Source organism: Dendrobates tinctorius, unplaced genomic scaffold (genome assembly GCF_039654945.1).
Source record: "Dendrobates tinctorius isolate UK_male_01 unplaced genomic scaffold, ASM3965494v1 ptg000011l, whole genome shotgun sequence".
NCBI lineage: Eukaryota > Metazoa > Chordata > Amphibia > Anura > Dendrobatidae > Dendrobates > Dendrobates tinctorius.
In genome coordinates this window covers 82,744,372-82,866,267 of record NW_027361679.1, presented here as the reverse complement: position 1 = coordinate 82,866,267, position 121,896 = coordinate 82,744,372, and the positions used below count along the sequence as shown (strand labels likewise).

At 44.0% G+C, this 121,896-nt stretch overlaps 2 protein-coding genes across 2 annotated transcripts; both read right to left on the bottom strand.

Moving 5' to 3' along the window:
• Window positions 1-22,802: 22,802 nt before the first annotated feature.
• Window positions 22,803-109,106, bottom strand: SMIM24 (small integral membrane protein 24). The gene is made up of 4 exons (XM_073543920.1): window positions 108,935-109,106; window positions 63,508-63,640; window positions 49,632-49,667; window positions 22,803-23,121 (listed from the first exon to the last, which is right to left on the bottom strand). Exons 1-4 carry the CDS (start codon window positions 108,993-108,995, stop codon window positions 22,980-22,982), a joined length of 372 nt encoding a protein of 123 aa, XP_073400021.1. The 5' UTR covers window positions 108,996-109,106; the 3' UTR covers window positions 22,803-22,979.
• A 714-nt stretch (window positions 109,107-109,820) lies between these two features.
• Window positions 109,821-117,330, bottom strand: SMIM44 (small integral membrane protein 44). Its single transcript, XM_073588373.1, has 3 exons — window positions 117,192-117,330; window positions 116,415-116,815; window positions 109,821-110,189 (listed from the first exon to the last, which is right to left on the bottom strand). The coding sequence occupies exons 2-3, from the start codon at window positions 116,599-116,601 to the stop codon at window positions 109,969-109,971; spliced, it is 408 nt and encodes a 135-aa protein (XP_073444474.1). The 5' UTR covers window positions 116,602-116,815; window positions 117,192-117,330; the 3' UTR covers window positions 109,821-109,968.
• Window positions 117,331-121,896: the final 4,566 nt, after the last annotated feature.

The window sequence follows — 121,896 nt, the reverse complement described above, 5'->3', positions numbered from 1 at the left end:
TTCGAAAAATCATGTGATGCTTCTCTAATTTGTGTAATTAACAGCACATGTAACTTACCTGTGGCACCTAACAGGTGTTGGCATTAACTAAATCACACTTGCAGCCAGTTGACATGGATTAAAGTTGACTCAACCTCTGTCCTGTGTCCTTGTGTGTACCACATTGAGCATGAAGAAAAGAAAGAAGACCAAAGAACTGTCTGAGGACTTGAGAAACCAACTTGTGGGGAAGCATGAGCAATCTCAAGGCTACAAGTCCATCTCCAAAGACCTGAATGTTCCTGTGTTTGCCGTGCGCAGTGTCATCAAGAAGTTTAAAGCCCATGGCACTGTGGCTAACCTCCCTAGATGTGGATGAAAAGAAAAATTGACAAGAGATTTCAACGCAAGATTGTGCGGATGTTGGATAAAGATCCTCGACTAACATCCAAACAAGTTCAAGCTGCCCTGCAGTCCAAGGGTACAACAGTGTCAACCCGTACTATCCGTCGGCGCCTGAGTGAAAAGGGACTGTATGGTAGGAGACCCAGGAAGACCTCACTTCTTACCCCGAGACAAAAAATCCAGGCTGGAGTTTGCCAAAACTTACCTGAAAAAGCCTAAAACGTTTTGGAAGAATGTTCTCTGGTCAGATGAGACAAAAGTAGAGCTTTTTGGGCAAAGGCATCAACATAGAGTTTACAGGAGAAAAAACTAGGCATTCAAAGAAAAAAACACGGTCCCTACAGTCAAACATGGCGGAGGTTCCCTGATGTTTTGGGGTTGCTTTGCTGCCTCTGGCACTGGACTGCTTGACCGTGTGCATGGCATTATGAAGTTTGAAGACTACCAACAAATTTTGCAGCATAATGTAGGGCCCAGTGTGAGAAAGCTGGGTCTCCCTCACTGGTCATGGATCTTCCAGCAGGACAATGACCCAAAACACACTTCAAAAAGCACTAGAAAATGGTTTGAGAGAAAGCACTGGAGACTTCTAAGGTGGCCAGCAATGAGTCCAGACCTGAATCCCATAGAACACCTGTGGAGAGATCTAAAAATGGCAGTGTGGAGAAGGCACCCTTCAAATATCAGGGACCTGGAGCAGTTTCCCAAAGAATGGTCTAAAATTCCTGCAGAGCATTGTAAGAAACTCATTGATGGTTACCGGAAGCGGTTGGTCGCAGTTATTTTGGCTAAAGGTTGTGCAACCAAGTATTAGGCTGAGGGTGCCAATACTTTTGTCTGGCCCATTTTTGGAGTTTTGTGTGAAATGATCAATGTTTTGCTTCATTCTCTTTTGTGTTTTTTCATTTAAGACAAATTAAATGAAGATAATAATACCAAAGAATTTGTGATTGCAATCATTTTCAGGAAGAAACTATTATCTGACAAAATTGCAGGGGTGTCAATACTTTTGGCCACAACTGTACATACATATATATATATACACTCACATATACATCCACCCTTGGCAGCCAATGGCCAAAAACCATGTGGAGACTGACCATTATGGTGGGCATGCAGCTAGCCACACTGTCTGGTGACAACCTTAGACTTCTGTACATTTCCTGCAGTACATGGATACTTCTCAGAATGCAATTGAGCACAGTGTCCTCCGCAGACCTTTGGCCACCAGCGCATGTTGTGAGGTTATAGCTGTGGAGTTTTCAGTATTGTAAAAGTGTTTGTAGAACATAATACTTGGAATCAATGCAAGTAAAACTAAGTATTCATTGTTTCTTTTGAAAGGTTATTTCTCAAAGGCAAACCCCTTCCATATACTCTAACGGCATAAGGGTGCTACAGCGGGATTCTCTGCTACTCACACTATGGCAAACCCTCCTGTGCATGTATTGCATGGATATTGGATTTCAATCAACACTGTGAAGCAGCTGCTGCAGGTGAAATGAATAGGCAGATATTGCTTCCCTATGTAAACAACAGGAGATTACTGGTGGTTAGATAATTTTCTTTGATTTTTCAAGGGAATCTGTCACCAGGGTTTTGCTCTGTAATCTGAGAGCAGAATGTAAGGGCAGAGACCCTTATTCCAGCTCTGTATCATTTACTGGGATGTGTGTTGTTCTTTCAATAAATTCACTGTTGTCTCAGCAGGAGATTATCACTAGTGGACTAGTTTCATTCCATGTAGTCCTCCTGTTCTGTGTAACCCCCACCACTGTTTGCCTGCTTTGTGTGTACATTGTACATACGCATAAAGCTGCCAATCAGTGATGTGGGTGGGGTTACACAGAGATCAATATTCAGAGAACTGCCAGAACAGCAGCAGAGAAAACGGATTGTACAAAAAACTGCAGCACCCGGTATAGTAAGAGACACATCTCTGGAATCAGGGTTCTGTCCTTACATCTTGCAGCGCCCAAATAACAGCGAAAACTTGCTGACAGATTCCCTTTAAAGGGTCATATTGTACATCTTTACGAAGCTGCTATGATTACTAAAAGATTCCTTTAAATACTCAAATAAAATGGCATAGTAGAGAAGTGCAATAAACAATGCAGCTTGGGAAGTAGCCATAATGTTTGTTTTCAAGCTCTATTCCCTGGTGATCATGTGGCAAGAACCACTTCATGAAAAAGGATCTGATTAATACATTATATGGCAATCTTTTCACTTGTTATGATACCTGTCACCCACCCCATCTTTCGCAGGTTTATATATTTTCTATCTTTGCTGTATCTCTTGCGTCTTCCAAAGCCTCCTTAATATATGCAACTTTTTCTATTTGTCCTACATTTTGTGAGAGTAAAGGGGAGAGGACATCTTTAACTTGCCAAGGATTGTATTTAAAGGGAAATGAGCTAAACTTAAGAAAATGGTTCTAGTCGTTATATATTCAGTTAAACCAAATTTAAGGTGTCCTCCTCCCCAGAACTGTTGTAGGACTCATTAACTCCAATGCAGTCAAAAGGGACTGTATTACGTGGCAATCTCCTTTAGCTGCTTAGGGGTTAAATTAAGTGGTGATTTATATTTTGTTACAATTGAATAACTGGGTTTTTATCTGTATAGTTTTCATGCATAGAAATTCTCCTTTTCTTCCGCTACTTTGTTTTTGGGTTGTGGGTCTGAGGGTGGGAGGAAATGTGCATTTCCCGACTTTTTTTTTTAAGAATGGACAAATAGTTTCTTTTGTAAGCGAAGAGCAAAACTAAGGATAAATATATAAAAGGAAAAAAAAATAATCTGAGATTTTCTCTTTTATTTTGGAAACAATGGAGAAAGATTTGTGTTATGTGTGTGCACTTGTGCTGCCTGAAGAGCTGAAAGGTGTCATTTGTGGATGTGCATGAGAATGTTTCGCCTAAAGGTTCATTGCTTCAGCATTGGCTCTATAAATTGATTACATGATAACAAGAAATTGTAAAGAATTAATACTTTATGCAGTTTTACAAAGGATAACACCTTTTAAAGACAGAATGGTTGCTAAAAACGATGCCTTTTTATAGTCATCACACATAAGTACAAAGTTGCGGAAAATGGGTAGCTTATGTTAAATAATGGGAGTTTTCACCAAATTTTCATGTTGAACTGGACACACAATGTATTAGTGGCTGCAGAGCAGAAGAAAAAGTTTTACTGTTTTATTTTATTTTTGGCTCTCTGTTGTGGAGATATTAGCAATGAAAGTGGGTGTCATCAGAAGGAATAATCTGTAGAGAAGTTAAGGAAAAGAAAAACTTCACCTTGTCGCTGCGCCATTCATTAACACTGCGATCCATGGTGCTGACTAGCAGTATAAGAGTGAGCAAGAAAAAGTGGAAAAAGCAACGGTACTTGAATAATAAAACTTCCATTTATTTTATCTTTTAAAAACAGGGATATCCATGTTTAAAAGATACAAAACAATTTGAACATGTGTCTGGATAGCTGCCCTTACTTATAAGTAAAGTAATATAAAAAGCCATATACAGAGAAAAAACTGACCAACCACATGATAACACGTCATTACCTTAAACCAGCTAAAATACATGCATACAACACTACTGGGTGTTGTCAGAGTTTTCACCGGGGGCGTACATTTATTCTCCCTGTATGATGTTAAGAGTAGAGCAGAGAGTGTCATTATGTCTCATACAGAGCTTGTTTCCCATTGTTTGCAGATGCCTGCTTATGATAGGAAGAGATGGCAGCACCATGAGAGGCGAGCCACTAGAAGAGTTTGTAATCAGATTGATATAGACAAGAATTGAAATCTGTTAGTTAATCACACGCGGGTATGCCTTGCTTGAGCACATGGCACTGCAGTGAGAAGAACAATGTTTGTTAGGCTGGAGTCACACACAACGTATGAAAATACGGTCTGTTTTAAACGGACGAGAATTGCAGAAATGTTCCCTGAACAGTGATCTGTATGTCATCCATGTGCAATGCAAGGATGCGATTTTCTCACATCTAAGCTTTCGTGTGACATCCGTATGGCATCCGTACGGCGAGATTTTCTCGCTGGCTTGCAAAATGGACATATAATGGGTCCATAGCCTCAAATATTCGTGAAAACATATAGAGTCTATATATATATATATCAGTGAGACAAATATATATATATAGTATATATCTATTTCATAGAGGGGTAGATAGCAAATAGCCAATACTTCAATTGTCGGCTTCTGTAAAATCATTACAGAACCCGACAGGATGTGAAACATGTAAAATACAGTAAACCATTGCAAATCCGTTATATTTTTATGTCACTCACTAATAATGTTAGTAGTGTGTGTGTATAAAATTTTGGAGCTGTAGGTGTTAAATTAAAGGATTAATTCACGGAAAAAACTGGCGTGGGCTCATGCACAATTCTCTCTGCCAGAGAGGGCAAGCCAGTGACTGAGGGCAGAAATTAATAGCCTAGAGAGCGACTTGTTTTTGCCCCCCCCCGGCTAAAAAAATCTGCCCCCAGCCACCCCAGAAAAGGCGCATCTGTAAGATGCTCCAATTCCGACACTTACCTGCTCTCTTCCCATTGCCCTGTAGCGGGTGGCATATGACGCAATAAGGGTTTAATGTCACCTTGCTATTGTAAGGTGATATTAAGCCTGGTAAATAATGGAGAGGTGTCAATAAGACACCTATCCATTATTAATCCACTAGTCTGAAAGGGTTCAAAAAACACACAGATTAAGAAAAAAGACTTTTAATGAAATAAACACATTTTTTCCATCTTTATTTAACTCCCAATCCAAGCGAAGCCATCGTTCTCCTGTAAAGAATCCAAAATAAAAAAAGCAAAAATATCCCATTCCTGTCTGCCGTACAGTCAAGTCCTACGCTGCAATCCATCTCAAGGGGTTAAATAGTTTACAACCGGGATCGGTGCTAATGCGACCGGCCCGGCTGTAAACCAGGGAGGAATGACTGAAGCTGCCTGCGCAGCCTCCCCGCCTGACCGGACATGAACTGATTAGTGTGGGAAAGCTTCTGAACATTACATCAGCGGTAGTCACTGAGGCTGCGCCATGGTTAACTGACAACATGGGAAAGTGTTTAGAAACTTTCCCACGCTAATCAGTTAATCACCGGTCAGGCGGGGAGGCTGCAGGCAGCTTTTCCTTCATTCCTCCGTGGTCTACAGCCGGGGCGGTAGCATTAGCACCACTCCCGGCTGTAAACTATTTAACCCCTTGAGATGGATTACAGTGTGGGACTTGACTACGGCGGACAGGTATGGGATATTGTTGCTTTTTTATTTTGGATTTTTTACAGGAGAAAGATGGCTTCGATTGGATTGGGAGTTAAATAAAGATGGAAAAAATGTGTTTATTTGTTTCATTAAAAGTCTTTTTTCTTAATGTGTGTTTTTTAACCCCTTTCAGACTAGTGGATTAATAATGGAGAGGTGTCTTATTGACACCTCTCCATTATTAACCAGGCTTAATGTCACCTTACAATAGCAAGGTGACATTAACCCCTTATTACCCCATATGCCACCCACTACAGGGCAATGGGAAGAGAGTAGGTAAGTGCCGGATTTGGCGCATATTACAGATAAGCCTTTTCTGGGGTGGCTGGGGGCAGATTTTTTTTGCCGGAGGGGCCCAAAAACAATGGTCCCTCTCTAGGCTATTATATTTCTGTCCTCAGTCACTGGCTTGCCCTCTCTGGCGGAGAATTTTGCGCGTGAGCCCACGCCAGTTTTTTCCGTGAATTAATCCTTTAACACCTACAGCTCCAAAATTTTACACACATACACTACTAACATTATTAGTGACGGACATATATAAATCTAACGGATATGCAATGGTTTACTGTTTGTAAATCATGTCTCATATCCTGTCGGGTTCAGTAACTATTTTACAGATGCTGACAATTAATTTTTCACCTATTCTATCTATATCTCTGAAATATAAATATATATATACTGTATGTGTGTCAATGACATATATATATATATACCTTTAGTATGTTTATACATGTATTCTATTATTCTATCTATCCTATTTTAACATGTCAGTTTGATTTTACAGTATAGGGCACTGAATTTTTGGCTTTTCTAAAGGACACCGGTGCATATTTCTCGCAAGTCACACGCACGGTCCGTGTGTAATCCGTTTTTTTCTCGCACCCATAGACTTGCATCGGCGAGTCTCGGGCGTAATACGGTGCAAATCACAGCATGCTGCGATTTCAACCGCATGTATAATACGGGTGAGAATAAAAAACGGATGATGGGAGCTGCCCCATAGGTTAACATTGGTCCGAGTGCTATGCGATTTTTTCTCGCATAGCACTCTGCTGTATTTCTCTCTAGTGTGACTCCGGCCTTAATGTAATTGTAAGAGTGTGTTCTTCTTTGCTCAGCGCCTGCTTCTGATTGGTCAGCATCAGGAAAAAGAAATACGAAACCCCCAGTGAAATCTCTCTGGCAATGCCCACCGGAACTTAAAAAAAAACTGTTTAAGTACCAAATATTTTCATTGCTAATATCTGCAACAGAGAGACAATTTTTTTAAGTGTTTTATTCTGCTCTGCATCACCCATTACATAGTATGTCCAGTTCAACGTGAACAATTTGGTGAAAGGTCCTCTTTAAAATAGCTGTGATTATCCTAAAATATAAAAAGTAACAGTACTTATATACTCTTTTGCCAAGCAATAGAGCACTAATCCACATTCAATGGTCACAGTCTTTGTTTACATGCCAATAGCCCATAACCACAGCAGCCAGTCAGTGGTTGAAGTGATCACATTCCAAACTACTGACATCATGACTCTCATCTGTGAAAATTGATACCAGTAATAAAGCATGTGACCGCTGCTGATTGGCTGCAGCAGTCACAAACCATTGCCACTGAATCTGTTAAGTACTGTTACTTTAATTATTTTAGGACAATGGCAGGTGTTTTTTAATTTAATTATGTTTAATATCCCCAGTAATATAATGTACTGTATATAAATTATGTAAAACATTACAGAGAGAAATCTAAGAAAAAAAACTAAATGTAAGATGAAATTAATTTTTCTGGATGTAAAGTAATGTACTGTTCCTGGCCCTTTTTGTCCCCTGATGCAGTATTGTTTGTTATAAACGTAACACTCCGCAATATATTAAAGGTAGCCCGGTTCATCTGTGAATCTTTGCCGCTGCTTTCCGAGTCTGTCGTTGGCTATGGCACTGACATCATGTCGATGGCATGGCAGCCGATCAGTGAACTTAGTAGCTCTAGGCAAGACGTTGCCTCTATATTGGGAAATTCACTGAGATCACTGACTCGCTGCTGCGCTGCCGAGGGGACATCAATGTTGCAGCCAATGCCAGACCCTGGGCACAGCGGGGAATTACTGAGAGAGGAACGGTGAGTATACCTTGTTTTTTTATTTTTTTAAACTATGTTTTTATTGAATACAAAGATTCTTTCCTTACATACATACAACATTGCAAATATTACCTGGGGAGTGTAAGTCAAAACATCTATTCCAGAAATTGCATTGGTTCGCAAGAGAATAAGTCAAGATAAAAACCGGGGAAGGGGAGGGAAAGAGGGAGAAAAAAAGGATGTCAAAGACAAGTACACTTTTTGCCTATTGGACACCTAACATGGGTGCCCAACTTTAAGCTCAGGACCCACCGACACCAAAGTAGACCCCCACCACCTAGAAGTGACACAATGCAGCGGTTCCCCCAGAGATCTCACTATATTGGTGTCTCTCACAAAAGTAGCTTCTCTTGGTACCAAACTGTTGGCTGAAAACAGGTTTTAATGTCATCTTGGATGCGTTGTGGAAGCAGAGAGATGAAGTTTTCCCATTTCAAAAAAGGACTGCACCCTTCCCTCCTTATTCAAGGAGGCATCAACCCAGTCCATCTGGAGCAGAAACGACAGTTTTTCTAAAAAGACCTTGAAAGGAGGGGCATGGTCGTGGATCCATGTCTGCAGAATGGCTTGAATACCTGCTCCCGCCACCAAATTTAGTAGTTTACAGACTCCTGGAGAGCAGGTGTATTTACCTGGTTTTAAATATCCAAAAATGGCCCACAGTGGTTTGTCAGGAGCAAAGTTTATCTGATGTGTAATGATGAATCGTTGTACTCTTTCCCAAAATGGTCTGATGACTGGGCATGCCTGTAAGTAATGGAAGAAGCTGGCCTCTGGGGAGCGGCATTTGAAGCAATTGGAGGTTGTGTACCGCCCCATTCTATGACCCTTCTGTGGAGTTAGATATCTATTTCAGATTTTCAGTCTCATTTCTAGGAAACGAGCTGAGGGGAGGAATTTATAGGCTTGATCTAAAGCTTTCAGGATGGTGGTGCAGGACAGGCTGGAGTCCTGAGTCTACCATTTTGTTAGTGGAAATTGGAAGCGCTCAAAATCCAGGGCTACATGGATGAAGGTGTAGTTGCTGGCTATTTGGCCAGACGAAGAATTAGATTTGGTGAACCATCTAAGCAGGCATGGTCTCCACTCATGTTCCGGAAGATGTGCTAGTAGTTTTATTGTGTAGCTTTTCCCTTGTAGGTATTGGAAGGGAGGGAATATGGCTGTGGGGGTATTTACAATGCAACTCCTGTTGTGAACACGTTTGACCTGGCTTCTGAGTTTGGGCTCCCTCTGGTGGTTACTGCTGGTAGAGGAGCTGGTTTAGCTGACAGAAGTCAATCACCTGAGCAGGATGATTGGAGGTCAGGTGTTACAGACTGGGGAGATTTAAGTGTACAACCTTCCCTCAGCTCTTGCCGGTAATTTGCTTCCTGAGCATATTTTGAAGTCTGCTTGTCTCCTGCTCCATCCTGCATCTTTCAGATAAGTTGTCTTCTTGAATCTTTTTTTGAATTGGATCCATTTTTGCTTATCTCTGATTTTTGCTTAGCTGGTGTGAGTTCAGCCTGGTTCCCTGATGGGACCTGCGCTGGACTCTGTTCCATATGTCACGGCGTACTGTATGTTAGTCTTTTTAGTAACCAGTTCACACCAGAGTTCTGATTTAGTGGGGGAGAGGTCGTGTGGCCTCAGTATTTTTGCATATCAGACGTGTTGGATTTTTCTTAGGGTTTTTTGCGTGATTGCAGACAGTATCCTTTCCTGTCCTGTTCTATCTAGACAGTTTGGGCCCCATCATTTGCTTACTCTATTCTCTGCCTGTGTTTTGTGCTTCATCTTGTCTCACCGGCCATATATGTTCGGGGGCTATCTATTCCTTTGGGGTTCTACTCCGGGGCAGTTTAGCTTTCCCATTTCTCTCTTTAGGCTTAGTTAATTCTGTGGCTGTGCCGAGGCGTCTAGGGCATCGTAGGTACGTCCCACTGCTATTTCTAGTTGTGTTGTCAGTTTAGGGGTCTGCAATCCGCTAAGCTACCAACCTCTCTGGTTGCCTAGTCTATTCCTCCGTTATCCTCCTCGGTTACCTAATCATAACAAACTCCTCTATTGAGTATATCTGTCATTCCTCAAGGTGGACCAGGTGTTATGCCCTGAGAGTGCCATTGATAGAAGATGGGGTGAGAATGTCCATTTTGAAAGTGAGGGTTACCCAAGAGTGAAAGAAGGAGAGAAACCAAGGGGGAGAGCCGGAACTGTCGGCGTATCTTTTGCCATGCCTTCCCTGTAGACATCAGAAGTGGGTTAACTCGTATTTCAGCTGGCAGTTCAGTATGAGGGTGGTGAAAGAGGGCAGGGAGAGCCATCCACGGGGTGAGACAACCTTCCAAGTCATGTTGAGTGTAGTAAGATGTCCCTCCTAGCCAGTCCACCACCACCCAGAATAGGGATGCTAGATTATAGTGTCTAATATCAGGGAAGTTTATCCCCCCATTTCCTCTCAACTGCTGGAGTAATTTAAAGGCTATACAGGGCTTTTTTCCCTTTCAGATAAATGAGCGGTACAGATAATTGATCCTTTTCTCTTCTTTAGGAGCTAAATAAATTGGGAGAGTATGGAAGAGGTATAGAAGGCGTGGAAATTCTGTCATTTTAATTAAATTGGCTCTGCCTAGGTATGACAACCTAAAATCTTTCCATTTAGCTAAGGTGGATTCTAATTTTTTGAGATATGTATTAATATTGGTTTTATATAATTTGGCTGAGTGTCTTGTCACCTGTATTCCCAAGTACTTTAATGAGCCAGTAGTAAACCAACATGGGAATATCAATGTCCATAAAGGTCTGGAAGGGTCACGCAGCATCAGCACCACTGTTTTGTCCCAGTTAAAATTATAGCCCAATAAGCCTCTCACATCCTCCAGCTCTCGTATAAGGTTGTGCAGGACATGTTTGGGGTTAGTTACTATCAGCAGAATATCATCTGCAAATGTCGCAACATTTAATTCTCTAGAATCCATCGCAAGCCCCCTAAAAATAGAGGTCTGCAATAGGTGACGTAGTAAAAGGTCTATCGAGAGGTTAAATAGGAGAGGTGACAAAGGGCATCCCTGTTTGACCCCTTGAAAGAGATCTATTGTGGGTGCACTGTATCCGTTAACCTTCACATGAGTGTTTGCATTTGTATGAAAGCCTCCCCTGCCCAGGACTTCATATAGGAAAGGCCATGCCACTTCACCAAAGGCCTTTTCGGCATCCAGACTCATCAGCATTGTAGGTGGTTTTGATGCATCTTGGGAAATGACTGTTGCTGCGACCGCCATGCGTATATTTGCCACACTACTCCAACCCTGGGTAAACCTTGTCTGAGCTTCATATGGAAGGCCAGGCAGTAACATCTACAGATGGTTTGCTAGGATCTTTGCAAGTTTATAATCGTGGTTGAGGAGTGAGATTGGGCGGTAAGATTGTGGCAGCAAAGGGTCTCTATTAGATTTAGGGATAACTATTGTGTTTGAGTCTGTAAATTGGTTGATGGAAGCCCCCTGAAGAAAAGCTTCATTAAAAAGATTAGTTGGAATGGGCACTAAGTCAGGGGAGAGAATCTTATTATATTCGGCGCAGAAGCCATCAGGGACTGATGTCTTAGCGATAGATTCGACTGCTATAGCTTGTCTCACTTCATCCTCTGTTACCTTTGAGTCTAACATCATTTGTTGTTCAGAGGTCAGAGATGGCAGGTTGATAAAGTTCAAATTGTGGGGAGATTGGCAGGGGAGGCTCTGTATAGGTCCTCGTAGTAGTCACTAAAAATTTATGTAATCTCTGCACGGTCAGTCATCTACAAGCCTGTTAGGGGGGTTCTGTAGTTTAATAACTGGTTTGTAGGGTTGTTTGTTTTTAATTAGGGTTGCTAGCAACTTTCCCATTTTGTTTCCCCAGCGGTAAAATTTATTTTGGGTTAATTCGATTTGCCAGTGTGATTGGGAATGTATAAAAGAGTCGAGGAGATGTTTTGCCATAGAATAAGCTTGTTGTGCATCAGGGGATGGGAACAGGGCCATTGTTGTCTGAGCCTGAAGGAGGGAAGAATGCAAAGCATCAAATTTCTTTCTATGTGTCTTCCTTCTACATGAAAGATAACCAATTATATGACCTCTCATGACAGCCTTAGAAGTGGCCCAGAGTAGATGAGTATTGCCAGTATGGATGACATTGTCGTATAGGAAATCATTCCAGTGTACTTTTAGAAAAGTTTTGAAATCATCTGATTCTGTCGGGTAGGATGGATATCTCCAATGCCGTGTCTGGGGGCTTGGGTCTGTTAAAGTCAGGGATAATGAAATGGGTGCATGATCTGAGATCAATATTGGATGGATGCTGGAATCAGGATGTTGGGGAAATAGTTGTGTGGAGATGAGAAAGTAGTCAATACGGTAGAAGGACTGGTGCATAAAGGAGTGACGTGTATTCTCCAGCTCCAGAATACATCATTCTCCACGGGTCACATAGTGAGAGCTGTTCCATAAAGTGTAGGAGAGAGGCGGTTGCCACTGAGGTCTGTGGCGAGGGTGAGGAACGGTCTAAGGCAGGACACTGCACTAAATTAAAATCTCCTCCTACTATTAGATGGCTAGGCCCAAGTCCTAAAAGAAACTCGAGAATTGATATGTAGAAGTATTGTTGGTCATGATTGGGAGCATAGAGATTAACCAAAAAATATGTTTAACCGGCTATTTCCACCCTCAGAATCAGATATCTACCATGGCTGTCGCTGATAGAATCTTGGATGGAGCATGGCAGGCCCTTTTTAGTAAGAATGGCTACTCCACGTGATGATGAAGTATGTGAGGCAGCATAAAAATCGTCTATCCAAGGAGTTGATAATTTACCAGACCTGTCAGCTCTCCAATGTGTCTCCTGAAGAAAGATCACATCTAGTGAGAATCATTTTATATGTATTAAAACTTTTTTACTCATGAGGGGGTTGTTAAGGCCCACCACGTTCCATGACAAAAAACGCAAGTGTGTTGAGGTGTAGGTGGTGTTGGAGTCTAGTGTCTGAGGCATACCCATCCTGGGTCCCAGAGCAAGGTCTGCGCAGTGTACAGCAACAAGGTGTGTTCATCCCTTTCGGTCCCAGAAGCCGCAGGCATAAACAAGTATTAAAGGTGTCATCTAGGGTGGGTCCCATTATGTATTAGTACCTGATCTGAGAGAGGGGAAAGCACAAGAAAGTAAAGGCAACAGAGAACAACAAGAGAAATAACATAGTTAACTTTACAGATTGGTGGTGGAAGCTCGCCGTGAGTATGCCGGAAGAGCCGTTCAATCACCAAGAAGAACATTCCATAACGGAACAACAGTCCTAAAATGAAAGATAACATGCATAACCAGTTTAGTGGATCATCCCACTGCGACATCTCCAGCACAACGGATTCTTCTGCTCGCCGCCTCTGAATCATCTTAAATAGTTACACGGTCTCCATCTTGGACTTTCAGTTTAGCTGGATAGAGGAGTTGAAACCTAATGTTTTCTTTGATCAGTAGTCGACAGATAGGTACAAATGCCTTGCATTTCTGAGCCACAGTCGCGGACAAGTCCTGGAAGATTAGGATCTTAGAACCGTTGATAGTCAGTTCTCGCTGTCGAAGATATGCCCTTAAGACTATTTCTTTCATGGCCAAGTTAAGGTATTTTGCTATAACTGGGCGCGGTCTGGTATTTCTGCCATTTTGGGTAGGCCTTGGGGGGCCTATTCTGTGTGCTAGTTCTATCATTAAGTCATTAACAAGGTACAACTGAAGGGCAGCAGGGAGATCTTTGGTGAGGTATTGCATAAGACATTCACTACCCACTGATTCTGGAACGCCCACAAAACGCAGATTGCTAAGGCGGTCTCTGTTTTCCAAGTCTTCTATCTTGTCGCGCATTTCTCTCTCTGAGATCTGACTTTGTTGGAGAGAGATCCGCAGCTTTGCAAGCTCCGTTTCATTGGATTGAACTCTATTTTCCAGTTCCATAATTTTTTGAGACTTGGGGTAATTTGAGCCATAGCTATATTGATGGAGGCATGAAGAATGTCGAGCCTTTTATCAAAAAGGGGCATTAGTATCTTGCAAAACTCTTGGGCCACTAAAGTTGCATGTACAGAGTCTTGTATAGAGGATTTAGAGCAGCTCGACAAGGGAGAGAGTTGCGGTGGAGGTAGATTGTCGTCCATCTGTGACACAGGCTGTGACAAAGAGGTTTGGCGACGTGAGCTTTTAGTGCATTGCTTAGGTGGTTTCAAGGTGGGTTTGCTTTTGTGCATTGTAGGTAGCGGTTGTGTGCTGAACAGTGAAGGTACCTGTGAACGGGTGGATCTCTCTGCTTGGTTTTTTATTAGATATCTGTCCATTGCAACTCCACGCAAATAGGTGGAGGTAGCCGGTCAACAGGCAGCAGAGGAAGTTATCAGTTATCAATTATTATTATGCATTTTTATAACGCCATTTATTCAATGGTGCTTTACATGTGAAAAGGTGAAATATAGACAAGTATAATAAACATGTGTAAGACAAGGGACACAGAAGTACATAAGGAGAGGGGACCCTGCCGGCGAGGGCTCACAGTCTCCAGGGATGGGTGAGGATACAGTAGGAGAGGGTAGAGCAGGTCGTGCGGTGGTTCAGTAGACCGAGGATCATTGCAGGCTGTAGGCTTGTCGTAACAGGTGGGTCTTCAGGTTCTTCTTGAAGGTTTCCGTTGATGGTGAGAGTCTGATGTGTTGCGGCAGAGAGTTCCAGAGTATGGGGGAAGCACGGGAGAAGTCTTGTATGCGGTTGTGGGAAGGAGAGATAAGGGGGGAGTAGAGAAGGAGATCTTGAGATGATCAAAGATTGCGTGCGGGTAGGTACCTAGAGACCATGTACCTAGAGACCATATCACAGATGTATGGAGGAGACAGGTTGTGGATGGCTTTGTATGTCATGGTTAGTGTTTTGAATTGGAGCCTCTGGGCAATAGGAAGCCATTGAAGGGCCTGTCATAGTGGGGAGGCTGGGGAATAGCAGGGAGACAGGTGGATTAGTCTGGCAGCAGAGTGTAGGATGGACTGGAGCGGAGCCAGAGTGCTAGAGGGGAGGCCAGAGAGTAGGAGGTTGCAGTAGTCGAGGCGGGAGATGATAAGAGCATGCACTAGTGTTTTTGTGGTTGAGGAATGAGCGGATCCGGGAAATATTTTTGAGTTTGAGGCGGCAGGAGGAGGCGAGGGCTTGGATATGCGGTTTGAAAGAGAGCGTAGAGTCGGGGATCACCCCAAGGCACCGAGCGTGCGGGACTGGAGAAAGAAAGCAGCCATTGACATTGATGGATAGGTCTGGTGGAGGAGTAGAGTGAGATGGGGGGAAAGATGATGAATTCTGTTTTGTCCATGTTCAGTTTGAGAAAGCGAGCAGACAGGGGGCGATCTGAGGAGGTGGTGTGTGAGAGGGAGATACTAAATGTTCGGTCTGTTAGGTATGTTGAGATCCAGGATAGGGCCAAGTCTGTGATGCCAAGACATGAGAGAGTCTGTAGCAGGAGGGAATGGTCTACAGTGTCGAAGGCAGAGGACAGGTCCAGGAGAAGGAGGACAGAGTAGTGTCGCTTTCTCTTGGCGGTTAGTAAGTCGTTAGTGACTTTAGTTTGGGCAGTTTCAGTTGAGTGATGCGGTCGGAAGCCAGACTAATTGGTCAAAGAGGGAACAGGAGGAGAGGTGGGAGGACAGTTCAAGATATACATGCTGTTCCAGTAGTTTTGAGGTGCAAGGGAGAAGAGATATCGGGCGATAGTTAGCTTTTTGAGGATGGGTGTGATTGAGGCATATTTGAAGGATGAGGGAAAGACACCATATGTACGTGAAAGGTTGAAGAGGTGTGTTAGAGATGGGATGAAGACTGTGGCCAAGTTAGGGATGAGGTGAGACGGGAGTGGGTCGAGGTCACAAGTGGTGAGGTGTGATCTTGACAGAAGGGTGGAGAGCTGATCTTCTGTCATGGTGGAGAAGCTGGCTTTTGCAGAACAGGGCTGAGCAGCTAAGAGGGGCATTCGGGGCTGCGGGCCAAAGTTTTGTCTGATTGTGTCGATCTTCTGCTTAAAGAAGGAGGCAAAGTCTTCAGCAGAAATGAGAGGAGGGGGAGGAGGTGCTGTGGAACGAAGTAGAGAATTGAAAGTGTTGAAGAGTTGTTTAGGGTTGTGAGACAGGGAGGATATGAGAGATGTGAAGTAAGTTTGTTTTCCGGCAGAGAGCATGGACTTAAAGCTGGCAAGGGACTCCTTGTATGCGCTGAAGTGCTCATTAGAATGGGTTCTCTTCCATCTCCGCTCAGCGGCCCTGGAAACCCATCCAGTTCTTTGGTCAGGCTGGTCAGCCAGGGCTGCCTGTTGATTGTACGAGTTTTGCTCTGCGTGAGGGGGGCAGCCGAATCAAGTGTTGCTGTTATTGTGGTGTTATAAAAATTTGCAGCAGCATCTGTGTCATGAAGGGAAGCTATGTCTGTAAGAGGGAGAAGGGACTCAGAGAGTGATTGTAAATTGAGGTGTTTGAGATTCCTGCGAGGGTGAGCGAGTTTATGGAGCGGGAGTTGCGCAGTAGGAGAGGAGAGGGAAGAGAATGTCAGTAGGTTGTGGTCAGACAGGGGGAGGGGTGATCAGATTAGCAGATTACAGGCCGCAGTGGGTTGGAGAGTAGGAAGACTCGTAGTTCAATTGCAATATCATAATCTTGGGTGGCGGGATCTGAGCGGATAAGTGGTGTATGTTTGCCACATATATCCCCGGATAGCAAGCTAGAGGAGAGCTGTGCAGTCAGCAGGTAGTGCTTTAGGCTTGGACTATGATGATCCTTTTATGGCCAGTAAAGATGGCCGTCAGGAAAGCTGCCCCAGCACTTCAGCACAGGCCCACAGGCTCTTCTTTTTCAATGTGTGATCCACGCACAGTCCTTCCAGAAAAAAGGCTACCGTTCACTCAAATGCTTTGCTGGTAGTGGCAACACCCAGCAGACTGGGCTGTATAGGCAGGAGTTGGTTTAAAAGGCTGTTATGCTGGATGTCCTGCTCCCGGAAGCCCACTAGAAATCATTTATTTAGGAGAAATATACATCAAAAATAGGTGCTTATGCAATGCAAAAGACAGTCAGTAGATGGCAGCAGAGTTCACCCCTTCTCCTCTCCCCCCCTTTGGTAAATTATATAGCATCTGAGGGAGTTTCAAGCCCTTATGACAATATAGGAAATATAAGAGTTCAGAAATATTATATAAGAGAATCCAAGAGTCTAAGAGTGGTCAGAGATATTGTCTAAGTGGGTTACCACCACCTCCAAACTGGCGTCAGCAAGAAGGACTTCAGGCAGGAAGATGGCGTCCTTCTTTTCTCTACTGAATCTGCCTGTTCGGTCCCTCAGGTTTGCAGGGACGGCAAAGGTACTTTCCTAGAGATTCCCCCAGAGAACATAGAGGGGTTTGGTTTGACTCCAATGGCCAGATTGCAGAAGAAAGGTCCTCTTTTCTCCTGAATTATTCCAGATTGTTCAGGAGCTCATGTTAAACACGTCCTCTCCTCAGAGCAGCTAGGCCATGTCCCATACCTTATTTTATTATACAAAAATGTGCCGGAGATAAAGATTCCTTGAAAGGTGGCAAAATCTTGTCATGTCATGTTATGTGGGATATGGTCTGTGATGCAGGGCTAGTTACAGTTAGGTCCATATATATTTGGACAGAGACAACATTTTTCTAATTTACTTTGTAGAAGCAGCAATAAATGGCAATCAATAGATTGTATTACTGACATGGTTCCAATTATAAATTGAAGTAAGAAAATTCCACTGGTGGTAGAGACGCTAGGTCTCGTTTATCAAAACTGTCTGTCCTGTCTATAGCAGCCAATCCTAATGCAGGTATCATTTTTCGTCAATAGTATTAGAAATGAAAGCCAGCTGGTGATTAGTTACTTTGGGCAACATTTTTTCTGGTTTAGATTTTATTATACATAAGATTTTTTTTGGAAATACAGTACCTTTGTACCTGAACATTTTGCCAAATGTTTTGAATTAGCACTCAGATTCTTTTTAGTGACAAAAAAATCTTAAAAAGTATTTCTGCTATAAAAATAGTAAACAGTTTACATTTTGCTTTCTATAATATAATTGTCAGATTGAGGATTATGAATTAAACAGGGTGGCACATGTTCAGAAGCTGAAACTCCTAAACCCTTCATTCAATTTTAATGTGGATACCCTTAAATGAAAGCTGAAAGTCTGAACTTCAACTGTATCTGAATTGTTTTGTTTAAAATTCATTGTGGTAATGTCTAGAACCAAAATTAGAAAAATGTCTCTGTCCAAATATATATGGACCTAACTGTATCAGTAACTGGGGATGTGTACAGGATGGGAGAAGAGAAACCACAGAAGCAGGGCAGGCCTTGCCTCTTGAAACATAGTCTAGAGGTTCAGAGGGAACGCAGGCAGGATAGTTCAGGATCTAAACAATAATAGATTACAAGGATGGCTGAAACTAAAAAATATAAAAGTGCCTAAAAAACCTCCTTAAAGATCATAGATTGTCAGGTTTGAAAGGTTTTGGGTTTTTTTCATGCACCGTGGAAACCTCTCCACCATTCAGTCAGGTCCCCCGCTGCAATCCATCACAATGGGTTAACTAGTTTACAACCAGGACCCTTGCTAATGCTACTGGCCTGGCTGTAAACCACTGCAGAATGAATTAAATCATGTCTGTGCAGCCTCCCCGCCTGACCGGAGATGAATTGATTAGTGTGGGAAAGTTTCTGAGCTTTTTTCCATGCTCATAAGTACACCTCAGGTCAGCCGGGGACTCCGCGCAGCCTCAGTGATGTCAGCGGTAGTCAGTGAGGCTGTGCAGACTCCCCGCCTGACCTGAGGTGAACTCAGGAGCATGGGAAAATGTTCAGAAACTTTCCCACGCTAATCAGTTCATCTCCGGTCAGGCAGGGAGGCTGCGCAGGCAGCTTCTCTGTCATTCCTCCATGGTTTACAGCCGGGCTGATCGCATTAGTGACCGCTCTCGGTTGTAAACTATTTAACTCCTTCAGATGGATTGCGGCGTGGGACTTGACTGTACGGCAGACAGGTATGGATATTGCTGCTTTTTTCTTTATGATTTTTTTCAGAACGATGGCTTCAAATGGATTGGGAGTGTAATAAAGATGGAAAAACTGTGGTTATTTCTTTCATTAAAAGTCTTTTTTCTTAACCCCTTAGTGACGGGGCCAATTTGCAGCTTAATAACCAGGCCAATTTTTACAATTCTGACCACTGTCACTTTATGAGGTTATAACTCCGGAACGCTTTAACGGATCCTGCTGATTCTGAGATTGTTTTTTCATGACATATTGTACTTCATGTTAGTGGTAAAATTTCTTCAATATGACTTGCGTTCATTTATGTAAAAAGCGTAAATATGGCGAAAATTTTTAAAATTTTGAAATTTTCAAGCTTTTCATTTATATGCCCTTAAATAAGAGAGATATGTCACACAAAATACTTAATAAATAACATTTCACACATGTCTACTTTACATCAGCACAATTTTTGAAACAAATTTTTTTTGTTAGGAACTTATAAGGGTTAAAGTTGACCAGCGATTTCTCATTTTTACAAAAAAATTTGCAAAACCATTTTTTTTAGAGACCACATCACATTTGAAGTCACTTTGAGGGGTCAATATGACAGAAAATACCCAAAAGCAACACCATTCTAAAAACTGCACCTCAAGGTGCTCAAAACCACATTCAAGAAGTTTATTACCCCTTTACGTGCTTCACAGGAACTGAAGCAACGTTGAACGAGAAAATTAACATTTAACTTTTTTTTATAAACATTTTACTCTCTTCTCTGATGTGGGATCACATCAGAGGAGAGAGAAATTAAATGCAAAATCGTGGCTTTTTTTTTTGTGGTCGCCGTTATACAGTTAATAACGGTGACCGCAAAAGCGGGGTCGGTAACAACCAACCCAAATCATGTTCTCAGAGGTCTCGGCTACCCCCGGCAGTTGAGACCCCAGAGAAAATCCAACTCTGGTGGACGCAAAACAGTTTCTCCACAGTGCTGTTAATTAACAGCGCTGTGGTTTAAGTACCCTTAACGAACGCTGTTAAAAGGCTTATCGACGGTCGTTAAGGGGTTAAAAAGAATATTTAAGGCTGCGTTTCCACGATTAGGAAGTAGTAGCGCTTTGGACACAGCGTTTATTCACTGCGTCCAAAGCGCTTCCTTCTATTGAACAAAGGTAATTCCGCATGTGTTCCCTGAACAGTGCGGATTTACTGCATTCAATACATTCTATCGATTAAATTTCCGTTGTGGAGACATGCTGCAGTCTTGAAAGATGTGCCACATGTCCATCTCCGCGGGGGGGGATCCACAGGCTCACATGCACACAGAGTGGACATGGGATTCCTAGAATAGCAAGGAGAGAACTTTGACTATCCGAAAGTCAGACAAAGAATTTCAATGAAAAATTACAATAAAGATCAATCCCAGTTCAGACTGAGATAAAGCAAAGAAAAAAAGACAAGTTTCTCAGAAACAAGTCGGATTATAGGCCTGGACAGATTTTTCAGTGGGGAAATACATGTAATAATAAAGTACGAAATAATTATAAAAATTGCCAGTTTGATTATTGGACCCTGGACTCGGACTATAGTGCGTCAGAGGAAATAAGACAAACCAATAAAAGATTTCAAAAAAAGTTACCATAAAATAAAAATTCTGTGAGGAACATCCCCTTAGAAAAGGGACCAGACAAGGACAAAATGGAAGCATATATATTGGAGATGATAAACGAAGATCAACCGACTGTTGTTAACCTTACGGACTATGTATTGACTACTGACATGATTTGTTTGTTAATAAAAAGTTTGAATTATTGTCCAACTAATGAATTTAATTTTGCAGAATTTAAGGTCGATTTGTTTAGAGCTATCAGAAAATTTCACTTATATAAATCTTTTAGCCACCTCCATTTGCTAGTGAATCGTGTGCTAGTGTTAACAAAAATTCCCAATTCTCCTTGATGCACGAAGATTGCCAGTTACTGCTGAGTCTGAATGAAGAACTATCTGAAAACACTCAGATAGTAAAGACAGATTTAGAACTCTTCTGAGGCGGTTTAAAATCCTCCTATATGCCAGTCACACAAGCAGGAAATGCTAGTGTTGTGTTTTTGTGAGAGAATAGCCCTACTAAGCCTGTTAAGATTTAATAATGAAATTGTCATCCATCAGGCGAATAACATCGAGAACGTCGTCCTGTACTACTGCATGGAAACTTTAAGACAAATGTTGGCTAAAAACACCTACAGTTCACTAAGGCTGGGTTCACATTGCATTAAGGGTGTGCGTTTAACGCATCCGTTACATAGCGGCATTAACGCTATGTAACACATGCATTAACGCACCCATAGACTGCAATACACGAGCGCATCGCTAGCGCATGTCATAATCGGCATGCGTTAGCTATGTGCCCTCATTCTGTGAAGGACCCTCTGACTCGGTCTGCAGCCAGCGGGATCGCATAACGCGATCCAAAAAAGGCAGTTGCACTAGCGCAGTCCGTTTAGCGCATACGTTGAACGGACTGCACTAACACATTCTGAACCTGGCCTAAGTTATGATGCCACATTTAAGTTTAAAAAAATCGCTTGAATCCCTTTTAATCTCTCATGTATCTATATACATTATTTCTAAAAACAGCTGAAAATTTACTCCCCTATTGTCCAAAAAAATCCGATTTGTACTTTATCCCAAAAGTTCATAAGTTTATGTAAGTATGTAAGCTTACCCAGGGCCACCCAGTAGTCGCAGGAATCGGTTCTCTGACAGAGCCATTATCTCAATACATTGACTGGCTATTAAAGACATACTGTCTTTATAAAAGACACTGAGGAATTTTTAAGATTAGACCCTTGCATGAAAACAGCAATTCTCTCCTATGCTGCACCTTCAGACCTCCCCCTCCCCCTGCTACCTCTGCCACAGAGATGGTTTTAAGGAAGATTTTAAATAAAGTAAAACTTTTTATGGATATTGGTGAGTGCCGCTAACTTTCTTCTTCACTGGACATACAATAATGCTTTTTTTTCCCCATGTGGGACTGGCTAGCTGAGCACCACCATACACTTCAGGCTTTGGATGTCAGACTGAGTTCACACAGGAGATCACATCAAAATTTCCCTTTGTAATTACATGATAGTGCAGAGTCAATTCCCTTCGTGCATCTAGACTTTTTCCAACAAACTGTAGAGCAGTGAGCGACAAGCACAGTGAGAGATTTCACCACGATATTGCAGCTATGGAGAAAAAATATTCAGGAAAATGGAACTCATCAATGCTTCCAGATTACTGTTGGACAATCGTAAAAAATGATCCAATGCAGGAGTACAAGAGACAAGCAAAAAAGAGTTGTCTCTAGTTGAGGACCAAATTTTGTTTTGCAATTTCTGTAACTGTTTAGACGAGTTTTAGCTATTTGAATTGTTGCCAAGTTTCCTCTAAATAAATATCAGAAAATGGGCATAATAAAAAAATTCTGCATCTGTATATTTTCAAAAATAAAAATGTTTCAAAGTACTGAAACTTTTATGCATTTTATTATATGTATTAGTAAAAGGAAAACTCTTTGATTTCATAGAAAAAGAGCCAACTAAAAATATTCATTGTCGGATTCTAATTCAGGAGGTCAAAATCATTAAGAAATGGCTTATTTCATAACTGAACATGCCAACTTTTGAAAATATGTAGAACAGTGTAACAATTAAGGCATGACGATATTTGTGTCTAGTCCCTATGAGAACACATAAAAACTGAGTTGATAAAAACAGTACTTTTATGTACGGCCATATTCATATAGCTTTCACCTCTTTTCTTGGCATACAATTGTATTTGTGGGTAGCATCAAATTGTCACAGCTATTGTACTCTTACTTTACTTTCAAGCAAGAAAATTTGTAGGCCAACTAAACATAAGACAGAGCCACTGCCACTGGAAGATCTGACATTTATTGAGTAATATTTAAGGTATAAATTTTGCATTTGTATGATCCATGCACAAACCTGTTGTACTGTAATTTCAGGGACATTGTAAAATTGTATGTATTTATGTTAAAGCTTTTTAATACAATGTTTCAATGCAATGTTAAAGATCCAATACTCTAATATCACATTGCTGTCACCTTTGACTCTTTGCTTTCTTCTTCTTCCACCCATTTGCCCTTGGCCTTATTGTTTTTCCCGTGTTCTTTTAGATTGCCTTCCAGTTCTTCATCAAGTGCATCATTTTCATACACATTCATGTTAACTCTGTAAATCGTAAATAACAAACGTTACTTATGATGTACATGCTATCTGACATACAGTGCCTTAAAAAAGTATTTGTACCCATGAACTTTTTCACGTTTTCATGTTACTTAAAGGGAACCTGTCACCAGAAATAACACTGTTAACCTGCTGATAACAGCTGTCCAGCGCCTGTACGCAGCCAATTGCAGTGGGGAGAAAATGATCTTTATTCTCCCCGTCAGCATTCGGTATTCAGTCACAGGGGTGGAGCGGTGCCGGGTCAGTCACCACGCTGAGAATACAGAGTGGCCACTGTAACCGCACCCCTGACCCTGACTGACACTGGCTCTGGGAACGGCTGTCAGTCAGGGTCAGGGGAGAGGTTACTCTGTATAATCAGAGCAGTGACTGAACTGGCGCCGCCCCGCCCCCATGACTGAATACTGAATGCTGGCAGGGAGAATAAGCATGTGTCCATGTTCCGGAATTGCTGCGCTTTGGATGCAGTGGATACCCCCTCCGCTCAAAGCTCCGCCCCCTGTTGTACGCGCGATGATTCCGCATGTTTTCATTGAACCATGAGGAATCACCGCATCCTATACATAGAACAGTGCTATCTATCTTGCAGAGACCATGCATCTCCGCAAGATAAATAGACATGCTGCGGTCTATAAAGACGCGCCGCATGTGCGTATAGGCAGGGATGCCGGATGTGTCCCTGCATGTATAGTGGAGATGGGATTTCATAAAATCCCTTCCACTATGCTGTAACATCTGGATGCTGCAGATTGGACGCTGCGGCTGTATGCAGCGTCCAATCCACAGCAAATCCTGACCGTGGAAACATACCCTAAAGATCATTTTCTATTTGTTGCATTCGGCTGTGTGCAGGCACTGAACAGCATCATAACACTTTTAACCTGCAGATTAACCACATATTAGCACGTTATCAGCTTTATTCCTGGTGACAGGTTTCATTTAAATACAGTAAATTTTATTGCAATTTTTTGTGATATACCAACACAAAGTGACAAGTTTGAAGTGTAAAGGAAACGATACATGGTTTTCTAATTATTTTCAAAATATAAATCTGAACATTGTGATGTGCATTTATATTCAGACCCCTTGAGTCAATGTTTTGTAGGAGCATATTTCACTGCAATTACTGCTGCAAGAATTTTGGGGTATGTTGTAACATTCAGGGACATCCTAGAGGGTCATCTCCATATCCCCAGACACTATAGTAAAAGGGGTCTCATAGCTGGTTCTGTGCAGTATGGGCCACACACCTCTTAATGTGTAGTCTCTTGGTACCTCTTCACACTTGTTGCAATCCCATTAGGCGAACACATGACCCATCCTGGCCAGTCTTCGCTATGATCCTAAGGTCTGGCTACACTTTAACTCTTATCTAGTATAGATAATGCCAGGTGTACGCCCCACTTTACACACTTCAGAACTTGTTACCCAAATATGGTCTCCTCTCTATTTTTTATACATACCACCAGTAGCTTGGCTACTGGGGGGGGGGGGGGAAGAGGTGGCCGTTGCCCCAGGCCCCGTCATATGAAGGAGCCCACTGGGAGACATGGCCACTTTTCTCATTTGGCTGTATCTGAAGTGTCAGGGAGAGAGCAGCACAATGCTGGCTCGCCTGTCTGACAGACCTCTGCACAGTGGCAGGTTGCAGAGCCTGTCTGTGAGTGTACCTTGCTGCTGTGTCACCTAAGGTACTCCTTCCTGGCCGGCAGCAGCTGCAGTTTTTGCTGTACAGACTCTGGCTCAGGCACGCTGGGTCCTAGTGCCCTCTGTGCATTAAACTGGACACTTCCTGGTCCTGCCTCAGTCACTGCCTGCAAACCTCATTGGTAAGTGGGGATGGAATTTATTAAATTTATTCAGCTTAGGCATATCATGGCCACTGTGGGGTGAATGTGAGAAGATGGGGGTATTGTGAGGCAGGGGGGAAAGGGCACTGGGGTGAATGTGAGAGGATGGGGGTATTGTGGGGGTTGAAGTGAGGGAGGGGCAACAGGGCACTGGGGGGTGAATGTGAGAGGATGGAATATTGTGAGGCAGGGGGGACAGGGCTCTGGTGGGTGAATGTGATAGGATGGGGTTATTGTGAGGCAGGGGGGATAGGGCACTGGTGGGTGAATGTGAGAGGATGGGGTTATTGTGGGGGCTGAAGTGAGCAAGGAGCAACAGGGCACTGGTGGGTGAATGTGAGAGGATGGGGGTGTTGTGCAGGAGGGGGGACAGGGCACAGGGGGTGAATGTGAGAGGATGGGGGTATTGTGGGGGAGAGTGGATGGCACGGGAGGTGAATGTAAGGGGATGGGGGTATTGTAAGGCAGGGGAGACAGGGTACGGGGGTGAATGTGAGAGGATGGGGTATTGTGGGGGAGGGGGGACAGAGCACTTGGGGTGAATATGAGAGGATGGGGGTATTGTGGGGGAGGGGTGGCAGGACTGGGGGTGCATGTGAGAGTAAGGGCTGTTGGGGAGTGGGAGGGGGAGATAGGGGGCTTTCTATACTTGAGCTTGGTCTTTTATAAGTATTAGTATAATAAGCATAACAATACAGGTAAACAGCATTAATACTTTAATAATAGATTAATATTTAAGTATTAGTATAACAAGGATAAGTATTAGCATAAGGGCGCAGACAGATGGCTGTATAACTCGTGCAAGGATCGCATTGCAATCCTCGGACTGGTCAGTACCGCACCTGACATGAGCGTGACAGCGTGATGTATTACTATACAGCTGTCACACTCAGGTGTGGAAAGCTGACGGTCAGTCCGAGGATTGCGATGTGATCCTCGCACGAGAAATATGTCCGTCTGTCTGCCACCTAACAAGTATAACGATACAGTAACCACAAGCTGCATTCTATTTTATAATAAGCAATTTATTATTATTATAAAGTTATTAAAGGATCGGGATAATTGTCTGCAGTCACTCTGAGACTACAGACTGCAAAATCATGATGAGGTGCGCCTGCCGTCATGAGACCCTAAGACCACTGGTGCGATCAGGTGGTCATGTGACCATGTTTGCTATGTGCATGTGTCGACTAGATAAGTTTTACTTCACTCAACAGAAGTCAATTGGAAGAAGCCAAAAGATTCATCACATGACCCCCTGCTCACATCAGCGTTGCTGGGGCCATTACTACTGTACACAGGGGGCCTCAGTTAAATATTAAGTGGACACTTAAGCATTATTATTTATAGGGCAACTACTGGGTGGCAGACGATGCAGAGGCGGCTGTCAGTCAGTGATGGGGTGAGGTTACAGCCACCACTCTCTATACACAGAGAGGTGACTGAAACTGTGCCAGTGCAATCCCTATGACTGGAAGAGCAAGGCTGCCGGGAGGAATAAAGTTAATTTCCTCCCTGAAGAGGGGCTCTCAGTGCAGGCGCCGCACGGTGTGAGAAAGCTATTAACTATTATACTGTGTATTGGAGGAGCAGTGGGGACATCATTATATGTATCCTTAAAAAGCCAACCCTCGACCTAACCGCTATGCCCAGCTATCGCCCAAAATCACTGCTCCCATTTGCTTCCAAACTCCAGGAGCAGCACGTCCACGTTGAACTTTCCTCGTATCTCTCATCTAACCTGCTCTTTGGCAATCTACAATCTGGTTTCTGTCCCCACCACTCCACTGAGACATCCCTGACCACAATTACTAACGACCTACTTACAGCCAAAGTGAATGGACAATACTCTATACTCCTCCTTCTAGACCTGTCCTCTGGCTTTGACACAGTTGACCACTGCCTCCTACTGCAAATCCTCTCTTCATTTGGCATCAAAGACCTTGCCCTATCCTGGATCTCCTTATACCTCTCCAACCGCACATTCAGCATCTCCCACTCCCACACTACCTCCTCATCCCACCCTCTCTCTGTTGGAGTCCCCCAAGGCTCTGTTCTAGGACCCCTACTCTTCTCAATTTATACACTTGGCCTGGGACAACTCATAAAGTTCCATGGATTCCAGTACCACCTTTAAGCTGATGATACTCAGATTTACCTCTCTGGCCCAGACGTCACCTCTCTGCTCTCCAGTATCCCGGAGTGTCTATCAGCCATATCCTCCTTCTCCTCCCGCTTCCTCAAACTGAATGTGGACAAATCTGAACTGATCATCTTTCCCCCATCTCATAGATCTTCCTTGCCTGACCTATCTATAACAGTTGACGACATCACGCTTTCCCCCGTACCGGAGGTCCGCTGCCTCAGAGTAACTCTTGACTCTGCCCTGTCCTTCAAACCACACATCCAAGCTCTCTCCACCTCCTGCCGCCTCCAGCTCAAAAAGATTTCCAGAATCCGTCCCTTCCTCAACCCTCACTCTACTAAAATGCTTGTGCATGCCCTCATCATCTCCCGTCTCGACTACTGCATCATCCTTTTCTGTGGCCTCCCTGCTAACACCATTTCACCTCTCCAGTCCGTCCTTAACTCTGCTGCCTGAATAATTCATCTCTCTCGTCGCTACTCCTCCACTTCTTCCCTCTGCAAATCTCTTCACTGGCTCCCACTCTCTCAGCGTATCCAATTCAAATTACTAATACTGACCTACAAGGCCATCTATAACCTGTCTCCTCTATATATCTCTGAACTAATCTCCCGATATCTTCCCTCACGTAATCTCCGATCCTCCGAAGACCTCCTTCTCTCCTCCACACTTATTCGCTCCTCACCCAACCGCCTCCAAGACTTCTCCCGAAGAGCCTTCATCCTCTGGAATTCCTTGCCCCAACACGTCCGGCTATCAACCACACTCAGATCCTTCAGATGGAACCTGAAAACCCACCTCTTCAGGAAAGCCTACAGCCTGCAATGATCCCCACGGCCTCCTCACCACTACTGGAGCTTCCGCCTCACCATCACTGGAGCTGCTGCAACTCCCCAACCTACTGTCTCCTTCCCCACCATCCTGTAGAATGTAAGCCCGCATGGTCAGGGTCCTCACTTCCCTCTATATCAGTCTGTGATTGTTAGTTTCTTTACTGTAAGTGATATCTGTAATTTGTATGTAACCCCTTCTCATGTACAGCACCATGGAACCAATGGTGCTTTATAAATTAAAAATAATAATGATGTATAGGGGAACTCTGGGGGACATCACACTGTGTATAAGGGAGCTGTGGGCCCATCATTCTGTGTATAGGGGAGCTGTGGGATCATCATACTGTGTATATGGGAGCCGTGAGATCATCATAATGTGTATAGGGGAGCTGGGAGATCATCATACTGTGTATAAGGGAGCTGTGGGCCCATCATTCTGTGTATTGGGGAGCTGTGGGATCATCATACGGTGTATAGGGAAGCTGTGGGCCCAGCATACTGTATATACAGGCGTTATACATGGGGACATTATTAAATGTTAAGTGGGCACTTAAACATTATTGTTATAGGGGCTCTCAGTATTGTGACCATCAAAGTTGCACATGGAGTATTATTACTTTCTAGGGACAAAATTTGGAGGGCAGATGCACAGGAAATTAATATTTTCTAGGGGGCAATTATGTATAGGGGAACTCTGGGGGACATCATACTGTGTGTAAGGGAGCTGTGGGCCCATCATTCTGTGTATAGGGGAGCTGTGGGATCATCATACGGTGTTTAGGGGAGCTGTGGGATCATCATACGGTGTATAGGGGAGCTGTGGGATCATCATACTGTGTATAGGGGAGCTGTGAGATCATCATACTGTGTATAAGGGAGCTGTGGGCCGATCATTCTGTGTATTGGGGAGCTGTGGGATCATTATACAGTGTATAAGGGAGCTGTGGGCCCAGCATACTGTATATAAAGGCGTTATACATGGGGACATTATTAAATGTTAAGTGGGCACTTAAACATTATTGTTATAGGGGCTCTCAGTATTGTGACCATCAAAGTTGCACATGGAGTAATATTACTTTCTAGGGATAAAATTTGGAGCGCACACGCACAGGAAATTAATATTTTCTAGGGGGCAATTTTACCATCTAGAGAGCACAAAGTGGCACAATGATGGCATTACTATATGGGGCAGTAAGAGGCAGCGTTGGACTGGAGCACCTTGGACCCACCAGAGAAAATAATTCTTGGGGCCCACTATGTAGCTACATAGAAATAAATACAATACCACCAATTGTGTGGTAAAACACGCTACTATCAGGGTATAATATAAGTTAGCACACATCTTAATTATGTAGCAGGAGTTGGGGTAGCCGCCCTCATAGATTATAATGTAGTCCCCTCATAAAATATAATGCAGCGCGCTCATAGAATATAAAGTAGCCCCCTCATAGAAAATAATGTACTCCCCTCATAGAATATAATGTAGCCTCCCTCATGGAATATAATGCAGCCCCCCTTATAGAATATAATGCAGCCCCCTCATAGAATATAATGCAGCTCCCCTCATAGGGTAAAATGCAGCACCCCACAAAATATAATGCAATCCCCTCATAATATATAATGCAGCCCCATAGAATATAATATATCACCCTCATAGAGTATAATGCAGCCACCTTCATATAGTATAATGAAGCCCCTCCACAGAATATAGTGCAACTCCCTTATTAGGTATAATGCAGCCCACCATCGAATATACTGTAGTCCCCCTCATAGGGCATAATGCAGCCCCCCTCAAACAGTATGATGTAGCTCCCCAGAATATAATGTAGCCCCCTGGGACAATAATACAGCCCCCCCACAGAATATAATATAGCCCCTTCATTAAGTATAACGCAGCCCCCTCATAGGATATAATGCAGCCCCCCTCATAGGGTATAATGCATCCCCCCTCATAAGGTATAATTTTGCCCCCCTCCACCCCAACCTGGTCCTCATCACCACCTCCATCATTGCCTTCTCACCCACCACCCCAATCATTGCCCATTCCACCACCTCCATCATTGCCTCCTCCCCACCAACATGTCCTTTCCACCACTACCATCATTGTCCTTTCCACCACAACATCATTGCTTTCTCCCCCATCAACCCATCATTGCCCATTCCAACACCTCCATCACTGTCTCCCCCCCCACAGCCATCATTGCTTTCTCCCCCACCACCCTCATCATTGTCCATTTCAGCACCTACATCATTGCCTCCTCCCCCACCACCAACATTGCCTTCTCATCCACCACCACCATCACTGCTCTCTCCATCACCGACATCATTGTCCCCTTCCCTCATAGTGCACCCTATTCACATCCATACACTGAAAACTATGGATGTGACATGGGATGAGGAGAAACAATGAATATTTCCAAAATAAGGGGTAAATGTAACACTGAGGGGGCAACAATGGATGATGAAATTAACTAAAGCTACCAGTGCCAGGAGGCATATAAGACAGAGCTAGAGCCAATACACACAAACAGCACCATACACACAGCACCGCACCACTCTATCACATACACACAGACACACACATACACAGACAGACACACACGCAGACAGACACACACAGCACCACATACCTCTCCGCATGATCCCCGCAGCCGCAGCACATCCCGGCAGCTTTCTCTCTGAAACAGCGTGCTGAATGATGACGTCATCCAGCTGCGCTGTGTCAGACAGGAAGCGCCGGGAAGGAAGCCACATCGGATCCCTGCAGCTCCGCTCCGCCCAGGGTAAGCCGTCCTGCAGGGGCCCCACCTCCGGCTTTACATATGGGCAGCATTAACCTCAGCCTGCGGCTAACACTGCACGCTATTAAAGTGAAATGATATTCACTCCTCTTCACGTCCATGGTGGCGTGGGGAAGCGTGAATATTCATTTCTTTTTAGCAGCGGAAACGGAATCCTGTCTCCAGCTGTTGCTCCACTGGCACTGGGTGGGCCTCCCTGAGTCAGGGGCCCAATAGCTGCTGGGTGTGCCGCTATTAGCGACACACCACTTGTTGGGTCCCCTGGAGCAGTGGGGGCCTTAGGCAGCTGCTGGCCAGTATGCCAGCAGGTGTCAGTGCCTGGGCCCTCCAGGGAATCCTCTGGTTCTCCAGTGGGCCAGTACAACCCTGGTAAGAGGAGCTCTGTTTTTATACCACACAGTAGGTGCAGTAATAGGGACACATACAGCTGCAGCAGCTCAGTATTGGGGTATCGGCAGGATGAGGAGTTTGTGCAGGTTGGGAATAAATTTGCACATGGACACATGAGAAGCAATGGGATGAAACTGAAAGGGAGAAGATACAGATTAGATATTCTAAAAAAACCTTTTTGACAGTGAGGATGATCAATGAGTGGAGCAGGTGGCCACGAGAGGTGATGAGTTCTCCTTCAGTGGAAATGTTCACAAAGAGGCTGGACAGACATCTGTCTGAGATGGTTTAGTGCATCCTGCATTGCTGAATTGAGCAGGGGGTTGGACACGATGACCCAGGAGGTCCCTTCCATCTCTAACATTCTAAGATTTTATGATTCTACATGTGAACGGTGCTGGAAATGTGAGAAGTCAGATGTGTCTTTGTTGTAATCTCTGCAGATGTGTCCTGGCTGGAGAAGTCGACATGTCAGTCTGGGCCAGATTGAAAAGACAGGCAAATTGAACGACTCCATAAGAAAGGACAAAACAGGAAAAAACGAAGGAGGAACAGCATCCAATCTGGGTGAAAAAAATCAATTCCTTTATTCAGCCATCAGTACTGATGGCTGAATAAAGGAATTGATTTTTTTCACCCGGATTGGATGCTGTTGCTCCTTCGTTTTTTCCTGTGAGTTATGGTTCCTGTTGGGTCCTGGGACTTTTGGAACATGCATCCTAGTAAATAATCTATGTGCTGTTGGCTGCATCTGCTTTTTCCATAAGAAAGGACGTCATCTGTAAGTTACTATCTGTAACTATACAGTGATCTCTATATGTTCTGCAGGACTGGTATCTACTACTATATGTCACCATATGGCGATAATATCAGTGCTAATCTTTGTATAGAGATTTATTTTCAATAGCAGTGCGGTCATCTCCTGAGGTTCCCCTATACCACCGTAGTTATAATCATGATTACCTGGTTGGGGGCCACAGGCGGATACAGACAGAAAAGGGCCCATGTGCAAGAACAATATATGGGCCCTTTGCAGCCCAAGAGCTCCTAAAAATGCAAAATTGCACTTTTTTGGAGGGAGAAACGGGCCCCTTACCTCTTGCGCCCATGCGTGGCCACGCAGGTTGCACCAATGATATGTCCGCATGTTAGGGGCCCACTCAGATGTTTTGCCCCCCTGAGCTGAACCCCTTGGCTGCGACTCTGCATACTACCCTTAAACAATGCAGGTCTGCAAACCATAGGTCCTTCTCTCTTTCTGTACTTCCCAATAACTGCTTAAACAAAAACTGAGTTCCTTTACCCATTTAACTCCTCCCACAATGGACTGAACTCTAATGGTTAACTCTATCTAAAGGCTAACTAACTGCTGCTAGTCATATTATATTATTATAAGATCTTCAAAGAGGGTGTTGACAGCTTTTTCCACATCTAGATGCTGAAATGTTTGCCTATTCTTCTTTAGATGTAAATACTTATGTCCCCCCCAAAAATTGAGAAAAGTATTCAAGGAGTGATACCTTTATGGGCTAACCATAGAAATTATATTTGCAAGCAAGCTTTCAGGGCTCAGAAGGCCCCTTCATCAGACTAGATTACAAGTGATCACACCTGAGAATGTGTGAATGATGGCACGTCGAACGCGTGCCGCTTTACGGCATGCGTCGCGATGCACCCGACAATGGGGCGGAATGGCAGCGTTAACGGACTGCGTTACACCGAGTTATACTGCCTAATGTGAACCCAGCCTAAGCAATTCCTAATGCTTGGATGCTCGTTTCAAGTAACAAGTATAATGTGAGTCAATGGGAAATTTGAGCATTTTTCAGGCAAACCATACAAGGAGGCCTGGGGAGGAAGTCAAAATGGTGAAATGGATGGACAAAGTGCTTAATGGAAGGAGAACAGCACGGGGAAGACCTCTGGAAGCATTTCTGAATCCCAGATCACTGCTGAGAATAATGTTACAACACTTTTACTCCACTTTAAGGACTGACAATAAAACATTCAAAATCGACGATAAAATGGAGTTTACAGGAAAAAAATGTTAATAAACATTTTTTCCTGTATTATGACTTGTATATAAGGCAACATTTAAAAAGGATTTAAAAAAATAATAATAATTTAAGTAAACCAAAATTGAAATTTTTATTAAAACATTTGAAATTTCAGTGTAATTTATGAAGGAAGAGGGACTCAAATACATCCTGTATTAGACATAAAGGAGGGCCTCATACACATTCTGTTCAAATTGTCATGTAGTGGTACGCATAGACTAAGCGCAAAGTCTGACAAAAATTGAAAGCAGGGTCATCCAGACACCCTTGAAAGCACCAACCGTAGTGCCTCATTTAAATATTGTGAACAAAGTGTAGTTGTGGTACTCCTACTCTCCCCAAGGCTCTACATATAGTGCAAAGCCAGAAAAAAAATATAAGGAGGGTCATCCATACAACCCTGAAGGCACCAAATGCAGTGCCTCATTAAAATATTAAGAAAGTATAGTTGTGGCACTTCTAAAGTCATAAAGACTCTGCAAACAATTTGCCTTCCCTATTGTCATTTTCTTCTAACCGTAGCTGCTCTTAGTTTACTGCACTACACAGCATTTCTTCCTATCCCTCTTGGAACAAGCAGAGTGAGAGGACACAATCAAGAAATAATGTTGAAAAGAGCTCCTCGGAGTGTCCTAGTATGGGATCACCGGTTTCCTGGGACTCAACATGGTGAGAAGAAGGAGGATCAGTGTAAGGATTAAGAGATCCAGGCTGCTGGCTAGTTTGACTGGACCGTGTGGAAGACTGGGTGGTGCTGGCAAGCATGCTGAAAACATCTGCTAAATAAGTGACCACCTGTTTACACTGGTGTGACTTCAGAAGTGGAGTTCTGTGCCTGCATGCAAAGTGGAACAGGAAGCTATGTGTCGTGGGGCATGATTGATCCACTCCCATGCTTATTGGTTGGTGAGATGTTCTTTTCCTGAAATTCTGTGCTCTTTTTCTCCACACATACTTTTGATCATTGTGTCCAAAGAGTTCTATTTTAACCTCATCGGTCCACAGGACTTATTTCCAAAATACACCAGACTTGCTTATAGGTTCTTTTGCATACTTCTAAAGCTACATTTTATGGTGAGGACACAGCAGAGGTTTTCTTCTGATGACTCTTCCATCAAGGTTATATTTGTTCAGATGTCTCTGAACAGTAGAACAATGTATCACAACTCCAGAGTCTGCTAAATCTATTTTAAAGTCTTTTGCAGTCAAGTGGGAGTTTTGATTTGCCTCTCTAGCATTCCCATGAGCAGCTTTCACTGAAATTTTGCTTAGTCTTCCAGACATTATCTTGACCTCCACTGTTCATGTTAACTGCCATTTATTACTTACATTTCAAAATTGAAAAGGGCAACTTGAAAACGCTTTGCTATCTTCTTATAGCCTTCTCCTGCTTTGTAGGCCTCCATCATTTTTATTTTTAGAGTGCTAGGCAGCTGCTTAAAAGAACCCATGGCTGCTGTCTTTTGGCATAAGATTAGGGGAGGCTGGGTTTTTATAAAGCTGAAAAATTTGCATCACCTGACCCTTCCTAACGATGATAGTGAACAAGCTATTACCCTTACAGGCTAAATTCGGTCTGAAACCTTGGTCATAGTCATCTAAGAACATAAATCTCCAAAGGTGCATCAACCCATTTTTCCAAAAAATTGAACTTTGATCTCATCTGACCAGAGCACCTGCTTCCTCAAGCTAGCTCCCATAAATTGCTTTCTACAAACTGCAAACGGGACTTTTTATGTCTTGCTTTCAAAATTTGCTTTCATCTTCACATTCTTCCATAAAGGACATATTGATACATAAAGATTCCTCAGGGGAGTCTTAGTCGTTGAGTTGGAAATCATCCCACCATCATAGCACCAAGTCACCACTGGTCTTTATCTCAAGACCACTGTGTGGTGGTAACAGGCATGGCGCTTGTTTCCACCGCATAGTGGTCTTGAGTTAAAGACCAGCGGTGACTTGGTGGGAGGATTTCCCACTCAACAACTAAGACTCCCTTTACAGAGAAGAAACGCATTGGGAGCAGTGAAACTTGCATCTGACCATACCCTGATTGTATCATGGTGAAAATAGAACTGTGTGATGGGCTGTGTCAAACCAGATTATTTAAACAATGAAACTGGGAAAAAAGCGCAATAGGGTCTTAACTAGTATTGAGCATTCCGATACCGCAAGTATCGGATATCGGCCGATATTAGCTGTATCGGAATTCCGATACTGACTTCCGATACTTTTTTCATATCGGATACCGGAATCGGAAGTTCCCATAATGCTATGAGCCCGCTCGCTTTGATTCAGCCAATGGGAATCCTCAGAAGTGTGGGCACATCCTGTTAGGCATGTTAACTATTGGCATGGCTGTGATTGGCTGCTGAAATGACGTCATCATGATGTGCGGTCTGTGCGCATCATGATGCGCGGTCTGTGCCGACTGCGGGGGGACTGTGGTGACTGTCGGGGGTCTGTACGGGCCTCTCGGGGGCCTGTGCCGGCTGCCGGTGGTCTGTATGGGCCTCTCGGGGGCCTGTGCCGGCTGCCGGTGGTCTGTATGGGCCTCTCGGGGGCCTGTGCCGGCTGCCGGTGGTCTGTACGGGCCAGCCGGGTGCCTGTGCCGGCTGCCGGTGGTTTGTGCGGGCCTGCTGGGGGTCTTGTGTGTGTGCAGGCATCGTCCGATGGGACTACAAGTCCCATCGGGCGATGCCTGCTACACTGACAGTGATTGACACATTAGCCAATGATGGGACAGTAGTAGTCCCATCATCCGGCTAATGTGTTGAATGTAAAAAAAAAAAAAGCATACTACATACATATATACATACATACTACATATATACTAAATTCATACAACATACATAGTACATACATGCTACACATATACTACATTCATACATACATACTACATACATGCTACATATATGCTACATTCATACAGCATACATACTACATACATGCTACATATATACTACATTCATACATACATACTACATACATGCTACATATATACTACATTCATGCAACATACATACATACTACAAACATACTACATATACAGTATACTACATTCATACAACATACATACATACATACTACAAACATACTACATATATACTACATTCATACAACATACATACTACATACATGCTACACATATACTACATTCATACATACATACTACATACATACTACATATATACTACATTCATACAACATACATACATACATACTACATACTGTACATACAACATACATGATACATATATACTACATTCATACATACATACTACATACATACTACATATATACTACATTCATACAACATACATACATACTACATACTTGCTACATATATACTACATTCATACAACATACATACATACTACATACATGCTACATATATACTACATTCATACAACATACATACATACTACATACATGCTACATATATACTACATTCATACAACATACATACATACATATATAGTACATACATACTACCTACATACTACATGCTACAGACATACAACATACATACATACATACTGCATACATACTACATAATACATTCATACAATACATACATAGACATACAGTACATATAACATAGAGTACATACTCACCATCACTTGTCACATTGTTCCCCGAAGCCAGTATCATCTAAGGAAAAATATGAAAATAACAAACAAGCCATATACTTACCCTGATCCGCAGAAATCCACGAGGGTCCCACGCCTATCTCCCGTGGAGAGCAGCAGCATCAGCTGATGCGACCGCTCTCTACGGGGCTCAAGGAATCCAGTGTCGGGAGGTAGGTATCCTTCCGCACTGTATTCCTCCGCCACTGTAAAAAAATAGTCCCTAGTCTCACTTTTGGCATTGCTGTGTGAAAAAGTTCCCACGCAGCATTTGCCATAAAGTGAGACCAGGGACTATTTTTTTACAGTGTTGGAGGAATACAGTGCGGAAGGATACCTACCTCCCGACACTGGATTCCTTGAGCCCGGTAGAGAGCGGTTGCATCAGCTAATGCTGCTGCTCTCCACGGGAGATTGGCGTGGGACACTCACGTGTGGATTTCTGCAGATCAGGGAGTATATGGCTTGTTTGTTATTTTCATATTTTTCCTTAGATGACACTGGCTTCGGGGATCAAAGTGACAAGTGATGGTGAGTATGTACTCTATGTTGCATGTACTGTATGTCTATATGTATGTATTGTATGAATGTATTGTATGTAGTATGTATGTATTGTATGCAGTATGTATGTTGCATGTCTGTAGCATGTTGTATGAATGTAGTATATATGTAGTATGTATGTACTATGTATGTATGTTGTATGTAGTATGTATGTTGTATGCATGTAGTATATATGTATGTTGTATGAATGTAGTATATATGTAGTATGTATGTAGTATGTATGTATGTTGTATGAATGTAGTATATATGTAGTATGTATGTAGTATGTATGTATGTTGTATGAATGTAGTATATATGTAGTATGTATGTATGCTGTATGAATGTAGTATATATGTAGTATGTATGTACTATGTATGTACTATGTATGTATGTTGTATGTAGTATGTATGTTGTATGAATGTAGTATATATGTATGTTGTATGCATGTAGTATATATGTAGTATGTATGTAGTATGTATGTATGTTGTATGAATGTAGTATATATGTAGTATGTATGTATGTTGTATGAATGTAGTATATATGTAGTATGTATGTATGCTGTATGAATGTAGTATATATGTAGTATGTATGTACTATGTATGTATGTTGTATGTAGTATGTATGTTGTATGAATGTAGTATGTATGTATGTTGTATGAATGTAGTATATATGTAGTATGTATGTTGTATGTACTATGTATGTATGTTGTATGTAGTATGTATGTTGTATGAATGTAGTATGTATGTTGTATGAATGTAGTATATATGTAGTATGTATGTAGTATGTATGAATGCAGTATATATGTAGTATGTATGTACTATGTATGTACTATGTATGTATGTAGTATGTATGTTGTATGAATGTAGTATGTATGTATGTTGTATGAATGTAGTATATATGTAGTATGTATGTATGTTGTATGAATGTAGTATATATGTAGTATGTATGTAGTATGTATGTATGCTGTATGAATGTAGTATATATGTAGTATGTATGTACTATGTATGTACTATGTATGTATGTTGTATGTAGTATGTATGTTGTATGAATGTAGTATGTATGTATGTTGTATGAATGTAGTATATATGTAGTATGTATGTTGTATGCATGTACTATGTATGTTGTATGTAGTATGTATGTTGTATGAATGTAGTATATATGTAGTATGTATGTAGTATGTATGTATGTTGTATGAATGTAGTATATATGTAGTATGTATGTAGTATGTATGTATGCTGTATAAATGTAGTATATATGTAGTATGTATGTACTATGTATGTACTATGTATGTATGTTGTATGTAGTATGTATGTTGTATGAATGTAGTATGTATGTATGTTGTATGAATGTAGTATATATGTAGTATGTATGTTGTATGTATGTACTATGTATGTATGTATGTTGTATGAATGTAGTATATGTAGTATGTATGTAGCATGTATGTAGTATATATGTATGTTGTTTGAATGTAGTATATATGTATGTATGTAGTATGTATGTATGTTGTATGAATGTAGTATATATGTAGTATGCATGTTGTATGTATGTACTATGTATGTATGTTGTATGTAGTATGTATGTTGTATGAATGTAGTATATACAGTATGTAGTATGTATGTAGCATGTATGTAATATATATGTATGTTGTATGAATGTAGTATATATGTAGTATATATGTATGTTGTATGAATGTAGTATACATGTATGTATGTAGTATATATGTATGTTGTATGAATGTAGTATATATGTAGCATGTATGTAGTATGTATGTATGCTGTATGAATGTAGTATACATGTATGTATGTATGTAGTATATATGTATGTTGTATGAATGTAGTATATATGTAGTATGTATGTAGTATGTATGCTGTATGAATGTAGTATATATGTAGTATGTAGAATATATGTATGTTGTATGAATGTAGTATGTATGCAGTATGTAGTATGTATGTTGTATGAATGTAGTATATATGTAGTATATATGTAGTATGTATGTAGCATGTATGTAGTATGTATATGTGTAGTATATATGTTGCATGTAGGTAGTATGTATATATGTAGTATGTATGTAGTATGTATGTAGTATGGTTTTTTTTGTTTGTTATTTTACATTCAACACATTAGCCGGATGATGGGACTACTACTGTCCCATCATTGGCTAATGTGTCAATCACTGTCAGTGTAGCAGGCATCGCCCGATGGGACTTGTAGTCCCATCGGACGATGCCTGCACACATACAAGACCCCCGGCAGGCCCGCACAGACCACTGACAGCCGGCACAGGCACCCAGCTGGCCCGTACAGACCACCGGCAGCCGGCACAGGCCCCGGGAAGGCCGGCACAGGCCCCCGAGAGGCCCATACAGACCACCGACAGCCGGCACAGGCCCCCGAGAGGCCCGTACAGACCACCGGCAGTCGGCACAGGCCCCCCGAGAGGCCCATACAGACCACCGACAGCCGGCACAGGCCCCCGAGAGGCCCGTACAGACCACCGGCAGCCGGCACAGGCCCCCGACAGGCCTGTACAGACCCCCGAGAGGCCCGTAAAGACCACCGACAGTCGGTACAGGCCCCCGAGAGGCCCGTACAGACCACTGAGAGGCTCGTACAGACCCCGCCCGCACACACAGACCTGCACAGTGTCTGCCCACGCTCCGCCCACACTCTTCCCCCCTCCCGAACAGGCTGTACAAGGCAAGAAAGGTGTTTATTTAATTCCGATATTTCTGTCCCATTGACTTGAATGGGACTTCCGGGATCGGAATCGGCGATACTTGATACTTTTTTTAGATCGGCCAATCCGATCCGATATTTTTCAGTATCGGGTGGTATCGCTCAACACTAGTCTAAACTGGTATCAAAAAGGTGGCAAGAAAAGGGATCCATTCACCTTATATGGTGACTACAGAGCAACATGTAACTGGCATGACATAGATATCAGCTACTGCAAGGACATCGGTCACTGTAAGGACCAAACAATGCAAAACGATCGGGAGGGAAATGTCACTCCTGCGCAACTGCTGATGAATCCATAATGGTTTCCAACGGATAAAATTTATTCATAAAATAGGTTTACAGGGTCAATGTTTCACGTCACCGTCAGACTCGGGGCCTGCTGTTCCGCCCTCAGCCACTAGGAGGCGACGGACTGTCACGCCGCCCTCGGGCTCGGGGCCTGCTGTCCAGGCCTCGGCTACCAGGAGGCGCCGGACTGACATGTCATCGTCGAATTCAGGGCCTTCTGTTCCGCCCTCAGCCACTGTGAGGCGCCGTGGCTCGCGCCCGAGTAATGGCGGCAACAGTGAAAGGGCTTCTGCGCAGGCGTCTAGTGGACACAGACTCCGCTCCTCTGTCAGTCATGAAGGGGTTGGTGCATCGTCATCAGGTCTGGTCCTGGGGGCGGTCCTGATGACATCATCAGCCCGGGAGCCTGTGAGGGATGACCTGATCCCTCAAATACCTTTGGACTGGGCTTGCAAGCCGCCGGATATATTCTTGGTTCCCCTGCATGTTACTGTGTGAATTGCTGTTGACTGACTCTGACTTTTGCCTGGACTTCTGACTCTGCTTCTGCCTAACGATTCTGTACCTCTGCGACTCTCCTGGTTTATGACTCTGACTTTGGCCTGGATTCTGACTCTGCTTCTGCCTAACGATTCTGTACCTCTGCGACTCTCCTGGTTTATGACTCTGACTTCGGCCTGGATTCTGACTCTGCTTCTGCCTAACGATTATGTACCTCTGCGACTCTCCTGGTTTATGACTCTGGCTTCGGCCTGGAATCTGACTCTGCTACTGTCTACTGTTTTTGTACCGTTGCTGCCTGACTGGTTTAGTCTCGGATATCATTGCCTCTGTGTCCTGTATTGGAACACCTTTCTGGCGACCGTCCTGCTCTGGTCATTGCTCCTAGTCAGACAGTGCCTCCTGGGCTCTGCTATAAATCCAGATCCCTGTATAGGGGTAAAGGGTATCAGTGTTTCTCGGGGTGCTGTCTGGCTGCAGTCCAGACCGCAGGCAGACGTCACATTATATCCGGCCCAAAAAAATAAAACTGCTCTTGTGTCTATACTTAACACATATAAAAGCAGTTTTCCTTACCTTTTTTTTTTCTTCCTCCTGACTGAGCTGATTCCTGGCCCAAACACCTGTTACATTGCACAGCCTGGAAGGCCACTCTCAGGCTCAAGCATGCTGCAGCCTGGAAGCTTCAAAGAAAATGCTGGCTGTTGGAAATCCACATTCCTGGAGCATCGCCCCCTGGACAGCGCTGGGGGTCAGGTATTGCCCGCAAAAGCGGCCAAACTGTTGTTACCAGTTTCCCTTTCTTTTGCTAAGAAACGTCTGTGTGTGAAGGCTTATGTGGATTGTGGTGCTGCCGGCAACCTTATGGATTTTTTATTTGCTAAGAGTCTGGGTGTACCTCTGCTAAAGCTTAAAGTGCCTATTCAGACTATTACAATTAATGGTACATCTATAGACCAGGGAGGCGTGGAATTCATTACTGACAAAATTTCTATGTCAGTGGGGACATTACATAACGAACAAATGTCATTTTTTGTTATACACAATTTATCAGATCCAGTTGTGTTAGGCATGCCATGGTTGCACCAGCATAATCCAGTTATTGACTGGCGCATAGGTGATATCGTGCGCTGGAGTCCACGGTGTCAGAATCACTGTATGTCACTGTCAGTGAACCAAGTTAAAATTAAAAACCCCTCCATTCCATATGCATTCGGAGATTATGAAGATGTCTTCTCCATAGTGGAGTCTGAGAAACTACCTCCTCATAGAGAGTACGACTGTCCTATAGACTTGGTCCCTGGTGCCCGTCTCCCTAAGGGGAGAATATTCAACCTCTCGGGTCCGGAGCGTGTACCCATGAATGACTACATAGCAGACAGCCTACGTAAAGGCTTTATTAGACCTTCCACCTCACCTGTAGGAGCTGGGTTTTTCTTTGTAGAAAAAAAAGATGGTGGACTCAGACCATGCATCGATTATCGTGAGCTGAACGCAATTACTGTAAAAAATCAGTACTCGCTCCCACTCATTCCTGATCTGTTTAATCAGCTACTGGGAGCCCGCTGGTTTACTAAACTTGACCTCCGGGGGGCATATAATCTGGTCCGCATAGGAAGCGGTGACGAATGGAAAACGGCCTTTAATACACCTCTTGGTCACTTTGAGTACCTTGTAATGCCGTTCGGACTCAGTAACGCACCTGCCGTATTTCAACACTTTGTCAATGACATTTTCAGGGACATTTGTGGGGTGTATGTCGTCGTGTATCTGGATGACATTTTGATTTATTCGGCTGACCCTGTGACACATGCTCAACACGTCCGTTCGGTATTGCAGAGACTGCGAAAAAACTCCTTGTATGCGAAATTAGAAAAATGTGTTTTTTTTGCTGAAGAGGTACAGTTCTTAGGATACATGGTCTCAGGCAAGTGGTTTCGCATGGACCCTGCCAAGATTCAACCCATTAAGGATTGGGTGCAACCCAAATCGCTGAAAGCGCTGCAGCGGTTTTTGGGATTTGCGAATTATTACCGCAAGTTTATCAGGGGTTTCTCTGAGATTGCCAAGCCACTCACGGACCTTACCCGAAAAGGGGCGGACGTGACTAATTGGAATCCTGAGGCAACCCGAGCTTTTTCTACACTAAAGGAGTGCTTCGTGGCCAACCCGGTGTTGATTCAACCAGACTTGGACCACCCCTTTATTGTTGAAGTAGATGCCTCCGAAGTCGGAGTGGGAGCAGTGCTCTCGCAAGGCACTGCATCCCTCACTCAGCTTCGCCCATGTGCATTTTTCTCCCGCAAATTCTCTGCCACGGAGGGAAACTATGACGTCGGTAATCGGGAATTACTGGCGATCAAATGGGCCTTCGAGGAATGGCGCCACTTCCTCGAAGGTGCCAAACACAAGGTCACTGTTATTACAGACCACAAAAACCTAACCTACCTAGAGTCAGCTAAAAGACTAAATCCCAGGCAGGCTAGGTGGGCCTTGTTTTTCTCCAGGTTTGATTTTATAATCACCTTCCGCCCCGGGACTAAAAATGTGAGGGCAGATGCCCTCTCTCGCAGTTTCTGCCCCACACAGACCGAGGACTGTGAACCAGTCCCAATATTGGCTAATGGAATTGTCGTGTCGGCAGTGTCTTTGGACCTTCTGGAGGAGATCCGTAGGTCTTCAGAGCAAGTTCCTGACACTACGCCCCCCAAAAAATTGTTCGTTCCGGCTAACCTTCGTCTGCAGGTTCTAAAAGAATCGCACGACTCTGTCCTGGCAGGCCATCCGGGTCTCAATAATACCACCAGGTTGGTAACTAGGAACTTTTGGTGGCCGACGGTGGTCAAGGACTGTAAGGACTATGTTTCAGCGTGTGAAGTCTGTGCCCGCGCCAAGTCCCTCCATAGTCGCCCTGCCGGCTGGCTTCAGTCCTTGCCCACCCCTGAGAGTCCATGGACCCACATCCCCATGGATTTCATTACAGACCTGCCGCCATCAGATGGGAAAACTTGTATCTGGGTGGTGGTAGACAGGTTCAGCAAGCAGGGCCATTTTATTCCCCTGTCTGGGTTGCCTAACTCTGAGACTTTAAGTAAGTTGTTTATCCTGCACATTGTACGTCTGCACGGCGTTCCGGCAAATATTGTGTCCGACAGGGGTACCCAGTTTGTCTCGAAGTTCTGGAGGGCATTCTGTAGACGCATTGGTGTGGAGTTGTCCTTTTCTTCGGCATACCATCCCGAAACTAATGGTCAAACTGAGCGTACTAACCAAGCTCTGGAACAATACCTCCGCTGTTATGTGTCAGGACATCAGACCGATTGGGTGGAACATCTGCCATTGGCTGAGTTCGCCCTCAATAATCGATATCAAGACTCCATTAAAACTACCCCTTTCTTTTGTAACCTTGGACTACATCCGCGCTTTGGGTCGTTTTCGGCCAGGATGTCGGAGCTCCCTGGGGTGGAGCAAAATATACATCGGCTAAAAACGATTTGGTCTGAGGTTAATTCAAATTTGAAAGGGGCTCAGGTTAGACAGGCTTCGGCTGCAAATAGACGACGATCTAAGGGGCCGCACCTGGGAGTTGGCGACAAGGTTTGGCTCTCTACAAAAAATATCAAGCTTAAGGTACCGTCCGCCAAACTAGGTCCCAGGTTCATCGGCCCATACGAAATTATCGAGGTGGTTAACCCAGTAGCCTTCCGCTTAAAACTTCCACAGTCATTCAAATTGCCTAACGTATTCCACAGGTCTCTCCTCAAACCTTATCGTTCTCCCATTCACCCTGTTCAGTCCCCTCCTCCTCCTGTTTCGGTTGGGGGAGCTCTGGAGTATGAAGTCCAGGGTATCCTTGACTCCCACCTTGTGAGGGGCTCAGTACAGTATCTGGTACACTGGAAGGGCTACGGCCCAGAAGAAAGGTCCTGGGTTCCTGCGGGGAACGTCCATGCCAAGGCATTAATTAGGAGATTTCATCTTCTTCACCCTGACAAACCGGGTTTTGAGGGTCCGGAGGCCCCTCCTGGAGAGGGGGGTACTGTCACGTCACCGTCTGACTCTGGGCCTGCTGTTCCGCCCTCAGCCACTAGGAGGCGACGGACTGTCACGCCGCCCTCGGGCTCGGGGCCTGCTGTCCAGGCCTCGGCTACCAGGAGGCGCCGGACTGACATGTCATCGTCGAATTCAGGGCCTGCTGTTCCGCCCTCAGCCACTGTGAGGTGCCGTGGCTCGCGCCCGAGTAATGGCGGCAACAGTGAAAGGGCTTCTGCGCAGGCGTCTAGTGGACACAGACTCCGCTCCTCTGTCAGTCATGAAGGGGTTGGTGCATCGTCATCAGGTCTGGTCCTGGGGGCGGTCCTGATGACATCATCAGCCCGGGAGCCTGTGAGGGATGACCTGATCCCTCAAATACCTTTGGACTGGGCTTGCAAGCCGCCGGATATATTCTTGGTTCCCCTGCGTGTTACTGTGTGAATTGCTGTTGACTGACTCTGACTTTTGCCTGGACTTCTGACTCTGCTTCTGCCTAACGATTCTGTACCTCTGCGACTCTCCTGGTTTATGACTCTGACTTTGGCCTGGATTCTGACTCTGCTTCTGCCTAACGATTCTGTACCTCTGCGACTCTCCTGGTTTATGACTCTGACTTCGGCCTGGATTCTGACTCTGCTTCTGCCTAACGATTCTGTACCTCTGCGACTCTCCTGGTTTATGACTCTGGCTTCGGCCTGGAATCTGACTCTGCTACTGTCTACTGTTTTTGTACCGTTGCTGCCTGACTGGTTTAGTCTCGGATATCATTGCCTCTGTGTCCTGTATTGGAACACCTTTCTGGCGACCGTCCTGCTCTGGTCATTGCTCCTAGTCAGACAGTGCCTCCTGGGCTCTGCTATAAATCCAGATCCCTGTATAGGGGTAAAGGGTATCAGTGTTTCTCGGGGTGCTGTCTGGCTGCAGTCCAGACCGCAGGCAGACGTCACACAATGCATTTTGAGGCCACACAGGACTTCTTCATCAGGACAGAAACCTCACACAGTGTAAGGGACACGGCACATATTTTTGTGATGCGTAGATGACTACAAAATATTTTACATATATACAGTTGAAATCAGAACTGTACATACACTATAGAAAAAGACACATATACAGTACATGTTTTTCTCAATATCTGACATGACATCAGAATAAACCTTTCCTGTTTTAGGTTAATTATGATTGCCATAATAATAGATATTTGCCAAATGCCAAAATAATGAGAGAGAATGTTTTAAGACATTTTTATTACTTACTGCAAAGTCAAAAGTTTACATAGACTAAGATTACTATGCCTTTAAACAATTCTGGACTGCCCATTTGATGATGTCATGTGTTTGGTAACTGTTTTTTGGCAACATCTGAGTTAATTAGAGACACACCTGTGGATGCATTTTAATGCACACCTGAAACGCACTGCTTCTTTGTGTAGCATCATGGGAAAGTCTCAAGAAGTCAGCCAAGATATCAGTAAGAGAATTGTGGACTTGCACAAGTCTGGGTCATCCTTGGTTATCATCATCTATGCAAACAATCATATGCTAGTTCAAACAAGATGGGAATGTCCGGCCATCAAACCACTCAGGAAGGAGACAGCTTCTGTGTCCCAGAGATGAGTGAGCTTTGGTCCGACATGTGCATATCAACTCAAGGACAAAAGCAATACATCTTGTAAAGATTATGGCAGAAGCTGGTAAGATTGTGTTAATATCCACAGTGAAACGAGAACTGTATCAACATGGGCTGAAAGGCCACTCTGCCAGGAAGAAGCCATTACTCGAAAAGAAACTTAAAAAAGCCAGATTAATATTTGCAAATGCGTACAGGAACAAAGACCTTAATTTTTGGAGACATGTCCTGTGGTCTGATGAAACTAAAATTGAACTTTTTGATCATAATGACCATCGTTACATTTGGAGGAAAAATGGAGAAGCTTGGAAACCTAAGAACAGTATCCCAACTGTGAAACAGGAAGGTGGCAGCATCATGTTGTGGGGTTGTGTTGCTGCAGGAGGGACTGGTGCACTTTACAAAATAGATGGCATCATGAGAAAAGAAGATTATGTGGCAATACTGAAACAACATCTCAGGACATCAGCCAGGAAGTTAAAGCTTGGGCAGAAATGGGCCTTCCAAATGGACAGTGACCTGAAGCATATTGTTAAAATGGTAACAAAGAGGCTTTAGGATAACAAAGTCAATGTTTTGGAGTGGCCATCACAAAGCCCTGATCTCAATTCTATTGAAAATTTATGGGCAAAGCTGAAAAGGCAGGTGCAAGGAAGGTGACCTACAAGCCTGGATCAGTTACACCAGTTTTGTCAGGAGGAATGGGCCCTAATTCCGACCAACTATTGTGAGAATCTTGTGGAAGGATATCCCAAATGTTTGACCCAAGTCATTCAGTTTAAGGGCAATGGTACCAAATACCAATGAAATGTATGTAAACTTTTGACTTTGCAGTAAGTAACAAAACTGACTTAAAACATTCTCTTTCTCTCATTATTCTGGCATTTGGCAAATATTAATAATTATGGTAATCCTAATTGACCTAAAACTGGAAAGATTTATTTTGATTTCATGTCAGATATTGAGAAAAACATGCAGATGTGTCTTTTTATATATGTAGTGTATGTAAACTTCTGGTTTCAACTGTATGTAGTGTTTTATTTGATTAGTGATAAAAAGTTGTTTTAAGCTACCACACAATGCTATAGCGGATTCTCTAATTACTACTCTTCTTGGGATGTCAGTTTAGGTGGACAGTCCTGTCTTGGTAGGCTTGCAGTTGTGTCATACTCCTTGTATTTTTGGATCATGGAAATGAACAGTTCTCCATGAAATGTTTAGAGTTTGGACTATTTTTTATAACCTAACCCTGCTTTACTCTCCTCCAGAATGTTATCACTGGTCTGGTGTGTTCCTTGATTTTCATGATGCTGTTTTCCCCTAATACGCTCAAATAAATCTCTTCACTTCAAAGAACAGCTGTAGTTATACTGGAAAGAAATTACACACATGTGGGTTCAATTTACTAAGTATGATTGTGACAAGAACTGGAAAGATAATGAGCGAAAAGCAAAAAACACAAATATTCTGAACTAAAAAGTAAAAAATAAACTGCAAATAACTCATAAAGGTAATAATAATGAGGGTATTTAGTAAACATAATTTTGATCAAAATAATGTACAAGCAATTGGCGTGATTGCTTGTACATTATTTTGATCAAAATTATGTTAACTAAATAGCCTTATTATTATTACCTTTATGCATTATTTGCAGTGTATTTTTTACTTTTTAGTTCAAGATATTTGTGTTTTTTGCTTTCTCTGGTTAATGGTCATGTGTCAATATGCACTTACATTGTGCATACACATTAACTTACTTTTCAGTTCAGATTCGTTTTTTAAAGATAATGAGTGCAATAGGGTCTTATCTGGGTTAAATAGCAAAATAAAAGCAAAGGATATGCTCACCTTCAAGGGTTGTGAAAGTCACAACTAGTGATGAGCAAGTATATTCGTTGCTCGGATTTTCCCGAGCATGCTCGGGTATCCTCCAAGTATTTTGGCATGCTCGGACATTTAGTTTTTGTCGACGCAGTTGCATGATTTACGGCTGCTAGACAGCCTGAATATATGTGAGGATTCCTGAACAAACAGGCAATCCTCACATGTATTCAGGCTGTCCAGCAGCTGCAAATAATGCAGCTTCTTTGACAAAAACTAAATCTCCGAGCACGCCAAAATACTCAGGACACCCGAGCATGCTCGGGAAAACCTGAGCAACGAGTATACTCGCTCATCACTAGTCATAAGCCGTCTGCTGGCTATGTAAATTGGCTGTTGTAGATCGACAGGAAAAGATGGCATGTGTTGCTCAAATGAAGTGGAATAAACCCGCGCTGCCAGTAGTATAAAATGCAATAGGAATTCATGGGGTATGAACGCGGTTTTATTTATCAATGCGTTTCGAAGCACATCTGCTTCTTCCATAGGATGGTGGTTCATCCTGAGGAAGAAGCAGATGTGCTTTGAAACGCTTTGATAAATAAAACTGCATTCATACCCCATGGATTCCTATTGCATTTTATACTACTGGCAGCGCGGGTTTATTCCACTTCTCTCCGGCTACACAATTTACTAACTATGTGACTTCTGGAGGCAATTATTCAAGATTTTATTTAGGAGTATCAGACTACGGGGGTCTGAATGCAAATGTATGTCACAAATGTACGCCAGGAGACCTCATTTTCTCTAGTGTTTGGGGACAAGGAGGTGGCCCTCAGCCAGCGTGTCCAGATGTTACAATAGACCCCAAAAGACTTGCAGCCCTAATTGCAGTAAAAAGTGGTCCTACAAAGCATTGACTCGGGGCAGATTACAAATGCACGCCACAATTTTCAGATTTATATTTTTAAAATAATTTATGAAAACTATGTATCATTTCCTTTCCACTTCACATATACTTGCTACATTGTGTTGGTATATCACATAACATCCGAGTAAAATACATATGTTTATGGGAGTAACATGAAAAAATGTGGAAAAGTTTGCAGGTTATGAATACTTTTTCAAGGCACTGTGTGTACACTGCACATTCATAGTCATGATTGTATGGAACTATACAGTATTTTAATCTCATCCTACAAACAAATCTTTTAGACCATTTTGCTTTACCTTTCTTTTTTGCTTTCTTCCTCATCATTGTTCTTCCTGTAAAAAAATAAAGCATGTATGTTTAGAATAAACCAGTAAATGTTACTATTTTCTAACTTAACCACTTGCATTCTAATGATCAATGTTATACATCACAGTGGTATATTCTTAAAGGGAAGGTGCAGAGATTTATATTTTTGTATTAATAATTATTGATTGTATACCGTAATCAATTATTTCCCAGACAACTGAGGGCTGCCATTTGCATTTCCTAGTATGTAACAACACTTGTACACCTCAACTATGGCAGCCTCTGTACATAGGAGTCTGTGGTCCCTGTCCGACCGCATCTCCCACACAGTGACTGCCTCCTACTGTGACATAGGCATGTTCATGCTCTGTCCGCTTCTTTTTTTTGGGGGGGAGGGGGTGGAGCAGATAGAACTTCTGCTCGGGAGCCCTTTGATTTCTATGTACATCCATAGTGATACCACATAGAGTTTTGTATTTAATGCCCATCTTGGTGATACTCCTCCCCAGAGCTGTGTATTTACCCCTCAGCTGGTGAGGTGGGGTTTACCACACCCCAGGGAATTTTTGTTCGGCTGCCATTCATTGAAAAATGCTGGTATGAGGATACGTGTCTCACTAGCTTCCATCCATTTCCTTGTCAACAGGATGTCATCAAGGCCTCTCTCTTCTGGCCACGCATAACAGAGCTAGCTGTCGCTTAGTGCAGTCTTGGCCTTGCTGAACCCCACATCACCACTCATGTAATTCTTTCTACACATTTTCAAATTTTGAAAACTTCTTTATTTTTGCACAAATTTATAACTGAGTTTCTGTTTGTTCGTGATACTTGTGGGTGTCAAAAATTTGTTATACTCATGTGTAATCAATCGCCAATAAGAAAACGATTAAAACAAACGTGATCTTTGCATTTTCTGTAAAAATAAGAGATTTCTAAACACTGGGGTATAGGAAACCCCACATCACCAGTAGCGTGACAAAAACCCCACCTCACCAGTTGAGGGTTAATGCCCATTACATTACACCACCGCTCCCATAGAAGTAGACAGTGCAGGGTCACACATTTCCAAGGGAGTAATAGTGTAATTCGTGACCCTGCTCTGTCCACTAATATGGTAGCAGTAATATAAAGAGTGACCCTGCTTAGTTCACTTCTATGGCAGCAGTGGTGTACTGTGTCTACTACTATGGGAGTAGCAATATAGTGGACAGAGCAGGGTCATATATTCCACCTCTCTCCCCATAGAAGTGGATGGAGCAGGGTCACACATACCTAAGTGAGTAGTAGTGTAATGGACAGCCGATCTGTCCACTTCTACGGGAAGCAAAGAAGAAGAAAAAAAACTATCATATAGCCCAAAAAATGAAAAAATGTAAAATCTTTATTGTCATATTTATATCAAAAACAGATGAATGGGGAGAAAAATTAAGTACATAAGTGCAGTACAAAGTACAGGATACACAGTGCAAGCTGTGTCAACTAGTAAATATACTGCTCAAAAATCCTAGTACATTGTGTTGTTTAAGTGTTCCCTTTATTTTTTGAGCAGTATATATTACATTTGGCAAATAATCATCACAGTATTATATAGAATTTACAGACCAATAGCCCAGAATAAATACCAAACGGTATGGTGCCAATTAGTGATGAGCGAGTATACTCATTGCTCGGGTCTCCTCAAGCATGCTCGGGTGGTCTCCGAGTATTTTGGCGTGCTCAGAGATTTAGTTTTCGTCGCCTCAGCTGCATGATTTGTGACTGCTAGACAGCTTGAATACATGTGTGGAATGCCTGTTTGTTAGGGAATTCCCACATGTATTCAGCTTGTCTACAAGTCACAAATCATGCAGCAGAGACAACAAAAACTAAATCTCAGAGCATGCCAAAATACTCGAATATCACCCGAGCATGCTCGGTGAGACCCAAGCAACAATGCTACTCACCCATCACTAGTGCCAATTAACAGGTAGAGTAAACCAGTATTGTAGTCAGGGCATGAGGGTATACAGCGGCACAACAAGCATACTCATTTTAAAGTAGTTAATACGTACCTGGTGGAGACACCACAAAGTAGAGGGCACAGCAGCACATGCGTCCGCCCCGACGAGTGTTTTGGATCTGCCTTCGTCACTTTTATGGGAGCATTGGTATAATGTGTGACCTCGCTCAGCCCACAGAGAACAAACAGTATAATTTCCCTCTGACACACCTTCCACTACAGACAACCAACCAGATGGATACCCAACTTGGATTATCCACATTTCCAAAAATTATTATCACACACCACTAAAGTGGCATCAATTTCCACAGAGCAGAAATAGTATAATGTCCTTCTGACACCAATTCCACTACAGTCAACCCAGCAGATGGAGACCCAACTTGAAGCCTCCACATTTCCAAAAATTAATGTCTCATACCACTAAAGAGGCATCAATTTCCACTGAGTAGAAACAGTATAATAGGCCTCTGACACACCTTCCACTACAGGCAACCCACCAAATGGAGGCACAACTTGGATTCTGCACATTTCAAAAAATTATTGTAACACACCACTAAAGTGGCATCAATTTCCATAGAGTAGAAACAGTATAATAGCCTCTGACACCCCTTCATTAAGGCAACCCACCAGATGGGACACAACTTGGAGTCTCCACATTACAAAAAAATATTGCTGCAAACCACGATAGTGGCATCAATTTTCACAGGGTAGAAACAGTATAATAGGCCTCTGACACACCTTCCACTACAGGCAACCCACCAGATGAAGGAAGACCCAACTTGAATTCTCCACATTTCAAAAAATTATTGTCAGACACCACTAAAGTGGCATGCATTTCCAAAGAGTAGAAATAGTGTAATAGCCCACTGACACCCCTTCACTACAGGTAACCCACCAAATGGAGACACAGTTTGGATTCTGCACATTTCAAAAAAATTGTTGTAACACACCACTAAAGTGGAATCAATTTCCACAGAGTAGAAATAGTGTAATAGCCCACTGACACCCCTTCTATACAGGCAACCCATCAGATGGACACACAACTTGGAGTCTGCACATTTCAAAAAATTATTGTCACACACCAGTAAAATAGCATCAATTGCCAGAGTAGAAATAATATAATGGCCCTCTGACACCCCTTCCACTACAGGCAACCCACCAGATGGAAACCCAACTTGGATTCTCCACATTGGACTCTCACTCCTTGAGAATGCCACACAGGCGAAATGTGCGTTGGAGCTAGAGGATCACTGACTGTTGGTATTTATCCCTTCTTATGTATTTTCTATGCACTTTATTTTAGACTTAGTCTATGTATGTATTGCACTTTAAGAAGATTATGTGTTAGGGACTTACCATGACTATTTTCTATAATCAGTTTTTCTTACTATGCATTTGATATATTATCATCCCGCTACTATGGTATTAATCATAATAATAATAAATTTTATTTCTATAGTGCTGACATATTCCGCAGCACTTTAATCATGTTATCTTTTGTCAGTTTCCCCTTGTTTTTAATATTGTAATCAATAAAATATTTTATGAATTTTCTACTTTTGGACTGTTGTCAGTATATTCACCTTATTGAGTAGGTTTGCTGTAACAATTTGTCTGGTACCATGTGCTCCCTTTTGTCTCTGTAATCCACCCTCCCATGGCATCCTCCTGTGCGATGACAATCCAGAACTTATTCAAGTTCTTCTCACCAAATTAGAATATCATCAAAAAGTTAATTTAGTTTAGTTCTTCAATACAAAAAGTGAAACTCACATATTATATAGAGAGTCATTACAAACAGAATGATGTATTTCAAGTGTTTATTTCTGTTATTGTTGATGATTATGGCTTACAGCCAATGAAAACCCAAAAGTCACTATCTCAGTAAATTAGAGTACTTTATAGCACCAGCTTGAAAAATTATTTTAAAATCCGAAATGTTGACCTACTCAAATGTTCGTTCAGTAAATGCATTCAATACTTGGTCAGGGCTCCATTTGCATCAATTACTGCATCAATGCGTCGTGGCATGTAGGAGATCAGCCTTTGGCACTGCTGAGGAGTTATGTAAGCCCAGGTTGCTTTGATAGCAGCCTTCAGCTCGTCTGCATTGTTGGGTCTGGTGTCTCTCATCTTCCTCTTGACAATACCCCATAGATTCTCTATGTGGTTAAGGTCGGGCGATTTTGCTGGCCAATCAAGCACAGTGATACTGCTGTTTTTAAACCAGGTATTGGTATTTTTGGCAGTGTAGACAGGTGCCAAGCCCTGCTGGAAAATGAAATTTCAATATCCAAAAAGCTTGTCAGCAGAGGGAAGCATGATGTGCTCTAAAATTTCCTGGTAGAAAGCTGCGCTGACTTTGACTTTGCTTTTGATAAAACACAGTGGACCTACACCAGCAGATGACATGGCTTCCCAAGCCATCACTGATTGTGGAAACTTCACACTATACCTCAGGCAGCTTGGATTGTGTGCCTCTCCACTCTTCCTCCAAACTCTGAGACTTTGATTTCCAAATGAAATGCAAAATTTACTTTTATCTGAAAACACCTTGGACCACAGAGAAACAGTCCATTTCTTTTCTCCTTGGCCCAGGTAGGATGCTTCTGGCATTGTCTACTGATCATGAGTGGCTTGACACAAGGAATGCGAAACTTGCAGCCCATGTCCTGGATGCGTCTGTGTGTGGTGGCTCTTGAAGCAATAACTCCAGCAGCAGTACACTCCTTGTGAATCTCCCCCAAATTTTTGAATAGCCTTTTCTTGACAATCCTTTCAAGGCTGCGGTTATCCTGGTTACTTGTGCTCCTTTTTCTACCACACTTTTTTACCTTCCACTGAACTTTCCATTAATATGCTTGGATACAGCACTCTATGAACAGCCAGCTTCTTTAGCAATGACCTTTGGTGGCTTACCCTCCTTGTGGAGTGTGTCAATGACTGCCTTCTGGACATCTGTCATGTCAGCAGCCTTCGCCATGATTGTGAAGCCTAATGAAACATACTAAAGGGACTTTTCTAAATGCTTAGGAAGCCTTTGCAGGTGTTTTTTGTTAATTATTCTAATTTACTGAGATAATGACTTTTGGGTTTTCATTGGCTGTAAGCCATAATCATCAACATTAACAGAAATAAACACTTGAAATAGATCACTCTGTTTGTAATAACTCTATACAATATATGAGTTTCACTTTTTGTATTGAAAAACTGAAATAAATTAACTTTTTGATGATATTCTAATTTAGTGAGAAGCATCTACCTCTTCCTCTAGGACGACCACTTCCTTACGCAGACCATTCCAAGTGTGTTCCAGCATGTAGATGGCCGGAGTAGTGGTGCTGATGACGGCATCATCAGCGCTAACCATCTTAGTAGCCATTTCGAAACTGTGCAGAAGGGTGCAGAGGTCCTTCATCTGTGCCCACTCTGCAAGCGTGATTTGCATCACGCCTGTACTGCGTTGGCCCAGGCTATGTAAAAGAACATATTGCACCAGGGCTCGTTGCTGCTGCCACAGTTGCTGCAAGATGTGCAAAGTGGAATCCCAGAGTGTCGGCACATGGCATATCAACCAGTTAACCAGAAGGTCAAAATCCCTCTGTAGTGATGCAACTAGATGACATATGGTGTGCGTATGGTAAAAGTGAGCACACAGTGACCGTGCTTTCTGCAACAGAACATCCAGGATAGTGGCAGAGAAAGGTTGAGGACATGAGCCATGCAAGGCACATGTATGAGGTTGTCTTGGTGTAGGGCTGCAAAGAGGTTTGCATCGTTATCACACACGGCCTTCCTTGGCTCCAGGTTCAGTGGTGATGGCCATTGCTCTAACTCGGCCTGGGTAGCTGTCCACATCTCTTGAGCTGTGTAACTGCGATCTCTAAGTCATATTAATTTAAAAATTGCCTAATTGAACTGAGCCCTAGCTGTGCAGTGAGATTCCCAGACTAAGGCATGTTGATCGCGCATGTGCCAGTTAATGCAAAGAGTTGTCAAATTATAGCAATTTTTGCCTCTACTGAGTTTTTTTTTGCAAATTTGACAAATAATGTTAGTTGGGGAATGCTATGCGGTCTGAAAAAGGCCCAGTCTAGGCAACCCTTGCTGACCCTGCGAGCTGCAGACTCGCAACTGGTGCTGGCCACAGCCAGAGTTGTGGCTGAAGATGCAGTGCTTGTCGTGTTTGCATCACTCTGTGTTGTGTGTGAAACTTCAATGTCACCTCCTCATCTCCCTACTCCTCTACCTCCTCTGCTGATCTATTCAGCTGCATACCTCTGGGCTCACATCAAGTAGGATCTACAACCTCATCGTCAACCTTTCTGTTCTCCCCCTCCTCACTCTGAGCGTAACCCTCCTCCTCTTCCTGCCCTGACACCACAGTGCAGTGCGTGCATGCCTCTAGTATTTGGGTATCATCAGGATCATCTCTACCCATGATGGTTAACGTCTGAATTCTGCTCGGACCCTACTTAGTCCGACCATGGATCCAACTTGAAAAAATTTTGGGCATCGATTCAGATGTATTCTTCCTCTGGATTCTGTTAATCTTTGGAGCAGACATTTAATGCCCATGGAACAGAATGTGTGAACAGCTCTGCAGAATGGCCAATCTGTGGTTCTCCACAGTCAGTTGAGCGTTTGGAAATTTGTGACACGGGGAAACAAGGCTGATTAGTGTGCCACCTCTGAGGATTCTACTGTATGTGATGCTAAGGTGGAGGAAGAGGAGGAGAGGCTACTTGATGCAGCGCTTGCTATCCACTGGAGCATATGCTCTTTCTGAGCCTCATCTACATGACATACTGCTGCACGGCTGCCAAAGAAAGGAAGTTGAGTAGCCCAGCCAGTAACAGATGTTGTCTGTGGTCTTTTGAAAGGACGAGACGGTGTTTGTTCAGTTGAGCTTTCATTAACATTAACACCTAACCCACGTACACGTCGAACACCAATCCTCTTCCCTCAGACATCACCACTCATGTGTTGTATGTACCCTTCCCCTATTTTAACCTGCTGTTTCACAATCTTAAGCCCACACCTGTGAGTCACTTGTCACTAAATGAACAATCACTATTTATTTTCTTAGATATTGTGCTTAAACAACACTTTTATACCTAACTATTTTGATGAGCAAATGTGGCCTCCTGATTCCTCACTGCAACACAGTTTTATCTCAAGCGATTTGGATTAGCAAATGCAGCCTCCAGTCTGAACTTCTTGATTAGGCCTAATGATTTTTTAAGAGGAAATCCGGCCTTCTGATTCCTGACTGCAACACAGTTTTTGCCCAAACTATTTTGATTAGCAAATGGGGATACCTGAGAGTGCAACATAGTTTTAGCACAATCTGGTTAGATGCTGGAAGATCAATTTCACACAGGACAGGATCTTATCTAGCTTGTTCAGTTTCAGCAACAGCAGCATCAGCAGTAGCAGGAACGGCTTCTCTGCACTTTGAAACTGAGAAAATGGCGACAGCAAAACAAGATGTTCACTTTTTATATGGACAGGGACATGTGACTTCAGCAGCCAATAACAGAAGACCGTGTGTCATGATGTTGTGGATGGTCTCTGCACCCTGATTGGCTGCTGAAATGTAGACAAATTAAGAAAAAAAACAGTCCGCTGCTCCTCTAACCTCTCCACACACCCTCTCCTCATCAAATAAGTCCCCCCCGAACCCCCACTCATCATACAGCATCACTATCCTAGACAAAGTGAAAACAAAAGCATTAGTGGAAACTTGATGATTTATCGAAATGGGAAATGTTATTTATTAACTATTTTGTGTGACATAACTCTGATTTATGGGCATAAAAATTAAAAAATTTGAAAATTGTGAAACGTTAAAATTTTTTGCCCAATTTATAATTTTTTCATAAAAAAACACAAGTCATATCGAATAAATTGTACCACGATCAAGAAGTACAATATGTCATAAAAAGCAGTCTCAGAAACAGTGGGATCCGTTGAAGCGTTCTAGAGTTATAATCTCATAAAGTGACTGGTTAGATATCAAAATTCAGGCCTGGTCATTAACCTACAAAGTGGCTCGGTCCTTAATGGGTTAAAGAGCAAGAAAGGCAAGGACTCTAAACAGAATGGCTTTACTGATGGCAGATCATTTCAAACTAATCCTCCTGGTTTTCACAGCATGACTGAACTGATAGCTTCCCTTTAATCCCTGCATAGTTCACTGTTTTTGACATTCGAGTGCAGTCCGATGCTTCACACGCACCCATAGACTTGTATTGGTGAGGGTGATCCAATTCTTGGATGCAATCGCAGCATGCTGCCATTGTTTTTTCATGCCGAATCAGAATGAGAAAATAATCGCAGATCAGAACTGTCCCATAGAATAAGACTGGTCCAAGTGCTATGCAATGTTTTATACGTTCATGTGAGAGGGGTTAGCAGCAGGCAGCTGCCTAGGGCCCCCGCTCCCACAGGGGCCCCCAGCCAGTGGCATGCCACTGATAGCGGCGCATCACGCAGCCGCTATGGGGCCTGTGAGAGAGGGGCCCTCCTGCCACCAGCGTCGACTCACCCCGCGCCCCATTCAACTGCTCTGATAAGTGTATATAGAGAAGGCTCTACAGAAAGCCACGCCCACATGTGACCAGTGCACCAAATTGACTCCACCCATTCCCGTCTCCATACACGTGTGCCTAACTCTGCCCTGATGTGACGTCAGTGGATGGCGCGCTGGGCACGGAATGGCGGCGGTGCTGGAGCTGCTGCTGCAGGAGCGGGTGACGTGGATGCGGTGCTGCGCTGGGTGACGCACACAATGCAGGTAGTGCCGGGCTGTACACGTTATCTGTGGCCTTTATGTAGTGGGCGCGGTGGTTATGTGCCCGTGCTCTGAGTGTAGAGGGAGTTTTATCTCAGGAGTTAGCACCAGCTGCAGCTGTAGACAAGTCTATGGAGCCTGCGTGCTCCTGTGTCTGTGGTACAGGCTGCTGGCACTGTCTATGTGCGACTTTTGTGCCAAGTGCAGACCCCCCAATGTAAAATCCCACCGTCACCTCATATGGGTCCACTGAGGTCTATAGAGCTACATCTCCTTGGTAACAGTCACCACGGCAGCAAGCTACATTATATTCTATGGGGAGGTGGGCTGTATCATATTCTATGGAGGGCTATATCATATTTATTATATTTTACAAGGGGTGATTGCATGATACTCTATGAGGGGGCTACATTATACTCTATGAGGGGGCTACATTGTATTCTATGAGGAGGGCTACATTGTATTCTATGGAGGGGCTACATTATACTATATAGGGGGGCTGCATTATATTCTATGGACGGGCTGCATTACACTCTATGAGGTGGCTATCGTATATTCTATGAAGGGGCTGCATTATATTATATGAGGGGGGCTGCATTATATTGTATGGTGGGGCTACATTATATTCTGTGGGGTGGCTGCATTATACACTGTGGGGTGGCTGCATTATACTCTGTGGGGTGGCTGCATTATGCTCTGTGGGGTGGCTGCATTATACTATATGTGGGCTGCATTATACTGTATCGAGGACTATGGGGAATACATAATACTATCTGAAGAGCAATGGCATGCATTATACTATGGGAAAATGAATTGTAGTACATAGATGACTATGGTGGTGCATTATACTATATGGAGCACTATGAGGAGTGTATTATACTAAATTGAGGACTGAGCAGTGTATTTTAATATATGGAGGACTATGTGGAGTGTATTATACTATATAATAATAATAATTTTTATTTATATAGTGCCAACATATTCCGCAGCACTTTACAATTAAGCGGGGACATGTACAGACAATAAATTCAATACAAGTTAAGATAATTTAAACAGTGACATTAGGAGTGAGGTCCCTGCTCGCAAGCTTACAATCTAAAAGGAAATGGGGGGACACAGTAGGAGAAAAGTGCTTGTTATTTCAGGTCTGGCAATTATAATAAATAGGGATTATAATATAAAGCTGCATGATCCAGTCATCAGCCCATGTGTTTAAGTGCAATAGTCAAGTATCAAGTGCAGTTATCGTGTGCATGGAGGGTGTGGAGACAGATGAATAGTAGGGTGCAGATTCAGAATAATATTTGGAAGGCGGGAACAGGGCAAAGTTAGTTTACTGAGGAATTGATGTGGTATGCTTGTTTGAAGAGATGGGTTTTCAAAGCACGCTTGAATAGGTCGGGGCTAGGTATCAGTCTGATCGTCTGGGGAACTGCATTCCAGAGAGCTAGCGCAGCACGAGAGAAGTCTTGGAGACGGAGGTGCGAGGTTCGGATTACGGGGGATGTTAGTCTTAGGTCATTTGTAGAACGGAGGGCATGTGTAGGGTGATAGACAGAAATGAGAGAGGAGATATAAGGCGGTGCAGAACTGTGGAGAGCTTTGTGGGTGAGAGAGATGAGTTTATACTGGAACCTGTAGCGAATAGGTAGCCAGTGTAATGACTGGAACAAGATGGAGGCATCAGTGAAGTGGCTGGACAGAAATATGGCCCTGGCTGCCTCATTCAAGATGGATTGGAGAGGAGAAAGTTTGGTAAGAGGGAGACCGATCAGAAGAGAGTTGCAGTAGTCCAGACGAGAATGAATAAGAGTGACGGTAAGAGTCTTAGCAGTTTCAAGGGTGAGTACTATATGGAGGACTATGGGAAGTGTATAATATATGGAGGACTGAGTGTATTTTAATATATGGAGGGCAATGAGGACTGAGTGTATTTTAATATATGGAGGGCTATGACGAGTGTATTATAGTGTTAGGCGTCGGGTTCCTGCAGCTGCACAGCAGGAATCCAGAGCCTTGCATCCAGTGGTCTCCCATTCTCCTCTGACCACTCAGGAGCCTGCACAGCAATCTCGGCGTCTCAGACGCTCTGCTCAGACCAGCTCTGTAGGACTGGCTGCTGCTGCCACCTCTGGGTCAGCAATAGCAGCGCAGGCTCTCCTGCAGCAAGCCACTCCAGTGGCTGAGTCCTCTCGTTGCGCTACTGGGCATGCCCACGAGACGATCTCCCATTGGAGATTGGGAGCCACGTGCTAAGGTCCTTCTTCTGATCTGATTGGTCCATCCCAGAGATCTGGAAGGTTCCGCACGGCTATAAAAGGTCCACATGGCCGCTTGGCCATGCGCTAGTATAGACTATACTTGCTACTGTGTGAATGATGATGGATGCATGTACCTGCGAATGACTCATTAAGATCCCCTCCCTCTGATATTACGTGTGTGGATAGGGACTTAGTCTTAGAGTCAGCGCCAGTCAGTGGCACGCTTCAGGCCACATTGCACATCTACACAGTGCTAGCGTCCGACAGTGCGCCCCCTCTTGGGCATTGTTGTACAGCGGCTGGTTCAGTTGCCGCGCCACAGTCAGCAGCACTTGGGGCGTCCACGGTAGCGACGCCGCACGCACGGTAGGTCTAGACGGACACCGACCCTGTGTCTTGGGCCTGAGTCCTGTGACCATATACCGTGCATGCACACCGCTGAGACCTGTGAGATCAACAGGCTCGGCATTTATGTTTATGCCTTAAGACACCTCTGTAAACATAACAGAGTACGCCCAGTGCACACCGGGTGACGTTCAACCCGTGTGCGATATACCGCCATATTGTGCGTCTGTCATTATATAAAACGGAAAAAGTGGTTTGGTACCGTGTTAGCCAGTAGAAAATTTTTTTTTTTTTTTAATTATTTTTTTTTTTTATTTTTATTTTTTTGCCATTATATAGCAGCAGTTTAACACCTCTGCACGGTGGACCCCGGGCGGTGAACGCACTTTCTATTATTTTATATTTAGTGCGTTCCGCTGTCCCTAACATATAGTATATGGAGGACTATGAGGAGTGTATTATACTATATGGCGGACTATGAGGAGTGAATTATATTATGTGGAGGACTGAGGAGTGTATTATACTATATGGAGGACTGAGGAGTGTATTATACCATATGAAGGACTGAGGAGTGTATTATACTATATGGAGGACTGAGGAGTGTATTATACTATATGGAGGACTGAGGAATTTATTATACTATTGTCATGATCCAGGTTGGATCTGACAGATAAATGCACAAAGTAACCTTTTTTTTTCCTTTGGCTGTGTGCCAAGGTTTGTTTTTTGCCCCCGGTGGCCATAGGATTATTGCACTGTGGTGACTTTTGTTCTAAATTTGCCCCCCGGTGGTGGTGAGTGTGATTGCACTTGGTTACTTTAGTTTGTGCACGCAATTATGTAACAGGTGTGATTGCTTTATAAGAGAGTGTCAGGAATGTCAATCACTGTTGGTGATTAGTCCTCAGTTACATGCAAGCCTGGGTGAAGGATGGAGCTGAAAGAGAGTCCCGGGCAGCTCAGTGAGAGTCCTGGAGTGGCAGCTATGGTGTCTGCAAGGAGGGCTGGCATGGCTTGGTGGAGTTGCAGCTATGGTGTCAGTAAGGAGTTTTTGCATGGCTTGGTGGAGTGGCAGCTATGGTGTAGAGCTGCATTCATGATGCTGGATTCGGTTGCTGGAAAGCTGGACTCAACATGCTGGACTCTTTGGCGGAAAGCTGGACTCTTATGCTGGACTCTGTTTTCTGGACAGCTGCACACAGGTGATGGACTCTGCTCCAAGGCTGCACTATGGTGTTGGACCCGGTCGGAGGAAAAGATGCACGCAGGTGGTGGGCTCTATTGCTGGGAGCGTAAGCAACAGAGCAAAGCTAAGTGGTGTTCCCCTGTTTTGTCTCTTTTCCTTATGTGTGTTTAGTGCAGTGGTGGGATTAGTTTCCGCACCGTCCTCTTCACTAGTGAGGGTTTAGGTGGAGGGCGAGCTAGGGTTTAAAGGTATCCTGAGCGGCGCCCGGTGTGGAACCAGCCTAGGGAACGCTAGGAGTGTAGAGACACTAACTCAGGGGAGTGCAGGAGGTCTCCACGTCCCCATTCCCTATCGCAGGGCCACCATTGTTATTGTTACCCAGGTTTTCCCCTTTATTGTTTAAATTCGCCTTACTGGAGGCGGGGTTTCCAGATTTACGTGTTACGTGTATTACCTAAATTCGCCTGTTGGAGGCGGCGTATCCAGCTGCACGTGTTATTATTTAAATTCGCCCAACTGGAGGCGGTGTTTACAGGGTCACGCTTGTCATCTAAATCCGCCCTGCTGGAGGCGCTGTGTCCAGCCACGCGTGACCGTGACAACTATATGAAGGACTATAGGGAGTGTTTTATGCTATATGGAGGACCATGGGGAGTGTATCATACTACATGGAGGACTATGGGGGACATTATAATATAAGGAGGACTATGGGGTGTATTATACTAAACAAGCAAAATGCTGCATATTCATCGAGTGATTGGATTGTTTATGCCGGAACAAAAATCATTGTTCTCGGCAGCACATCTCCGGTGTAAATGGTAGATGTGCTGCTGATAACATGGTACTATATGGGGATCTATTTGTGATCTATAAGTTATTGTTCTGTCCCCATCATTATTCCTCAGCCGATGGAAAGAGGCAGGGTAACAAGCGTAGAACAACTTCAATATTGTCAATCACACTCGTTTAGCGGCCTGAACTCAGCGCATGTAACTACAACAGAAATGTTTCTATGTGATGTGCAATATGTTCGCATTTGGGGCCCCATTTTAAACTTTTGCCTAGGGTCCCACTTTGCCTAAAACGGCCATGGCCCTTTGTTTGTCTTTTGAACTCTGTATAATATTACAAATCCAAAATGAGTCAATAATATTGCTGAACCAGAGATTGTTGCAGTCAAAGAAACACTTCTGCAACTTTATAACTGATTCTACAGTTAGAGGGCACTTAACTGGTGGGGCAAGTCTCACAGTTTGAGAAGCAATGGTTTTGTACATACCTTTTCTTGCACCAGACTCTGTTAATAATCAGTAAGATGAACACAATGAAAAGAAATACAACCATGGCTGTAAGACCAAGCAACCATGGTTGAAATCCAGAAGAACTTGAACTTGAAGAATCTTGACGCTCACCTGTAAAAGAAAAAGAATACTATTTTGGATGCAGATTGGAGAAGAGGTTGCAAAAGCAAAAAGGCCTGCATCAAACTTTGTTTTTTTAAAGTATTAATATATTTTAAAGATACACTATTTTAGTTTTTTTTGTACTTTATACATTTTTGACATTTATTGTTTGTGCATTTTTTTCTCTTCTATAGCACAGCCTGTGGAAAAATATGTAGGAGGAAGTGATGGCATCCCTGAAGAGCCCCTGCATGATGTGACATTAGTGAGAAAAGACTGCCATCTGCTGGCTTGATGAAACCAAGCGGAACCAGCTGGCACCAGAAGAATTGCAGGGTGAGCTAGTTCTTGTGCAGGAGCTGGTCAGGTACACACGTGGTCAAAATTGTTGGTACCCCTCATTTAATGACAGAAAAACCTACAATGGTGACAGAAATAACTTGAGTCTGACAAAAATAATAATAATTAAAAAATATATGAAAATGAACAAATGAAAGTCAGACATTGCTTATCAACCATGCTTCCACAGAATGTTTTAAAAAATAAAACTCATGAAATAGGCCTGGACAGAAATGATGGTACTCTTAGCTTAATATTTTGTTGCACAGCCTTTTGAGGCAATCACTGCAATCAAACGATTCCTGTAACTGTCAATGAGCCTTCTGCACCTCTCGACAGGTATTTTGGCCCACCCCTCAAGAGCATACTGCTCCAGTTGTCTAGTGTTTGAAGGTTGCCTTTTCCAGACAGCATGTTTCAACTCTTTCCAAAGATGCTCAATAGGATTTAGGTCAATGATTCTGTTCTTGCAGGCGGACTGATATTTGATGAACAACCTCTGGGGTACTATGGGGAAACTAAAGGTTCAAATTTCTTGATTGATGTAACCTCATGTAGCACAGGTGGTGCTATGCGATCTACGGGTAGGGTGATGATTAGGGTAGGAATGGGGGATGTTTTGACAGTTATTTTTCTGTATGGCAATGTAATTGTGCTGTTTTTATTTTGTGCAATTGTTCTGTTTTATGAAAATGTATGAAAATTAATAAAAAGGATTTGTTAAAAAAATATGGTGCCCAAAACTGGACACAGTATTCTAGATGAGGTCTGACCAAAGAGGGGTAGAGGGCAATAATGACTTCACGTGATCTGTTAATCCATCCCAGAACTGTATTTGTCTTTTTGCTGCTGCATCACACTGTTGACTCATGTTCAATCTGTGATCTATTAGAATACCCAAGTCTTTTTCACATGTGCTTTTGCTTATCCCTATTCCTCCCATTCTGTATATGCTTTTTTCATTTTTATTGCCCAGATGTAGTACTTTGCATTTTTCCCTGTTGAAAACCATTCTGCTAGTTGCTGCCCACTGCCCCAGTTTATTTATATCTGTTTGAATACTCTCTCTCTTCTCTAGTATTAGCTGTCCCTCCTAGCTTTGTGTCATCTGCAAATCTAATCAGTTTACCATCAATTCCTTCATGTAAATCATTGATAAAGATAATGAACAATACAGGGCCCAGTACAGAGCCCTATGGTACCCCACTTGAGACATTCTTCCAACTGGATATGCAGTCATTTACAACCACTCTTTGGGTCAGCTATGAATCCACCTAACAGTTGCTTTGTCCATTCCATACTTATCCATTTTTTCAATAAGGATTGTGTGAGATACTTTGTCAAATGCTTTGCTGAAGTCAAGATATACTATATCTACAGCATTTCCCTGATCCACCCAGTCAGTGATTCTGTCATAGAAGGAAATTAAGTTAGTCTGACATGAGTTAATCACTTCATTCTTATCCAGGCACTTACATACATGTTTAATTATTTGTTCAAAGATCTTTCCTGGTATACAAGTCAGACTCACTGGCCTATAGTTCCCTGGGTCCATCTTCTTCCCCTTTTTGAAGATAGGAACAACATTTGCTCTTCTCCAGTCTGCTGGGGCTTCTCCTATTCTCCAAGAATTTTCAAAGATTATGGAGAGAGGTTCAAAAATTTCTTCTGCTATCTTCTTCAGTACTCTGGGATGTAATTCATCTGGACCTGTAAACTTGAATTAATTTATGTTAGCTAAGTGTTTCCTCACTTTCCTTCTGTTTATAGAATTCCTGGATTCTTCCTTTAATAGGACAGTGAGGATCAGTTGATGTTACGTTTCCTTTCTGAGAGAAAACAGGTGCAAAATAGGAATTTAAAAGTTTGGCCTTCTCAACATCCTTTCTTACCATTTCATCATTTTCATCCTGTAAAAACCCTATAGCATCTTTGATTTTTCTTTTACTTTTGACATATCTCCCAAATCCTTTTTTATTGCTTTTGACATCTTTTGCAAGCGTTAATTCATTGTCAGCTTTAGAAAATCTGATTTGTGCCCTGCAGGTTTTGCAGACAGCATTATATTCTTCTTTAGATATGCCTCCCTCTTTCCATTTGATGAACATTTTTTTCTTCCTATTTAGCACGTGCTTAAGTTCTGTGTTCATCCATCCTGGTTTCCTTAAATGCGTCGTATTCTTCCCTCTTTTCGGTTTTTAATGATTGTGCTTTGAGAATCTCATTTTTCAAGATTTCCCATCCTTCATTTTTCCGTCTGTGTACATAGAGCTGATGTGCCTTGCGAAAAATGTCCATTTTTGTCCCATCTGTCCATAGGACATTCTCCTAGAAGTTTTGTGGCTTGTCAACATGTAGTTTGGCAAATTTCAGTTTAACTTTTTAAAGATTTTTTTTCAGCAATGGTGTCCTACGTGGTCGTCTCCCATGAAGTCCACTTTGGCTCATACAATGATGGATGGTGCAATATGACACTGATATTCCTTGAGCTTGAAGTTCACCTTTAATCTGTTTAGAGGTTTTTCTGGGCTCTGTTACCATTTGTATTATCCATAAGTAAAACGTATATACCTGCGCTGTAAAAACAAAGTGCGAATAGTGGATGAAATTAATTGCCTAAATATTAGTAGCAAGTCAATTACACACATAGATGGAAGCACATGTAAAATTGAAGTAGGTACCTTTTTTTAGAGGACCGGTGTTATGATGGGCATGAGTAGATACTAACAGCACGGCCAAAAAGAGTAGTCCCACATCTTTAAATATGAAGCCACATAAGAAGGATAAAAAATATAAAGATAAAAAATGCATAAAAGTCCTTCCAATAACTATCTATTATCGGTCTACTAAAATAGATGTGACCGAATAACTACACAGTTCACACTGCCTCAAGTATTAAATACAGCAGGGAAATGCATGTTTCCAGAAGATGAAGAAAACAATATATATATTAGTTTGGAGTCACTTAACTTGTTGTTCATAGTCCATTATCCTATGGCAGCTTTGAGGCATCTGAAGGGGAGCGCTGATGTGGCCGGTAACAGATGCTCACTATGCCGGAACAGCGCTGCCCTTCAGATGCCTTAAAGCTGCCATCGGATAACGGACTATCAACAACAATACCGATAAAACACCCAGACTCCAAATGCATGGAGGGGGTTGTTTTATCGGTATTGCTGCACCTGTGCTGCTGCCATCTTTAATCGGATCCACTGCACCCTGTTAGTGCATTTATTTGGAGGCCTGGGCAGGTAAACATCTCTGCCTTTTTTTCTGTGATTTTTTAAAAATGTTGGGGGGATTTCTAAGTCCTCTTTTCATGTCTGTGAGCTCTGTTTTGATGTTTAGTGATAGGACTCGCAAATGTGGGGACCCTTGACGTGGGTTGCAAGCTTCCATATTTTGGCCATAATATTAACTAATACCTCACATATATTGATATGTGTCTTTTGCACTTTATTATTTATCTTTCAGGGTGCAGTGGGCCCAGATGGCTCTGTAAACTGGTGCCTCTGTTCACACAGGATGCATTTTGGTTACCACTGGGTAACCCATCTGATCTAAGAGTGTGGGTGTCATTAATAGGCTGTAAGCCAGATGCTGTGCATCACCTGTGTGTTAATAATGTCAGATACAGATTATCGCTTTTTGTGCATTAATATACCAAACACAAACAGCCACCCCATCCATGGATTTGAAGTCTGGTTGATTTATCGGTATTGCTGCACCTGTGTTGCTGCCACTGCACCCTGATAGTGCATTTGTTTGGAGGCCTGGGGAGGTAAACATCTCTACCTTTTTTTTCTGTGATTTTTTTTTAAATTTTTGGGGGATTTCTAAGTCCTCTCTTTATGGCTGTGAGCTCTGTGCCCAGGCTATCCAGCACGAGAGCCCAAGGGAGCTGCTGCTCCCAAATGAATCAGGAGGTGGAAGAAATGCTGTTGCATATGCTGCATGATTTGGTGATTCGCAAAAGCCAGAGTCCCTGGGCAGCACCTATTGTGATGGTTTGGAAAACAGATGGTACGCTGAGGATCTGCATGGACTACTGTTGGCTGAACACTTTCAATTGATTCCTACCCCCTACCCAGAATCGAGGAATTCCTGTCTGCTATGGGAAAGGCCAAATACTTCTCCTCCCTTGGCCTAGCCAGTGGCTGCTGACAGGTCTCAGTGGCTGTTGAAGATTCGTCCTCACTTTGGGCTGTTTGAATTTAATGCACTAGGAACATTATAGAGTCTGATGGAGTGATGTTTGAGGCATCTAATCTTTGAAGCAACCCTGATATATCTTGATGACAGCATGATTTATTGCTCCACCTTTGAAGACAAGCTTATCTGGCTGGAGCAGATTCAAAGACATGCGTAGGAGCTGAATTCCATAAGTGTCACTTGTTTAAGTGGGAAAGTGAATATCTGAGACACACTCTTTCCATGGAGAGAGTATACCACACCACAGAGAGAGTGGTTGCAGTGCAGAAGTGGCCCACTCCTACTAATCTGAGGAAGCTGAGTGTTCTGGGACTGGCTGGGTAGTACTGCAGATTCATAAAAGAAGTAGCCGAGATCGCAGCACCACTTAACAAGTTGTTTCGAGGAATGGCAGGGAGAGCCAAGTGGCAGCCAATCCAGTGCAGTCCAGGGCAAGAGGAAGCTTTCCAGACATTGAAGATGGCGCTGACGGACACTCCTTTGTTGGGTTACACTGACTTCTCTCAACCCTTCGTGCTGTACACTGATGGAAGCTTGAACGGGCTTGAAGCATTACTGGCCCAGGTGCAAGAAGGAAAAGAGCGGGGGATCGCTTACGCAAGTCAGTCGCTGAGACAGACTGAAAAGAATCTGGACAATTATAGTTCGCAGCTGCTCGTATTGGTGTGGGCTATGACAATAAATTTTGCAGAATATTTGTTGGGGTGAAAAATATATGTGTGAACGGACAGCAATCCCCTGAGTCACGTGGAGAATGCAAATCTTAGTGCACTGGAACAGAGGTGGGAATCAAAAATGTCCAATTACCAGTACAAGATCTCCTACCGGTCTAATTCTCAGAACACACATGGAGATGCTCTGTTCCAAGTCATTCAAGCAGGCCCAAAGAGAGATGTGGATGAAGAACTTGTAGGTGACAAGATTCTGGACTTCAGACAGTTTGCTGTGGCTGCAATAACCAATCAAGAGTCTAGAGAAGAATCCAGTCCAGCCCAGATCTTGGGTTGATCCAGAGATGAGTGGATATATCTGCAGCAGTCCAACCCAGAGCTGGCAAAGCTGAGGAGGTGGATCACCCTAAGACAAAGGCCCAACCAGGAGGCTAGAACTACTTTACCAGCATGCACCCTGCAGATCTTGGGCCATTGGGAAAGCGTTTTTATGGCTTGCTGCGTCAAAGAGTTCAGCTTTCTAGAGAGGCGCTCACTTTGATGTGGAGAAAACCCTCCAGTGGCTACAGCGGCTGGTGTATTGGCCTCAACAGCAGCAGGTAGTCGAAGAGACCTGCCAAACGTGTTGCCAATGCGAACTGAACAAACTCCCTGGACAGATGGCCCCTGTCCAAGCTATCCGAACCTCTGTGCCCTAGTAGTGTTGATGATCGCCTACTTGATGATCAGAATATCTCACAATTGCTATAAGTAATGCTTAGTGATCAGCTGACCACTCCTTCTCTTCCAGTTTGGGCAGCACACCACACAATTCAGATTCACAGTCCCGGTCAGCTGCCATCTCTAATCCTATCACGGCGGACAGCATTCTAAAATCACAAGTCTCACATATTCCATCCATCAGTCTTTAGGCTGCGGGGGTCTGTCCTGCCGCAACATGCCAAGTGTAACAAGGGTGACCGGGGGGGTAGTTGTGGCGAGTTATTTAAAGGCACAGTACATAGACAGAGTCCACTGAGCAAACGGTCAGTTATCACTTCGGTCCCTTGTACATAGATAGATGGGACCGACACAGCTTTTCTCCACAGGTTACCTTCTTTTCCTCTGGTCACAGCAGTCCAGGCAATTAAGGGTCTGGGAATGCGCTGTACTCCAAGAGGGAAAAATATCTTTTATTGAACAACGATGAAGGATAGGCAAAAAGACAATTTCAACACTGGCTTCCTGCTCTCTCCCTGACACTGGCTGCGGCTGTACCCACAACAGCTGTAGCAGCCGAAGTTCACAGTAGTCCAATCGCTGGAATCTGGGCACCTGAGATCCCTTCAGCGAAGGCCCTTCCAAAGTCCTGGGGGCCTGTGTTGTGGTCCTTCAGTCTGTAGAAGTCTTTGGTCCAGGGCAACAGATCTCTCCCATCCGGGAATCTGGCAGTGCCCCTTCTGCAGTACATGACTGCCCTGGTCGACGTATTCAGGCTCACCAAACTGGAAGCAGCAGTTTCCTGTTACTGCTCTGCTGCTGGCACAGCTCATAATATTAACTATTGCCTGTCCCCTACTCTATAACAGTGACACATAAGTATCAACGTAACATGTACATACTACCAACAGTAGTTTAAGGGGAACTCCCTACATTACACCATACATTACAGGTGTATCATATGACAGTACATAGCATAATATCACAAAAGTACATTAACATAATAAACAAATAACATTTGTATGTAAAGTGCACGGAGGGTCATACGGAAGAAGAAGAGGGAGCAAATGAGGGGACCTGCCACCCCCTTACAGTTATATACCAACGAAATGGACTCCAGTCCACGGAATAGTCTATGGGTGAAAAAAATAGTACCAATAAATTTTGAATATGTTTTTTGAGGCTTTTATAGCAACAAAATGTACCCAAGAAGATGTAATTCCCTATGGGTAAGAAATATAATGCTGATACATTTTGAACAAGTTTTTTGAAGCTTTTATAGCAACTAAATGTACCAAGGAAAATGTAATACCCTATGGATGAGCAATATAATACCAATACATTTTTAACAGTTTTTTTGAGGCTTTTGTAGCAAAGAAATGTACCCAAGAAGATGTAATACCCTATGGCTGAGCAATATGATACCGATAAACCTGGAAAAAGTTTTTGGAGGATTATATAACAACGAAATGTACTCCAGACCATGGACTAGTCTATAGGTGATCAATATAATAAAGATAAAATTTTGAAAAAGTTTTTGGAGGGTTATATACCAATGCAATGTACCCAAGAAGACTTAATACTGTATGGCTGGGAAATGTAACCCAACACTATTTTGAAACTTTTTTTGCTAGTCATATATCACAAAAATGTGTCCCAGAACATGTAATAGTGTATGGGTAAAAATTGTGAAGAAACAAGCAAAATTTTCAAGCACACAATAGTGTACGAATGAGTAATCTAATCCTGAAATATTTTTCTACGCTTTTTGTATGTTTTACATACCACCGTAATGTAACAATAACTGTGTTAAACTGTATATGATGAGTCACTGAATCCATAGCAATATCTTTAACAAAAATATTTTGAAAGTGTAGTTGATGTACTTATACAGTAATAAAGGCTTTGCAGTAAGTGCAAAGCCAGACAGCAAATATTACTAAGGTCATCCATAGACCTCGGAAAGGCAACAACTGGCGGGCCTCATTAAAATATTGAATATTAAAAACACTTTATGTGTTGCTGTCATCTTGTGGTGTGGGAAAGCGTGGGCTAATCCAGGCTTTGTTCTTTTTTATAAGAGTGAGCATGTCTTTATTCTTTGTTGACAATCGAAAGTGCCTGTCTGTTATGCTTCCCCCTTGGTGGCACTAAAAACCCTTCAAGGCATAGAGGAACAGCTCATGCCAGGTGTTCAGCTTTGAAACCCAATAGTTGAAAGTCGAGACAGAATTAGGGAGTACATTGGTTTAGTTGGCCAGGTATTGCTTGACCTTCTTTAAAAAAAATTTTCCTCCTTATCAAAAATACCCGGTCATCAGGCCCTGGGCGCTGGGCTGGTGCCAAGAAATTAGCCCATGCCTTTAACAGTGTATTCCTACATCTGCTGTGTGTCTCCCTGGCCTGAACCACTGGCCTCTTCTGTTCGATTGCATGCGCTGCTGCAGTAATGCCAGACCTGTGACAGCTGTAGCTAACTTGCGGAAATGGGCACTGTCATGGCGTACTTGGCCAGGAGCTCTAGCAAATCTGAGCATGTTTTTAGAAACTGCCGAACTAACAAGTTGAGCACATGTGCCAAGCATGGTACGTGTGTTAGCTTGCTATTATCAAACATGACCATGCCTGGTTGGAGGTCCTGCAGCAAAAACCACAGATCTGTCTCGTCTGTTAAGTAACTCTGTCATGGTGTGTGGCTTGCCTCCTAGACAGAAGAGCCTGTTGCCACTTTGCTGAGGCAGTACTGCAAAGATTCTAGATACCAGCTGATGTGGACAACGTGCTCTGAGATAGCTCAACGCCCCTACGACTTTCTCTCCCTCCGTAGGCTAAATGCAGATTGTATGTGTAGGAAACGGGTAGCCCTTAGAAGGGCTGTTAGTATGATGGTTCAGCTTCAGCACCAGTATCAACACTACAGACCTCTGATTAGTTATACTGTGCACACAAGCCTGGACACCTACTCTCTCCCTCAAAATGCACAGAGCTGTCCTTTAATAACCTCTGATCATGTCACATGGCCAGCCATTCACAGTAATGCCACAACCAAGATGGCGACGGTATTTCAGTGACTCACAGGCAATCCCTGCATGCCTATTGGCTGCTTAACCGATGCCAAAGATGCAGGGGCAGATATTAGAATTTTCACTCATTGCTTGCCGAGTAACGAGCACATCCGAGCATTATGATACTCGAGTGATAACCGAGTATCACCAAGCATGTTCACTCATCCCTAATAGAAAACCTTACATTTGTCACAGTGAATAAGCCATAGATCAAGGTGGATGCCAATGATTGAATTAGCCATCCTATCTGCCTGCCTGACTCTCGGTTGTCTGTCTTTTAGACCATAATGTTGCTGCCAGTGCCGATGGCCCACGCCCAGCCAGGCATCTATTTCCTGTCCATCATGTCATCTATACTGTATGCAAATTGCTTCTTTAGGCCTGTTTCACACTTCAGTCTTTTGACGTCAGTCAAAATCCGCCAATTTTTGAAAATAGCGGATCAGCCACTTTTTCCCATTGAATTACATTAGTGGCGGATTTTGGCGGATGGTGGTCCAATACATCCTCCATTCAGCGGATCCTCCAGTTTTCTGGCGGATTCTTTCTGAGGTGGACGGACTTTGTAACATTTTTTGTCTGCGTCAAAATGGCGGATCACGGCGGATCCGCCATCTTCCGCCATTTGATAGAATGGCCGCCTATGGGCGGCGGATCCGCTGGGATCCACCATTTAGCGGAATCCGCTTTTTCGCACTGAGCGTGCTCAGAAAAAAAGATCCTTTTCCAGACAGTCCAAAAACTATATAAGGTGGGCTAATTGGGCCAAGACAGAAGAGAAGAGAGCATACCAGACCAGACCAGACACAGCCTGCCAGCCAGCATCTGCCAACACCAAGAGGCCTGCCAACAGCAAGTCAGGACCAAGAGGCCTGCCACCACCGAGCCAGGACCGAGAGGCCTGCCAGTGCCAGCACCAACAGCCTGCCAGCAAAGAGGCCTGCAAGTGTGAGTATAACCTATTTGTGTGTGGCATTTCTGTGTGTGTCTGTGGCTTGCCTGCCTGTGTGTGTGTGTATACTACTTGTGTGTGTGTGTGTGTGTATGGCCTGCTTGTGTGTAGCCTGCCTGTATGTGTGTGTGGCCTGACAGTGTTGCATTTCTGTGTGTGGTTGTTTTTTTATTCAGCATTTTATTTTTCATACTTGTTTTTCTGTTGTTGCATGTGTACTGCATTGTATTTTCATATTACTGTAATTTTATTTGAATATTTCCTACTGTGCTGTGATTGTGTGTTATGTGTGTATTGTATGTGGTGTGACTGTGTAGCATGTGTTCAGCCATTTTTTTTTTCATGTACTGTAGTTGTATTTAAAATAAAGAGCAGAGTAGCTCCTAATTGTAAAAAAAAATTGAAGACAAATAAATAAGAGAAATAAAAACTGTTTCCAAAAACTGTCCGTAGTATCATTTTAAAACCAGGTCACTTTAAGTGTGGGTATACGTGCAATACCAAAACCAGGTCACTTTAAGTATGGGTATACATTAAATACCAAAACCAGGTCACTTTAAGTCTGGGTATACATTAAATACCAAAACCAGGTCACTTTGAAAGTGTTGGTATACATACAATACCAATGGTTTTTTTTTTTTTTAAAGGGAACAGGAGGTGTAGGGTTGGGAAGGTTGCGCATTGCATATATCAACATTCAATGTTAACCGTTAAATTAAACAGGAGGGGAAACAGTCAAGTAGTTAATATTTTTCTGTGTCTTTGGTATAAATTTTTTTTGGGGTGGTTCTTCAATCAAAATATATCTGAAGATACATTTTTTTTTTCATTTTTTTGGTATGATCTTTTTTACAGTAGCTTTACAAGTGTTTTTTTATACTTGCAGATCCGTTCAGGAAGAGCCGCCAGCCAGGCTGCAGCAGAGCCGCATCGTACACCGCTAGGCAAACACTTCTATTTTTGCAGTAAGTATAAAGGCCTGAAAGCTTGTTGATCCTTTGTATAGTAGCTTTACAAGTGTCTTTTTATACTTGCAGATCCGTTCAGGAAGAGCCGCCAGCCAGGCCGCAGCAGAAATTCGCCAGCCAGGCCGCAGCAGAGCCGCATCGTACACCGCTAGGTAAACACTTCTATTTTTCCAGTAAGTATAAAGGTCTGAAAGCATGTTGATCCTTTGTATAGTAGCTTTACAAGTGTCTTTTTATACTTGCAGATCCGTTCAGGAAGAGCCGCCAGCCAGGCCGCAGCAGAGCCGCATCCTACACCGCTAGGCAAACACTTCTATTTTTCCAGTAAGCATAAAGGCCTGAAAGCCTGTTGACCCTTTGTATAGTAGCTTTACAAGTGTCTTTTTATAATTGCAGATCCGTTCAGGAAGAGCCGCCAGGCCGCAGCAGAGACTCGCCAGCCAGGCCGCAGCAGAGACCCACCAGCCAGGCCGCAGCAGAGACCCACCAGCAAGGCCACAGCAGTTTGGGAGTAATGTCTTCTTCTGGGAGCCCCCCCTCACAGCACCAGCGAACTGAGGTAATATAAATAATTTTTTTTTTACTCTTATTTTACACATTTTTTTTGTAACCCTATATGCATGTTTTATGTTTTCACAGGAAGCTGAATCTTGGGAGCTTCCAGGAGGAGACATGCAGGGTGTAGAAATGCAAGGAGGGGGCACGCAGAGTGTAAGTTTAGCAGATACAAATACTGACATACATAATGCTACACCCAACACAAACATTCATCACAGCACACACAATAACTACGCATCCATCCAAGCACATAATCATGTTTTTTTTTTATAGTCTTCACAATCCGGTGCCCGCACTAGAGCGACTCCCAGGACATCCCAGCATCGTCGAGGTGATGCTTCCGGTGGTCAGCGAACATAAGTTACACTTTATTTGGGTGATTGATTAATGAACCTCATGTGTATGAATTTATTATTAATTTTTTTTTTTCACAGGTTTCACAGCGTGCTCCCGACAGACAATATGACGATGGGATCATTGATGTGGACCCCCTCATCGAGGCAGTGCGAGAGCGGGAGCCGCTGTGGAACATGGCAGACCGCCACCATGCCGACCAACCAACCACCCGACAGCTTTGGGATGAAGTGTGCTTGGAGGTTATAGAGAACTGGAAGGAGCTCGATGCGAGGGACAAGGATTTAGTGCGTAAGTATTCCAATTTCAGTAAGTTATATTACAGCATGTGAAGTGTTGACTACTAACCACTTTGTTTTTTTTTTTTGCTTCACAGGTGACAGGGTTATCATACTGTGGCGGTCACAAAGGGATCACTTCAAGAGGGACTTCAACAAGGACATGCAGGCCCCGAGTGGATCGAGAGGACGCAGGAGCAGCCGGTATAAATACTACAGAGCCCTGTCGTTCCTCCGGTCGACGATCGTGAGCAGAAGGTAAATATTCCACACACCATTTCTGTAGTACAAATGTTTACATGTTTAACCTCATTTTTTTTTCAGCAAGTCCAATGAAATATCAATATATTAATATATATTTTTTTCTCTTTTATAGCACCATCTGCAGCACTCGGGATCCTGCTTCTGAGTTGCCTCCCTCTGGAGGGATCCCTTCGGCGACCGCCACCAGGGACCACATCGAGGTATCTGACCCCTCTGTACCTTCCCTCTTGTCTCGTCCCTCTGTCCCATCCACCAGCACTGGAGCAGCAGAGCAGTCTTCATCACATGAAGCTGCAGGTGACGATTTACAGTACCCTTTACCCCACCCGTCTGACACTGCTGCAACATCTCTACCAACTTTTGGTTCTCGATGGCAGCCTCTGAGAGGTCAGGAAAGGATGTTTTTCTCGCACTGTTTGAATCTGAATGCATCCATCCAGAATGCATTACGACTAGTGTTGAGCATTCCGATACCGCAAATACCGGGTATCGGCCGATATTAGCGGTATCGGAATTCCGATACTGAGTTCCGATACTTTTAGCATATCGGATACCGGAATCGGAAGTTCCCATAATTCTATGAGCCAGTTTGCTTTGATTCAGCCAATGGGAATCTTCAGAAGTGTGGGCACATCCTGTTAGGCATGTTAACTAATGGCATGACTGTGATTGGCTGCTGAAATGATGTCATGATGCACTACAAAAGCCGCCGCAGTCGCCATTTCTGGTTCACTCTGCTGTGAATTCAGTTAGGGACAGGCTGCTGTTGAAGACTGTGAGGGACAGTTAGAGATAGCGATTGTCAAAATAATCTTGTGCTTTACCCAGGCTACATAATCAACCACTGTAGCTTTCTTTTGCCTAGCAGCGCTGTTCACAGCTGTCTGCAAGGGCTGTGTGAGTGCAGCTCACGCTGTGTAGTGTGTCCTTCAGCCACGTCTGGTTGTAGGCTGCCCAGCATGCGTCACTGCCTCATACATATTTTTCTTTTATTGCTGCTTATTTTTCATAAATTCTATATAGTGTGCTTCCATCTGTATCCATATACGTTGGTTGCAAACACTAGTAGTAGACAGCGGAGTCTCTCTGCAGCCTTTCAGTGCTAGTGCCAAGTTATCTGCACTGTTCTTGGCTGTCTCAGAGGTCTCTGTGTGTGAGTGCAGCTCACGTTGTAGTGTGTTCTGCAGCCACGTCTGGTTGTAGTCCGCTCAGCGTGCATCACTGCCTCATACGTAGTCCTTTTTTTGATTTTTTGCAGCTCATTTTTCCTGATTTTTTTCTCCTATATTAGTGTGCTTCCATCCGTATCCATCTACATTGGTTGGTTGCAAACACTATATAGGAGTAGATAGAGGAGCCTTTTTGCTGGCTTGTGCCCTGCAGGCCCAGCCAGATTAGTATTACCCTATTTTTTGGAGCCTCATCTATTGCATTGTAGGTTTGCTTCCTGCATTGTAATAGCTCCAAAAAGTTTGTGATACTATCCCTTTCACATCTGTCACATCCTTATTTTTTTTTTGGAAAAAAGTTCACCAAACACTTTACAGTTGTGTAGGCCACAGTAGCTTATATTAAAGTGTAGTCCACACACTTTATAAAATTAGTGTTTCTTATACCTGTTAGCAGCTGTTCAGGAATAAGCACACTAAACCCCCCTTTTTTACTTTTCTGCCTATCTTTATCAGTCTACCAAGATGAAGAAGGCAGGGAGTAAGGCACGTGGTCGTGGGCGTGGAGTTGCAGCAGGGAGAGGACGTGGGGATTCAGCAGGGAGAGGATGTGGGGATTCTGTGCCTGCTGCGGGCACCAGTGACCCAGCATCCCCCAGTTTTACCAGGCAACAGTCCTTTATGCGCAGCTTTGTAGGACCTCGCCGTACCGCACTGCTGCCTGACGAACAAATTGAAGCCGTTGTCGGATGGATGGCAGCGAACGCATCAACGTCAATGACTTCCACATCCTCTCAGGGCCAGAGCACTGAAGAGCAACCATCTGTCTCTTCACCACCTGCCAAATTGCCCAGGCAGTCAGAGAGCCCTGTACAGGAGCCATCTCAGTCTCTACTTCTGTTCTCTGAATCGGTTGGCTTGGAAAGAGGGGGCCAGCCAAGCAGCATTCTAGAATGTGAAGAAGAGGGAGTATGCAGTGATGCGCAACTGCTTTGTCCCTCTGAATCTGAAGAGGCGGGTGGGCCAGTGCCTATGGTCAGCACACCTCAGTACGCATCAGATGATGAGACTCAGGTGCCACTTTCTGGTGCGTACAGTGCTGGCGAGACTACCCAGGAGAAGCAGGTGTTTGCAGAGGGAAGTGTAGATGATGAGGTCTTTGACCCATCATGGCGTGAGGAACAGGAAGGTGGTGGGAGCAGCTCTGAGGAAGAGATTCCCCAAATGGCCAAAAGTGGAGGGAGAGGGAGGGGGCAGACTTGGTTGCCTGTAGCCTCCACTTCGGCACCCGTTAGGAGCACTCCTCTTCCAAAACACAAAACGGGCGCTCCCAGGACTTGCAGTGCGTGGTCCTTTTTTGACACAGTTGCAGATGACATTTGCTTAGTCAAATGCAAGCTGTGTCATCAGAAAGTCAAAAGAGGGAAAAGTGTCAGCAACCTCAATACCACAAATATGTGGAAACATGTGTTGGAGTTACAAAGACACACTGAAGACCTAGGCCAACCTACAGCACCACCTACCACCTCTTCAGCTCGTGTTGGTGCCTCTTCCTCCAGCTCACATGCAGCTGGTTCGGCTTCCTCATAGGATCGCCATGGAAGAACCTCTAGCACTGTTGTCCAGAGACCCAGTGACATTCCACCCACAGCACCACGTTCCCAGTCATCCTCACACTCCCAGGCCACTCTACAGCCATCGGTAGCACAGGCATGGGAGAAAAGGCGGCCATACTTGGCAAACCATCCCCAAGCACAGGCTCTGAATGCTGGCATTGCCAAACTACTGGCCCTTGAAATTCTGTCATTCTGGCTGGTGGAGACTGACACCTTCCGGAACTTCATGGCATTGGCAGTCCCACAATACACCATGCCCAGCCGCTTTTATTTCAGCAGGCAAGCCGTCCCTGCCCTGCAAAAGCATGTGGAGGGAAAAATAAAACATGCGCTACTAAGCGCCGTCAGTAGCAAGGTCCACCTGACCACCGATGTGTGGACCAGTAACCATGGACAGGGATGATACCTTTCTCTCACTGCCCATTGGGTAAATGTTTTGGAGCCGGGTACAGATCTGGAGAGTGGCACTGTACGTGTTCTGCCAACTCCAAGGATTGCAGGAATCCAGTCTGTACACATTGACTCTTCCTCATACTCAAGTTCCTCAGAATCAGCGCAGCAGTAGCCTGTTACGACCGATATGAGCACAGCCGCGGCCAAACGTCAACAGGCCGTACTGAAATTAATTTCTTTGGGGAATCGAAGCCACACAGCGCAGGAGCTCTGGAATGCCATCAAGCAGGAGAGCGACGTGTGGTTTGTGCCAGCGAATCTCCAGCCAGGCTTGGTAGTGTGTAACAATGGCCGAAATCTGGTGGCAGCTCTGGGCCTAGGCAACCTCACTCACATACCTTGTCTGGCACATGTGCTCAACTTGGTCATGCAGAGCTTTCTGAGGGACTATCCGGATCTTGATGCACTGCTGCACAAGGTCCGCATAGAGTTTTCTCACTTGCGTTCCAGCATGGCAAGATCGCGCATTGCAGCTCTGCAACGCCGATTCCGCCTTCCGGAACATCGCATCATATGTGACCTCCCCACCAGGTGGAATTCAACATTACATATGTTGGAGCGGTTGTGTGAGCAGCAGGCAGCAGTAATGGAGTACCAGCTGCATCAGGCGCAAACAAGTCGCACTGTGCGCCGGTCACACTTCAGCACCACAGAGTGGGCCACTATGAAGGACATCTGCCAAGTTTTGCGTGCCTTCGATGATTCCACATGGATGGCGAGTGCAGATGATGCACTAGTCAGCATGACTGTCCCCCTTATCTGCCTGCTTCAAAAAACACTGCAAGCACTAAGGGACGAGGTTTTGGAAGAGGTGGAAGATGAGGAGTCACAAATGCCATCTGCTTCTGGACAGTCTGCGCAACGTGCTTCCTCACAAAGGCCTAGGCAGGGGACACTTTGTGAGGAGGATAAGGAGGAGTCAATGGAGGAGGAAGACATCTCTCCAGAGGAGGGAGGTACACAAGGCTCTAGTAGTCAGTATGTACAGCGAGGGTGGGGTGATGCAGAGCAGGCAGAGATGACGCCTCAAGCAGGGGACAGCGTTTCTTGTCCAGTTGGGAGTCTTCAGGACATGGTTGATTTCATGCTGCAGTGCCTGAGAAATGACCGCCGCATCGCCCACATACTCCACACGGCTGATTATTGGGTGTACACCCTCCTAGATCCTCGCTACCGGGACAACTTACAAAGCCTCATAACACCGTTGAACCGGCAGCGCAAAATGCGGGAGTACCAAGACACACTGGTGCAGTCCATCATGTTCTCCATTCCACCCGAGAGCAGTGCTGCTAGTGCTTTTCAAAGCAGCTCTGTGCGTCGAGGCAGTGGAGGAAGCTCTGCACAAAGAGGGAGCAGAGTCAGCGCCGCAGCACAAGGCAAGACCAGTATGGCCCAAATGTGGCAAAGTTTTGTGTGCCCGCCAAAAATGCCTACACCATCACAGACGGCTCCAGTCAGCAGGAGGCAACGTTTCCGTCAGATGGTGACAGACTACATGTCTTGCCCTGTCAGTGTACTCCCAGACGGCTCTTCCCCCTTCAAGTTTTGGGTCTCTAAGCTGGATACATGGCCAGAGCTTAGCCAGTATGCATTGGAGGTGCTGGCTTGCCCTGCTGCCAGTGTATTATCGGTACGCGTCTTTAGTGCCGCAGGTGGTGTACTAACAGACCGTCGCATGCGACTATCCTCCGATAACGTTGACCGGCTTACTTTTCTGAAAATGAACAAGGCCTGGATCTCGCCGGAATTTGCCCGTCCTCTTCCAGATTAAATAATGGGCTGGCAAAAGTATCCAGGTCTCCTGTTGTGTTCATGTTTCTACCACCTGAACTGTAATACCTGAGCTCCAACACTGCCAGTTGTTGCTCAGAAGTGCTTTATGCACAGAAAAACACAATCGTTCCTGTGTAAGTGGGGTTCAGTAACGTCAGCTGTTCCCCTGCTGTGTGTACGGCAATATCTCCTGCTGCCTCCAAAATCACACTCCCTCAGATATTAAACTTGCTCCTAGTAGGCCTCATCCTACACCCTGATTGATCCTGGGCTCCAACATCGCCAGTTGGTGCTCAGAAGTGCTGTAGGCACAGAAAAACACAATAGTTCCTGTGTAAGTGGGGTTCAGTAACGTCAGCTGTTCCCCTGCTGTGTAGATGGCAATGTCTCCTGCTGCCTCCATATTCAAAACACATCAGGCCTCAGCCTGCTCCATGCTTGATCCTGGGCTCCAACAACGCCAGTTTGTGTTCAGAAGTGCCGTCTTCACAGAGAAAAACACTAGCTCCTGTGTTAGTGGGGTTCAGTAATGTCTGCTGTTCCCCTGCTGTGTGGACGGCAATATCTCCTGCTGCCTCTATATTCAAAACACATCAGGCCTCAGCCTGCTCCATGCTTGATCCTGGGCTCCAACAACACTAGATGGTGTTCAGAAGTGCCGTCTTCACAGAGAAAAACACATGCTCCAGTGTTAGTGGGGTGCAGTAACGGGGTGCAGTAACGCCAGCTGCTCCCCTGCTGTGTGGACGGCTTAGTCTCCTGCTCCCTCCAAAATCAAACTACCTCAGCTTTTCAACTTGCTCCAAGTAGGCCTCAGCCTGCTCCATGATTCACCCTGGGCTTCAGCACAGCCAGTTGTTGCTCAGAAGTGCCGTGTACACAGAGAAAAACACATGCTCCAGTGTTAGTGGGGTGCAGTAACGCCAGCTGCTCCCCTGCTGTGTGGACGGCAAAGTCTCCCGCTCCCTCTAAAATCACACTACCTCAGCTTTTCAACTTGCTCCAAGTGATTCACCCTTGGGTTCAACACAGCCAGTTGTTGCTCAGAAGTGCCGTGTACACAGAGAAAAACACATGCTCCAGTGTTAGTGGGGTGCAGTAACGCCAGCTGCTCCCCTGCTGTGTGGATGGCAAAGTCTCCTGCTCCCTCCAAAATCACACTACTACTGATTTTTAACCGTGCTCCAACTAGGCCTCTGGCTCCAGTGTCTCTAGTATTTACCCTGGCCTCCAACACCGCCAGTTGCTGCTCAAAAGTGCAAAAAAAGTGCAAGTCTGCTCAATCAACACTTGTTCCTGTGCTACTGGTGCTCAGTAACGTCAGTTGATCCCCTGATGTGTGTCCGGCAATGTCTCCTGCTCTGTCCACATTCCCACTACAGTACAATTCTGCAGAATCTCGACCCTGGCTCAATGCCAACAGGGTCTTTTCAGCCTGATCAATAGCATTAGGTTCGTCATACAACAACCCCAAGGCTAGAAAAAATGCGTTCACATTAGTCAGAATAGGATCACCTGGTTTCAAAGAAAACGCCCAATCCTGGGGATCGCCACGCAGCAAAGAGATGACAATTTTAACCTGCTGCATGGAGCTCCCTGACGGGTTAGGCTTCAAGGCAAAAAATAATTTACAATTATTTTTGAAATTCAAAAATTTAGACCGATCCCCAAAAAACACATCAGGAGTAGGGATCTTTGGTTCAGCAGCATGTGAATGAGCAAGGTAGGCGGAAATTCCCCGCACTTCCGCAGCGAGCTGCTCCACACGATCAGACAATTGCTTTATCTCCTTTGAGAGAAAAAAAAATTCCCCCTACGGCCTCAGAGATATAGAGGAAAAAATATACACACTTTTTTTTTTTTTTTTTTTTTACAATTCTTTCCTGCTATTGAGTACCCTAGGATCTGCGGTATGGCTGGTGATTCTGTTATGAATGAGTCACCGTAGGAGGCAAAAACAGAAATACTAGCTAAGTCCAGAAAACCAGAGAAGTTGGCAGCTATCGGATTGCAGACCCCTGAACCTATCAACAACAACTAGCAGTAGCCGTGGGGGGTTCCTACGGTGCCCTAGACCCCTCGATCACAGCCGGAGAACTACATAGCCTAAAGACAGAAAGGGAAATCTAAACTGCCCCAGAGCAGACCCCAAAGCAATAGGCAGCCCCCAACATATAATGACGGTGAAGCAAGATGAAAAAACACTCACACAGATAGAAAGATAGGCTGAGCAAATGATGGGGCCCAAGCTAACTAGATAGGACAGGATAGAAAAGCTGCTGTCTGTAATCCGCCAAAACCCTATCAAAACAAGAGCCAACAGCTGATAGGGAAAAAAGCCCTGAAGACGCTAGGCTTCAAAAAGACTATATCAGTACTCAGGTATTTTCTGAAGACAGAGCAAAAAGGAATTCAGCTCACCCCAGCAAGGAATGGCAGAAATCAAGGAAAACAATGCAAAACAAAACCAAAACACAAATGCAAAAAGTAGAGCAGAAAACTTAGCTTTTGAGAAGCAGGAATCAGACTTGTCTCCTAGAATCCCTCAGAGAGATCACCAGCAAGGCAGAAGGGCGTCGGCTGCCTTATGTCCAGTCAGTAATTCCCGTCACCCAGTCATCATCATCCTGCCCAGGTGCTTGGTAATCAGCCTCACTACCTTCCTTCACCAGAAGAGGGAGTTCATCAGACCTCAATGGTGAAGGGGAAAATGAACTCACAACACTGCGGGTTCTGGTAATAAAAGCTGGTTCCATAGTGCCAATAGGACAAGCACCCCCTGTAGGACTGTGGGTTTCGGTAACAGCGGCCGGCTCGCGGCATTGCAACGTTGTTTTTCAGGGGTAGTTTCTGCTTCCCCTCTGGGTTCCCGCACCGTCAGCTGGTTCTCGGCAGTGCCTTTGGCTGAGGTGCCTCCTTCTCAGTATCCGAGTTCCAGCAACGTCAGCTGGTCCTTGGTAGTGCTTTGTAGCACATGTACCTCCTGCTTAGTAACCGTGTTCCAGCACCGTCAGCTGGTCCACGGTTGTGCCATTGGCTGTTGCAGCTTCTGCTACCCATCCGGGTTCCAGCACCGTCAGCTGGTCCTTGGCAGTGTCTTTGGCACGGGTACTCCCTCCTGCCCAACCTGGTTCCAGCACGCCTGCTGTTTCCGGGTAGTGTCAACGTCACTTTGCCACCAAAACGTTGTCCTGTTGTGTTGCAGTTGGGTTAGCCGAGTCTATGGTGCCTGCAGTTTAGGTGCTTCCTATGTGGGCTGCGGGTTCTGGTAATAAAGGCTGGTTCCGTAGTGCCAATAGGACAAGCAACCACTGTAGGACTGTGGGTTTCGGTAACTGCGGCTGGCTCGCGGCCTTGCAACTTTGTTTTTCATGGGTAGCTTCTGCTACCCATTCGGGTTCCAGTACCGTCAGCTGGTTCTCGGCAGTGCCTTTGGCCTAGGTGCCTCCTTCTCGGTATCCGAGCTCCAGCAACGTCTGCTGGTCCTCGGTAGTGCTTTGTAGCACAGGTACCTCCTGCTTAGTAACCGTGTTCCAGCACCGTCAGCTGGTCCACGGTTGTGCCATTGGCTCTTGTTCTTTCTGCTACCCATCCGGGTTCCAGTACCATCAGCTGATTCTCGGCAGTGACTTTGGCCTAGGTGCCTCCTTCTCGGTATCCGAGTTTCAGCAATGTCTGCTGGTCCTTGGTAGTGCTTTATAGCACAGGTACCTCCTGCTTAGCAACCGTGTTCCAGCACTGTCAGCTGGTCCACGGTTGTGCCATTGGCTCTTGTTCCTTCTGCTGCCCATCCGGGTTCCAGTACCATCAGCTGGTTCTCGGCAGTTCCTCAGCCTTCTTGTACATTCTGCTACTTTTCAAAGTTCACGCTTGTGGAAATGGTTTTTGGTTCTCACTCTGGATCTCCCTGACGACGACCCTGAAGACGACGGCCCTGACGACCACACCGAAGAAGACCAAAAAGATGACCCTGAAGAAGATGACCAAGAGGACAAAGAACATGAAGACAACCACCAAGATGCAGAACAACAAGAGACAGAAGACCAAGAAGCAGAAGAACAAAAAGCAGAAGAACATTATGCATAAAACTAAAAATCAGAGCAAAAGATATTATCTAAATTATAAGCAGAAGAGGACTAAGCAGTGTATGGGGGTGAGTCCGTTCCTCCTCGTGGTGCCCCTGGAAAATGCCTGCTGCTGCAGGCCAAACTGAACGCGGACAAATCCTGCTGTAAATCTTTTGTGACAGGCAGAATGGAAGGTGTAATCTTCAAACTTTTATAGATAGCAACTACAGGAATGCCTGTCACAAATAAGAATATGATGAAGAAGAAGAATAGGAAGAAGATGAATAAGAAGAATATGAAGAATGTACAAAAAAAGAATAATAGGAAGAAGATGAAGAATGTAAAAAAAAAGAATAATAGGAAGAAGGTGAAGAAGAAGAAGAAGATGAATAAGGTGAAAAAGAAGTTGATGAAAAAGATGGTGCTGCTGAGGATGATGAAGGAGAAAGTGTTGGAGAAGTAAAAAAGAGGGTGAAGAGCATGGAAGTAGTGAAACATACATATCTAACAAAATATACAAAAGGTTAACATAGTCAATATCTTTGTAACTCCGAACATCTTTAAAAAAAAATTTATTCCTGCTATTCCATTTGATTGGGGTAAACCTCTATGCCTTTAATGTCTCCTCCATCTCCCCCAATACATTCTACATTATTCTTAGTTGTTTTTCTTCATGTAGAATTAACCTACAAGGAAAGAAAGGGTTTATTTTAATTCCGATATTTCTGTCCCATTGACTTGAATGGGGCTTCCGGTATCGGAATCGGCGATACTGATACTTTTTGGGGTATCAGTCCGATCCAATCCGATCCGATATTACCCGATATCGGAAGGTATCGCTCAACACTAATTACGACTTTTAGGGCAACTTCTGGGTTGAACATGATAAATCAAAAGATCATGGAACTCAGAAGTTATACGGATAGGATGCATTCAGAGTCAAACCAGGCGCCGAGACATATTTTTTTCAATCAGTTGTCCGGCACATGGAAAATTTAAATCCTCACCTGCAGATGCATGTGATGCAAAGCTGTCACAATGCTCTAGTGACTGCAATCTCCCAGGCCTCCCAATCTACCCATCTACCTATTCCATCACCTTCTCATTCCACTGTCCTTCCTCCCACCATCCATCCTACCACCGTCCATCCTACCACCGTCCATCCTACCACCACTCCTTCTCCTTTCTCGAATTCACCATTCCATTCTTCCCAGTACTTTCCTTCCCCATTGCATTATACCCCAATGACCTCACCATACCCACCCCCACCCCCACCTCCAATGTTCCCACAAACCTCCTCTGTCCATCAGCTCCCATCCCAACCTCATGTTTTAAACCCCCCTTCCCCTTCTGATCCTCACCAACCTTGTTCCCAGTCCTCCCCCCCCTCAATGTGGTCAGCCCTGTTAACCCCTCCGATGATATCTTCACCCAACAATACCGGCATTTGTAAATTTTTAACAAATTGTTAAAATAAATTAAATAGTTTTTGTTTCAAAAGAATTTTATTGTGTTGTTTAATTTATTTCTTTAGTGTTAAGTAAAAAAACAAACACCGGTGGTGTTGATGTAAAATACACAACATTTTTTTGTAAAGGTACAAAAAGGTTCAAGGTACACCGGTGGTGTTGAGGTAAAATACACATTTTTTGGTAAAGGTACAGAAAGGCTCAAGGTACACCGGTGGTGTTGAGGTAAAATACACAACATTTTTTGGTAAAGGTACAAAAAGGTTCAAGGTACACCGGTGGTGTACAGGTAAAATACACAACATTTTTTGGTAAAGGTACAAAAATGTTCAAGGTACACCGGTGGTGTTGAGGTAAAATACACATTTTTTGGTAAAGGTACAAAAAGGTTCAAGGTACACCGGAGGTGTTGAGGTAAAATACACAACATTTTTGGTAAAGGTACAAAAAGGTTCAAGGTACACTGGTGGTGTACAGGTAAAATACAAAACATTTTTTGGTAAAGGAACAAAAAGGTTCAAGGTACACCGGTGGTGTACAGGTAAAATGCACAACATTTTTTGGTAAAGGTACAAAAAGGTTTAAGGTACACCGGTGGTGGACAGGTAAAATACACAACATTTTTTTAAAGGTACAAAAAGGGTCAAGGAACAAGAGTGGTGTACATGGAAAAAACACCACACTTTTATTACACAAAATTGGTGTAAAGGTACCAAAACTATGAAACAGAAAAGGAAAAATTACAAAAGTTTTTGCTATACAAAAAAGGAAACTTGGTATAACATTAAAAAAAAAAAATATTATACCATGTCATCTTGCCAGTCAACTCTTCCTTCCGGTGATACAAAATAATCATTTGTGTCACTGACACAGTACTCCGAACACTTGTCTGGTGTTAATCCCACAAGGTGGCTTCACAAACATTTTCTTCAATGGAAACTGGTTCCTTTGAAATAACAAAATTGTGCAGGATCACACATGCCTTCACCACCTCATCCATAGTCTTTTTTATGGCAGTTAACAGCACTCTCCATTTTGATGTTAAAATCCCAAAAGCGCACTCCACCACTCTTCGTGCTCTTGTTAATCGATAGTTAAAGATTTTATTCCTGTGTGTCAATCCATTGCTTCCATATGGCTTCAGAAGATGTTTAGACAGTAGAAATGCGTCGTCACCAACACACACAAATGGCATTGGTGTACCTGTTGTTCCAGGGAGTGGTGTTGGAGGTGGGAAATCAAAATTTTCTCCATACAAACGACGGCCCATTGCAGACATCTTGAACACCTGTGAATCATTGGATCGACCATACTCACCAATATCGACTGCAATAAATTTGCATTTTGAGTCCGCAATTGCCATCAGTACAACTGAGAAGAATTTCTTATAATTGAAATATTCTGATCTGGATCCAACGGGTTTCACAATCCTTATGTGCTTCCCATCCACTGCACCAACACAATTAGGAAACTGACATATTTCTTGAAAGTTTTCAGCAATCTCCAGCCACCTTTCCTGTGTTGGCTGTGGGATGTACTCCTCCTTTAGACAATCTCACAATGCCCGGCAGGTCTTTTGGACTATTCCAGATATTGTAGATATCCCAAGCCAGAACTGGTAATGGAGGAAGGTGAAGGATTCTCCTGTTGCCAGGAATCTGTTAAAAAAAGGGGAAAAAATAAATTTAATACAAACTGCGAGCAAGAACATGACAATAAAAGTCTGCAGAATCAAAACTTTAAAAAAAAACATAACTTACCGAAGGGTCACCATTAAACGCTCCGCCGGTGATATCGAAAAGCGCAAGTAGGTATCCCTTCTCTGGATTTGCGCTCCAACACGCTCCACCAAAATCTCAAACAGGTCTTGTCTCATCCGCACATAATTGAAGAACTTCTCCGGGTTATCCCTCAATTCCAGATAAAGTGTCGAAAAAACTCCAAGGGTCAATCTCTGTGCATTTATAGGATGAATCCACTGCCGTCTCTTCTTTCGCCGACGCAGTATGCGCAGTCTTGTTTCCTCCTTCTGCCGAGCAATAATTGCCAAACGATTGCACTCAAAATCAAAATCCACACAGATGCTATTAATATTCGCTATTACTCCTTCCATCTCTGCCACTAGCTCTACAACCTGTCATGATCCAGGACGGGGTTTCACTTTGGCCCGTCCTGGTCTGATTGGGGGTTAATTGTTCCACCTCTCCCTGGCTGAGGGCGGCTATTTAATGCTCACTGGACCTAGGTCCGGTGTCAGTTATACTCCTGCCCTCGGCTGAGTTAGTTGACCTTGTGCGTACGTGTGCCTTGTGCCTGATATCTTGCTTGCTTGTTTGGTTTTTGATTCGGTTCTGTCCCTGTTACGAGTTCTGCCTGTCCCTCTTGTACTGCGCTACCTCTCGTGTATGACTCTCTGCTTGTGACCCGACTTCTCTCTTCTCATCCCCTTGGTACCGCATCGCCCTCTTGTGTATGACCTTTGGCTTTGTCTGATCTCCCGTCTGTTTACCCCTCCTCTACCTCGCTGTCCGTACTGTGATCGACCTCTGTTTTGCCTGACTGAGTTTGCTGTCTTCTCTGAAAGCAGGATGCTAAGCCCCGCCCCCTTGCAGTCACATGACCGTAGGTCCCGTGCCGGCTTGCTAAACTTCATCACTAAGGTCCTGTGCACCTATACTTTCCGGCTATTCTGGTTCCCAGGGGTCCCTACAGTGCGGGTGAGTCTCTGCTCAGCGGAGGCTGTACACCGGCGCTGTCAGGATCCTGATGCAACCTTTCAAAGATATTGTGTTAAAATACCCTAGATATAGTTTTCCCCTAGTTTCCAGGATTCAATCACATTTGGGAGCAGTTTCCAAGAGCAAATCATATTTGGGAGCATCCCATTTTGGAGGTGTGGAAAAACAGATCCGTCAGAAAACGGATCCAACGGATGATAAAAACGGATGCAAGCAGATGATACGGATCCGTTTTTTGATGGATCCTTATAAAAATCCATATAGCGGATCCGTCAAAAACGGATCTGTATCATCCGCTTCCACCTGTTTTGACACATTTATAGCGGATCCGTCAATCTGCCGCAATGTCGGATCTTGACTGACATCAAAAACTGAAGTGTGAAAAAGGCCTTAGAGAGAAAGAGAACTAGAACTCAAGTGCCTTATATTGTAAGTAGCAGTCCTAACAGTCAATATCAGCCCTTTAACGAGCCTTGTCATATGACTTAGGATAAAAACCAAACCAGAAGCTCAATTTGCAGACACTGTGATTCAGGGTGCTGCCCTTTATCAGTGCAAAGTGTGAGATTCTGGTTTGGCCTTTATCCTAAGTCATATGGCAAGGCTCATTAAAGGATCGATACTGACTTTTAGGATTTCTAATGGAAAAAATGAATTTTGGAGAGGTTTTTATTTTTTTAACTCAAAGGGAATCGATCACCAGATTTTTTTTTAAATCTGAGAGTAGCATATTGTAGGGACAGGGTCCTTGATTCCAGCGATGTCACTTACTGGGCTGCTTGCTGTAGTTTCAATAAAAATCAATGTCATATCTGCAGAAAATTATCGCTACAGATTCAGAACAGTAAACCTGCTGGCGTACTCATCCATATTCATGAGCTCTGAATAACCCTGCATTTTCCACTGATTGTCAGCTCTCGGCTTACATACAGTGCACACAGAAAGCTGCCAATCAGTGGTCTGGGCGAGGTCATAAAGGGCACAGCATTCAGAGAACTGGTTCTTCTGCAGCATAACAAACAGGGATCTTATCAAAATTGCAGCGAACGGCGCGGTGTGAGGGGTTAAAGTGGTGGAATCTGTGCGAACTCTGATTCAAGAAGTTATAGATTAAGCCCAGCTGTGAATATCAGTCAGGATCCTATATTGATCGCATCAGTACAGATACTGCACAGTGCGATCAACATGACATGCATACCCGTCATAGAGAGCAAAGTGACAAGTATTTGTGACTCATATATGAGTGATATAGCATAAGAGGTTTAAAGCAAAGGTGAACCATCATTGCTGTAGAAGTAAAGCAGAGAGCAAAGAAGTGAACATGCAGGCAAAGCAAAGACCTGGCTTCCTCCTTGGCGGTGCTGGAACTGATACTGTTGCTGGTGTCCAAGGAGATTTTAAACACCAAACTCCAGGGAAAGAGTCCAAGATGTCGTAGGGCAGATAGTTGGTCTGGAACAGCTGGTTGCTGTACAGACGAGTGGCAGTGGTCTAGTAAATGATCATGTTTTTTTTTTATTTTTTATATTAGGACCACCATGGAGCCATTTTTAAACTATCTGGAAACTTTTATATGTAGAAACTTTTAACTACAGTGGCATGCAAAAGTTTGAACAGCCCTGGTCAAAATTAGTGTTATTATGAACAGATAAGCAAGCTGAAGATGAAATGATCTCTAAAAGGCCTAAAGTCAGGGCCGCCATCAGGGCATTACTGCCCTGACTGGCGTATGGGGCCCGGTGGGCAGAGGGGGCCCGCATCGGGCCCGGTCTCCTCTGCTCACCGGGCCCTACTGGCACGCTAACCCAGGCCCTCGGCGCTGCGGCAGATGATCGCTATTGACATGCGGGCCCGCACGTCAATAGTTAACAGCCGCCAGCCAATCAGAGGCTGGCAGCTGACGTCCACTGCAGCGCGCACCTCGCCGGCGTCTGACGTCATTGTCAGTCGCCGGCGAGCGCGCGCTTCTGCATGGAGGGACGCCCGGAGCTTCGCCGCTGGACCGCGGCCAGGTAAGAAGAGCTTGTGTTTTTTTTTTTTTCATTTATTGAGAGCGGGGGGCCCGGGGCAGATGGCAGAATGCTGGATAGTATGGGTGCAGAATGCTGGTGACGATGGGGGCAGAATGCTGGACACGATGGGGGCAGAATGCTGGACACGATGGGGGCAGAATGCTGGACACGATGGGGGCAGAATGCTGGACACGATGGGGGCAGAATGCTGGACACAATGTGGGCAGAATGCTGGACACTATGGGGGCAGAATGCTGGACACGATGGGGCAGAATGCTGGTGACGATGGGGCAGAATGCTGGTGACGATGGGGGCAGAATGCTGGTGACGATGGGGGCAGAATGCTGGTGACGATGGGGGCAGAATGCTGGTGACGATGGGGCAGAATGCTGGACACGATGGGGGCAGAATGCTGGACACTATGGGGGCAGAATGCTGGTGACGATGGGGGCAGAATGCTGGTGACGATGGGGGCAGAATGCTGGTGACGATGGGGGCAGAATGCTGGACACGATGGGGGCAGAATGCTGGACACGATGGGGGCAGAATGCTGGACACGATGGGGGCAGAATGCTGGACACTATGGGGGCAGAATGCTGGACACTATGGGGGCAGAATGCTGGACACTATGGGGGCAGAATGCTGGTCACGATGGGGCTGAATGCTGGACACTATGGGGGCTGAATGCTGGACACTATGGGGGGCAGAATGCTGGTGACGATGGGGCAGAATGCTGGACACTATGGGGGCAGAATGCTGGACACGATGGGGCAGAATGCCGGTGACAATGGGGGAAGAATGCTGGACATGATGGGGCAGAATGCTGGACATGATGGGGCAGAATGCTGGACACTATGGGGGCAGAATGCTGGACACGATGGGGCAGAATGCTGGTGACGATGGGGGCAGAATGCTGGTGACGATGGGGGCAGAATGCTGGTAACGATGGGGCAGAATGCTGGTGACGATGGGGGCAGAATGCTGGTAACGATGGGGCAGAATGCTGGTAACGATGGGGCAGAATGCTGGACACTATGGGGGCAGAATGCTGGTGACGATGGGGCAGAATGCTGGACACTATGGGGGCAGAATACTGGTGACGATGGGGGCAGAATGCTGGTGACGATGGGGCAGAATGCTGGACACTATGGGGGCAGAATGCTGGTGACGATGGGAGCAGAATGCTGGTGACGATGGGGCAGAATGCTGGTGACGATGGGGCAGAATGCTGGTGACGATGGGGGCAGAATGCTGGTGACGAGGGGGCAGAATGCTGGACACGATGGGGCAGAATGCTGGACACTATGGGGGCAGAATGCTGGTGACTATGGGGGCAGAATGCTGGTGACAATGGGAGCAGAATGCTGGTGACGATGGGGCAGAATGCTGGTGACGATGGGGCAGAATGCTGGTGACGATGGGGGCAGAATGCTGGTGACGAGGGGGCAGAATGCTGGACACGATGGGGCAGAATGCTGGACACTATGGGGGCAGAATGCTGGTGACTATGGGGGCAGAATGCTGGTGACTATGGGGGCAGAATGCTGGTGACTATGGGGGCAGAATGCTGGACACGATGGGGCAGAATGCTGGACACGATGGGGCAGAATGCTGGACACGATGGGGCAGAATGCTGGACACGATGGGGCAGAATGCTGGACACGATGGGGCAGATTGCTGAACACGATGGGGCAGATGGCTGGTCACAATGGGGGTAGATTGCTGGTCATGATGGGAGCAGAATGCTGGGCACAATGAGGCAGATTGCTGGACACAATGGGGAAGAATGCTGGATACGATGGGGCAGAATGCTGGACACGATTGGGCAGAATGCTGGACACGATGGGAGCAGAATGCTGGACACGATGGGAGCAGAATGCTGGACACGATGGGGGCAGAATGTGACAGTGAGACACAGGAAGGGGCAGAATGAGATACGGGGTATGATTGGAGACACAGGGGTAGGATCAAAGACATGGGGGCATGTCGACACTGGGGGCAGGATTGGAGACAGATGGGGCAGGGTTGGAGACAGATCGTGCAGGATCATGGGGCAGGATGGATACGATGGAGACAGATGGGGCAGGATGGGGAGATCATATGGGGCAGAATGGATACTTATGAGGGTGAGATGGGAGAACGTATGGCTGAAGCCAGGAATGAGACATAGGGGGGCTATGATGGGGGATATTATTACCACAGGGTCTAATTAAGGGATATTATTACTGTAGTGATGTATTTATTTTATTTTTTGAGTATACTGTTTTAAATGGGGGGAGGTACTGTTACTCTGTAGAGCGACACTATGTCGCCTTTTTTTCTTCATGTGATGTAATGTAGAAGTTGGGAAAAATAAGTCATGTGTTTTGCAAGTGGAGCTCTAGGTAACTTTGTTATTTCCTGCAGAGACGAGCCCTGGCTGGAAGATGTGATGGCGGTCTGTGCTGGATGAAAGATGAAGGACTTCACCTAGAGACGTCACTGGTGAGTTAATGTGTTACCTATACACTGACACTATACACTGTATAGAGGCCCTGTGTATAATGTCATTGATCACTGTATTACCTATACACAGACACTGCATATTAAGTACAGATCTCCTGTGTATAATGGCACTTATGGTGATAGTATCATGTTTTTTTTTACTACTGATCAGTATTGTAGTATTCAGTCACTGTGGTGGTAATATGTGGTCTGGTCATGGTGCGGTGGTATTTGTCCCTTGTATGTGATATTATTCGGTCACTGTGGTGGTAATATATGGTCTGGTCATGGTCTGGCGGTATTTGTTCCTTCTGTGTGGTATTATAGGTCACTATGTGGTCTGGACATGGTGCAGTGGTATTTTTCCCTTGTATGTGATATTATTGGTCATTTTAAAAATTGAAAAATAAAAATATACCTAATTTGTATCACATATTTTAACAATATTTAATAAGTTACAGTAGTTTAGGGCACAGCCAAAAGAGGCTACCGTGTTATGGTGGCGACTTACAAAATCTTTTGGCCAAAACAAAAGCTGCAGGCTATATGTGTAATCTGTTGATGGGAACTGTTAATGTGTGATTGGTAAGAAGTGGAGTTTTTCCAAGCGATAGCGGCGGGACTTTGGATAGTTCGAGGGGTGAAGGCGGGGCTGGGGTGGAGCCTGGGCGGATTCTCAAGGGGGCCCTCAAAATTTTACCAGTATGGGGCCCCGAAATTCCTATTCGCAGCCCTGCCTAAAGTTATAGATGACACATTTCCTTTGTATATTAGGTATATATATATATATATATATATATATATATATATACTGTGTATATGCTTTCATTTTTTACATTTTTGAAAATACAAAAAGGAAAATGGGCAGATGCCAAAGTTTGTGCCCCTACATGGTTAGCATCTAGTAGCACCCCCTTTTGAAAGTATCACAGCTTGTAAATGTTTTTTTGTAGCCATACAAGAGTCTTTCAATGCTTATTTGAGGGATTTTCTTCCATTCTTGCATGCACTGCTAGTTTGAGGTTTATCCACAGGTTTTTAATGATGTTCAGATCATCGGAGCCATTGTAGAACCTTCAGCTTGCGCCTTGTGAGGTTGTCTAGTGTGGATTTTGACGTGTGTTCATGATCATTCCATTTGTAGAAGCCATCTTCTTTTCAACTTCAGCTTTTTTACAGATGATGTTATCAAAAATTTGTTGTAATTTCAATGAATCCATTCTTCCCTCTACACAACACAACCCCAAAGCATGATTGATCCAACCCTATGCTTATCCCCTTTACCACCCGAGGGTGGTTTGCATGTTAATGACCGGGCCAATTTTTACAATTCTGATCACTGTTCCTTTATGAGGTAATAACTCTGTAACGTTTCCATGGATCCCGGTGATTCTGACATTGTTTCTCGTGACATATTGTACTTCATGCTAGTGGTAAAATTTCATTCATATAACTTGCGTTTATTTGTGAAAAAAACGGGAATATGGTGAAAATTTTTAAAATTTTCCAACTTTGAATTTTCATGCTCTTAAAGCACAGAGATATGTCACACAAAATACTTAATAATTAACATTTCCCACATGTTTACTTTACATCAGCACAGTTTTGGAACCAAATTTTTTTTTCTTATGTATTTATTGAGGAATATTTGTTTTTTCTTTATTTAGGAATTTTTAAAAAAAAAATTTTAAACCTTTTTTTTACTTTGTCCCAGGATGGGACATCACTGTATTATATCAGATCGCTGATCTGACACTTTGCAGAGCACTGTGTCAGATCAGCGATCTGACAGGCAGTGCAGAAGGCTTACCGGTGCTTGATCTCAGCAGGCACTCACAAGTCACCTCCCTGCAAGACCTAGAAGGACCACGCGACCATCTTGGATCCGGGGTCCTGCAGGAAGGAGGCCCTCGGAACAACGCAATCACATTGCGTTGTTCTGAGGGTGTCAGGGAAGCACCAGGGAGTCCCCTTCCTGCGCGATGCTTCCTTACGCCACCGGAACACTGCGATCATGTTTGATCGCAGTGTTGCGGGGGTTAAGGTGCCGGGAGCGGTCCGTGACTCCCGGCCGTGATCAGCCATGCTCCCCCCATCAGCGGGGCTGATTGCGTATGACGTACTATCCTGTCCATGGGCATTTAGTACGTCATACTGTATGTCAAAAAGGGGTTAAGGATCATTTCATCTTCAACTTGCTTAACTGTTCACAATAACAGTAATTTTGATCAGGAGTGCCCAAACTTTTACATGTCACTGTATACTTGAATGTTTCTAAGTTTGAAAATGTCAACTATTGAAAAGGTAATTAAAGTGACTAATGTCAATAGTCCATCTATTTGCTTCAATCATTAAACCTTTGGTTTAATCTCATTGTACAAGTATAATTGTTATTTTACAGCTCACATTAAACTTAATTTTTAATCTCTAATAACTATAATCACAAATCTCCAAACACCAATAGTAAAATTATGCAGTACTATTCCTTCTTGCATAACATCTGTAACAAATTATGATTACCAGGACAAAATTCATTTTGAGTGGGAATTTCCATATTTATCGTCTCCCTTTTAGGCTAAGTTCCCATGATGAGTATTTGGTGCATTTTTGAAACCGTGTATTTTAACTGCAGAAAAAATGCAGCATATTACATTTCCAACACAGAACTGTTTTATGTGTTTTAAGAATGCGATTAAAGGATCACATGTTCAAGTACTCTTGTGGGACAAATAAATACATGAAAAAAATCCCAGATTATACAGTACTAGATGGTGGCCCGATTCTAACGCATCGGGTATTCTAGAATATGTATGTAGTTTATTTAAAGGAATCCTATCACCCCATTTTTACCCCATAAGTTGGGGCCACTGCCATCAGGGGCTTATCTACAGCATTCTGTAATGCTGTAGATAAGCCCCCGATGAAACGTGAAAAATAAGAAAAACACGTTAGATTATACTCACTGGAGGGCGGGTGTGGTGGGTGTCGCGGTCCGGTCCGGCACCTCCCATCTTCGTATGATGATGTGCTCCTCCTTGCTTCTCCCTCGGCTCCTGTGCATGCATACTTTATCTGCCCTGTTGAGGGCAGAGTAAAGTACTGCAGTGTGCAGGTGCCGGGAAAGGTCAGAGAGGTTCGGCATCTGCGCACTGCAGTACTCTGCTCTGCCCTCAACAGTGTCGATAAAGCACGCATGCTCAGGAGCCGAGGGAGAAGCAAGGAGGAGGATGTCATCGTATGAAGATGGGAGGTGCCGGACGGGATGGCGACACCCATCGGACTGGACCAAACGACAGGGTGAGTATAATTTAACTATCTACTATATAATCGTCTAATTCTGTCTGTCTGTTTGTAATGGAAATCCTGTGTCGCTGATTGGTCGCGGCCGGCCAGGCGCGACAAAACAGCGACGCGGGATTTCCGTTACAAACAGACAGACAGAATTAGACAATTAGATACTAGATATGCTGAGGAACAATCTGTGCCTGGAAGGTCTGCCACCCATTTTTCACATATAGCTTGCTAGTGCTGCTTTTCAACTTTCTCTTACGTATATATAATATGTGTTTTACTATCTATTCATAGTTTATATTTAGAGTATCTTGTGTTCATTTGTACAGTGGGGAAAACAAGTATTTGATACTCTGCCGATTTTGCAAGTTTTCCCACTTAGAAATGATGGAAGATTTGTAATTTTTCTCATAGGAACACTTCAACTGCGAGAGACAGAATCTAAAAATAAGAACCAGAAAATCATTGCATGATTTTTAAATAATGAAATTGCATTTTATAGCATGAAAAACGTATTTGATCACCTACCAACCAGCAACATTTCTGCTATCACAGACCTATTAGTTTTTCTATAAGAAGTCCTCCAACTCTGCACTCAGTACCTGTATTAATTGCAAGTTTTAACTTGTTAATTATATAAAAGACACCTGTCCACACAATCAATCACATTCCAAACTCTCCACCATGGTCAAGACCAAAGACTCTGGAACGCAAACTACGCTGTTGTTATGTTAAGTGGGCGATATCATACAGCAAGCGATATACACACTGCCCACTAACCTTTACTGTTCTGGATATTGCCTGTCATTGTACCCCTAGATAAATAAGTATAGGGTGCAATGAAGGAAACCATCTACCATAGGATAATTGATTTTTTGGCACAAATGTAAAAAACACACAATAAACATAATAAAGATATTTAAGGTGCAATTTTAAAAAACAAATTGATCCTCACAAAAATTTGTGAACCCCATAGATTAATTATGGAGATAGTAACTGGACATGGCAAGGGATTTTTTTGATCCCAAAATATCTAATGAAAGCTGGATGTTCACATGGCTACTGGTACGATGACAGGCAATATCCAGAACAGTAAAGGTTAGTGGGCGGTGTGTATATATTACTTACAACCGCTTTCTGTATGATATCGCCCTCTCAGCATATCAACAGTGCAGCTTGCATTCCAGAGTGGAGCGCACTGAGCTGCAGCTGATGACATACTTCTGGCACTTAGCCCCTACATGCTTTGGGTGAGTGCCACACATCATCCAGACATGCGCAATAGTAACCATCTCGGAGACAGGGGATCCGAGTTCCCACTGAGCAACCCTAGAAATACTCGGCGAGCTCCGAGCCTCTCAAGCAGTGAGATGCTCAGGCGAGTACCTTGTAGTGGCGAGCATGCTCGCTCATCACTACATGTGACCAGACCAGCCTGTCAGTCTCCTCCAATAGAAATGCAGTTTTCCCATGTGAGGTTTTGTATTGGAGAAGGCTGATAGACAGGACTGGTCACATGTTCCTCCACCAGCAGACATTATATAGACCAGAGATCTGTGTAGTCTATGAGGAAAGCTGCACTAATAGGAGCACTATTAGAACCTTTCATACTGGTTTTGAGGACACAGCATTTAATCTTAATTATACAGATGTAAACTTAGTAATCGAGGAGGCATAGACTGTTATCTTTATGTTGACTCTTCCTGTAGGTTGAATTGATATTTGTAAATTTATGAATGGTTGTTATTTAACTCTTGTATCAGCTACTACATCTTATTGTACTGTTATCTTTGCAAAAAAGGGGTGCAAGGTCACTGAACAATGATGTTTGCTAATATGTTGATTACATATTATACCAGGCCATGCAGTTTGTTGACTTGAAAACATTGAAGGATAAACTATAAATAATCAAACAATGCGTGTTAACCCCATTACCCCTTCCCATTGACCTGTCGATAATGGCTTGAAGGATAACATTTGTGAACTATAAAAAATGGATATGCCTCTATAACAAGACATCCAAGCGTTCCAGAGATCCAAAGAACCAGAGACACTTCTCAAAACCACAGACAGGAACACTCTACAGGATAGCTGCGAGATCATAGCTCCATCATGTGGGACACAGATTCGACATTCTACAGGATGCCAGCTTAGTGGACCGTGGCCCCTGCTGAAAGAATACAGATCTACTTCATTGACCTTCACTGAACCCATAGATATGTTTGGGAAAGCCAGGATTGGGACATACCGGTCACCAGGTTCCATGGAGATGTTCAGAGAAACCAGTTTGTGACCCTCTGATCACATCACCTGGTCTTGTACCTCAACGGGCTGTCATCTTCATAAGCTTGTCGTTACCCCCTCTCTGTGCTGGCCGCAGGTGGGAATAGTCAGCCCTGGAAGCTCTGAAGTCACAGCTGCTTTTATCCAAGTGAGTCAACAGAAGGGTGAGACTCTGTAATTTTGCACCATATTGATTATTTTGCTGGCACTGTTCTATGTGTTGTTTGCCTACTTTATGGTTGAATAAAGTGCTGCCACACTGTTTTACCCTCACTCTGGGTTGTATTAGTAGAATTACTCCCACGGTAAAAGGAGAGCGGGTGTTCGGTGGGGTGAGACCTAGTCCATGCGGCTTCGGGCTAGCAGACTAGAGCACCCGCTGACTCCCGTGTCTCCACACCTGTATAATAGTAAGTGCCACAAAATCATGTACCTATCACATCTGATAAAATAAAGATAATGTGGCTGACCCTGATAACTCATTCTGCAGCCACGAATAGAGTGTAATAAAGAGGCTATAATAGGCAAAATGTACAACCCAATTGCAAAAATTATTTTTAGCCCCAATTGCATACATTTAAGTAAGAAAAAAAAATGTCTCCAAAGGTAGACAGCCCCGATTAAGCCTTTTATCATTGAAAATCAGTAAGGGGAGGGCCCCAGTGCTTCTGGAACTGAAGGTGCTTATATTGTACCAGGACAACATTTCACTGGTGCAAGCAACGAAGCAAAGATTGTGGGCAATAAAATGCAGTGTGTTACAAAGGAGCAATAAGAAAGGATATCTGACGCACCCCAGAGGCCGTGGGATACTCGGCACCGGGCCCGTTAACTTCAATGGGAAATGTCACAGTGGCAGTGACCCAGTCCGTGGCCTCAAGCGGTCATGTAAAAGGGGTAGAATTGATGGGGATAAAGCTTATGAAGTGATTCGTGACACCACCTGTGGTTTCTGGTCAGATTGACCAGCACTGCAGTTTTGCTTCTCTGGGACAGATGTTGTGGAGCAGCTGAGCTGTAGAAGCTCTCCACAGGTAGAGCTGTAGTCCCAGGGCAGATGAAGTGAGTTGTTTGATGGTGAGGAAGTGAGGAGTGGAGAATGTAGCAGAGCTGGGTGTGAGGCGCGGAAAGAACGTGGAAGACACAATTGCATGTAGTTCAATGGGCTTTACTCACAGTTCTGGTGCGCACAGATGGTGGTAGGGGCGATGGTCCATAAAGTAACCAAAGCTTTCGGCTTGCTAGTGGCACCCGTTGGTACGCGAACTAGGCCAGGGGCCATTCCCTTTGCGACCAGTTTCTCCCTCCACCTGACCGTAGTCAGCGTGGATAAGGGACCCACGGGGAGTACGCTCCAGCCGTGTCCCAGAAGAACCTTCTTTCCTAGGGAGCTTCTATTGTAATCCAATCTGTCCAGCAGCCTCTAAGCAGTAGAGCTGCTGCAGACACGTCCTCCTGCTTCCCTCCCTCAGAGGGATCTGATCTCACTTTCTATCCTGCTCCCGCTCTAACCTACGCTTCGCCCACCTCCCAGCATTCTTTAAGTTCAAAGCAGGGAGCCATAATGGGTGCTCTGCTACACTACTGGTGTGTGGGGTGTTGGTGTTGGAATCTGGTCGGGTGCACTCACCTTACCTGGTTGTGGGATACTGTAGGGTCGGTAGGCCGGGCTTGGGTGTGGTCCCTCTGTATACCACGCAGTGACGTACAGACATAAGATGGAGGCAAGTTTCGGGTGCAACAGGTCCAAGTTTATTCTCTCGCCATCCACACGACGGCCTCACAGCACACCACAATTCTTTTCAAGGCTCTCCGGTTACAGAACACATCGACGTATCGTACTTTTCACCTGGGACGTATATCTACGCACCGTCTCTTCGAACTTAGTGACGCTCTGACAGCTCCGTCACTGTGGCTGCCTTAGGCCTGAACACCAACAGTAATTTTACTGGTCAAACGTCGTTCCCTATACGATATCCTTTGCCCGGAGCCTCGTCTATACTGCAGTACTTTGTGTCAGGACCACCCCCTGACTTCCTTTCTCCTCAGTCCCCTGGTTAGGTTCTCCTCACAGTGCACCAACTGTTACAGTCTCCTCGTCACTTGAGCTCCCCCTGGGGACTGAAACTTTCTGGAACCCTCCTGTCAAATGTATAGCTTTCCCGGTTCCCTGTGACTCCGCCCCCCATGACCAACGGTTTCTAAAGCCCTAAGCTGATGTCAAGTCCTGAACTTACACTCCTCCCTGCCATCTAGTGGTCAACCCAAGGTACTGCACATCACCTACACTTTCCTAGCTGTTTTCCTTTCTGAAATCTGACCTGTTGTGAGTTCATTTTCCCCTCCGTCACTGAGGCCTGGTGAACTCCCTGTTCTAGTGAAGGAAGGTAGTGAGCCTGATTATCAGGCACCTGGGACTAATGAAGACGATTGGCTGAGTGGAGTCACTGACTGGATTTAAGGCAGCCTACGCCCTTTCTGCCCTGCGGGTGATTTCTCTGTGGACTCTTGGACACCAGTCTGATTCCTGCTCTCCTAAAGCTAAGTTTTCTGTTTTGCCTTTTTGCATTTAAGATTTGTTTTTGTTTTTCTTGCTTTTTGGATTCTGCCACTCCCTGCTGGAGTGTGCAGTGTTCCGTTAGCTCTGTCTTCTGAAAGTACCTGAGTGCTGATTTTAGTTTTTGAAGCTTAGTTGCTTCAGGGCCATTTTTATATCAGCTTGTTGGCTTTTGTCTCTGATAGGGTTTTGGCAGATTGCAGACAGCAGCCTTCCTATCCGTTCCTATCTAGGTAGTTTTTGGCCCCGTCTTTGCTCAGCCTGTCTTTCTGTCTGTGTAAGTGTTTTCATCTTGCTTCACCGTCATTATATGTGGGGGGCTGCCTATTGCTTTGGGGTCTGCTCTGGGGCAGTTAGATTTCCCCTTTCCTTCTTTAGGCCTATGTATCTCTCCGGCTGTGATCGAGGGGTCTAGGTCATCGTAGGAACCCCCCATGGCTACTGCTAGTTGTGTTGATAGGTTCAGGGGTCTGCAATCTGATAGTTGCCAACTGCTCTGGTTTTCTGAACTTAGCTAGCATTTCTGTTTTTGCCTCCTACGGTGACTCAATCATAACACTGACCAGTCAGTCCGTCCGTCAGGTCACCTTCCCTACACTCCCCCTTCCTTTGTCTGTTGTCATCCCCGACAATCATCTTCCCCTACCAGATCATTGCCAGCGCCCACCTTCCTCTTTCTGGGGTGTCCGTGGTGTTGGGGACCTGACCTGGGACTACTGTCTGCTTCACATCTTCCATCTCTTTGTCTTTCTCTTGGTTACCAGTCATGGTCGGCGTCTCGGTCTCCCAGACCTTCTCAACTCATAGACCCCTTCGGTCTCACGTTTCCTTTGGTCACACAGACCTTCTCTTACCCGGACCTGTTGCATTTTCTCATGCATAGTATACTTCAAAACAACTTTTTATAACATCACAAGTTCCCCATTTTTATATATTTTTTCTATTGCTTTAAAACCATTACACAACAAAAAACAATAAAACATAACAGATTTTTCTCCCCCTTCCTTTGACATGGACACTTCCTTTCTCATTACATCCCCGCTTTGCCAGGCATAATAAAAAAAACTTCAACTTTTATAATAATCCTTTTCGTTCATTTGGACGCAAACTGTCCTTGTGATCTGCACAACAGTGCAACGAAGTCTCAAAAGTTCAAGCCACTTCCTTGTGGCCGGCAGCGAGGGGACCCACAGCCGTGGAGCTCCCGGGATACAGGGAGTGTCCTATGAGTCTTTGCTACGGGGGCTCGCGGTCCTCTGGTTCGGCGAGCACGGCTACCGCATAATAGCCGCGGGGGGCAATACTCCTTATAATAGGACACCAAGTCCCCTTCTTGCAGAGCCCGGTCGTGGCGAATAGAGGTGACATTTAAATAAACTTTCTGGCCGGTAGCAAGATCACGTATGAACTCATACCCTTTCGGTATATTCGTGTACACGAGCCGTCCCAGAGATCGTGTAGCCGCCATGCCAGCCTCTCCCTTCGCATGGAGCTGGTTCCACACTTCCTGCTCACTGGCCTTTTTCTTCTTTATAACCTCTGCGACTCAAACGGACGGTCCGGTATAAGCCCTGGAGTCCGGTGGGCGGGACTTAGCCGAGGGTGATAGTGGGGCAGAGGCTGCTGATGATGTCAGCGGCCCAGCAGCCGCTGGGGCCGGGTGGCGGACAGGGACAGCCGTATTTCTCGAAGGTTGGGCCACAAGGCCTATGTATCAGGCCGCAGCTGGCTCCAACGCCGGCATAGCCGCGGCCGCGGGGTAGGCCGCACCCGGAGTTCCAGACGGAGCCGGAGTAGCTGCTGATTTCGGGACTGAGGTCGTTACTGGCAGGGGAAACGCAGCAGCGCCTTCTGCAGACAGGCTCCGCACCGGCGACACCGGGCGTGGTGCCACCGGGCATGATGAATCAGGGCCTGGAACGGAGGCCCTGCTCAACTCAACGTAAACAGTAAGGGCCTTCTTGGCCAGGCTTTCGGATACACAGAGGGCCACGTCCTGCGGCTGAGTGGTGGGGGCTTCTTGCGGAGCCGCTGGCAGAGCCGGAGGAACTCTCACCTTCCCCGGCGTCGCAGCCTCTGTCACATCTTCCCGTGGCTTCTCCCGCAGTCTCCCTTCTTCACCCCGCCGTCTGGCGGGGCTGGCCTCCAGGCTCAGGGGCTCCGCAAGGAGACTCTCTGATGGTATCTTTGGCGGCCGCTCCTGCGGGGTCCATAGTGGCTCCGCTCCTCCACCCGAGATCCGACTGCCTGCCCATGACTCTGGAGAATAAGTCTTCTGGCAAAGCTCGACCTCCCGACGCCATCGCCACTCCAGGCGCCCGATGCCTCGACAACCATAGCGTCACATCCCGTCCGGTGGGCAGCAATTGAATGGCGCCAAGCAGCTGCAGCCAATCTCTTCCTCTGTGCCACTCCCTCTGTTGGGTGGGGCAATGGTAGGCTTCTCCACCCAGCTGCCTGGGTCCAGTATGTGGGAGCGTCGGCCTCCTGGTACATATCGCTCCCCCCAGGGGTACGTTGGAGGGGGTCCCAATCCATTGGGGACGACGGCAAACACCTGGATCTCTCTCCTGCGTTGGAGCAACACCGCCATCTTGCACAGAACCTAGTACCGCCCCGGATCCTCTGCCAGCACCACAGATCCTCCACAGCGTTCCCAATTAGTAATCCACAGGTAGGCAATTTGTAATCCACAGGTGTTTATAATCCAAACCGAGTAGTCCAAATCCTTTTCCACTCTTCAGAGGTAGGCCTGCCGCAGAAGATATCGTATTAGCGGCAGCGATCCTGCCGACTATGCCAAGTGTAGGGTCGGTAGGCCGGGCTGGGGGGTGGTCTCTCTGTATACCGCGCAGTGACGTACAGACATAAGATGGAGGCAAGTTTCGGGTGCAACAGGTCCAAGTTTATTCTCTCACCGTCCACACGACGGCCTCACAGCACACCACAATTCTTTTCAAGGCTCTCCGGTTACAGAACACATCGACGTATCGTACTTTTCACCTGGGACGTATATCTACACACCGTCTCTTCGCACTTAGTGACGCTCTGACAGCTCCGTCACTGTGGCTGCCTTAGGCCCGAACACCAACAGTAATTTTACTGGTCAAACGTCGTTCCCTATACGATATCCTTCGCCCGGAGCCTCGTCTATACTGCGGTACTTCGTGTCAGGACCACCCCCCTGACTTCCTTTCTTTTCAGTCCCCTGGTTAGGTTCTCCTCACAGTGCACCAACTGTCACAGTCTCCTCGTCACTTGAGCTCCCCCTGGGGACTGGAACTTTCTGGAACCCTCCTGTCAAATTTATAGCTTTCCCGGTACCCTGTGACTCCGCCCCCCATGACCAACGGTTTCTAAAGCCCTAAGCTGATGTCAAGTCCTGAACTTACTCTCCTCCCTGCCATCTAGTGGTCAACCCAAGGTACTGCACGTCACCTACACTTTCCTAGCTGTTTTCCTTTCTGAAATCTGACTAGTCAGTCCGTCTGTCAGGTCACCTTCCCTACAATACCACACCTCTGGGTGAGGTGCAGTACCTCTGTGGCAACTGGACCCTCAGTTTACCACATATACATGATTAAAGGGAACTTGTCAGGTCCCCCATGTCCTCCAACCCAGCAATACTCACCTATGTATGAGTAAATTTCCTGCCTAAACTGCCCGGTATAACGTTTTTCTGTACAAATGAGATTTAAAAAAGCATTTATATTTTCCCCATTTCCTATGTTATTTAGGCTTTTGACTAGTCAATAGGGCGTTAGTTGCTCCACACTAGTCAGCCCTCTTTCCATGTTTTCACGTGACTACAGGCTTGATAACAATTTGTCAAAACAGAAGCCGCGGAGACACCATCACATGTTTCTCAACGCAAGCAATGATCTTTCCCCGGGAAGGAACAATCACGGGAAGGGCAGTCTCCAATGAAGGAAACCACCTATGCCAAAACATGGTATCCATCCACAGACAGCTGTTTCGGGGTATTGCCCCTCATCAGTGTGGAGTAGGAAACTGGTTGGTAGGAGCAATGCCTAGTAAAAGACTGAAAATGAGGATGAATGAACTCATGGAGATCAACATCCAACACTGCGGAGACACCATCACGTGTTTCTCAACGCAGTGATTCTAGAGCACTGCCCCCATCCCTTATGGGAAATATGCAAAACAGGCAAAACAGAAGCCGCGGAGACACCATCACATGTTTCTCAACGCAAGCAATGACCAGCCAGGTCTTTCCCCGGGAAGGGGGCAGTGCTCTAGAATCACTGCGTTGAGAAACACGTGATGGTGTCTCCGCAGTGTTGGATGTTGATCTCCATGAGTTCATTCATCCTCATTTTCAGTTTTGATAACAATTTATCGTCATCGCCAGCTCCTGCAAATCTCGAGCACGCACGCTGCGTCACTGCGCTTCAGAAGCTAGGTGTATGGTTCTCCGGCTTGAATGGCGCAGTGTGCATGACTAGATGTTCAGAAGATTGCTTTCAGTTGTGCTGAGTGTGCCTCTGAAGCCGTAAACCCGTCTGCAGAGGTGCAGTGATGCTGAAGAAATGTGCAGCGCGCATGCGTGAGATTTGTAGGAGCTTGTGATGATGTCAGCTCTTGCAAATTATGTTATTGAAAAAGGCTGACTAGTCTTAGGCAATTAACGCCACATCGACTAGTCAAAGCCCTTATTAACATAACAAACTGGGACAATATAAATGCTTTTTTCAAACTTTTTTTGCAGAAAAAAGGTTATACAGGGCTGGTTAGGCTGGGAATTTATTCATAAATAAGTGAATGCTGCTGGGTTGGAGGGCTTGGGGGACTTGACAGGTTCCCTTTAACTAAATTTATTTCTGATTTACTTTGTTATTTTACCACCTCTTAATCGAGGTATGTAGTCAGCACAGTTTACTTATGCCACCATAATATCAATTCAAATACCATTAAAACCCTTAAGGCCATGTGCACACAGTGCGGATCCTCCCGCGGATTTTTCCGCGCGGATTTTACTAAATCCGCAGGTCAAATGACCTGCATTTTTCGTGCGGATTTCTTCCTTTTTTTGCGGTTTTACAGTGGTTTTTGTGCGGTTTTCCACTGCGGTTTTCCACCTGCGGATTTGAAGAATGGAGCAGGTGGGAAAACTGCAGCAAAAGCGCACAAAAGAAGTCACATGCTGCTTTTTTTTTCCCGCACAAAAACCGCGCGGAAAAAAACGCAGCATGTGCACAGCGTTTTTTTTTTTTTACATAGGCTTTAATGGTACTGTACATCACCTGCAGTTCTGCTGCAGATCCGCAGCGGCAAATCCGCTGCGTATCCGCAGCAGAATCCGCACTGTGTGCACACGGCCTGAAAACTACTATCTTGCTATAACCTTAGATCAATTCTTTGATGGGTGTAGTTTCCAAAATGGGCATCACTTGTGGGAGGGTTTCTGCTGTTTCGGTCCTCAGAGGCTCTGCAAATGCGACGTGGTGCCCTGAAACCATTCCAGCAAAATCTGCACTTCAAAATGATGCTTCTTTCTTTCATGTAGTGTAACTAAACAGTAGTTTCCGATCAAATATGGGGTAATGATGTACTCATGAGAAATTGTGGGTCTATTATCTTTCAATATCCCTTATGAAAATAAAACATAGGGCTAAAGCAACATTAAAAAAAAAGTTGTCTTATTTGCATGTCCAAATGTCTTACAATTCTGTGAAGCACATGTGTGTTCAAGTTGCTCACCACAACCCTAAATTAACTTAGGGTGGGTGTAGTTTCTGCTGTTTTGGCACTTCAGGAGCTCTGCAAAAGTGACATTGCATCCATAAACTATTCCAGCCAAATTTGTGCTCCAAATGTCAAATAGTACTCCTTCTCTTCCAAGCCCTTCCGTGCTCAAAATTGATGCTGATGTAAGGAAGACATGCTGTATGGTAAATCTTATTTATTAACTATTTTGTGATTAATAACTACTTCATTTAAGGTCATAAAAATTCATAGTCTAACAATTGCAGATTTTTTTTCAAAATTTTTGTTGAATTTTGGTAATGCCCCTAAACTTAGTACAAACACTTTAAGTAGAATGATATTACATCCGTTTTAATGGTGTTTGGTGCATTTATAACACTTTACTGAAGTTGTCAGACAAACATTACTTATACTCAATCACTTTTGTCTTGTTTTTGAAAATCACATCAAATTTAGGACAATTAAAAGCTATAGATGAGGCCAGCTACATTTAACCCTGTACTAAAATTTTGAGATGAGCCCCACATATATTGGAAAATTGAAAATAGAAAACTTGTAAATATATTGTGGTACAGCTGTGAACATGAAAATGCTCCTTGCACTTGTATAATATCCCACTGCTTAGAGAAGGTATATGATATTATATCAGAAAAACCATATTATATTATGCGGTCAAACAAAATAGTAAGATATAATACGTTATTCTATATATACTGCTCAAAAAAATAAAGGGAACACATCCTAGTACATTGTGTTGTTTAAGTGTTCCCTTTATTTTTTTGAGCAGTATATTTCTATCATATTTGTGAAATCTATTTATTGATCCATGTATCAGATCCAACTGCTAATCCAGAAAAAATGGTGACTTCCCAGGGATAAACATGTAAAATTAGGGATCACTCAGACATAATTTTTTCGCACACGTGTTCTATCCATGTTTTTAAGATGGAACTTGTACAAATGATAGTCTGTGTTTGATCACATGACCTTATATATTTGCGTACTAATTAGGCCACACATATCCAATTTTAATTTGAGTCATGGAGCAAACTCGCCAATGGCAGTCTATGAAAAAATTAGACAACACTTGGTGCCATCTGTGTGTTGCCTGATTTTCATGTTTGTTTGATAGAAGCTTGAAACACTTCTAGTATGCGAAAAACCCCCACTTCTGATGGTAAAAACTGACGCTGACCAAACACTGATGAAAATCTGATCCAAAACACTGATAAAAATCAGTCCGTTTTTACGAGAAAAATCACTGACGTCTAACTACGCCCTTATGCCTGTAACATAAGACTTACCTTGTTGTGCATTTGTAGATATAACAAACAGCAAACCCAAAATGATTGTGCTGGTGATCATAGTGAAGGATTGAGGAAAAAGGAGCTTCTTCGGAGAAATTTTAAGCTTCAAAGCAGAAACCCAGCACACTGCTTGTTGTGATCCTCACACAGTATGTAATGTCCGCCTTGTGCTGCCTCTTAATACTTCATTAGTACTTCATTAGTCACTTAGTTATCTGCATTTTATGGCAGTCCAGGGGTAAAATCCACTCTCAATACTGGAACCCATCTCCTCCCTGACTTGTAACAAAACACATGAAACATTGAAATAACAGTGCCATATGACTTACATGTCAGGCTGGCGGAGTTTATTCTAGGCATTTACTGTAAGGAAACACTATAACAAGCTAGACGGACATTTGTTTTCTGGAGGACGCATACATTTTAAGCAGAAATATGAGCAGCACCATAGGACTTATGAAATTCAATGTGATGGTAGTTGATGATCTGATACTAAGCAATTCAGTTAAAAAGCTAAAACTAAAAGCAAATGTCTAGTTTCTGCAAACATTGTAACAAGGTCAGGTATAGGGATTATGAACATGACGGCTATATTTACTGCCGCTGTAAATGAGTTAACGAGCCCATAGTTGGACTTTGACTGGTAAGTGATTTCTCCAGCAACCAATTCAAAGTGTGAGCCATTATCACCCAGAAGTCTTTTCTCTTATCCACTACACCCCCCTGCTTACCTATTCTGTTCAGGAAAAAGCAGAATGTCCTCCTGATCGGTTTCCAGATGTCACTGCTGTTTCGATTTGTTATTTACGTTTTAACTGTTCATATTTGTTACTATTATATACTGTTATATTATTGTGTTGTCAATAATTAATAGAAGGAACAATGAATGTGTGTTCTTACTTTAATCAATAAGGAGTTAAATAGTAACATTACATTTTGTACATCACTGCATTGGTCGCAGAATGTTAGTCCATCGGTGTATTAACAGTTCTTCAAGTCCTGCAGAGAGTTAGGATTGTTGTAAGGTAATGTCAGAAAAGCTTGCCACGACTGACTTCTTTAAAAGTGATCAGAGAAGGTCGGTGAGCTGTGCTGGTAGGTAGTAGATCTCGATCCAGGAATGCCAGATCTCCACAATGTACTTCCCTTCTGTCCACGGCCAATGTGAATTCACCAGCTTCATATTCATTCTCTTCTTTGTAGTTCTTGCCTCCAGGTTTCTGGTCCTCTAAGTTTGGTCCAAATGCCCAATCTATAGAGTAAAGAGAAAGCTCAAATAATTATCATTTATGCTATTGCATGATTAATGGATAGTTTCCAAACTAAGGGTATGTGCACACGGTGTGGATTCTGTTGCAGATCCGCAAGTCATGTACAGTATAATGTTATTCAATGGAATTTAAAAACCGCTGTGCACATGCTGTGGATTTTTCTGCACGGATTAGCTGAGGTTTTAAATCCGCAGTATGTCAATTCTTTGTGCGGAATCTGCAGCGGTTTGACACCTGCTCCATTACCAGGTGTCAAAATGCAGGGGAAAACCACAGTCAAATCCGCAGGTAATTTTACCTGCAGATTTACCTGCAAATCCGCACAGAAAAATCCGCAGCAGAATCCGCACTGTGTGCACTTACCCTAAGATGTTCTTATGGAAAAAAAACTATATTTCTTTATTTAAAAATTTATTTAACATGCTGGTTTTTTTCTAAGGCCGGGGTCACACTAACCCCGTAGTTTACAGGCGTAATACGGATGAATGGCCCCTAAATAGTGCTCCGTATGTCATCCGTAAGCAAGGTGCGGTCGCGTAATTTGCGTATGTGAGCATCCGTATGTAATCCGTAATGGGGTTAAAGGGTTTGTTTTACTCTTTATACAGATCTGCCTGAAAAGCTTAAATAATTCAGGGATTTTTTTTTCAAATCCTCATTACCTCGTACCCCTTAGAAAACTGCCTTTACAATTAAATACATGTTTTTTAACATATTTTGTCAGATTTAATTTGGAAATAACATTGTGATGTTGGCTCTTATAAATCAGAAGATCATTTCAAACATTTTCCCCTTTAAAAATGTTTTTTTCTTCAGATTTCTACATATTCATTAGCTGGACAGCAGTTTCAAAACTGCTTTAGTAACAGTCTGAGATATAGCTGATATGTCAGCCTTTCTGCAACTGTGAAAAGTTAAGCTATTTGCATTTTTATTATCATTAGAAAACTACTTTTCATAAAAAAATGACTTAGGCTAAGTTCACACTGGGCATTTTTGCTGCCTTTTTTATGCTAATTTTCAGCTGCATTTTACAGTACCAGCAAAGCCTATGACATTTCAGAAATCTCATGCACAAACATTGTTTTTTGTCATCATTATTTCGTGGTTTGCATGTTTTTTTGGACATAGAGCATGTCACTTCTTTCAGCATTTTTTCACCCATTGACTTAAATGGGTGGTGAGAAAATGCACCAAAAATGCATTTTCTCTCTCAACCATGACAGCACCATGGAGAGAGGGGATCCGTCCTTCAGGGACAGGAACCTACAGATAAAAAGGGCGGTACCTCTCCTCCGCCTTCAGTTGGGTTCCTGTCCCTGACAGGGGGACCCACAGTACGGCGTACCTGCATTCAAGAGAGTCCGGATCCCGGGCCGGCCTGTCCAGTATTCGGCAGCGGGGAGGCCCCTGTCGTGGCAGGAATGGTGCCCGAAGCCGCCACCGCTGGGGCCGATGCGGGCTACCGGGTGAGCGGGGGGGAGATGCCGGAGTCGCCGCTCCGGAAAGGAGATTGAGGCTCGCGGGGACCCGGTGGAAGTGCAGGCAGCGCCATGGTATGGAGAGTACCAAGATGGCCGTTGCCCTGGAAGTAGAGGCGGACTTCCGGGTCCCTGAATCAGGTGCATGCGCAGGAGCGCGCTCCCCGACCAGCGCGACGCAGGATGGGAGCAGTGACGTCACGGGGGCGGCAAATTTAAAGATGGTGGCTGCAGAAACTCCTGGCTGGAAGCGATCCTAATAATGGAGGATAGCGACCAGCAACAGGAGCAGCATGCCAGACAGCAGCTCAAGCAGCAGCACCACCACCACCAACGACAAAAGGAACGAAACAGAGAGGGCCGTTCCAGCAGTCACTCCACACGGCGTAGTACGTCAGCAGCAAGGAGCAAATCGCCACCAGGAGGTCAGCCTATACAGGACCTGACTCCGTCTCCCGAACTGATACCTGCAGCCGCGCACCTTTTGGGGTAAGTGATCTTTGTGAATGTTCACCCTTTTAATATAAATCCCTCTCCCTTAGGGAAAGAAGAAAGTGAAAAAGAAGAACAGGGAATGCCCCACTTGCACTAGACCCCTACCGGTATCATGGGAGAAAAAACTATGTCCTGCACAAAAGAGATTCTTTGTCAGGAGACTCCGGATTTCGCATCCGATCTAAGGGCCGCAATCAAATCGGAGGTCCAGAGCGCCCTCGTATCCTTAAGCATAGGGACAAAACGAGGAAGAAAGACATGATAGAAACCTCCCAGTCAGACTCTTCCATGTCCTGAGAAATCTCGTCTAAATCCTCAGAATCCGGCTCCTCATCCTCAGACGAGGAAACTGGAGGGCGCCACTGTTTTCCACTAGAAGAGGTAGACAAACTGGTAAAAGCTGTGAGGTCTACCATGGGGGTATTGGACCCCAGGCCAGATAAAACAGTCCAGGACATAATGTTCGGGGGACTGGGCCAGAAAAAACGGAGAGTATTTCAGCTTAACGAAATTGTCAAGGGTCTAATCAAAAAGGAATGGGATAAGCCAGACAGGAAAAATACTACGGTCCCTTCCCTTAAAAGAAAATATCCCTTTGAAGAGGAGGCATCTACGTCTTGGGATAAAGCCCTGAAGCTCGACGTAGCAGTCGCAAAGGCCTCAAAGAAATTCGCCCTTCCCTTTGAGGACATGGGCACCCTCAGGGACCACCTAGATAAAAAGGCAGATACCTTTCTAAAGGGGGCATGGGAGTCAGCAGGCGGTAACCTCAGGCCAGCCATAGCGGCGACATGTACTTCAAGGGCACTTAAGGTGTGGGTGGACCAACTTGAGAAACAGCTGAGGGAAGGGACACCAAGGGAAAAGATCTTAGATTCTATCCGAGTAATAAGGCTGCCTTCTTAGCAGATTCATCGGCCGATTCAGTCAGGCTATCGTCCAAAACGGCAGCACTTTCAAACGCGGCCCGAAGAACACTATGGCTTAAAAGCTGGCCAGGGGACATACAGACCAAAATGAAATTATGTTCAATCCCCTGTGAAGGTAAATTCCTTTTTGGGGAGACATTAGATGACATCCTCCAGAAAGCAGGGGATAAGAAGAAAGGGTTCCCAAATTTGGGGCCAGCAGCATTTAAAAGACCCTTTCGGAATAGGTTTTTTCAGAGGAGACCACCGAGGGAACAAAAATGGGATGACAAAAGAAGAGATAGCAACCAGGCAGCAATAGGGGAATACCTAGAGGGTTGTATTACCCTAAATTCAAGAACGATTCATTCCCTAGCTTAGTGGGGAAACCAGGAAAATCTGTCCAAAGGGATCCCCTGGGTAACAAAGATAACACACATAGTGACAACAGATGCCAGTCCCACGGGATGGGGAGCACACATGAACAACGAGGTAGCTCAGGACGTGTGGGGAGATCAAGAATTAAAAGCCTCCTCAAACCAAGAAGAGCTTCTAGCAGTAGTCTATGCACTAACACACTTCCTACCCCTGCTCCAGAATCACCATGTCCGCATTCTTTCGGACAATCGAGTCACAGTGGCCTATATAAATCATCAGGGGGGAACCAGGTCCCAAGCCCTAATGGACACATCCGCCAGAGTCCTCAAACTAGCGGAGGCAAACCTGCTATCTCTATCAGCCCTACACATCCGGGGTGCAGAGAATCAGAGGGCAGACTTTCTGAGCCGCACCCTATTACGACAATGGGAATCGGTACTAAAGGGGTCCATTTTTCGGCAGATTGTAAAAATATGGGGGACCCCGGATATAGATCTGTTTGCCGATTTCAAAAACAAAAAAGTAGAAACCTTCTGCTCCCTAGATCCCAGAGGGAATCCTCTAACTCTGGTCGCGTTTATGCTCCCGTGAACACAGTCTAACATATGCCTTTCCCCCAATCATGCTCATTCCAGCGGTCCTAAGGAAAGTCAGGGAGGACGGGGCAAGAATGATACTGATAGCCCCTTTCTGGCCCAAAAGAACCGGGTTTTCCTGGCTAAGAATGCTCTCAGTAACCGACCCATGGATCCTACCGGATCTTCCGGACCTGCTATCGCAGGGCCCAGTGTTACATCCTCAGGCACCGAACCTCCATTTAACAGCATGGAATTTGAGAGGGCACTGATGAGGGACAGGGGGTTTTCAGAGAACCTTATAACTGCATTACAAAAAAGTAGGAAACCGGTTACAATGAGAGCTTACGGCAGGACATGGAAAAAATTCCTATCCACTTCTAGGGCAAAGGTCCAGGACAGAGTGCAGAATGATAAGATCCTAGAATTTCTACAAAAGGGCCTAGAACAGGGTCTGGCGGTTAACACATTAAAAGTACAAATAGCGGCGTTAGGCGCCCTCTATAACCATGATGTGGCAGGTGACCCTTGGGTAGCAAGATTTATTAAGGCCGCAACCAGATCTAGGCCAATAGCTAGTCAAAGGTTACCGTCATGGGACCTGAATCTTGTACTATCAACACTGACAGGCCCTCTGTTCGAACCACTTCACTCGGTACCCCTAAAAATCCTATCACTTAAAACGGTGCTTCTGGTGGCACTAACATCAGCCCGAAGAGTGAGCGATATTCAAGCCTTATCAGCAGGGCCACCTTTTACAAAAATTCTAGAGGATAGGGTCATCCTAAAACCTGACCAGGCCTATTTACCTAAAGTGTCATCACTTTTCCACAGGTCCCAAGAGGTAGTCCTTCCTTCCTTCTGCCCAAATCCAAAAAATAAGGGGGAAGAAAAATTCCACACTTTAGATGTTAAAAGGTGCCTAGTACAGTACTTAGAGGCCACCAAAAATTGTAGGAAGGAAGGCTCTCTCTTTGTGTGTTTCCAGGGTCCTCGGAAGGGGCTCAAGGCATCCAAGAGTACCCTGGCAAGGTGGATAAGGGATGCGATTGCCCTGGCATACTCATCCAGTGGAAATACCATCCCGGAGGGGCTGAGAGCCCATTTCACAAGGGCAATGGCGACCTCATGGGCTGAAAGATCTGAGGTATCAATAGAACAGATCTGTAAGGCAGCCACCTGGTCATCACCTTCGACCTGTTTCAGGCACTATAGATTAGATCTAGCCTCTACGTCTGACCTGACCTTCGGGAGAAGGGTCCTTCAGGCGGTGGTCCCTCCCTAAGCTACCAATCTCTGTAATTCTCTCCGTGGTGCTGTCATGGGTGAGAGAGAATAACTTAGTTACTCACCGATAACAGTGTTTCTCGGAACCCATGACAGCACCCGCTTATTCCCCTCCCTTTCATGAGTGTGGTGAGCACATTTTACTGTTCGTAGAGTGTTTCCGTTTAGGCGCGGTGTTTCTGATAAGCAATATTATAATGCTGTGTATATATTTCTGTTGTCTAACTAACCTGGAGACCCTCTGATGCTCTGTAACCAACTGAAGGCGGAGGAGAGGTACCGCCCTTTTTATCTGTAGGTTCCTGTCCCTGAAGGGCGGATCCCCTCTCTCCGTGGTGCTGTCATGGGTTCCGAGAAACACCGTTATCGGTGAGTAACTAAGTTATTTTGTGCCAAAAAATTATTCTATCGGATAGGACTTTTTTTAACTTTAAACTTTATCAGCATTCACCAGAGACAAATTTAGCATACCAAAACCTCTGCAAAAAAACACAAAAAAATCAACAAAAAAGCAAGAAAAACGCCTAGTGTGAACTTACCCTAAATGAAAAGACTTTAAATTTAACGATCTGTGGTAATGAATAAAGTTCTGCTCACACTGGTGTCAAAGGTTCAGGCTTTAATTAAGCCAATGCTGCTATGAAGGAACTAAAGAGATCTGAGTTTACATACCATGTTTCAGTCAAATTAGAATTTGGAAAACTTGCTGTTATAGCCATATTTTAAAATACTGTGAAACCTTGATAAAATTCCCTGTGTTAATAGAACCTTAGTTTATTGTTCTCCAAAACCCAAAACTGAAAACGCTCTTTTTGTTGTTTTTTTAGTTGCTGCTTGTTTTTTTGGTCTACTCATAAAATAAAATGCAATTATATGCTGTCTATCGTTTTAGATTTTCAATACTATCTCAAAAGTATGTCATAAATCCTTGAATCAATTGTATTTTTTTCATACAATTTATCATTACTTACAATATCTATTTCTTCAATCAACGTTAATTGTCGGAGTCAGGTAAGATATACATCAAAAGGCCTAATATAACACAAACCTCTGTAGCATGTTCAAATTCGGTAACTGCTTACCTGCAAAATCATGGAGGAGATCTTTCATCAAATGGCCCACAATTGCATATGCCACTACAATAACTACGAGTGCTGCCATCAATAAGTAAATGACATATTTTGGCAACTGGATGGCATCTAATGCTGGTGGTTTATAGTCTAGATACAGTGGTTCTTCTGTTTCTTCTTCCATAGAGTATTGTGTCATTAGTTGCCCCTCTCTAATTCCAAGTTTTGTCCATTATTCTGTCCTCTGAGGTTCCATCCAGACATTCTTCTCTGTTCAGGGTTGTACACAATATCTCATTTCCTAAGTAGCTGACTTATTTAACTTTCATTATTATTCTTCCAGTTGCCAGATGTTACTTTAAATGTTTGACACCTTATATCTCACATGTCTGGATTCTGAGGCCAAGCTGTTCCTGCAAATCATAAGATACTGTATGTTAGAAGTTTACTCTTAAACTCTAAGCAGAAGTTTCTTTTCAATATTTTGCATCTATCAACCTTATACCATCCATATTTCTCTTCTACGGTGACTTTTTCCCAACCAAGACTTGTGAGCATATGATCCTGTGACATAACTAGTGCTCTCAATGCATACATTAAGGTATTAAAGCGTAAGCTTTTCCTCAAAGGATGCACCGTAAAGTGCAAATACTGATTTATAACGTTTAATAACATGAGGAAGGGATCAGTATTAAACTGTACTTAGTAACAAGCAAAACATATAACACTTGGTGGGTAAATTGTAAATAAAGATATAAAATGTCGCATGATAAAAACGTAAGTACTTGCCTGTTCTAGTCTTGCCTTTACAGACAGTCAAGCAGTTAGGAAACATTGGTAGGATCTGAGAGGATTGTTAATCATATAAGAGGATCAGGACAGAAGGAAAAGGAGATTGTTAAAAGTGACGTTGCACACCAGGTGAACTTTTCCATTAAACCTTGTCCCAAGACTGTGCAGCTAGAAAAGTCAATCTCTAACAGAGACATAAAAGTTGTGATTCTTTAAAGGGAAACTGGCAGCAGGATAGTGCATAGTAAGTGCTAGGTCGGCACCTTTATACAGAATAAAATGATACCTTGGTTGATGAAATCCATCTTGTTGTTGTTTCTTAATCTTTATTTTCAGCTTTGTGTTAGTGATATAAGAGCGAAACTTGCGGTGCGCTCCGGGAGAGAGGCGGCGGGGCTTCCGGCCGCACTCCGGTCCACGGGGCGTGCGGCGTTACTCGCCGGGGGCTCGGGGACCCCCGGCTATCCCTGGCCGGGATGGGCTCCTCGGCACTGCGGTATCGTCACATTTAGGGGGGATTCTGACTTGGAGGCGTTCAGTCATAATCCCACATATTGAACATGTCACCAATTTTCTAAGTAAATATATCTCTAAAGATGCTATTGAGATGAAATTCTCACCAGATGTCACTAACAATCCATCCAATCCACAGTCACAGAAACCAAACCACAGATGTGCATATATTAAGTAATGTGTAATAATAATGCATGACACATGGAAAAAGTCCTGAACACTGTGAAGAATATGGAGAGGATTCAATGACAGCTTACAATCCTTCTTCAGTGTGTGTAGCTGTAACAGGACACCTGGCTAAACAGCTAGTATCCAAGCTCATTCTTGACCTCCTGTGGACTCCATGCTGTGTAACTACTTTGTCCAGTCAGATAGGATTTCCTACCCCAGGGTAGGAAGATGTGCAGAACAGCTAGTAGAAGCTAGGTAGCAAAGACATGTTTGGACTCCAAGAGTAACGGGGGCCTGGCCTGATCCAATGGCACCAGAACCGCCACCCTATGACCTAATGATGTGTTGATCAGTTACTCAGGAAATATTTCATTTATTTGGAAAAGTCTATGATAATAATCTCTCTATATATGCATTAGAACGGTTTTTTTTCAGTGCATGAAGGGGAAATATAATAACCGAATGCTCCCCCCCCCTCCCTTTTTTTTGGGTTGCAGATATAAACTAAAAATTAAATATAAAAGAAAAAAATTTTTTTTTTTGTGCAAATTGAAGTTTTCCATCTTTCTGTCTTGAGAAAGTTTATGATAGCGACTTTTCAATAAATGTATCAGAACGGATTTTTATGATTGGTGTATGATGGGGAATAAAAGAATTAAATGTTTTTTTGGCTGTGTATATAAACAAAAAAATCATATACACTGAAAAAAATTCTTTAGAACAGTGCAGATTGGAGTTTTCCATCTTCTCTTTAAACGAATATATTATGGCTGTGTGCACATTTGGTGCGCTAATTGAAATAGTCCCTGAAAAAATCTTTCTAATCTTGATCTCCTTTTTTTTTTTTTTTTCTCTCTTTGTATACATGTGTATACTAAAAAAATGGTTTGTTGTGCTAAAATTAACATTGCACAAAAAAGAAATAAAAAATTTGACATGTAATTGAAAACCGCATGCATTTTGAAAAAAATTGTATCTATGTGAATTTTACTGTTGTGAATGGTTGCAACATTGAGATCTGTTATGTTTCTCTTCTATTTCAGAAGTTTGCTTCATTTTTTCATGGATAATAAGAGAATAATGAATAAAAATTAAGAAATTAAAAAAAAAAAAAAGATACAATATTATTGCCTTCAGTAGTATTTTATCTTAACGAATCAAATTGTTATATTTAATTGTGATTGTTAGTTTTCTCTCTATTTGTTCTATATTTGTTTTAATTAATCATTTAACCGGTGTGTAGACCAGATAGAGTATATAAGATCTACCCATGGACAAAGCTGCGTATCATGATTAAGAGTGCTTAGCCACTCGAAACGCGTAGATCGATCGCATGCCTTGTAACTCATGCTGGCTTTTAAACCTCATTTCTATTGAGTGAATAAAGAATATTTTTCACTACATCGTGGAGCTGGACAAAGTTTTTTCTCATTGCCTTGGATTGTGCGCTTTGACACAGCGGTCTCGTGCTCCGATGTTGGAATGCTATGTCTGGTGAGCTGGATTTGTATCCCGAGAATAAAATGATACCTTGGTTGATGAAATCCATCTTGTTGTTGTTTCTTAATCTTTATTTTCAGCTTTGTGTTAGTGATATAATCGTGTCCTAAGGCGGGACTGGGGTATGTGGTGCTCTGATTAGCTATTCATATTGCAGACTGCTGACAGGTCACTGATCCCTCACTGACCTGCCCCTTAGTTTACATAATGAATATACTAATGTTTGTATTTGAAAAAATGCATGTCACTTAATCAAAATGGCGGCGCCTGCGCACTCTCTTATCGGTTAGTGCCTATTATCTTCCTGTGTTTCAAAGAAAAAAAATCACCCTCAATATAGCGCTGTAGGGTGCGCCTGCGAATTAGCATCTATCACGTTTCGATAGATGCTACTGCGCAAGTGCTGCTGCTGGCTCCGTGTTGTTGCAGCCAAATTAAATGTACACTACAACAAAATGGTGCAGGTGCCCCAGGCGCCGCCATTTTGATTGTGACATGCTTTTTTTTAAATTAAAGATATTGCGTGAAGATTTTGTGTGTGTATGTCTTTAACTATTTATGTACCATTTTATCTATCTATTATCTATCATCATCTGTCTATCTGTGTGCGTAATGGAGTGTGGGTTGGACAAATGTAAAAGAGGAGGTTGGCCAAGAAGTGACATCACAAATCTTTTTTTATTTGTTAAATAACATATCTTTATTTAGCTTATAAAAATGCATACAAATCCGCAAGAAAAAAAACCCATAGCAAGGTGACATTAACCCATGAGCCACTGCTAAAGGCAATGGGAATAGAGAGGCTAAGTGCCAGAAAAGGCGCATCTTATAGAAATTACCGCAGGAACCCACTCAATTTTTTTCAACGAATTTACCTGTCCAAAATTTTACACACATACCCTAATCTAATTATTAGTCAAAGACATATACTAAACGTAATGAAATGAAATGGTTTACCGTTTACCATATGTAATCTATGTGTCATTTCATGTCGGGTTTTGTAATGATTTTACAGAAGCCGGCAATTGATTTAGCGGCTATTATGCTATGTAGAACTCTATGAAATATATATGTATATATATGTCTCATTGACGTGTGTGTGTGTGTGTATATATATAATGTGTATTCTATGTTTCTATATCTATTCTTTCGTTTGTGTTTTAACCTGTCATTGGGATCCATTATATGTCCATTTTGCAAGCCGGCGAGAAAATCTCAGCATTCGGATTCAATACGGATGTCATACGGATGCTTACATGCGCAAAAATCACATCCTAGCCTTGCCAACGGATGACATACAGATTACTGTTCAGGGAACATTTCTGCATATTACGACTTTAAAATACGGACTGTATTTTTATACGTTGTGTCTGACTCCAGCCTTATACTGACCATACCCATTATATACTGTACAGTTGGTGAAATAAATATTGAACATGTCACCAATTTTCTAAGTAAATATATCTCTAAAGATGCTATTGAGATGAAATTCTCACCAGATGTCACTAACAACCCATCCAATCCACAGTCACAGAAATCAAACCACAGATGTGCATATATTAAGTAATGTGTAATAATAATGCATGACACATGGAAAAAGTACTGAACACTGTGAAGAATATGGAGAGGATTCAATGACAGCTTACAATCCTTCTTCAGCGTGTGTAGCTGTAACAGGACACCTGGCTAAACAGCTAGTATCCAAGCTCATTCTTGACCTCCTGTGGACTCCATGCTGTGTAACTACTTTGTCCAGTCAGATAGGATTTCCTACCCCAGGGTAGGAAGATGTGCAGAACAGCTAGTAGAAGCTAGGTAGCAAAGACATGTTTGGACTCCAAGAGTAACTGGGGCCTGGCCTGATCCAATGGCACCAGAACCGCCACCCTATGACCTTCCGTTGGAAATTCATGATCCTCCATAGGTTTTGGGAGTTTTAGCTTCAAACATTGAGGTGAGAGGGATAAGGCCCCTCTCGAGAGCGGAAAGGAGTTGTTACAGAACCCTCCCAGCACACCGAATAGGAGATGTATGCCCTTTAATGCAGCAACTGACCAGCTGCAACCCCCTGGGCAGAGGTAAGCAAGATATCCCACTTCTGACCTCCCCCCACCTTTGTAAATCCCACGGCTATTGTAATGTACGTCTGGCGTCTTAATTGGAGCCTGTTATCTACTGGCATGACACACATTGATTGTCCTGCCCTCTGTATGTATATATATATATATATATATATATATATATATATATTCTGAGATCGATGAGTAAAATGTTGTCACACTGGAAATACATGGAGTAGCAGTGATCTTTTATATGTTCCCATGTTACAAAGCCTTTCAAACCAGCGTCCTTCATTCAGAAGTGAGGAAAAGCAGAGTGGACCTCCTGAGAAATGGGGTGGTAATGTAAGAGGTATTACAGCACAGAAGACCCCGTTACACTGGTGGCAGCGGCGGGATATGATACCCCGTCAATAGGAGTAAAGGACTGAATGGAAAACAACTACCAGAAGTTAAAG

Bases quoted from the DNA above. Each gene is read 5' to 3' on its own strand.
- SMIM24 (XM_073543920.1), bottom strand. From the start codon at position 108,995: ATGATCACCAGCACAATCATTTTGGGTTTGCTGTTTGTTATATCTACA. The intron at 63,641-108,934 runs GTAAGTCTTATG...TTTCTTTTACAG, and splicing joins ATCTACAAATGCACAACAAG to GTGAGCGTCAAGATTCTTCA. The intron at 49,668-63,507 runs GTATGTACAAAA...ATTTTTTTACAG, and splicing joins AGAGTCTGGTGCAAGAAAAG to GAAGAACAATGATGAGGAAG.
- SMIM44 (XM_073588373.1), bottom strand. From the start codon at position 116,601: ATGACACAATACTCTATGGAAGAAGAAACAGAAGAACCACTGTATCTA. The intron at 110,190-116,414 runs GTAAGCAGTTAC...TTTACTCTATAG, and splicing joins TCTCCTCCATGATTTTGCAG to ATTGGGCATTTGGACCAAAC.